The sequence below is a fragment of the Uloborus diversus genome, chromosome 6, assembly GCF_026930045.1.
Source record: "Uloborus diversus isolate 005 chromosome 6, Udiv.v.3.1, whole genome shotgun sequence".
NCBI classification, from domain to species: Eukaryota; Metazoa; Arthropoda; class Arachnida; order Araneae; family Uloboridae; genus Uloborus; species Uloborus diversus.
The window spans coordinates 130,833,020-130,977,198 of NC_072736.1; the positions used below are offsets into that span (position 1 = coordinate 130,833,020).

General features: G+C 32.2%; 2 protein-coding genes across 2 annotated transcripts; one reads left to right on the top strand and one right to left on the bottom strand.

The window, feature by feature from the left end:
- Window positions 1-35,893: 35,893 nt before the first annotated feature.
- LOC129224610 (ankyrin-3-like) lies at window positions 35,894-44,754 on the bottom strand. The gene is made up of 3 exons (XM_054859095.1): window positions 44,578-44,754; window positions 38,647-40,143; window positions 35,894-36,229 (listed from the first exon to the last, which is right to left on the bottom strand). Exons 1-3 carry the CDS (start codon window positions 44,746-44,748, stop codon window positions 35,894-35,896), a joined length of 2,004 nt encoding a protein of 667 aa, XP_054715070.1. The 5' UTR covers window positions 44,749-44,754.
- Window positions 44,755-48,623: 3,869 nt separating this feature from the next.
- Window positions 48,624-108,690, top strand: LOC129224114 (polyphosphoinositide phosphatase-like). The gene is made up of 21 exons (XM_054858522.1): window positions 48,624-48,756; window positions 57,136-57,234; window positions 60,189-60,312; window positions 62,430-62,586; window positions 67,287-67,337; window positions 72,323-72,503; window positions 73,720-73,861; window positions 74,973-75,101; window positions 77,101-77,201; window positions 79,016-79,178; window positions 81,017-81,248; window positions 84,104-84,362; window positions 85,201-85,259; window positions 85,753-85,919; window positions 89,914-90,055; window positions 93,548-93,606; window positions 93,686-93,833; window positions 94,983-95,232; window positions 100,946-101,025; window positions 106,117-106,194; window positions 108,513-108,690. The coding sequence occupies exons 1-21, from the start codon at window positions 48,685-48,687 to the stop codon at window positions 108,688-108,690; spliced, it is 2,871 nt and encodes a 956-aa protein (XP_054714497.1). The 5' UTR covers window positions 48,624-48,684.
- The last annotated feature ends 35,489 nt before the right edge of the window (window positions 108,691-144,179 follow it).

Below are 144,179 nucleotides of genomic sequence, written 5' to 3' on the forward strand. Positions count from 1 at the left end.
GGGGGGGGGGGGTATGTGTGTTTGTGGGTAGGGGATATGTGTATGTGTGTGTAGGCATGGGTGTTTGTGTCTGTGTGCTGGTATAATGTGTGGGTAGTTGTGTGTATGAATGTGTGTGGGGGGGGGTATGTGTATATGTGTGTAGGCATCTGTGTTTGTGTGTGTGTGTATGTGTGTGTATGTGTGTGTGTGTGTGTAGTTGTGTATGTATGCGCGTGTGTGTAGGACATGGATTCAACCTGGAGACGGCTTTCGCTATAGGAGCAGCATCGTGATTAGCCGGTCGACGGTGATGGTGCGGAATGTGGAGGTGGGAAAATAAAATGATAGGACGCCAAAAACAGTCAAGTGAAAGCAATAAGCAATCGTGATTGCTCAAAAAAAAAAAACGAAAAAAAAAAAAAAAAAAAAACGAAACAGGCATGAAATTTAAAATACGTAGCCAAGGAAACAAAAAAAAAGTCAACTTCCGTTTCAAAAATAAATTCTACTTATCTTTAATTTTTTGATTTCATTCTTGAACTTTATCATTTAGAATCGTTTGACTTCCTTAAGGTAAGCCTGGGATTCGGTTTTCTCAAGATATCTCGAAAATCGCCCGTCAAGGTGTGCTGGGTGAAAATTGCTTCTGGGTCATTTCACGGTATTTTAGACATTTATGTAAAATCTGTAACATGACCTTTTTTTGCCATAACTTTTTAATTTGCTGTTTGATTAGCTTATTCTTTTATTTTGAGCTTTTCCAACCAACACACCAACTCAAATTTAAAAAATTTGAAAATCAAACAGTAAATTAAAAAGTTATTGCAAAAATAGGTCATGTTACGGACTCTACATAAATGTCTCAAATACCGTGAAATAACCCTTCTACATTTGAACAAAGCAATTGCCTGTTTGGTGATATTTTGATAGTTGAAATTTTATCCTTAACTCCAGTGGATTAATTCTAAACTCCAGTAAATAGCGTTCATTGTTGACCACTTTTTCCTTTCTTCATTCTCCTAAAATTACAGCTTTACCAGTAAAGCAGTTAAGTTACCGGATCCAGTTCAGCCTCGCCAAAATAAAGTATTTCCCTGCATGTCAAACATTACTAAAAAAATAGTATCAAATCATCATGCCATGGCTCAAATTTTACTGTTGATGACGTCAGAACGTTACTCGATCAGTGAGTACGCTTTTATAAGTATAAGGATTCCTACAGCTCTATTTATGCTCGTAGAAACTTTGAACACACTTCATCTTAGGCAGAAAATTTCAACCTTTCAAATACCTAAAACTAAAAAATATGTATGAAAATTTTCACCCCCTTACAATCAAATTTATGTAGAAAATAACCTTGAAATTGGTTCAAAAAGCATGAAGAATAAGTTTCCACTCTTCCTCTAACCTCCAAAACTGCGACAATGAAAATCACTGAGCTTCATGGCAACTATAGATTTCCATTCGCAATCTTTCACCATTTTTAGTTCATCTTCTTTATGATTCACCATCATCATGACGAAGATGTAAATACTATCTGACCGCGGTACGCGGGCAGTTAAGACGATTCCATCTGATTGAGGGGGAGAAGCGTTAAAGTTTGATCCCCTTGTTCCGTTTATTTCAATAAGATTGCTTTAATGAGAGGCTAACACACATCTCGACGAATTGGCATCCACGAAAAATAATAAGTTCCGTTTCCGCCTGTAAACCGGAGATGTTCGCCTTTTTATATCATCGGTAGTCGAACAGTATATGGTCTGCTGTTTCCGACTGTATGAATAAATATTTATTTTCAATCAAATTTAGCGAATGCAGTTAAATAATCAATTAAATCTTTTGCTGTGATCGCCTTTGTAATGAAAAATGTTTTCCACATCTGCTATATTAGGATAATAGTACTTACGTTCACCATTAAGCTAATATGGGCAAATTAGAAACGTTCATTTACAAACAAATGTCTAATTTAGTTGGCGTTTGTTTACAACAACGAATAAGTACCCTTAATTCAGCAGAAATCACAATTGGCAATCACTTAAACTGCTTCCTATTCAGTTAATAGGAAACATCCATTTAGTGGGTTTCAATTCAATGCTTTTAAGGAGGATGCGATCAACGTAAAGCGCATCATTTCAAATCAATGTTTTAATCAAGTTTTCAGAATGTTTTTCGCTGCGTTTCTTTTAATAGACTTCCCTCCGTCTTTATGTACTTCTGTTTTATTGAAGCAAAAAATTTGTTATTTACTTTTTCAAGTTAGTCGAGAAAAAGAAAAAGCGATTCAGTTTACAAATTTCAGTCATATCTTTTCAGATTTTTTACTTATACTAATTATCATGGAAAAAGAAGACTCATAAATCGTGATAACTTAAAATTTATACCATAATAGGCAAATTAATCATCAAAAAATTACTCATCTATGCAGGGAGAAATGTGTGCAATTGTATACAGAATCCGTTTAAAAAAACGTGCCATTTTTTGAAGGTGAAACACCTATATATTTTGAAGAAGACAAACGAAAAACATATTCAAAATGAATTCCTTTAATTATCTTTGATATAGGAAAGTCTCAAGTTGAATAATTTAAAGAATAATCAATCATAATTACCATATCTAAGTGTCTAAAGTAATATGATAAAATAATAACGTTTGAAGAACAACCAATCCTAAAGAAAGTGCCTAAAATAAATAAATAAAAAATAACAGAAAAGAAAAATATAAAAAAATTAATTTTATTCTGAAATTTTGTATCCAAATTATGTGTTTCGCAATCACGAGTTACGACAGGACCCTACTCATTGGAGTTATCGTTTCTAGAAAGGGTTCCTTTCCCCGCAAGCCTGCCCCTCCTCTTGGGCGGTTACGTGAGTATAGTTGTGTATGTGTAGGCTTGTGTGTGTGTGTGCGTAGACCTGTGTGTACGCACATTGGCGTGTGTGTAAATGCGCGCGCGCGTGTGTGTGTGTGTATGTGTATAAGCGTGCGTGTGTGTAGGACATGGTAGCCACTGACCAGGAGAAGCGGAATCCGGGGGACAGTGCTCAGAACCAGATGAGCCATGCCTGAAGAGGACGGTGGGGTTGAAAATGGAACCAAACATCAAGGACGGTCAAATGAAAACAATTAGCAATCGCCATTGCTCAAAAAGAAAGCGAATCAACAAGATAACATTTATTGTTCTGCATGCAGTATATTGGGGTGACCGGGGCACAGTGAGGCTTGAGGACAAGATATTTTTTGGAGACAAGATTTTTTGTGAGAAAAAGCGATTTTTGGGATTTTTTAATTATAATTGGTAAATGGTTCTAGGTATCCATGAACCTGCAGCAGTTAGCCGGTTGGATTCTGGGATATGAATTTGCTGCTTCTGTCTGCCATCAAATGATAGTTATTTTTCTGATTTCAAGTAAGCAATGTATATTTTTCCACTCTGGTTTGGAGCATCGATTTATCGTCTCTCCTATTGTCGTCTCGTTAAATGCTGAAGTCTTCCTTTCAACTGCTGCCATATAGACACTGATGGTAGAGTGACTAGCATACGAACAGCATGTGGATAGCTGAGATTGACGTTGAAAATCGCGATTTAGGCAATATTTGGTATAATGTTGCAGGGAAGAGGGTTTGCTCTCTTCAAATGTTTTCAAAACTTAAGTCTGTCTATCTTTGATGATATTAAGGGGTTTGATAGCTTCTTCCAAAATGTTTTGGAAATTGAGATTTTTAAAATGCAGTTTTAGGTTATCTTTTAGAGGCATTAGATGAGAGTGGATGCTTTAAGATTTATCTTGGAAAATTTTCGAAACTGAAATCTTAAAGCCACAATGAGATCGTTTTTGGTCGTTTGTTCAAAATTTTAAAAGTATTTTTTTCTGAAAGAGCATGCTTAAAAACATAGGATTTGACCATTTTTTAAAAAATTTGTCTAAGTTTAATATTTAAAAAAAAACATTACTTAAATCGGTGCGCTTTCATTGTTTACGATTCTGCCGATGACATCACAAATGATGAAATGCCATTCCGTGTTGCCATTCAAAGAGCAAAATATTTAATTCGCATCTTGACTCACTTGTATTGGCAACGATATGGTTAATAGCAAGCGTAGAGCGCAATATTTAATTTGCTTCTTGATGATCATAACGTGGAAATGCAATAGAAAGATGCGCCAAAATGCATCCTTTGTGACTTCATCAAGACCACGCCTTGTTTGAAAAATCAGACATTTAAAAAAATAATTAAAAAATAACTGTTGGGAAAATAAAAATATTTTCTGGGTCTATGTTTTTTTTTTTTTTTTGCTCATTCTATCAATTTCAGTGACTAAAAGTAGTACTTTTGACTGAAGGAAACAACCCCATTTCAGGTCATGTTTGATAGCAACGTTTGGGAGGACATGAGGTTCGAAGACCCTCTCCTGGAATTTTTTTGAAATTAAAGACCTAAGAACGCATTTTAGGCAAACTTCGAGGATGTTAGGAAAAGGTTTAGGGCTTAGAGGATGTCTCTAGAAATCCTTTCATATTGAAGTTTCAAAAACGCAATTTTAGGTTACATGTAGAATGTAGAGATGTTTTAGTTGAGGGAGGAAATCTTTGAAATTGAATCCTGAAATGCACTTTTAGACTATGTTTTTGAAATTAGAAGGAGGGAGATAGTTTCGTGATTCTCCCCGGAAATTTTTCAACATTGAGGCAAAAAATGCAATTTCAAGCCCTTGTTGGAAGTGTTAGGAAGGGATATTCGGGAACTCTTCATGCTATTAACATTGCAATATTTCACTACGTTAGGTGAGGGAGAGGGAAGGGGTGAGAGGGAGGTTTCCTATCGAGAATTGTTTTTGAAATTTAAGTCACGAGAGAAACTCTACCTTTGATAACTGTACTCGTCTCCGGAAAGTTTCTGAAATTAAAGGCCTAAAAAGTCAATTTTAGGCTTCCCAAGAACGATTATGCACTGCTTTGAATCCGATCCGCGACAGGATGCCAGACAAATTGCCCGAGAATTTCAGGTCAGCCCTCTCCTGCCATTGTTTCTGGCCCCCTCCCTCCCCGCGGAAAATTTTGAAATAACTAGCCTGCAAGCCCTGATAAAAGGATTTCTGTAAGTAAATGATGTTCAAGTGAGCTCCGAGTGTAATATTGATGGAACCCGCTGATTTCTGCATAATTTGTAAAAGTTCTTTTTGGAAAAGAAGTGGAGGAGCTGAGCTCCTAAATTGCAAACTAAACCCTGGTTTTACGTATATTTATTTGCCCAGTAATATGTCCTTTTTGTTTTTTAGTGAAACAAATATCCTACCTACCAATTGATTTGTAATTGTAATTACTATAAATTTTTCATTTTGTGAGTCAATCATGCTTTTGTTCAACCGTGCGTACTAAAAAATCAATCTGGACTTAGAAAATTCAAGAGAACCAACCCTAAGTTTTAGAGACGATCCAAATTTCTGAATAACTAACGAATGATGCTGCCATCTATGAATTTTAGTGCAAAATAATAGCTTGTGATTAAAATTTCTTGGTTTATTTTCTCATAAAAATAGAAAATAATGAAAACTTAGCTTTTTTACTTTTTTTTTTCCTTTTCTGGAAAAAAAAAGATGAATTAAGGAAGGAGGAAAAAAAACATGGGATGGGAATAATTGAAAAATTAAAAGTAAAATAAAAACGAAAGTGTCTGTAAAACATCGTTTTTGGAACGGTAAACTAAAATAATAAACAAAAAACTATAAACGTATACAAAAAAGAAAGCAGCCTTCCTAAATGTGCTGGACGATCAAATAACAGGTTTCTTCACAGTTCACACTGTAACGTTATTTGAAAGTTTAAAAAATAAGATCAATCGAGCGAATGTTCATTAAGAGCTTTAATCTGATACATCCTCATATAATAGCGAATTCACAGATCTAGAGCCGCTCTTACACTGATAGAGTAACGCTCCTGGCGTCACCAACAATGAAACTCGCGCCACGGCATGATAATTTGATAAAAATTTTTGGGTAATGTTTGACCTGGGGAAAATGCTTTACTTTGACAAGGCCGAGCTGGATCCGGTAACTTAACTGTTTTACTAGAAAGACTGTTTTAGGAGAGTGAAAAAACGAAAAAGTGGTCAACAATGAACGCTATCTGATGGAGTTTAGGGTCTATATATCAGGCTTAAGCACTGGTTTCCTAGGAGCGAATCGCCGACCTTCGTTGTCGCTTCTCGCCGAGAGGAAAACTTGGTTCTTCTGCGCATGCGCGCCCGAGCTCAATCGACGTTATGAGTGACCACGCCGGAATTACTTGACTTTGATTTCAGCGTCACGCCGAGTAGCGACGCCAAAGCTCGGTGATTTCGCTTCCTGTATTGCGCAATCGATGTCACGTGACCTCAAGCAGGCGATGAGCGGGAAAATCCCTTTAGTTCAAACAATGTTGTGGACTTCAACTAGCTGCTCTTTGCGGATGCAATATTGTATTTCATCTCACAACTCCTAGTATCAAATAGCACAGTAATATTTATTCCAAATGTATAAATACGTTATCAACTGTCTTTATAGAGACTTCAAATGATGTTTTCTTTTTTGTTCTTCGTATTTGACTGTGCTAAATTGTTATGTCATGAATTTACATTACAAGCCGTTGGGATACTTTGGTGGTGAAAATTTGACGTATCAAATGTGTAACATTTTCAAATATGTTTGAAGCTACTGTTGTTCAAATTAAAAAATATTAAGAAGGTAAGTGTGATTTACCAATGCTTATTTTTAAGCAAAATTGATAATAAAAAATAAATACAGTAAAACGCCTCCTAACGGATACCTCTCCTATGCGGACAGTATTTAATTCCTCGATTCTTAGAAAAATAAAATTATCAAACCTCTATCCTGCGAACACCCAATTATTGCGGGCAAAAAAAATTGTCCTCTTAGTGTCCGTATTAGAGGAGTTTTACTAATTGTTAAATAATGTTTTAAGGATTTTTTAGATGTAAGGGACGCATTTTTATGTATGTTTTTTTTTTTTTTTCATGCTACATATTTTTATCACTTTCGGTTCTAATGACGAAGCTTTTTTGCCCTCACTTTGTATAATGATTATGTTTTGTAACTATTGTTTCAAGGAACTTTTTAACATGAATTGGCTGAAGAGTGCTGTTGAATGTATACATTAGATCACGGTTCATTAAAAAGACCAACTGTTTTAACTTTTAAAGTGCTTTTTACAGTAAGGTACTGTGCTCTATTATTGAAAGGTAAACATTTTTATTTATGGTTTTTTCATGCGATACACATTTATTACTTTCGATTTTAATGACGAAGCTTTTTGCCCTCACTTTGGCAAATGATTATTTTTTGTAACTAAAAATTCATGAAGCTTTTTAACATGAATTCTCTGAAGAGTGCAGTTTAATAGATACATGAAATCGTGACTTTTGAAAAACACCAAATGTTTTTCTTTTAAACCCAGCCAGGGACGTAACTAGGTCATTTTCAAACAGAGGAAAGACCTCGTTTCGGCGCCCCCCCCCCCCCCCCATACAAAACAAACAAAGTAAAAAAAAAAAAAATCCCCGAGAAACTTCATAACGTCAACACCACACCAAAACAAAAGACCAAACCCAAAGCCCATAGATGAGCAACGCAGCAAAACTAAAAAGCCAAGTAAATATATAAAATATACAAGCCAAATCACAAGCTTTAAACTATTTTTAAGAATAGTAATGATGAGAAAAAGAAAAATACAAGCAGCAATTGATTGAAAAAGTTGAAAGGTTCAATAAGTATGGTCAAAAGACCAAAAAATTAAACTGCAAACTAAAAAAGGGTGTTTAAGCTCCAGTATATGCACAACAGAATATCATATTGGGCTAAACGCACCACATGGTAAACTATATACAATAAACAGGAACTTAAACCTAAAATTAAGATCTTAAATAAATCTTAAATTTAATTCTAACTATCAAATTTCAAGGCAAATGGAGCAGAATCACGGAGGAGACGGTTACATTTGAGGCAGTGAGAAAGAAAAGGATGAAAGTGGCAAAATTAAAAATTTGGAGATAACCAGTACACATGGTAGGTGAACCCCTCCTCTTTCTTGGGGCAAGAGATATTACTAGTAGCCCTGGTAGGTGCTGCTGTATAGCATGATTTAGAAAAAAAATTAATGAAAGCCTACCTAGGCTATACGCGTTTTACTCAAAACTTGAAAATGTCCACTTACATACCTTTGGTTCTCAATGCCTCATATGAGCCAAGGACGAATTTTACACAAAATGCATTTGCAATTTATACATGTCTTGTAATGCAACTTTTCGATACACCGTGATGGAGTACTCTTTAACCAGTAGACCAAATAGATAAATAACATTCCATTTGGTATCATTTTTGAACCGTTTCCCCACCGGAAGTCATGTTTGAATTAGACAGTGATAAAGGAGTTCGCTGCCTATAATGAAATAAGCCTTATAAATGCGACTTTTACATAATTATAAGTTTTTATATAGCTTTATCACTGTATTACTTTTTTAAAAATAGCGATAGGGGGTAAAAATTATTAAATAATTTATTATTATTTTACATACGAAGTTATTCAAGGAAAAACAATTTTGTATTTCCACAAAAGAGTAATTCACAACTTGTTGCAATATTGCTTTAAAAAAATAAATTAAAAATTATAACGTCAATAAAACAAAGATTTTCAATTATTTATTTTTTTAGTATTTTAATATACTACTATGAAGAAATTTGCAAGAAAAATTACAATATTCAACTACAAAAGAGCAACATATCGCAATAATGCGTGAAATAATTTTAAATCCAATAAAAAATTTAGTAGGTTATTTGTTTTTGTTTCTCACTTGAAATTAATTGAATATTACTATACTTGGCTTATCCTGACTTTAAGCTGACATCTTACTGTAGTTCAAAAGGACAGATTATCTTATTTTAACTCTATCTTAATAATTTTATGTGCAACACATTTTAAATTTTCGCAATCTGTACAGTTAAATATTAATTACTAGTGGCACCCGCACGGCTTCGCCCGTAATAGAAAAATTAAAGGTCTTTTGGTTCGCTTGTATATTTACAAATGATGTTGTATGGTGAATTTTCTCGCCAATTGGCTTGTACCGACGTTACAGTTCCACGTTATGATAATTTCGTATCTCGCCAATTGGCTTGTGCCCATGTTACGATTCCACGTTATGATAATTTCGTAATTTATGATAGTTTTTTTTTCTTAAAATTTGAATAAAAAAAGAACCACATCGAATTTTCGAAAAATCGCTTCGAGGTGCACACCCCCATGCTACATACTAACTTTGTGCCAAATTTCATGAAAATCGGCCGAACGGTTTAAGCGCTATGCGCGTCACAGACATCCTACGGACATTCTACAGACATCCTACAGACATCCTCCGGACAGAGAGACTTAATGCTTTATTATTAGTAAAGAAATTTCATGAAAATCGGCCGAACGGTTTAAGCGCTATGCGCGTCACAGACATCCTACGGACATCCTACAGACATCCTACGGACATCCAACAGACATCCTACAGACATCCTCCGGACAGAGAGACTTACTGCTTTATTATTAGTAAAGATTACAAGAGCTAATTTTTATGAAGGACGCACGTCCCCCAAAACTCTGGTATGTAGTATACATCTGAGAAACAGTTAATAGAAAAACAGAAACCTAATGTGCTTGGGATCAAAACTCTTTCTGTTAACCTTTTTTTTAAAAAAAAAAAAAACACATATCCTAAAAAAGTTAAATATTATGTGTTTTCAGTGCGCTTCCGTTCAGATTATTTTCATTTACAGTACAACTTTTTCCGAACTAGCGGAGACCAAAGGCAATCCGGACAACGAAAATCCGGGTAATTTGTAAAACACATTCGTAAATAAGCAGACTATCTTTTATAACAGCAAAAAACCCTATAACAAAATTACACAGGACTGATACTCGCAAACACTTAATCATTTATAGTTCAGCTGCTGTGGTGTAGGAATGACACTCCAAATATGCCATGTTGTTTATTAGATGACTATAATTTATTCTACGTCCTATGCAGGAGTTGTGTATTTAATCAAAATAAAGAGCAAATATTTGGTACATTGACAGTTCCGTTCCGGTTATCATAATTTAGAATTATATCATTTCAGTGAATGTATTTTTTTACTTTAAAAATTTGATCTGGATAAGCCGAAGATCTTGATAAACGGGGGCAAGATAAACGATGAGGTTCTACTGTAATTATAAATATGCATTAAAAGTACCAAAGAAAAATTCAAGTTTAGAGCCGTAAAAAATAGCTGATTTCTGACACATTGATTGACGTTGATGATTTAAGCATTAAAAAAAAATTTAAAAAAATTATTGAAACTGAGTCGAAAATTTTTCGTTTTAGTTCAATTTACCTTCAAAATAACCCTAGTATTTTCTAAAGAAAAATTGGCAGCCTCTCGAACTTTAAATTCAATCTCCATTATTATAGTGCGAGATTTTTTTCCAAGAATGAGAAAAACTATAAAATTCAACAAATTTGTATTACATCATTCAAATTATATAAACAATGCCTTACCTACTCTCCTAACGTCTTTAGATTTAACCACGGTAATAAATAAGATGAAGATTGCTGGGGGCCTCTTTTTCGTGGTCTTTCGCTCTTTTCTGAATTCAGCTTCGAATAGTTTTTTCGACATATCTTAAAATTGATTTAAAACTATACAAGATGAGCAAAAAATATCCTGAGAACGGAGTAAAAAGCAGAAAAAAAGTTCGTGGTAAGACTCTGTAGAGAATGGTTCTGTTGGATAAAGATAGTATAGTGGCTCCAATTCTTAAGCCATGGGCTACGGCCAAGGGAACAGTGTAACGATTTTCCCTTAGGTCCTTGGGGTGGGGTAGACAAGTTCTCGTCATTGTAAAAGCTGAGAGGAAGACATCATGTTGACAGCTTTATGACGTTTAATTGTAGAAACATTTGAGCATTTCCGCTGTTTTGTATTGGTGTGTACTTCCCTCAGCTTAGCTCCCCTATTCCTCCTCCTAGAGGAAAATTCTTAGAGAAGATATAAAAAGTACTGGAAGAGAAAACTCTCTACTCTGAGAAAACACATTCATGCTATTTACTGCACCCTCCTACTCTCTCTCTCTCTCTGTCCATCCTTCCCACTCTTTATCCACATTAAACCATGCAAACTTTCCGCCAGCGCCTGCACAGCGTGTTTTTTTTTGGGGGGGGGGGGAGGGGGGGAGGTGACTTTTATTAGCTTGTCCATTTTTGAAAAATTAAATTTAAGCATTTATTTAGTCAGTTTAGCGCCCCCAAAATCTGGCGCCCGGGGCACGAGCCCCGTCTACCCCCCTCTAGTTACATCCCTGAACCCAGCTTCTATTTTTATAAAGGTTTTTCAAAATGTTGCGGAATTTTTTTTAGGGGGAATTCATATCAAATGAAAATGAATTAAAGCTTTTAACAACTATTAGCGAGCCATGCATTAGAAATGTGGTAGATAACCATTACAAGCTTCGCTCTCACAACATTTTCTTGATTTTGAGAAATTAATGCAAACGATTTATAAAATACTATTGAATAATTTCTCCACAAAAAAAAAAAAAAAAAAAAAAAATCTCAGTAAATAGATAACTCATGATAAATCTAATTATATTTTTACTCTGAAATATATGCATCAGTATTGTCCCTTTATACCAATTGCTTAGTTTGTTTCAATTGTTCAGATGTTTTGTATTTATTATTGGGTATTGCAGTGATTTTTTTCTCAAAAATGTATGCTGTTTCTTTTGTTTAACAGTTAAAAATATGGCTAAATATTGTTTTTTTTTTTTTAAATTCGATCTGATATTTTTTTTTTCATTTGTCTGAATTTTTATCAAAGGAAATCAATACTAATGTAAATCATTCGTGTGAAAAATGCAAAATATTTATTAGTTTATGAATAAGAAATATAAACTTCCCGTTTATCTTAAATCATTTTACAATTTACAGTAAGCAAAATTTATTTCGTACTTTCTTTTGCATTAGAATTTAAAGTTGAAGTGTATTTTCTTTTTACCCATTAAAATAATTTTTCATTTTTATTCATTATCTATATTTATTGCGAATATAATATTTAATGTGTCATGCATGAATTTTAATTTAGTTTACTATTTAAGAACTATTTGTGTTGATATTAAAACTCGAACAATAAAAATTTTTAATTGAGAGATGCATCGGAGTATTTCATGTAAAAACCAACTCCTTTTTCAATGGATTATTAAAAAATCTAAATTTTTATTCACGGTAGAGCTATTATGAGATGTAAACAAACCGCCTTCAAAGGCGGCCATGTTGAATGAGCGCGCAGACCTTGTGTTAAGATGGCTGTGGTTCATCCACTGGAGTGCGAGTTAAAACTTCACTTCTTCTTTCAAAATATCACCAAACTGGCAATGGAGTCGTTTCCAAAATTTTAAAAGTATTTTTTTCTGAAAGAGCATGTTTAAAAACATAGGATCTCACCATTTTTTAAATAATTTCTTTAAATTTAATATTTTTGAAAAATTACTTAAATCGGTGCGCTTTCATTGTTTACGACTTCTGACGATGACATCACAAATGATGAAATGCCATTCAGTGTTGCCATTCACAGAGCAAAATATTTAATTCGCATCTTTACTCACGTGTTGTGGCAACGATATGGTTGATAGCAAGCGTAGAGCGCAATTTTAATTCGCTTCTTGATTATCATAACGTGGAAACGCGATAGAAAGATGCGCCAAACAGCATCATTTGTGAAGCCATAACGAGCACGCCTTGTTTGAAAAATCAGACATTTTAAAAAATTAATTAAAAAAATAACTGTTGGAAAAATAAAAGTATTTTCTGGGTCCATGTTTTTTTTAAATATTTTTTATTCTATCAATTTTAGTGACAAAAAGTACTTCTTTTGACTGAAGGAAACAATCCCATTGCTTCGTTCCAATGTAGAAGAAATTTTCACCCGTCGTATCTGGACGAGCGATTCTCTAACATATGCAAAAATAACATTAAAGTATAAATATGACAGTATAGTATCAACATATTACTGAAGTGATTATTGATATGTTTAATTGGTTCGCGCAAAGAAACTAATATAAGGTTTTGTTACTTTATAAGTAAAACGCTTCGATTTATTAAATTTTCTTCTTCTGATTTCCATCTTTTGTTTTCATTTCACACACTTTCTTCTAATCGGTTCATTGACACTTAAGTTTAAAAAAAAAGTACAACTATTATTTGCATTGTTGTTTTTTCATTCAATTATTATTATTATTATTATTTTTTTTGGAAAAAGATATTTCAATTCGAAAGTTGTCTTCCTAAAAGCCTAAGATTTGTTTAAACGTGCCCCCTCTCAAGGTAGCAACTAGGACACATGCTCCTTCCCTTCCTCGGTTCGCTTCGTACGCCACTGACTTCTGATGAAATTTAGAAGCTCACATTCCTATGCATTGATAAAGAAGTTTCCGCAAGCACAAATTGTGATAGGCCCCACTCATTGGGTTTCTTTTTTCTAAATAGCTCCTATCAGAGCTCTTCCCAACCTTTTTAGTTGTGCTCCCCATCAGTTTTGAAGAAAACACCATTGAGTCCCACTAACTAGAAGATTACTCGCACAGCCAAAATTTACTTTATGGCGGTGGGGTGGGGGTATCTGCTCTTTTGCTCATATAACTGTCCTTAATTGTAAAAGTCATCAAAGTTAAAGCTCCATGGGATTTTCTGTTTTTCCTCTTCAAGGGATTTGGTATTAGGATTAAAAGTGGATAGTTTTAGTCTCAAAAAACTCACAACATTCGATGCACTTCTACACTCCCCCCCCCTTTTTTTGATGCAATGAAAAGCCTCATTCTAATTTAGGTAGGTTTCCGAAAAGCCCCTGAAGTGTCGTATTTCAACTGTTAGTTATGCCAGTTCAACAGAGGAGGAGCATTTTTTAATTAAAGTTTATACCAGTTTCTTTGGCAATTATCTTTAAAGAGTTTCTGACTCATTAGATTTCATCTTCAATAATAGGGAAAAATTACAAAGAAATATTTTGAAATCTTAATCTTAATGTTCCTTATTGGCTAAAAGCAAGAGAGAACTTTTGAGTGACGGTACATCTAATAAGTGAATTTTCGCAAAAAACGGAAATGCACTAATCTTAAGAGACTCGAAAATTTATCTTGATATTTCAGATTCTTGACCAGTGTCCACGGCTAAGTAACATTCTGTTCCGGCTTATGGGTTGGGAACTGCTGTCCTATCACAATCATCATTGCGAAAAACATAATTTGAATTCAAAACATGAAAATTCAAATGAATGCCAGGGGCTGGATGATAGATGTGTGCTGGATGCTCTTTTTGTCTAAAGACGATTGTGTCACGTTGAGAGGGTAGGGAATAAATAAAGTCAATTCCGGGGGACAAGAGAACGCCACCGCCCAGGAGAAGGGACAGTGCTGGATTTACGTGCAAGCTAATACTCTCTTGTTATCTATTTTTTTAAATCTGTACGCCGTTTCTTATAAAGCATTTATTACTATTGATCATTTTATATTTAATTCATTGTTGCATTTTTCGGAGGGTTGGAGGGGTGATTAAAAACTAACTGTACCGAAAGCCAAAGTAAGCAAGAAATTCTCTTCCCTCGCTCTATATCTCTGTCAACTGCTGTCATTGGTTTGTCGAATCAAAAACAATTTTTACTGTGCACTATCTTAATTTGCGAAAGAGTATATTACTTTTAAAAAGTTTTATTGGCCTATTTCTATCCTGATATTTTTATAGTTCCAACTACATCTTATAAGGCTTCAAAGTGCAGAATTTTATGTGTTTTTTTCAAAATTTTCTCCGGGAGAGAAGCCCCCCCCCCCGGGCCCCCTACCATTGGGGTTATATTATATTCCACTTAAAGAGAAATCCTGAGTCACTCTCTTGATACCATTCCTCCTCTTAAGGTCAATCCAAACAGAACATCAGGAAAACACATTAAAAAGACTATCAAAAAGTAAAAGTATTGCTGTATGTATCGGAGAAAAGAGACAAACATAATAAAGGGGGAGTAGGGGAATAATGAGAGTTCTGCAACAGGAGGCGGTGGCGCTAGTATGCATCTACAATCCGCCTCCCCCTCCCACTCTTCCTCCCACCGCCTCCTCCACTTCCTCCCCACCCCCTCCCGACCTTGGGGTTGACCCTCCCCACGACCGGGGCCGCCGCGAGAACCCGTAGAAGGTGACGAGGGTTTTTCCCGCGTTTTAGATATTTTTCCCGCGTTTTCGGACTTAGAATATTTTGAACTTGTTGTCATGGTATCCACAAAGTTTTTACTTTTTGGATGGCAACACTTGTTTGAGTTTCGGTTTTGGAATGGCAACACTTGTTGTCATGACAACCAGAGTTTTTTTCCTCCCCACCCCCTCCCGACCTTGGGGTTGACCCTCCCCACGACCGGGGCCGCCGCGAGAACCCGTAGAAGGTGACGAGGGTTTTTCCCGCGTTTTAGATATTTTTCCCGCGTTTTCGGACTTAGAATATTTTGAACTTGTTGTCATGGTATCCACAAAGTTTTTACTTTTTGGATGGCAACACTTGTTTGAGTTTCGGTTTTGGAATGGCAACACTTGTTGTCATGACAACCAGAGTTTTTAGTTTTCGGTTGGCAACACCTGTTGCTATGCTTTAACTTATGCGGTGTTTAACGTTCATGGCGCCATCTATTGAGAGGTTTATTTTTATTTTTTTATTTCTACGAATTTAATTATTTTTTTTTTTACAGAGTGTTGAAGTTGGGAATCGAACACCCAAACTTTGAGTTAGCAAAAACGTATGCTAACCACTATGCTATATTTTTCATTACTCTTTCAGTCTTAATGTGAATCTGTACCATGACAACGAATATTACAATTAAATTAATTTTAAAACCATCAGTTAATTTACTCTTTAGTACTAATCATGGCATATCATTAACTGAATTTCAGCTCATAATTGAAACTATAAGCATTATTATTATTTTTCATAATAACAAAGTTTTCACTTAAGTAAAGATTTATTTAAATACAACCATTCGAGATTTTAGATTTGGTTCAATGCTTTGTGGACTTGAAATATATTTTAAACTTTGATTTTCTTTTTCATGCATTTCAAACTTTATCATTTTTATTTTTTCTAACTTGTTAAATTTTCTTAACTAATTTCATTTTTCTTTGTCAAATTTACAAATATTTTTTCTAACTTGTAAAAATTTCGAAGAAATAATTTTCTTAACTAATTTTTTTTTTGACTTTCATACAACAAAATATTTTTTCTTACTTGTTAAATTTTCAAAGAAATAATTAACTTAAATATTCTTTCACACATTTTGAACTTTAACGTTTTTTCCTGTCATTTAGCACTTTGATTTTTTTTTTTTCACTATTTTAGCGTTTTTCAATTATTTTCAGTCTTTAACTATTTTCTTAACTTTTTAGTCTTTAACTAATTTCAAGCATTTCAGACATAGATTATTTTTTCGTGATTTCGATTTTTTTTTTTAGTATATTTTAGAGTTTGATCATTTTCTCGCTTGTTTTTACTTTATCGTTTTTTTTTTTTCCCCCGATATTTTTAAACTTAGAAATTTTTCACAAGTAGTGACAGGAATCGAACCTTCAAATTTTTCAAAACGTTATCATGTCTTCAATTTTTGCAATCATGTCAAACTTGCAATCAATTTACTCGTAGTAGTAATTAACACTTATCATTAACAAATTTTCTCAGATTTTAAAAAAATCAACTTAATTAATTTTTTCCAGTAAGCAAATTGCGCACTCAAGTTACATTCCAACACTGCATATATGTTTCAAGAGTTTCATTGAATTTATCACATTCCATTTAATTAACTCTAATAATTACTTTTTCATTAATACTTAACTTAATCATTTTATCATACATTTATTCCAGTTACAAAATTATGCTTAAAAGTTATTTATTTTTCTTAGCACAAGAGATTTTAACATGTTCCTACTAAAATGCTTTTCACTCTAGTTTGAGTTTACTAAAATAGCAACTCATTTACGATTTAGATTCATTTAATCGTCTTTGATTCTTTTTTCATTGTTAATATTTTAAATTATCACATACGTTATTATTTTTATACATTTATCCATTTAATTTTCGAAAATCTACAATCAATTTACTTTTCGTATTAATTAACACTTATCACTATCAAATATTTTCATGAATTTTAAAAAATTATCTTCTTAAATAATTTTTTACTGTAACCAAATTTCCCACTCAAGTTATATTTTATCACTACATATGCTTTTCATGAGTTTCACTTAATTTATCGCATTTCATTTAATTAACTCTAATAATTATTTTTTATCATCGATATTTAAGTTAATCATATTTTCCTTTCTTTATTTTTTTTTCATGCAAACACTCTTGATGGAATAAAACAAAATTTTCAACTTTCATGAATTAAATCCCCTCTGAATATTTTATTTTACTTTACCATACTTTACTATTTTACTTACTGCGTTTTACTATTTATCATTCATTACAGCTTTTCCAAAATATTACTTTACAACCAACCAATTTCATTAACAGAATTTTCATTACAATTTATAAATTTCACTTTTATTTAATTATTTTTACCTACGGTAAAATAAAACACATAACACAAAAATGTTAAACATCAATGAAGTACCCAAGAAATGTTAAAATTATAAGTTGAGTATCAAAACTTCATGTCAGCAAATTTTAAAAATAGACTTACCGAAAAATAACTTCTACTGAAATTCATTTCAAAACTTGGAATCAATTTACTCTTAGCATTAATAAACACTTATCATTAAGAAATTTTCATGGATTTTAAAAATCAACTTATTTAATTTTTTTCCAGTAAGCAAATTTCGCACTCAAGTTACATTTCATCACTTTATATGCTTTTCAAGAGTTTCATTTAATTTATCACATTTTATTTAATCAACTCTATTAATTATTTTTTTTGATTAGTATTTAACTTAGTCATTTTATCGCATAGTGTTTTACTTTATTATTTTTTTTTTTTCATACAAGCACTCTTGTTAGAATAAAACAAAATTTTCAACCTTCATGAATTAGAAGCACTTTGGCTATTTCATTTTCCCAATAATATTTTACTTTAACAACTAATTTCTTTAACAAAATCGATATCATTTATTTTAGTCTTTATCCTTTTCGAACGATACATTCAAATGGACAGCTATACGTTAAATTAAGAAACTTAATCTAAATTTTGACAAATTAAGTTATAGCTAAATACTGACTAAAATTAAGTACAAAAGACTAACCTTTTTGGGGTGAAATCCCTCAAGTACCAGCTATCGCGAAGTTATTTAAAAACAGTGAATGAAATTGTAATAAGTGGATTGTTAATTATAACTCAATCTCACAAAATTACAATTACATGCATGTTTTATTTGAAATCGCTGCATACGGCTGGCTGCCCATCGTCGATTTGCAGAACGCATGCCGTGATATCGCAAATCAACTCGGCTGTTGAAAGAAACTACCGTAATCCCACAGCACTTCGGATCGTCCACACACACACATCAAGGCGAATTGAGAAAATGACTTTATCAATATTGCTATCTACCCCTTTACCGATAACAGATAACAAACCCCACGTGCTAGTATTATTCACCACCTGGCCTACGTCTTTCAAGTGATGTCACTGTTTCTGACCAATTAAAATTAGTTCACGTTTCTCAAATATCAAGCACATAGATCGGCAATAGCCTGATGTCAGGTTTTCCAAACAAAATTTTAGATTTTAATTCGTAGTTTCGAATTAATTTCTTTTTCATTTCAAACTTATAAAAAAAAATTTCCAGCTTGTAAGAATATTTCTTTCAAAAACAGATTTTTGATTCAAAACAGTATTTTTTCAAACTTGTAATATTTTTCTACTTAGAAAATGAAATCAAAAATTTTTGTTTTCTTTAATCATATAAAATGTTTTTAAGAAATAATTTCTCAAACTTGTAATATTTTTCCACTAATTAAAAAAAAAAATCAATTTTTTTTTTCAATCATATAAAAATAAATTTTTAATCTTACAACAGTAAATTTTTCCGCAAAAATATTTTTTTCAAATCAAAATAATAATAATATTTTTGTAACATATTGTTTTTTTTCCTTTCAATCTTTTTTTTTTTCAAAAATTTTCAAACTTACAAAATAAAGTTTTTTCAACTGAATCTTCAAACGAAATGCTTTAATTAAATTTAAAACTCAATATCACTTTACTCTTAGTATTAATAACCAATAGCACTTAACCATTTACTCTTTGCACTCTAAGTATTAATTAACACACACGCATTAGAAATAATAATAATAATAATGTTTAAGATACTTACAAATCATTTACTCAAGCTTTCAAATATCCATCTAGCATGTTATTGTTCATTCGTGTGAGGGAACTTGTAATAAAACTTTACTTATCAACCGAAATTATAAGCGAAAATATCGCATTTTTTAGCACTTAATATAATCCTACAATTAACAAATTGGTTTTAACTTTGAATTTAAGAAAAATAAAAACTATTACACACTTAGTAACATATCTATCGATGTATATTATTTCATGACAAATCACAAATAGGTGAGGATCTTTTATCGATCATGTGACCAACTAAGTTAAGAAAGAGCGTTCTTATCTCATATGAGAATTTATAAGTCTTTAATATTTCTCTTTAATGTAAGTGTATTGATACGTACGAGTTTGTGTATGTGAATATAACTGTGTATTGTTTTCAAACCATTGTCATGTTTAAGCTTTACGGTTCTAATTTTGACTTTCCACTTAGCATTATTTGAAGTCCTTCGCATGCATTAAACTATAGAAATATTACAAAAATTATATTTTCATTCAGTCTTAATTACAAAACCATACAATAAGATGAAGACAACACCGATAGTATAAAGATTACTTACAATAAAGTGCATATAAAAAATATATGTAAGAGTGATTTCAAAGTATAATCCATCAACCATATTCAACAACTCAATCAAAACACAAGTCTCTTTTAAAATGATAAACACAATTTATTCACACACACACAGTAAAAGACAATTAAAAAAACTTTCATCTTTAAGTAAAACTCTTCAAAACTTTCAAGCGTATTTTTAACATCGATTGCATCAAATAAATCAGACACATGACATTTTAAACATGGACTATCAACATTCAAAGTAACGAAGTCACGAGTCAAGTTTTCCCAATTAACATTAAAAAGAGCCCGTTCGAAAAAAAGTGTCGAACTTTCGACCCCTTGTTAATGATTCACATTCATGCACTCTCATGTAAAAAATGAATCCATTTTTACAATCCACACATTCTTTTTTAGAAAGGTAGTTTATGTTGCATATGAGCTCATCAAATAGTCACTTACGTAGAGAATCAGCCAGTTTACGAACTTCTTGTGATGTATATGTGCTGATTTTATCACATCGACAATCACAGGGATATTTTTTCTCAATTTCCGAAAGGATGTACTCTTTTAGAGTATAAGTCATAAGTTTGTCTTTGACACTACGTGAGATACAAGGGGATGCGTAGCACAATTTGTCAATCTGGCTTTCCAAAAGTAGAACTCTATCAGGCATCAACTGGAACACTTCTCGTTTCAGTTTGAACAATCTTTGCACACTAACACAGATGTTACCATTCGCACTCGACTCTCCTTTTTTATAACAAAAGCGAAATCACGGTCTTCGATTAATTTTTGATTTACATTTTTACATAGGCTTGAAATAAGTGATCTCCACACATCTGGTTCTAAGGAAATACCATCCATAGTTGGTCGAAAAATACCATCTTTCCCACACGTATATCTTCTAATATGCACGCGTGTACGTTTCCGAAAAGTATTCACCTAAAGTGAAAATACAATCACCCAAGTGTATCATATCATCAGGCTGTGGAGAAGCCTCAATGTTCATTTTCATGTTCGTTGCATCCCATCTGTTCATCTTCAGGCTTCAAAGTTTCAGAATGATTTTCACCAGCGTTAGTCATTCTTAACTCTCATAGGATTAGGAGTCACAATACTAAAACAACTTCCTGTGAACTTAAAAAATAAATCAAACTAGGTTTTAACACTAGCTGGTGAAGAAAAATCCTAAGTACATAGAATAAAATTTCACGATCTCTTTCAAAGCTCAGAATCACCCTGAAAATGATTCTCCAAACATCCACTATAAACCAATGAATATTCACTTTAACCAATGAGAAGTGTACATAAATCTCTTGCTACTGACGTCATAGAATATCACATGAACTTTTGAGCAGAATTGAGTTGTTTTACACAGTATTCAGATTTTTAGAAAATGCCAACACTTTGACTTCCAAATTCATCCTGACCTACTACGAGTAATTTTAAGATGGTAGCAGGTTTTCACATCACATCGAATGCCGATGACGGTTTCGCATCTCATGCAAATTGACATGATCAATTACACGTGATTGATCATGTCATGCGTGAGATGCGAAAACGTCATCGGCATTCGATGTGATGTGAAAACCTGCTACCATCTTAAAATTACTCGTAGTAGGTCAGGATGAATTTGGAAGTCAAAGTGTTGGCATTTTCTAAAAATCTGAATACTGTGTAAAACAACTCAATTCTGCTCAAAAGTTCATGTGATATTCTATGACGTCAGTAGCAAGAGATTTATGTACACTTCTCATTGGTTAAAGTGAATATTCATTGGTTTATAGTGGATGTTTGGAGAATCATTTTCAGGGTGATTCTGAGCTTTGAAAGAGATCGTGAAATTTTATTCTATGTACTTAGGATTTTTCTTCACCAGCTAGTGTTAAAACCTAGTTTGATTTATTTTTTAAGTTCACAGGAAGTTGTTTTAGTATTGTGACTCCTAATCCTATGAGAGTTAAGAATGACTAACGCTGGTGAAAATCATTCTGAAACTTTGAAGCCTGAAGATGAACAGATGGGATGCAACGAACATGAAAATGAACATTGAGGCTTCTCCACAGCCTGATGATATGATACACTTGGGTGATTGTATTTTCACTTTAGGTGAATACTTTTCGGAAACGTACACGCGTGCATATTAGAAGATATACGTGTGGGAAAGATGGTATTTTTCGACCAACTATGGATGGTATTTCCTTAGAACCAGATGTGTGGAGATCACTTATTTCAAGCCTATGTAAAAATGTAAATCAAAAATTAATCGAAGACCGTGATTTCGCTTTTGTTATAAAAAAGGAGAGTCGAGTGCGAATGGTAACATCTGTGTTAGTGTGCAAAGATTGTTCAAACTGAAACGAGAAGTGTTCCAGTTGATGCCTGATAGAGTTCTACTTTTGGAAAGCCAGATTGACAAATTGTGCTACGCATCCCCTTGTATCTCACGTAGTGTCAAAGACAAACTTATGACTTATACTCTAAAAGAGTACATCCTTTCGGAAATTGAGAAAAAATATCCCTGTGATTGTCGATGTGATAAAATCAGCACATATACATCACAAGAAGTTCGTAAACTGGCTGATTCTCTACGTAAGTGACTATTTGATGAGCTCATATGCAACATAAACTACCTTTCTAAAAAAGAATGTGTGGATTGTAAAAATGGATTCATTTTTTACATGAGAGTGCATGAATGTGAATCATTAACAAGGGGTCGAAAGTTCGACACTTTTTTTCGAACGGGCTCTTTTTAATGTTAATTGGGAAAACTTGACTCGTGACTTCGTTACTTTGAATGTTGATAGTCCATGTTTAAAATGTCATGTGTCTGATTTATTTGATGCAATCGATGTTAAAAATACGCTTGAAAGTTTTGAAGAGTTTTACTTAAAGATGAAAGTTTTTTTAATTGTCTTTTACTGTGTGTGTGTGAATAAATTGTGTTTATCATTTTAAAAGAGACTTGTGTTTTGATTGAGTTGTTGAATATGGTTGATGGATTATACTTTGAAATCACTCTTACATATATTTTTTATATGCACTTTATTGTAAGTAATCTTTATACTATCGGTGTTGTCTTCATCTTATTGTATGGTTTTGTAATTAAGACTGAATGAAAATATAATTTTTGTAATATTTCTATAGTTTAATGCATGCGAAGGACTTCAAATAATGCTAAGTGGAAAGTCAAAATTAGAACCGTAAAGCTTAAACATGACAATGGTTTGAAAACAATACACAGTTATATTCACATACACAAACTCGTACGTATCAATACACTTACATTAAAGAGAAATATTAAAGACTTATAAATTCTCATATGAGATAAGAACGCTCTTTCTTAACTTAGTTGGTCACATGATCGATAAAAGATCCTCACCTATTTGTGATTTGTCATGAAATAATATACATCGATAGATATGTTACTAAGTGTGTAATAGTTTTTATTTTTCTTAAATTCAAAGTTAAAACCAATTTGTTAATTGTAGGATTATATTAAGTGCTAAAAAATGCGATATTTTCGCTTATAATTTCGGTTGATAAGTAAAGTTTTATTACAAGTTCCCTCACACGAATGAACAATAACATGCTAGATGGATATTTGAAAGCTTGAGTAAATGATTTGTAAGTATCTTAAACATTATTATTATTATTATTTCTAATGCGTGTGTGTTAATTAATACTTAGAGTGCAAAGAGTAAATGGTTAAGTGCTATTGGTTATTAATACTAAGAGTAAAGTGATATTGAGTTTTAAATTTAATTAAAGCATTTCGTTTGAAGATTCAGTTGAAAAAACTTTATTTTGTAAGTTTGAAAATTTTTGAAAAAAAAAAAGATTGAAAGGAAAAAAAACAATATGTTACAAAAATATTATTATTATTTTGATTTGAAAAAAATATTTTTGCGGAAAAATTTACTGTTGTAAGATTAAAAATTTATTTTTATATGATTGAAAAAAAAAATTGATTTTTTTTTTTAATTAGTGGAAAAATATTACAAGTTTGAGAAATTATTTCTTAAAAACATTTTATATGATTAAAGAAAACAAAAATTTTTGATTTCATTTTCTAAGTAGAAAAATATTACAAGTTTGAAAAAATACTGTTTTGAATCAAAAATCTGTTTTTGAAAGAAATATTCTTACAAGCTGGAAATTTTTTTTTATAAGTTTGAAATGAAAAAGAAATTAATTCGAAACTACGAATTAAAATCTAAAATTTTGTTTGGAAAACCTGACATCAGGCTATTGCCGATCTATGTGCTTGATATTTGAGAAACGTGAACTAATTTTAATTGGTCAGAAACAGTGACATCACTTGAAAGACGTAGGCCAGGTGGTGAATAATACTAGCACGTGGGGTTTGTTATCTGTTATCGGTAAAGGGGTAGATAGCAATATTGATAAAGTCATTTTCTCAATTCGCCTTGATGTGTGTGTGTGGACGATCCGAAGTGCTGTGGGATTACGGTAGTTTCTTTCAACAGCCGAGTTGATTTGCGATATCACGGCATGCGTTCTGCAAATCGACGATGGGCAGCCAGCCGTATGCAGCGATTTCAAATAAAACATGCATGTAATTGTAATTTTGTGAGATTGAGTTATAATTAACAATCCACTTATTACAATTTCATTCACTGTTTTTAAATAACTTCGCGATAGCTGGTACTTGAGGGATTTCACCCCAAAAAGGTTAGTCTTTTGTACTTAATTTTAGTCAGTATTTAGCTATAACTTAATTTGTCAAAATTTAGATTAAGTTTCTTAATTTAACGTATAGCTGTCCATTTGAATGTATCGTTCGAAAAGGATAAAGACTAAAATAAATGATATCGATTTTGTTAAAGAAATTAGTTGTTAAAGTAAAATATTATTGGGAAAATGAAATAGCCAAAGTGCTTCTAATTCATGAAGGTTGAAAATTTTGTTTTATTCTAACAAGAGTGCTTGTATGAAAAAAAAAAAATAATAAAGTAAAACACTATGCGATAAAATGACTAAGTTAAATACTAATCAAAAAAAATAATTAATAGAGTTGATTAAATAAAATGTGATAAATTAAATGAAACTCTTGAAAAGCATATAAAGTGATGAAATGTAACTTGAGTGCGAAATTTGCTTACTGGAAAAAAATTAAATAAGTTGATTTTTAAAATCCATGAAAATTTCTTAATGATAAGTGTTTATTAATGCTAAGAGTAAATTGATTCCAAGTTTTGAAATGAATTTCAGTAGAAGTTATTTTTCGGTAAGTCTATTTTTAAAATTTGCTGACATGAAGTTTTGATACTCAACTTATAATTTTAACATTTCTTGGGTACTTCATTGATGTTTAACATTTTTGTGTTATGTGTTTTATTTTACCGTAGGTAAAAATAATTAAATAAAAGTGAAATTTATAAATTGTAATGAAAATTCTGTTAATGAAATTGGTTGGTTGTAAAGTAATATTTTGGAAAAGCTGTAATGAATGATAAATAGTAAAACGCAGTAAGTAAAATAGTAAAGTATGGTAAAGTAAAATAAAATATTCAGAGGGGATTTAATTCATGAAAGTTGAAAATTTTGTTTTATTCCATCAAGAGTGTTTGCATGAAAAAAAAATAAAGAAAGGAAAATATGATTAACTTAAATATCGATGATAAAAAATAATTATTAGAGTTAATTAAATGAAATGCGATAAATTAAGTGAAACTCATGAAAAGCATATGTAGTGATAAAATATAACTTGAGTGGGAAATTTGGTTACAGTAAAAAATTATTTAAGAAGATAATTTTTTAAAATTCATGAAAATATTTGATAGTGATAAGTGTTAATTAATACGAAAAGTAAATTGATTGTAGATTTTCGAAAATTAAATGGATAAATGTATAAAAATAATAACGTATGTGATAATTTAAAATATTAACAATGAAAAAAGAATCAAAGACGATTAAATGAATCTAAATCGTAAATGAGTTGCTATTTTAGTAAACTCAAACTAGAGTGAAAAGCATTTTAGTAGGAACATGTTAAAATCTCTTGTGCTAAGAAAAATAAATAACTTTTAAGCATAATTTTGTAACTGGAATAAATGTATGATAAAATGATTAAGTTAAGTATTAATGAAAAAGTAATTATTAGAGTTAATTAAATGGAATGTGATAAATTCAATGAAACTCTTGAAACATATATGCAGTGTTGGAATGTAACTTGAGTGCGCAATTTGCTTACTGGAAAAAATTAATTAAGTTGATTTTTTTAAAATCTGAGAAAATTTGTTAATGATAAGTGTTAATTACTACTACGAGTAAATTGATTGCAAGTTTGACATGATTGCAAAAATTGAAGACATGATAACGTTTTGAAAAATTTGAAGGTTCGATTCCTGTCACTACTTGTGAAAAATTTCTAAGTTTAAAAATATCGGGGGAAAAAAAAAAAAAAAACGATAAAGTAAAAACAAGCGAGAAAATGATCAAACTCTAAAATATACTAAAAAAAAAAATCGAAATCACGAAAAAATAATCTATGTCTGAAATGCTTGAAATTAGTTAAAGACTAAAAAGTTAAGAAAATAGTTAAAGACTGAAAATAATTGAAAAACGCTAAAATAGTGAAAAAAAAAAAAAATCAAAGTGCTAAATGACAGGAAAAAACGTTAAAGTTCAAAATGTGTGAAAGAATATTTAAGTTAATTATTTCTTTGAAAATTTAACAAGTAAGAAAAAATATTTTGTTGTATGAAAGTCAAAAAAAAAAATTAGTTAAGAAAATTATTTCTTCGAAATTTTTACAAGTTAGAAAAAATATTTGTAAATTTGACAAAGAAAAATGAAATTAGTTAAGAAAATTTAACAAGTTAGAAAAAATAAAAATGATAAAGTTTGAAATGCATGAAAAAGAAAATCAAAGTTTAAAATATATTTCAAGTCCACAAAGCATTGAACCAAATCTAAAATCTCGAATGGTTGTATTTAAATAAATCTTTACTTAAGTGAAAACTTTGTTATTATGAAAAATAATAATAATGCTTATAGTTTCAATTATGAGCTGAAATTCAGTTAATGATATGCCATGATTAGTACTAAAGAGTAAATTAACTGATGGTTTTAAAATTAATTTAATTGTAATATTCGTTGTCATGGTACAGATTCACATTAAGACTGAAAGAGTAATGAAAAATATAGCATAGTGGTTAGCATACGTTTTTGCTAACTCAAAGTTTGGGTGTTCGATTCCCAACTTCAACACTCTGTAAAAAAAAAAATAATTAAATTCGTAGAAATAAAAAAATAAAAATAAACCTCTCAATAGATGGCGCCATGAACGTTAAACACCGCATAAGTTAAAGCATAGCAACAGGTGTTGCCAACCGAAAACTAAAAACTCTGGTTGTCATGACAACAAGTGTTGCCATTCCAAAACCGAAACTCAAACAAGTGTTGCCATCCAAAAAGTAAAAACTTTGTGGATACCATGACAACAAGTTCAAAATATTCTAAGTCCGAAAACGCGGGAAAAATATCTAAAACGCGGGAAAAACCCTCGTCACCTTCTACGGGTTCTCGCGGCGGCCCCGGTCGTGGGGAGGGTCAACCCCAAGGTCGGGAGGGGGTGGGGAGGAAAAAAACTCTGGTTGTCATGACAACAAGTGTTGCCATTCCAAAACCGAAACTCAAACAAGTGTTGCCATCCAAAAAGTAAAAACTTTGTGGATACCATGACAACAAGTTCAAAATATTCTAAGTCCGAAAACGCGGGAAAAATATCTAAAACGCGGGAAAAACCCTCGTCACCTTCTACGGGTTCTCGCGGCGGCCCCGGTCGTGGGGAGGGTCAACCCCAAGGTCGGGAGGGGGTGGGGAGGAAGTGGAGGAGGCGGTGGGAGGAAGAGTGGGAGGGGGAGGCGGATTGTAGATGCATACTAGTGCCACCGCCTCCTGTTGCAGAACTCTCATTATTCCCCTACTAGGGGGGGGGAATAAAAATTAGACCACCGAGAGAAACGTTGTTCTAACTACAAAAAGGGCCCCATAACTGAAACAGCTTAGGGGCCCGTTAAGTCTAAATCCGGCCCTGAGAAGGGACATATGCACTTTCAATGTGATGTTTTTGCTAGCGTCTGAAACTAGGAAACATATGCAATAACTAAAACTATATGGAAAGTGTATACATAAAGAACCATAAATACACTATTATAGAGCCTTCAGATTGAGCAAAAAAAAAAAAAAACATTCAAAATACTTGCAACCCGTATTTGTTACCAACCAATGCTAAAAGATAGTTTTACAGATTCATTTTCGAAATATCGATAATTTTAACGTCGGTTCAACGGGAATCTCGCTGAATATCCCTAAACTGAAAACAAATTCGGAGTTACATTTATAACGCCAATTTTAAGCAACTACTCAACTTTCATTCTGGGTCTGGGGTGAAAAGTGAGATGTACGCTGAAATTTGAGAGAAATTTTTTTCGTGATTACAATAGTACATATTTCCTTTCGTACGCAAAAGGAAGTAAAGTGTATCGCAGTAAAGATCCGGTGATTTGCGGAATTGGACGCCACGGGTAAGGCAGATAGATAGTGAATACTTTTGGAGAAATCATGGATAACCAACGCAAAGGCTTGAAATTCAAGCGCAAATAAGATAAAGATTGCTCTTGCTTAAAAGCTTGACTGTATAGGTTAGGTGCATAAATCTGTGCAGTAAAAACTAAAGAATACAATTAATAAGGAGCTGTTCAGTGTCCACAAAAACTATGTCACTCAATGAGGGGAGGGCCCCTAAGTTGGAAAAAAAGTGACATCATTTATGTCGAGTCCCTTATGGAAAATGCTATGATAAGGCACTTTTTTCAAAATGAAAAAATAAAAAATTTATTTTGCTATCAACAGTACATTAAGAGGGATCAATGCATTCTTTATTAAAACTCTTGCTAAAACATTTTTTTGCATCTTTAGCAGCAAATTTCGTGTCTACCAACTTTCGCACAAATTCCCCAGAGGCCATTCTGCCTGAGAATATGATGGATGGGAAGTCTTCCAGTGTGTGTGGGGGGGGGGGGGGGAATACGTCAATCAAACTTCGAAGAATGACGATGTAGGAATGTGAGAAGGATCGCAACTTTGTACCTTCAAATACAGGGGTGCCCCATTAGTGATGGCTTAACCATTTTCCTTATGAAACCTTTTCTATTCAATCATTTTAAAAAAAAATATTTTGCTTAAAATTATCAAGTACATTAACTAACAAATGAAACAATAAATTTGAACAAATTAAAACAAATAAGTGTAAAAGTCAAAAAAAAAAAAAAAAAAAAAAAAAAACGTTGCCTATTTATCTTTCTTTTGAAAAATATTTTGCTTCAATAAAATTATGCGGATGAAGTATTGAAAGTAAAAAATAATTACACATCACACAAGAGTTGAATTTGATAAATTTTATTATCCATTTTTATAAACAAAGTACATAGTACATACACTGCTTTTGTCACAGCAAATTTTAAACACCTCATAAAATATTTTATATAGAGTTATTTGATTACAAAAATTAAACAAAAAATTAACTGATATACAAAAGCCAAGTAGATGAGATTCAATAGATTATTTGAATTCATGTATTCCCATGAAAAACTATTTAATTTATGTAAAAAAAAAATGTTAATAGAAAATTGTACTCCTGAGTAATGGCTTAGAAGGAAAATTAAACTTAACACTGATCATTATCAAAAAGTACAATTTCAAAGGTTTTATTTTTCTATAAATTTGTTTTACAGTATACAAGCGGTACAAACCAATTGGGAAGACACCAGCCTCCAAACATGATAAATCATTTTAAGAATGTACTCCACACAAAGATGGTTTAAGTTTATTCTATCAAATAACAATACTGCCGTGTGCAGGTTAAAGGGCAGTAACTGCAAATTTTTCTTTTTTTTGCATTTTTGTCATCTATTGTACGTTAGCTTTATTGTACAAGCTTGCTTATTTGGTTTTTGTTGAAAAAAGGCGCGAAAAAAACATCTAATTCCAAGATCTCTCAATGGTTAACATTGAATCTGACACAGATTTTTTCAAATACCTCAAAAACTCATTGTGGAGATACTGCCGTTTACTTGCACACTGCAGAATACACACCAGTAGCATTTTTACATATAGTTTGCCAATAGAAAAGGTGATGAAAAATAAAGATGACATTGATTGCGATGTTATCTATTTTTCATAACTTCTGAAGCAAACACTATTGCTGATAAAAAAGAAAACCAACATTTCTTTTTTTTAAATGAAATATGTTGCCAATTTCACAACAGTCAACGTCAACACAAAAGAAATTAAATAGAGGGTATTAATCATTACTTTTTACAAAAACTTTTAGTCTGAAAGACATTCCTTTTCAAAATACCTGATTAAACTGAAAAGGCTTCTTGAGGATTAAAATAGCTGTTTGTTTTGATAAAATTTATCAGTTAAATTTATGCGGACAAAGATGTATCATTTTGTAATATAACAGCAAGGGCAGAAATAACATAAACAATAACAGACTTCCTAAAAAAATAATCATAGTTATGCATTCAACACATATTCCTAGCAAGCACAAAATAAATTGTAACAAACATTTACTTCACTGTGCTATTTCTCTATGCATTCAGCTGAAGAACTATCTTTCACATTTTAACATATGCAAAAAAAAAATTAATAAATAATTTCGGACAAAGCACTTTTGATCCAAAATGTCACGCCCGCATATTACTCAGGGTAATTTTTTTTTGAGTGCATCGTATTGTTATACTTGAATATAAATCGGGAGAAATTTATTTTAGCTTCATCTCCAAGTCAAACCTGAATCTAGCTCGAGAAAAGTCGATTTGCACTTGATTCAATGCATGACGGCTTTTTATTGAAGGTTTCAAAGGATAATGTTTTATGTCCTAAGTGCAAACATTTTACATATTTCTATTTTTTTTTTCAAACAATTTATTTTTTTATTTTTTTTTAACTTTTAGAAAATAATGCTCCACTAGAAACAAACTTTACCACTGCCATGCCGAGTGGCAGCCGTCTTGAACAAGTATGCAGTGGCTACAAAACCTTAAAATTTTTATACATAAAGTAGGCGCCGCTTAATTTGATCACTTTGGGACAAATACAATTTGATAACAATAACCGACTGATAAGAATAAATGAAAGGAATCCAGGAGATGCAAACTAATGATTTTTTTCCAATTAAGGTGCACTTTTTTAGGCAACCTCAAATTAAAATCACAATGACTCAACTGAACGCAGTTTTAAATTATAAATTATTAAATTAACAGAATGGAAATATCTGAATTATAAAAAGTTAAAGCTAAATTATGTAATTTTTAATCACATAGTAATAGGTGAAGTATAATATGACCGTTTTCCCTGACATTCGTAAACCAGTTTCAAAGCACATTCGGCTTTTCTATCTTTTCCAGCATGGTTTTGCTTTTTGTTTAAATTTTAACTTCGCTTTGTTTTCAATCTCAACACAATTCTTTAATAGTGTACAAAGTAATGGCAACAATGGAGGTCCTACATCACTGCCTGCAACATGTCCAGCGACTGAATTTTTTTAGGTGCAAAAGAAAGGGGGATTCTGTGGTCACTGGGGGGGGGGGGGAGGCGAAATTTCTGTAGCTTCATTCCTAGAAAAATTTTGAACTGCTATTGAAAACAACAAAATGCTACACAGAAAGTTAGTCTCATCAGGGTTTGCCTATGTATTTCTGTTAATTGAGGAACAAAAACGGGGAAAAAATTGAAAGTTTATGAAAAGGTGATAACAATAAACGAAGACGCTGATTACAATATCCAACTTTTTTGACGTGTGTTCCGTCATACAAATGTCCCGGGACTTTATGATTCTGATAACATTAAGCGAATGATAACATTAACCGTGATCACATTAAGCGGTGCCTACTGTATAATTCAAAACATCAATTTTTAACTACTAAGTATATTTTATTTTTGTAAACATTTGATTTTTGCAACACAAATATTCAAAATTTCTGTATCAAAATAACTTCACAGTTAAAAGGTTAACATTATAAATTTGTATGATGCTTACTTGTCAGAAGTAACAATAAGCATGCATTTTATTACTATTAATTACAAATTTTAATATTAAATTTTGCATTTTTCAAAAGTAAAATTTAACCTTTTGTGTTCAAAACAATTAAACATAACAAGAGAAGAAAAGCACATTTTGTTTTCTTAATATGTCAAAGAAGTGTGACTTAGATGAAAAGATATGTTTAAAAGCATTAAGGATGCATTTATAACAGTATCTGTACAGTTAACTAGTTATTACAAGCACATGATAATATTTACTTAGTGTTTCTGGTAACTGGAACATTGATGGTGAGGTTAACTCATAATCTTGATACAGATATTTGCAGATAAAAGTATTCAGGTTGGTTAATACTGACCAACTTGCACTTTTCTTCATAATATAACGTATTGCATTTTTTTTTTCTAATCAGTATCTCAAACAAAATTAAATTTTATTGCTTTCGTTATAAATAGTAAATTTAACCTTAAAAAATATTATCATTATCAGAAAACTTAGAAATTATGCATTTTTCATACAAACAACAGGAAAACAAATATCAATTGCAAAGGAAACAAAAGATTACTGTTATTTTAAGTGGTAGAGTTCACTTAAGACCTCGTAGTAACTACAACCAAGGGCACCCATATGTGAAATTTTAAGGGGGCGGGCTCAGATATTTTCCCCATGGTTTAGCGGGATACTTTCCCCATAGAAACTGATTTCAGTACAGATTCAAGTTATTAAAATTTGACATTTTTAATAACTTATTCATTAATTGCTGGAGAAGACAATTTTACATTTTTGCAAGGAAAAAAGTACTAAAAGCAAGGAAGTTCTAATTTCAAGGGGGGGGGGGCTTGAGCCCCCCCCCCCATATGGGCATCCTTGACTACAACACAAATTGAAATAACAAACTTCTTAGCATTTTATCTGAATTTTTTAGATAAAAATGCATAAAACTTAATAGATAAAAACTTAATTTAAAAAATGTAATGCATTTAACATTGGTAAGTGTTAAAGTACAAATTACAAGAAAAGTAGCAACAAGCATGTGAAACTGTACTTTTCTAATTACTTACTTGCAGACAGTGAAACCCCACTCAATCATTTATCTACGTTGACCATTTCTATGGTCCTTGATTTCTATGGCTCAAAAAACAATAACATTCTAAAACAGGGGTTTCCAACAAGTTAACGTTTGAGGGCTGCAGATGAAACCAAATTTTCAATGGTTGGTGATAGCCATAACGAAATATTTTTCTGGAGTGAGAGGAGGGCTACTGGAGCACTGTAATAAAGAAAATGAAAAAGAGAAATTTTGCCAAAAGTATATCGTCGCCTCAGAGCAACAGTAAGACATCTAATCCCAGGAATAACAGTAAGATATCCTACTGTAACTTTGAGGGCGACAATATTAAATGTTCAGAGGAAGAACTGAGGTTTTCGACATGCAAGTACCAAAAATGATGCCCACCTCAAGCTCTGGCATAGAGAGTCTCAACTATTTCATTCATAAAACACATTCAAATCTTGGCAGCATATCTTACAGTTCTTAAAATGCAGAAATCACTAATAAACAGCATTTGGTAATGATTGGGAATTCCTGAAAATCTATTTTTCTTGGATGAGAACTTGAAATCTAAGGCTGCAAATTATTTTTCCAATGGGCTCAGTGGGCGGCCAGTTGGAAACCCCTGTTGTTGAAGCATAGAATAATAATAATGATGGCATTGAGGCTGAGCTTACACCCATGGCAAATCTGAAGCAATTGAAACAAAATGTTTAATGAATGAAAAAACCTAACATAAAATTATTGATTTTGAAAATAAACATCAGAATTTTCAACATACTTGATCTATTTGTTTTTCAGTTTGGTGAGTAAAAAATAAGCATTTATGACTACATACTTTTTACATTGAGTGTGTAATGCATACATTTCTTTTTCCTGTTTTGAATTAAACCTCCATTAACCCCTTTTTTCCATGCATCTCTTAGTCTGGTGTTAATCACATTTATCTAAGTTCGATAATTTTTGCTTTATTTAACAATCTGTATTTTTATTTAGAGCTAAAATAACCAATGTCACCAGCAATTTAAGATTGTGTAACATGAGACAATAATCTTTAGAAGTGTTTGAAATTTGCTGGGTTTCGGTGTGAAAATTAAAAGTGAAAAAATTAAGAAACTTCATCACCACCACTCTCAAAACTGATATTTTTGTTGTGTTTCTAAAATGTATGTATGCTTAATTCTTAAAAAAAAAGGCATGACGTGAAAACATTTGAGGACCACTGATGAAGAATGCTCCTGCTTGTATTAAACCATTTGGAAAACTAAATGGAAGTAGCATAGTTAGAATTTCTATGAAGCATAAATGTCAAGTAGCTGAAAACATAATGCAAGTTTCAAAGAATGAAGGAAGAAAAAAATTAAAGACTAGTAAAACGCAAAGTAATTTTGATAATTTTAACAATGGCCATAAATATTTTTAGAAAACAATTTCAATGAGACCTTTTTTCTTACTTTTCCATTACTAAACAGAAATAGAAAAATGAACATTGCCAAATAGAAGTTTTAAATGAAATTCGGGATTCAGTTATAAATTAAAAACATGAAATGAAATAAATTAGTTTTGCCCAGCAAGAAGTAAATTTAGAGAACAATGTTTTGGAAATGATTTTACTTAACCTATTTGATATAGGGGAGGGCGGGAGAGAAATAAATAATTTAAAATAAATAAGCAAAGCATTCTTATGAATTAAACTATTAGTTAAATTCAGCTGATAAAAAAGCTCACATGTTATGTTATAAACAAGCTAAATATACATTGTAAAACAATCTTAATATCATTGAAAACAGTTTATATTTTTTATAAAGCTCAAACTTCCTTTTTAAAAAAAAATCTATGATAAATTAATGAAAACAATGCTTGATGGTGTGATATATAACAATTTTCAAAAACAAGGTAGTTGAACAACTTGCTTCAAATACTTCAATTAAGCAAAGAAACAAGTTCGAAACATCATAGTATAAATAGTTCTTTTTTGAGCGAAGTACTTAACCAAAGAATTGTAGCCATTCTACATCTTCTCATCACTTGGAGGGAAAAAACAAGCATTTAAGAAAATAACAATGCATAAAGATATTGAAAAGAGAGCAAAATATCATGTTTACCAGGTTCAGCTGATGAAAAAGCTAACACGTTAAACAAGCTACATATAAATAGTAAAACAATCTTAACATCATTGAAAACAGTTTATATTTTTTATAAAGCTCATATTTCCTTTAAATAAGCCCTATGATAAATTATGAAAACAATGCTTGATGGTGTGATACATAACAATTTTCAAAAACAAGGTAATTGAACAAAATACTTCAAGTACTTCAGTTAAGCAAAGAAACAAGTTTGAAACATCATAGTATGATTAGCTCATTTTTTGAGTGAAGTACTTAATGTAAGAATTGTAGTCATTCTGCATCTTCTCATCACTTGGGGGGGGGGGGGGGGAACAAGCAAAGTTCAATTTCGCAAATAAACAAGTTCGAAGCATCATAGCATCATTATCTCATTTTTTGAGCGAAGTACCTAATCTAAGAATCATAGTCATTCTACATCTTCTCATCACTTGGAGGGAATAAAACCAGCATTTAAGAAAATAACGCATAAAGATACTAAAAAGAGAGCAAAATATCATGTTTACCGGGTTCAAAGAGTGAAATTTGGAATTTCATTCAGTCCAATTCTAAATAAATTGACAACACATGAAAACTATAAATTATTTCCACAGAAGAACAACACCACAACCATACACTATAGAGATATTTAAATTTCTCAGTTAAGCTCGGTAATTTCAGTTGTATGTGTCACTTATCTTTAGGGATTCCAGTCTAACATATATTCTTTTAAAGCAGGAGGCAAAGGCAATTTGTTTATATTAGGAGCTACCCTGTTTTCCATAGCGTTGTAGATTGCAACGCGAGTCATTTGTTTCAGAGTCCTGGGATGCGTTCGCATGTATTTCAGAAGGCTTGCAACATCACTTCCCATTGGTATTAAAGTAGTCTGGGTATTTAAAATTTTGAAGCATTTATATAATTCTTTGTGGTTCATAGAATAATAATATAGCCATATTAATTTCGTGAAACTTTTTTCTTTGTCGTTTAAAAGTTCTTCTTTCCTAATTATGAACATGATATAATGATACAGCACCTGAAAAGAAAAATGAACAGTTATGAGAAAGTATACATCTTTTACTAATTGGACAATAAATATTTAATCTGTAACAGAGGAGGTGCAACAGTAGGACATAACAGGAGACATGAGGTCTCAGTGATTGCTCTACCAGGGTTCATACTCTATTTGTATAAAAAAAGTTCCATGACTTTTCCACGACTTCAATAGAAATTTTCATGACCTTGTTACATGAAGAGAATAGCACTATTTAATATCAAACTTGCCAATTTTTTTGGAAATGAGCATTAGCAAGACTTCTGCATGAATGCACCTACCTCATTGAAACACTTACTTGTAATGGAAAAAATATCAGTGTACACTTGAAAAAATAAACTATTTTTATTTGTCTTCATCATATAAAATTAAGCAAAGTAAAAATGCACTGAATAGAATTTAATGATGCTTAAATGTCTAATCTTTTTTTTTATAAACAGGCAGAATGATAACGAATGCACAAAGGTTGAATGAGTCACCACTAAGTTACAATAAATTTACTTCAAAAGTTTCCTTTTAGTGTCAACAGTACATTTAATCATCCACAACTTGACAGTATTTTGGTTCTTAAAAGTAAAGCCACATAGTTTAGTTCTTTGTTTCTAAACCAGATATTTGTATATAAAAAAAAACATTCAGTAGAGACTAAATCTTCTGATTCAAAATTAATTGTTTTGTTTACTTATTTGCACATTTTTAAATGCATATAAATTATTAGGTTCAGAAATTACAGAGCCTAATGCTTGATTCCTGACATTGAACATTGTAGTGGGTCACATGGATTAGTTTTGCGGGCCACACGTTGGGCACTACTGTTTTAGAGTATTAGAATTCCCGCTTTTGTATATTCTATCACTTGGCTAAAGATCTTTTTTTCTAAAACCTTTAACAAATTAAGTTACATTCTGACAAATTTAATAATAAATGTCTTACAAGTGATGGAAACAAACTTGTATGCAATTGAATTGCGTTTTTTGAGTGGAATGGCAAAACTAAGAAAGTGTAAGGTTGCTACTACAGAATATAAAACATAAGAAGTGTTGAAAATAATAGTAAATTCAAAATGAGTAATGCTCAAGCAGTAAAATCACATCTCAAATAAAGGAGAGAGCAGCTGCAACAGAAGTGGATGCAATGAAATTTCAAAATTCAGATTTGATTTTGGGATCATTCAATTTTCCATTTTTAATAGCTTTATGAGCAATACTGTTTAAACTACTCAAGATTTCTAATGCTCTATTATTTACTGTTACTTTCGCTTTGTCCAGGTTATTTTTCCATGATTTGAAATAAATTTCTATGACTTTCAATGAAAATTTCAATTTTTCACGACTTTTCCAGGCCTGAAATTTGCTTATTTTTTTTCCATCACTTTCCAGGATTTCCATGACCCGTAAAAATGCTGTCTACTTTTTTTTTTTTTTTTTAAATTGTGTAATTAAGATCCCCTCTTGTTATTTCTCTTAGATGTTCCATAAAATTTTATTTGCAAGAATTTTTTTTTTTTAATTTTAAACCAAAATAAGTAATTTCCTGGGGAATTTTTGCTAAAGCCAAAGATTTTTTGAGAAAAATCATATGCTGCAGTAAATATTTTACTACAAATAATAAAAACAAATCAGATAAATGAATCCATCTCTCTCCGAGGACCAAACCTGGAGCCATCTGGACTACTGCTGAAAACTAACACTAAAGGGGAGGTGCAGTGGCGTAGCTAGACCCGACTTTCGGGGGGGGGGGGGGGGGGTTACTTCTTTTATATATATATATATATATATGTATATATATATATATATATATGTGTGTGTGTGTAATCGCTTGGAATTTTTTCCTTTTCTTCTTTTTTTCCTTTCTCTTCTCTCTTCTTTTTCTCTTTTTTTTTGAGACTAACTTTTCGGGGGGGGGGGGTTTGTCCCCAAAACCCCCCCCTTAGCTACGCCCCTGGGGAGGTGAGGTTTCACAGATTGGCATTGAAGAACGCCTTGAAATTTCAACCCGATGCACATGCCATAAGATACTGATGACAGAGAGTTCAACATGTTAACTTTTTATTTTAAGGTAAGAAGATTTCTAATTTATATGTAACTGGAAAAACTGTTGATCTATTTTTTTTTCCTGCTGAGCAAAATCACGTCGTAAATATTCACTTATACCATTATGTAGGTGAAAATAAAGTAATTTTGGCTTTAAGTTTTTAATTTTAAACATGAATGAAAGAAAAATGCAAAATACATTTGAACAGGTTAAACTGACAACATCACAATTTTATTACAATATAAACTAAATAAATAAATATTAATACATTACTTAAAATAAATATGTGTCAAAACATTCGTCATCAACAGAGGTCACTTTAACTATAACACTCTCAATGATGCAAGTATTAAACTCACACTTACCCAATTTGAAGGCTTCTTAATATAAACAGAACTTTGTGAATGATAAATCATAGGTTCCGTCGTACTGATGCTTGTATTAGGATTAGCTCCGTACTGAAGCAAAACAAGAGTCAAGTCATACACATAGTGCAAATCAGATGGTACACGAGCATTTTGTACCATATCCATTAGAGCCAAAAGAATATGCTGTGTTCGTTGAGAGAATGTAACATTTGGGTCGAGTCCATGCTGAAGTAAGATGACTAGTAATTGTCGAATAAAGGCGAATGCGTTATTTTTTTCAACCTCTCGATTTAATATGATATATTCACTGGCAGTGAAGACCAGAACATGCAACGGAGTTAAATTGCTCCGGGAGGAACAATTAGGATTAGCACCATATTTACAGAGTAAACGAACAGAATTCAGATAAAATACCTTCTTCGTATGTGTCAAATAATGTAAGGGATCTTTATTGATTAGTGGTACTAAACACACCATAAGAGGCACAGAACCATCCCTGCCAACACAGTTCGGATTGCCGCCATTTTGTAAAAGCATTTCTAAAAGTTCATAACGAAATTCCCAATCTCTTATGTGACGCAACACACATGCTAAAGCACTATTTCCTTGGTGATTTATGCTTGGACTAGCACCATTTTGAAGCAAATATCTAACCATATGAAGCATATCCCATTTATTCCAAGGTCTAGGCTCTGAATTATAACCATATCTAGATTCTTCTAAAGCATAACGTACAATCAGCGCATGTAATGGGGTATTTCCAAGAGTATCGGGTTCGTTAATCAAATCTCGACAGCCATGATCGAGCAGCATTTTGATGGTATTTAAAGTTTCTTCGGCCGACTTTCTTCCCGAAAGCAAAACAACATGCAACACTGTCATTTGCTGTGTTGCTGTACGCACTTGAACGTCAGCTCCACACTGAATGAGCAATCCGAGAAACTTTAAATCTTGTATTGCAGCTTGATGAATTGGATAATATTCATCATAACATTGATTGATTTCATCTGACCGCTCTGACACAAGGTATCTCACGCAATTCCATGCTCCTCTCTCACATGCAAGATGTAACAACGGACGCTTCTGCTGCCATGGCAACCAATTATCTTCCCCCTGAGCTAAAAGTAGTTCTAAGATTTCAGACTGATCACCATCAATGGCGTAGTATTCAGCAGATTGTAATCTATCAGGTGTTCTATTTTCCATGCCCATTCCAGGAACAACGTAAAATCTCAATTCGCAATTTTGATTATGTGGGCCAGGAAAGCACATTCTTGCTTCTAAATCAACTCGAGCTCCATGTTTCAACAATAATTCAACTATTTCTTCTGTTCCATGGAAAGCCGCAATGTGTAATGGCAAGCTACAAGCCCCACGATTAACATCACAGCCACGGTTTAATATCCATTTCACAAGCTCAACACAGTTGAAACCTATGGCTCTTTGAAGCAAATTGTATCCATCAGCACTGGCCACTGAAAGAATGTTTTCACCCTATAAATAAAAATAAAAAAAATTTTATATAAAAACCATTATTTGTTATTATATACATCATTCATACCAAAAATGAATCAAGATAAAAAGTTCATGCCTTTTAATATGTCAATGAAAATTAACAAAATATTAATAACATCAGAAATAGTGGATTAGTTTATAAGAAAACATCTTATATTTTGCAAATATTGGATTTTTTATACACTAAACCTTTTTGTAATAAATCATCTCTGACAGTCAATTCTGAGACTCATATATTAATATAATTTAACTTACTCTATTCAAAAACAAAATACACTTTTATAGTTTCATTATATATTCATGAATTTTATAATCATACATTCTTTTATTTATATTATGTACTTAGTACATTCAATTATGATTAATTCTCTATAACCTCAGGGTTCATACCCTTTAGGCAGAAAAAAAATTCAAGCACTTTTCAAGTACTTTTCAAGGTAAAAAATTTTGTTTTCAAGGCAATATCATAAATTTGTACTAAAAATATTGTATGCAGATTTCATTTACTACAAACACATAGAAATAAGGCAATAATACAAAAAAGTATAGGAAAACAAAATTGCTTTTTCTACAACGAGAGACGCTTTGATGAAAGATCTACTGCGTTGAAAGTTTTTCTGAAAATGTTTGAAAAGTTTGGTCATAAAGAGAAGCAGATACCAAGAGGTTTGATTTTGAGGTTTTTCAAAGGTTGCAGCAGTCAGAGGTTTGTATATTTTCTAGAATCAGCAAATTAATACTTTTAAAAAAAACCTTTCATAAGTGCTTTTAACTTTTATGGGAAGAAACTAAAATACCCATGTTCAATGGCATTGCCAGAGAGGAGTTTTTGAAGTCACTCCCCCCCCCCCCCCCCTGGTTTCAACATTTATTTCCAATATCTATACAGTGGTTTATTACAATATAAGGGCGGTTAGGACAAAAACACTACCCAGAAAGTTATTTCAGTTTGCACTATTAAGTTCTAAAAATATTAGGTTTGCAAATCATTTATAAGTATGCAAATCAATTATTCGTATGTATTTATTAGCTGTTCAGCCAATAAGGCATTTCAACTGTCCTCGAGTAAATTTAAAAATTACGAAGTAAGAAAAGTTTATTAAAGTCCACAGTCCAGTCTCTACACCTCAAAATATACAAAAGCAGCTTAAGCAGTGATAAATACTCTGAATGCAAACTTGAGCCTATTCAGCTTTCATTGATTAACTTGCAATAGACAATAAATGTGCAAGTTCAAATTTATAGAGCCATATTTCGAAATTGAAAAGGTCCACAATAAGTTGACATATATTATGACAAAAGTAGTTTTATTTTGGGAAAAAAATGGGTTATTGTTGAAATTTTAATTTAAATTTAGAAAGGCAATAATATTCAGGTGTAATTGTGATTTGTGAGTTCATAAAAAATTACCTGAAAGTTTCAAAGAGCAAAATGGGGCGAGGGGGGGGGGGAAATAATTTTTAAAACTAAGACCCCTATTACTTGAATATACATATGTACAACAATAACTTTTGCTATGCATACAATTCATAAAATATTTAATTAAGTCAAAATATTCTGCATAGAAATACAATGCCCAGTGCATGTTGATAACCAGCAACAGGTACTGGGCCTAGCTAGGCTGGTACTGGTCAATTTATTAGATCCAAATGAAGATGAATGACCCTCCTTAAGCTATCTACCCCTTTGCTAATTAAAGTCTCTTTCAGTAAGCTCCAAGTACCCACAACCTTAATAAAGTAGTAATTTTGAACATTTGAGGAAAAGGGGAAAATTGGAGATATAGGGAGGTAAAAGCATAAAAACGAACACTACTGGATTTCAAGTGAATAATCATATTACAACCACCCCTGATATACACCTTATTTATTTTAGCAGACATAAAAAATGATGTACTTATAAATAAAATTGTAGAAATCAACTTTATATTTAAAATACAAACTTTGAGTTAATTTGTTAGGTGCTCAGCTGCTGAAATTTAAATTTTTTTAAAAAAAATCTGTTATGACCAAAAATTAGGTAAAGATAATCATTTAAAATTGCAAAAATAAATAAGCAAATAATTAAACAAGACCAAGGTAATAAATTCTTTAACTCTTTAGTTATTAAAATAAAATAAGCTAATCTGATGTAGCAGTGTCAAAATAACTACTAATTGTCAAAAATATAAAATATTTACAAAATGCAAAAGGATTGAAATCTCAAACAAGGGAAGCAAATTTTCGCGAATTAAGTTTAATGTTGTCATGTTTCCCATAAAATAAACTTATATTTTACTGAAATTAAACATAAAATATGCTAATCTACGGTAGCAAATATGAAAATAACATCCGATTAGTGAATATATTTAAATATTTGCAAGATGCAAAAAGATTGAAATTTCAAACACGAGAAGCAATTTTTCGCAAAGTCAGAGTTTGTTCGACGTGGCATGTTTCCCATGAAATAAATTTGTTTTTTATTAAAATTAAACAAAAAATATACTAATCTAAGGTAGCATATGCGAAACTAACATTTGATTAGCCAAAATATTTAAATATTTGCAGGATGCAAAAAGATTGAAATTTCAAACACAAGAGCAATTTTCCGCAAAACCCGAGTATGTTCAATGTTGTCATGGTTTCCAAATTAATTTCTTTGTTAATTAATGAAATTAAAAAAAAAATAAACTAATCTAAGGTACTATATGTCAAAATATCTTTCGGTTGTAAAAAAATCAAAATATTTACAAGATGCAAAAGGATCGAAATCCCAAACACGGAAGCAATTTTTCGCGATGTTGCATACTGAGCACATGTTTAGAAAATTGCGGTGGTGAAATACTTTTTTAAAACTTCTAAGCACAATTCGTTGATTTTTGAGAGAATATAAGCACTAAGAAACTTTTTCAAGGTTTTAAAACTTTTTCAAGGTTTTCAAGCACTTGAAAATGAACTTTTTTTTTCAAGCACTTTTCAAGGTTTTTCAAGGGCGTACGAACCCTGAACCTGTATCAGAGGTGCCACTCAGTTGAACAGATTTGCAGAAGTTTTTGGAAAAACGAAGTTTTATAGCAAGAAATATCACTTTTGTAGTGGAGAAAACTAAGTTTTGTAGCAGAAAAAAAACTTCCATAGAAGAGAAAACTAAGTTTTGTAGGAAAAAAAAAAAAACTTTTGTAGCAGGGAAAATTAAAATTGATAACAGGGAAAATGAAATCGCATTCGTTTGCTGTTTTAAATACTTTTAAAACATTGAGAAAGAAAGTAGATTAAAAAAGTTACAAGAACTTATATTTGACCAGGAAAACATAGCTGCTTGACACAAAATCACAAATTAACACTAACTTTTTTTAGTTTGGGTTTCTCAATGACCATGTCACACTCCTCATTTTGTACTAATTTGGTTTAAAACTTATTAACGCAAGAGAAATGAAGTTACATATTTATTATTGGTATTTTCAGCATTTTTAATTAAAAATTTTAATGTACTGATAAAGGAAGTTTTTTTCCACTGTTTTTTCCTAGGGTGGAAGAAACCAGTCAACCACTGCAAGTGATAACAAATTTAAATCTACAAATCAAGAGGAGCAATCTTTGGGGTAACAAACAGGAAGGCAGAATTCCATGGTTCAATTACGGAATTATTAAAAACAGTATAACCCCACTTTAATGATTGTCTAGGGGCTGGAAAAGTTATTGTTAAATCAAGAATATTGCTAAATTAAACTGAGCATAGACAATCAAAGCAAGCAAATCTGAACCAGTGAAATCTTTCATTAAATTGAGGAAATCGTTGAATCCGGTATTGTTGAATCGAAGTTATATTGTAATAACATATGTTCAACAATACTTAAAAAATAACTAGCTATGTTGCTCGCTTTGCATGGTCTATCTCGAAAATAAAAATTTTGTTAAGTGATGTATGTCCAACAATCAGGCTTGAACAAAAAAAAACATAGAAATTTTGCGGCAGATTGTGGAAAAATAACCAAAATAGAAGCATTTTAAATCCGCAATTACAGGAAAAGCCTCAGAACAAAAGCCAGAATTTTATTTGTTCATATTTGAGAAAAAAAATGGCAACAGATCTTTCTTCTCAATAATTTTCTTCATGCTACAAATTTAAATAAAAGCATTGTTACGGAAAGTTGAGATGAAGTATTGAATAATTTAAATGGAGGAAAGCCTTTGAAAAATAGGGATTTTATGTTGAAATCTAAGTGTCATACAATTAATAGTTTTTAATTTATATCTTCGCTAATCATCATCGAAAGATGGTGTTAAATAGAAAAAAATAAAGACGGGAAAATTACGAATCTATCAATACCTGGTTCACTGGTCAGTTCACAGGCGTTCAGGAGAAGTAATTTGGACATACATACATATATACGCTCAGTTTTTAATTATATAAGATAATTTCTAAAATTCAAACCTTCGGTATGTTGCTAATGTAAGTTTCAATCGAACACCACTCTATGTGGGACATTTCTTTTTCTCTCATATCCTGAAGGAGAGCAAGTACTGTATTCCTAGTTGTCTCGGAAGTCCCGGAAGATAAAAGATGGCCACCTGTTTGAAAGAAGCTGCTGATCATAGACCCCATCCTTTGTAACACTCTAGGGGTGCAGCAGCCCTCTTCTTCTGAACTGTTCTCCAATGTTTATAGCTGAAGTTATCCTTTCAGCAAAATTAAGTTCAAAGTATAGGACACTGTAAGAGAGGGAAAAAATGTTTTAGTCTATATCAAGTACATTTCAGTGCTTTTGGTAAGAAAAATATGAGAATCAAAACAGTACCTTTTGCATTTTTAATTCTTTTTGGAAAAGTCGTGCAACTAGTTACATTATGAAGAATGCATTGTTCACTATCATAGAAAGATTCAAATACCATACTTATTTTGCTGAATTTTTAAAACTACCTGTATTGGGAAACAAACACATGTTTTAGTCAGTTATAATAAATAAATATATAACACATGCTATATTACATAACATAACATATTATTTATTAATTACATTAACTATATTAACGCTACCACATTTATTCAGATCAGAAAGGAACACTTTTGCTGCATGAATGAAATCTTTGGTACATTTCTATCAAGCATATGTTACATGGCACTTTTTTTTTGACAATTTTAATTCATTTATTGTTATTGCAATGCAAACTAAAAATTTCGTAGTTGTCATCATTCAACAACTTTAACTTCTAAGTGTTAGGATCACCATGAACTTGTAGAAGATATCATCAAATTGCTTTAAGCAATTTTTCTATTGTCGCCAAGGTAAAAAGTAAACAAGTTACCTTTAACGGAAAAAGTAACTTTTCTGAAAAAAATCATACTGTTTCAGTGATAAAAAAAAGAAAGTCTGATAATGCCTGACCTTAGTATAGATTTAAATCAGATGCATTTCATTCTTTGAAGCTTATTTTCTTCTTGGAAATTTTACTGCATTGTGTAAATTGAATATTTATAAATACTGGCAAGAAAATTTAAGTTTCAACTACACTTCAGTTCGGAGAAACTAACTAACAAGTAACAACATGCATAAAACACTAAACTCTAATATGATGAGAAGATATATTGGGGCAAAATATGTCGGATTTAAAAGTTCAAGCTGAATGGGTGGGGGTGGACTCAACATCAAAAGGAAACCCTTTGCCAGAAAAAAAAATCTTTTAATTTTATTTAGGGAGGGATTTTTGGTCCAATAGTTTGGTACGTTGGCTGACTTTTATGAAAAATGATAAATTTTATTTTTAAAACCAGATTGTCTTTTAATTTTTAGTCTGTCTTTTTGTGTACAGTAAAATTTTTCAACTGACGTTGATTAACCATACATCAAATGTATTTATGCTGAATAATGCATGAGATTGCTAAGTTTCTCCATGTAATAACTTATTAAATGTGCTGCAAATATAAAAAAGGGAAATTGAGAGTAAAACTTGTTTTGGGGGAGATTTTAAGCTTGAAAATTTTGGCTTTGACACGGGGGCATGTTAGACAGTAGTTCCAGTGTTAAATTTTCCATCTCATTAAAAAAAAAAAAGACAATTAAAAGGCACATTCATTTTTACCACAATTGATTGTGTTAAAGGTGAATATACCTGTCAGTTTGATTTTTCCCTATTAGTTTTATGACTTTTTTTCCCCTTCTTTTCAGATCTTAAGTTATATATAAAATTAAACTGCATGCAATTTACTTTAAAATCAGAGCTTGCACAACTCTACACTCAAAAGAACTTGAGTTAACAGTATCTTAAATAATACCGGAAAGTTTTTAAAAAATACATTTTAAAATTTACAATTATGATTGAAAGAGTTGCATAAAATGTCACAGAGTAAAAATTTGGAAAGTGACATGAAAACCTGAGGGTCATGTTGATGTTTTTTTTTTTTTTTTGGTTGATTTGACAACCAAAAGTGGTGAAGTTTTGAAGTGGCTCCTCAACTTGATTTTTTTTCCCCATTTTTGAAAAGTTCAATTCTTAAACTGATCAAGTAGGTTTCTTTTTTCAGTATTTTCTAAACACAATTTTATAATCAACTTTGAAGTTATAACGCTACTCTTTAATGCAGTAATAAAACAAAGCATTTAAAAACTTGTCTACAAAATATTGATAAAAATTATTAAATATAACAATTTCTGCACACATATAATTACAGCTAAAACTGTGTTGTATTATAAGTTGAAAGGCCAAAAATGAGATTCCACATACATTTTAAAACAAACTGAAATGAATTTAACATATTCAATATCAAATAAATAAAAATACATTTTCAAAATACTTCTTTCTTTTGGTAGAAATTGGCGAAAATTTTTTTTTCAAGAATGTGCTTAGAAGTTTAAAGTAAACAATCCTAAGTATGCAAAGTTATCTTTTACCTTTGGGAGAGTAAGTGAAATTTTATTAATCTTTCACATTTCACAGAGGAGCATCTTTAAAATGAAATTATTGCACCGCGAAATTAACATTTCTGGTGATGTTTTGTAAGTGCAATAACAATGACTTTCAGTTCGACATATTATCAGTGCAACTACAAAACATGATTTTAATTTCTAAGGGAAAGAAAGAATTAAGTCCCGACACTTCTGCAATATTTGGGGTAAAATACTTTCAGCAATTATTAGCTATAAGTATTGTATTAGTTCGTAAAATATTCTTGACTTAAAAGTCGTTTTGCTACTGATTTTTCCCCCCGAGATTTACGAACTGGTATGCATGATATTTATAATGTTTATCAAAACAAGCATAAAGCGAATATCCAAAGCACACATAACACAGCTGCTTCGAAAAAATAAAACTTTAAAATGGTTGCGTGATTAGCATCACTCAGAAAATTATATACTACCTACCCCACAAAAAGGAATATGCCATTGACATTTCTACTAGAAAATGCAAAAATACATACATGTAATTCAAATGAGAAGGTAAATTCCTACGAGGTATTGCTAAAATATGAAACAGTTTAGACCATGATAAATAGATACGAACCGTTTCAAAAGATGCAGCCATAAAGTTTTAAAGGATTTTAGAAACACTTTTTAATCCACTCCAATCCAATAACGAAATTAAAACAATAATACAGCAACAGTAGCAAGTTGCCAGAGTCTTTGCTCTGATAGGTTAAAGAGGAGATCATCCGATCGTAAAGTAGTGGGTGGTCATCTCCATGGTCCTAGGGTCATTGAAGTGATAGAATATGCAAAAGCATGCATATACTAAACTCATGATTTTTCGTATTTATTGCACATATTTTTCGGAAGACATCGTCAAGTTCTACTCCTGTGTTTCTTTAAAGAGGTTACCCCTGTTTCAATTGCTGAGGTAGAGTTTTCTTGTATTTAGACGGATGCAAAGTTTACAACTCAAATAGAGTTGGTGCTTTGAAACATTATGTATTTTTCTTCATTTATGATGAATGAATTTATATCTAACAAGCACAGATAAAGGTGGGACTAAACCTCAGAGCAGGAGGAGTAAACTCAAGGGTTGCGTTCGACGAGCTCGACCGGGAGCTACCGGTTAGTTAATCACGTGACAGCTAATCACTTGCTCCAATCAACCAATCAACTGTTTAGAATGGTAACCGCTATGGTAACCGGTTGATCATAGAACGCTTCGGCTATTACTTACCGGTAGACCGGTGAGTTTCATCGAACGCAACCAAGAATTATTATTAACTGAGTTTTAACTTAATACATAACCGCGAATGGTCATCACACAATCGACATCTTCGTCTGCTGCTGTTGCTGTCAGCTGTTGAGAATTACCGCTAATGTTTCATTTATGTTACATGCCATGAAAGTCCAGGATTATTAAATGATACAAAATTAAGTTATGGCTTTTCACTCTGAAGAGAATGTTTATCACGAATGTGGCTGCTTGCCGTAGAAAATTCATTTTCGAGATACTTGGATGAGATTCAACTTTTCTGTGCTTGCATATTTTTTGAAATATTAAATGAAGATGTATCGCGTATTTTAAGTGTTCTGTTGGGGAAAGTATAGCTTGATAATTAACATATTTAAAAAAGATGTCTAACAAATCAAGTGCTCAGCCAATTGTTAGTCTGGTTCAAAAGATTAATCTTTACAAAACTAAAGCTGTGAGTATCTTGGTTTACTTTTGACTGATTGTTTGAATTGCAAAAGCAAAGGTTTTTTCAGTTGCCTTTAAAATTTCAATAACTCTTTCCTTTTCAGTTTGATTGTGCAGGTTTATATGACTTTTTAAGCTCCAGTAATGCATGTGGGTAAATAGCTGAGGCTTTGGCAGCTAACATCCATAGTAGAGACGTACCGAGTAGCACTTTGGCCGAGTACCGAGTACTCGGCCGAGTACCGAGTTACCGAGTAACTCGGCCTTTCACTACTCGGCTGAGTTTCCCAGTACCAATTATGTTGAAAGAAGGACTACCGACACACACCAATGAATTTTGAACTTATTGAAATAGTAGTATAGACCTCCTTGTCCATATAATAGTTTTTAAACTTAATTCCTGTTGAAATTTAACTACAAAACTTTGCAAAAATAATATTTTTTAAACTAAAAATGAATAAATAAAAGGTATGACTTATCAAATTGGAATTAAAACAAATTATACAAATTTATTCATTATAGGTCTAGTTCACTAAACACAAATAGTTTTTAAAAGCAAAAAAAAACAAATGTGCTGGACAGTCTTGCATAATATAGACGAACGCGCGAACGGCGTTCGCAGAAAATTTTTGGCTCTGCAGAAATTTATTTTTCACTACTAACGTTAATTTAAAAAAAAAATGAATTTTTTTTTTTTTAAACCCCACATTTTACTTCTGTTTCTTCTAAATCTTATGCAAAACTAATCTAAAAAATAATTTCTTCTTGAAATCGCGATTATAGTACGCTAATTACTTAAAAGACAAAGGAGTCAACAGTTGCAAATCAAGACGAGACCGCTCCTACTATGACTGTATAGTTTTTTATTTTACACAGCCTGGATCGCGTAAGGAGAAAATTCAAGTACATAAAAAAAAACAACTTTACAGACTACGGAACGATCACTCCCGCTGTAAATTGAGTTCAAATGCGTTGGCGTAGAAAGAGGGGGGGGGGGGGGGAGCACTAATTTCAAACTTTTTTAACAGATAACATGCAGAAAATACAGTATTTATTTTTGCAGAAATACTTAATTTCAAACAAATAAGTAGTTTTGATTTGTGTACAAAATCAAATATCTTCATAAAATTTTCAAGTAAAAAGCAGGTAGCTCATGTTTTATCAGATCTACATGAACTTTTTCACTGTAAAATGAAAGTAATAATAATGATCATGTGATTGATATTGAGCAAAAAATAATAGTTTAAGCAGTTTTCTTCAGTTAGTGAAAAGTAAGCATAAACTATATGCTGTTTTAAAATAAATAAATAAATAAAAATAAAGTTCCCTCCCCCCCCCTTTTTTTATATTTTTGTATAAAAGCGTGAATAAGGCAAAATAGTTATTTGCAGAAAGTTTTCCAGTTAGGAATTGTGTTCGCAGAAAGCTTTTCATTTTATCTAAGTCTGGTGCTGGAACACTGCAGACACGTTTTTCTGTGTTACAGGCAGGGCTGCGGAGTCGGAAGGAAAATAGCCGACTCCGACTCCGGGGTTTCGAAACACCCGACTCCGACTCCGGCTTTTTTATTTATTTATTTTTCAATTCAACCCCTATCCCCCTCATGAGAAGGGAGGAAAACCTCTATACATAGATTGAAATATTAATTTGTTTCTTATGAAATTTAAGCGCTGTATTTTTTTTGTAAAATTAAGAAGCATACAACGTCAGAAATTGAATTTGAAAATCAAATTGTTCCAATAATTACGATTTTAAAATTGAAATCACATAATCATCCTATTGTTAAAAAAAATTGAAAAGGTTTAACTTGCTCCCCATTAATGTTTAACGAATAGATGTTGATCAAATCGTGTGATTTTCAAAAACGCTTTTTTTGCTAAGTCAAAAAACCTTTCTAGAGCGAGGGCGGTCCGCTCCGGCCGAGATCCATCTGGTGGGTGACACCTCAAGTATATTTCAAAGTTTATAAAAACAATACACATACTTTAATTCTGAAAAAAAAAAAAAAAAATCCCCAATAAATTTGAAATTATATTTCATCTATAAAATTTCAACGAAAATAAGGCACTATACTTGTATTGAGGGAAAATATGGGGTACATGTACGCTTGGAGAAAATTTTACAGAAAATGCGGCAATATACAGCTTTGTACAAATAGCTTTTCTTTTTCCTATAATTAGTCCCTCAATTTTTAATTTTAATTTTACTGGCTGCTTTAGAATTAATCTTGAAATGAAGATTTTAAGATTAACTGCAATTATTTGAGTGTTGTAACCAAGATATTTGTTCTATTTCATACTTTTGTTGAGAATCAAGCTTGTAGATGTTGTCCTTAAATTGAAAAGACAGATATATTTTATCATGTCTTTTAGATTTGCGCCTTTGCACGCCAACACTAAGTTGAATTACAGAACACCGTAAGATACCTCTCGAACTACGGGCTCCAACTTGCTCAAGGGGTACATTCCTTTTACAATTTTATAACTGAGGTCGAAGTAAAAAAAATGTTATTATTGTTGTTTTAAAGTGATTTAAAAAAAATTTATTATTGTTGTTTTAAAGTGATTAAAAAAATATAAAATGTTAGGTAAGAAAACCGTGCTCACAGTTGCTATTATTTCAAGAATGTTGAAAAACAAGCAAACTAGGGAACAGCGTAGGTGGCTATTACAGAAAATTCGATGAACAATCAAGCCAGCTGGTTGTTAATGACAGTTGTTTTCTTATTAGTAGGCTTTTATACATGTAATCGAATCAACTGGTAGTCAGTTTTTCAAAAAATGCCAGGAGAGTCAGCGAAAATTAAAGAAAAAAAGGTAGACCGGAGTCGGAGTTGGCATATTTTCTACCGACTCCGACTCCAACTCCTTTACGCCAAAATCAGTCCGGCTCCGACTCCACAGCCCTGGTTACAGGGATCGTCTTTCCAGGGCATAACATGTGAACTAAAGAAGGTAAAGGCATACGACAAAAAATTCGACTTTTGCCGGATGCCTTTAAATCAACGAGCTCACATTTTATGCATTGAAAAAGAAATTCCTCGTAACGCCAAAACACGTGCCTGCAGTGATCCTGCACTGTGCTTCTAAGGTTGTTTTATTTCCTTTTATTTTTAAAGCTAAGGTACTTTTATATATCTTATAACTAATTTTAGTTTGTAGCAAAAATTCCATATTTGCACAATTTTTAACAAAAAAGTTTTATTAACTTTCGAGACATTCGAGCCAAGATTTATTCCATTGAAGTATTTCAAACTTCATTATTCTCAAAATTTAAATTTGAATTGTAAATGTTTGCAGAAAATTATATATGCTTGAGTTTTTTTGTAAATTTTAATACATTCAATTTTTTGCAACTACTCGGTATTGGCCGAGTATCTGATCAAAATTCGGCCGAGTACCGAGTACTCGGCATATTGGCCGAGTAGGCCGAGTACCGAGTAGTTACCGAGTACTCGGTACGTCTCTAATCCATAGCATAACCAAAGACCTTATTCCCGAGCTAGTATGCTGTATTCTGTCCATGATGCCTTCGGCTAACGTATAAATCAGAACTTAAAAAACCAGGATGTTCTGACCTGAAACATTCTAGACATGGGCTTTTTGACTCAATTGTGGAAAGTAGTTATACATTATACCTAGTGTGTTTTCATTAAGAAATACCAAATCTTACTCAGGGTAACTCGTATAATGATCCCAAGCACTTACCAAGTTCTAAATTTCCATAAAACTTTATCACCAGCGAAGCAAGAATTTTTTTTTGTAGAGGGGATGTATGGTTGGCAGTGGCAGCTCCTCTATATGCAATCCATAGGGAAAGCGAAGAAATAAACTTTGTAAAAATCTAAATAAAAGATGATGGGTCCCCAGAAATTGGAAAACTGCTGACCAATTTTTAAAAATCCCTTTATGTTCACAAATTATGACGTATTTTGATGAGAATGAGTTGAAATATAAAAAAATTAGCGCTGAAGTTTAAGCTTGCAAGATTTACCTGCTTTTGAATAAAGGTATTATTGACAGAGCGGCTAAGAGCCAAGGCAAGCCCCATGTGAATTTGGTTGCCAAGTCACTTCCTACAATAAAACTTAAATTTGTACTACTCCGATTCCAAAAGACGGACCTTTAGTTTTCGATGAGGCTGACATGGTTTCCCATTGTACCTGCTTATCGACATGCTGACTAATTTTTTTTTGCTAGCTTGTTGGACTTGGCATTTCAAAGTATAGTGGTAATATTTTTTAAGTTATAATCAATTCAAATGCCTGCCACTGCACTGTAAAAAAATGTTCTGTCACAACAAGGCAAGAATTTTCGCTTTTCAAATCGGCAAAGAGTCAGAGTGCTTGAGTTTATGAGTTATAACTTCACTGTCACCATTGGATATAAAGAAAAGTTCATTTATTTATTTTTTCTAATTGGAGCTTTATTAATCAGAGACCGCAGTGTCTTTTTGACTCTGATGCTGTCCCCCAGTAAGCGAAATATCTTGCCTCAGTATTGCATAAAGGTTGACATGCAAAAAAAATCATCTTGCATCGATGCTGCCTCAATCTTGTTATGTTACTCCATTTATGCTGTCAGCAGGCTGCCACAATATTAACTGACAAGGTGTATGCAGCATAATATCAGGAAAATATCAAGTTAGGCTGCTTTTGTAATATTGCATATGTATTGGAATGACAGGATAATATCAAGATGTTGTCATGACAGCACGAAATCAAGGTCTAGGCAAGATGATCTTGCTTTTGTAATATTGCATACGTATTGATATGACAGGAAAATGTCAGGATACATTGACATGACAGTATGAAATCAGCACGTTTGCAACGTGTTTTATCTGTTTATTTGTATTATTTTCACTTTAAACTCGAGAATTAAATTTCATTCTTTAATTAATTCTGTTATTATTCAAGATAGTTTTCTAGCCTAAGAATATTTTCTTAGAAGCTGACATCTGATCGGAAATTCATATAAGGGTATTAATAGTACTCGCAATTCAATTTAAAAAATTAAAGTTTTGCTTAATTCTTGACTTATTTTTTAAATTCATGCTTCTAATTGTATTATAAAGACATAAAATGCCTAGTTAGAAATAATTGCGGAAAATTTTATAACACATTTAAGAGTAAAGAAAGCAAAATAATAAATAAGTAAATGAATACAATAAAGTACATTTCCAAATGGATGTCAGTGAAAATATCCCATGGACAAAACACATGAATTTATCTTAAAGAATAATATAAATAACCATTGAATAAAATTAATCTTACTCATGAGATTGAAGTGATAATACGAAATTCTGGGCTTCATGTCCTTTGTTTCAAAATCTAGGGACAAAAAAAGTTTTTTTCGGCCATTTCTAACACTGATCGCACATCGTCTGCGATATGACTTGTTTAGTACTACAGCAGAAGACCGTTATAACGCACACCTTGGGACCAGAGTTTTTGCGTTATACAGATCATTTCACAAATTTTGAAACTAATATTCAAAATATATCTATATATTAGCACTTCAGAATGAGTTTTATCTGCAATGAGTATTAAATCACCAATATTACAATTAGTTATTCACAAATAAATATGTTTCACAATCAAAATCCTGCACTTCTGCTAGCTTCATGGTTTGCATAACAGCTGTATTTTCAAGAGCCATCTGTTATTTTCTGTTTACTATGAGTACTAATTTTCAATTTAAAAGCTTTGAAATAAGATGGAAAGATGAAAAACTTTCAAAATTTAATTTACCTAACAATTTTTTTTTTTTTGCAAAGCAAAACAGAGGGATTTTTTAATACTTCAAAACCTATTGTTTATTCTGAAAAGTAGTGCGGTTTATAGAGATTTGCGTTATACAGGTTGGCGTTATAACGGTCTTCTACTGTATATTAATGAACAATTGCAGTTATCAGTCATTTATAAGTTATTCCTAAAACAATACTATTCTACACTAATAACTAAGCAACCAACTTAATGAAGCCTAAAGAACGCAACGCCACGTGCAGCTCCTCTGAACCGTCTGAATCGTAGGTCAAAGGAGGAAGATGTGCCAGCAATGCAAGGGATGCTGGGTAGAAAGAACTGTGCGCATGCGCAAATATCAACGAAGGTATACCTGTTCCCTTGTGTACTAATTACCTTGACAGCGACAGCATGAAATCAATACATCTTGACGGCGTCAACATGTATGCAATGTTGTTATTGTAAGGTAATATCAATATTGATATTTTAAGATGAATGCAATGTTGCATACGTGTTGTTATTGTAATATTGCTTTTTAATCTTTATGCAAGCTTTATGCAGTATGAAACACGTCAATATTAACGCCGTCAGTATAATATCAAGATCTGTCAAGATTGATGCAAGAAATTTTGCTAGTAGGGATAGATCATTTCATAAATTTTGAAACTAACATTCAGAATGTATCTAGATATTAGCTCTTCAGATTGAGTTTTATCTGCAATGAATATTAAAGTACCAATATTACAATTAGTTATTCACAAATAAATATGTTTCACAACCAAGAGTGCATTATCCTGCACTTCAGCTAGCTTCATGGTTTGCACAATGCTGCCTTTTCAAGAGCCATCTGGTATTTTCTGTTTATGATTACTAATTTTAAATTTAAAAGTTTTGAATTACGATGGAAAGATGAAAAACTTTCAAAATTTACATTGCCTAACAATTTTTATGTTTGCAAAGCAAAACAGAGCGATTTTTTAAGCTTCAAAACCTATTGTTTACTTCTAAAAAGTTGTGCGGTTTATAGAGAATTGCGTTATATAGGATCGGACTCCATCACAATCCTTATTGTCGACCCAGGAAGCACTTCAATCAGTTAAATCTCTACGGAAATTTTTTTCAAGTCTTCCATCCACAAACAAAGATCATTTTCCTGCTTTGGACTCAATGCATATACCTTGTTTGTTAACTTAACAGTCAAAAAAGCGGCCAAACAAAAAAAATATTTGATTTTTTTTTTTCAAAAAAAAAAAAAAAAAAAAACAGATTTCAGGTATGTTTACGAGCCTATTTTCTGAATTTATTTCATTTGATAGTAATATTTAATTATAGCTAAGATTTTACAAATAAATGTATTATATACGTATACATAAATACATTTATACATAAGTAGTGCATATACTATAACATTAAAATAAAAAAAAACTTTATTGTGTTCCCAAAATATGTAGGGTAGGCCCTCGATATAACAATGTATCCCTTTGCAACAATATATTTCTTTGATCCCCTAAATATCGTTTTAGCAAGGTTTTAGTAATAATCTAAGGAAAATGTATGGCAAGAGTCATTTCTTGCTTGAATGATTTTGCTCAATCGATCAACTTTAGTTTCTTTATAACAAAAAGTTTTGATGATTAAGAAGGAAAGCTTAACCCTTAATGTATTTGATCACAGTAAGCCGAACATCATTTTAGATGTACTAGAAGTTTATATTTACTGAAGAAAATGGACTTAAAGGCAAGATTTGATATTCAAGGAACAAAAACTTTTTGAGATAATCAACTACTTTTATCAAACTACAGTAGAACCTCGATTATCTGAGCTAATTGGGACCGTTGCTGCCTCGGATGTCGGAAATCTCGGTTAATAGAAACTTTCTACGAAAACTTGCCAGGATTGCAAACTTCAAAAAGTATCAATAAAAACACAATAGAATATTCTTAAAAGATGAAATTGAACGTATAAAAAGGAATGTTTTACGATTAAAAAACTAAAAGTGAAAATAACTTGTAAATTTAAAAAGTCAAATGTTTTTACAGTATCACGTTCAATATGGAAAAAAAACAGAAATTTCCGAAAATATTTTTATTTTCAAGTTAAAAATTCATGATTTTATTAAATGCACATTCTTGTTTTAAAAGAAAAAGGCATAAAACACCTGAACAACAGTAAATGAAATGTCTTATTTTTGTCAGGGCTTACCTGTCTACAAAAAATAGACTTCATTATCGGCTTGGTTAACAAAAACCTAGGTTAATCAAAGCTCAGTTACTCTAGGTTCTACTGCACTAGTATACTGGAACAAATATTCAATGTTTAATCTTATATTTTATTCATGATTTTGAAATTGCCTCACATTACTGAAAAATTGAGCTATAAATGCTCAAGTTGCTGAGAGTTTGTTTATACAGGCTTGCAAAATACTATTAAACTGTTTTGAGCACTCATAAAGCATTTTATTTCTTTTGTCACTCAATCGGAAACACTAGTGACAAGATTTAAAATAAAAACTTATTCACCCATTCAAAACTATGATTTTCCCCTATTTCATTGAAAATAAAACTAAATATATGTGAAATAATGTATTGAAAAGTATTATTTAAGTGTAGAAATGTTTAATTTCTTACATTGATTCTTTTACAGAGATTTTATCTTGTTGGAAGCAACAATACAGAGAATAAATTTCGTGTATTAAAAATTGATCGAACTGATTCAAAAGAACTAAATGTTGTGGATGATAAGGTATGTAATTATAACTACCATTTGAATTGTGATGTTGTATGTTCTAATCAGGCCGCACTAAGCCTGATCAACGCCGTTGTGCAAATGGCTTTTGAGCGCCTTTGCAGTCCAGTTGAGTTAAAATATAGTTAACATATGGAGTGAGATTTTGTGCACAAATATATTGCGGGAAAAATAAATAAATAAAATAATCATTTAATTTATTTAAAAAAACTATGTGTAAAGATTTCTTTTTGGAATACAGTGTAGGTTCGTACTATATATCTGGAAGTTACTTCAACTTTAGTCGCTTCTCCGATTTGCTAGTAATATTGGGAAAGAAAATATTTTAAATATCAAAGCTAATGCCGCTTTAAACATCTTGCAAATCTCTAATTGATGAATAATGAATCAAACTTTTATGCCTGTCGAAATATGACAAAAGGAAGACAGGTACTGATTATATTCAGGGTCCTATTAAGATATCGGGAGGCCTGAGGAAAAACACTTTTCTCGGGGCCCCCTGTAGATAAACCTTACAGTTCCAGCCATTGGCAAAAACAATTTCTGCCATTTTGGGGATCCTAAACAGTGGGAACCATAGACTGTAGCCTAGTTAGCCTATTCAGTGATGAGGGAAATCTGAAGCTGAAATCCTTTCCAGAAAAAAACTAAAAATTTTAAAATACTGAATCGTTAAAAGGCATTGAATTTAATATGTAAAACAAACACATTGTTCAAAGCTCTCTTTTTTTAAAAATTTGATGCATGGAGAGTTTTTTTTTAAAAATGGTGGTGGGGGGGGGGGCAGAGAGAAAGAATTGAGTAGTTATATGGTCAAGTCTTTTCTTTTTGGAACTAAAAAGTTAGCCTAAATTCTTTTTTAAACAACAAGAAAATAATATGCAAATGTAATTATCATATTAATTTATGTATGATAACATGAAGCAGTAGAATTGCAGTGAACAATAGTTAAAAATCGCAAAAAGACATATTGCATAAATTATAATGCAATGTATTCACTGCAAGAACCGAAATGCGTAATTAGCAAATTCCTTGTACCTTGTACTCGTATGCTCAACCATATGTACTTGAGACCTACCAAAATAAGCATTCATGACTCCACATTAGGCCGTTATAGGAAGAAATATGCTTATGTATTAATCAGCATCATGTGATACAGTGTAGAAGATTACAATTTTGAATAGCATGCTTAAACACAACAAGAAAATATTTTTTTATATAGACGGATTGCTTGTTTCAATTGAGCAGATTAAGTTTGCTACCACCATTAGTAATAATGAGAAAATCAATTTTATTTTTATGGTTGGAAATTTTTTTCCCCATTTGGAGCATATTTGATTAGTAGAGTTAGATTTTGGCGCCTTTTTGACTCTGGCGCCGTCGTGTACCGCACGCTCCCGCACATAGGGACAGCACGGTCCTAGTTCTAACCGCAAGTAAATATTTTTTAAATGCTAGATTACAGCTCCATCATTAGGAGGGGGTTGCAAGAACAATAACATAAAAGCAACGTACCTTCATCTCCCCGTACCTAAAACTATAGGATGAGTGGATGGAACTGTTTTTCGATCCAGACCACGGAGCTGAGCAACTTCAGAGACATTAATTTGGAATGGGAACTTGGAGGACTTTTTGACTATGAACATATTTCATATGTCCCAGTCACTATTAACAAGCATGGAGGATCTTCCGCAGGCTGGCATTGAACTAGGGACCCTCCAAATGCAAGATTGAGGCCATATCGAGCAGACCACCACGGCCAGAGCAACATACCTAGGACAAGTTGTTCAATTAGGATGAAACTTTTTACTTGAGTTTGAATGTGATTAGTAACATAGACTTAAGCCTCCCCCCCCCCATGATTCATAGTGTATTATCCTCTAGATTTACAATATAAAATTAAAAATTATAAGGTGAGGTGTAGAACTTCCCTGTCTCTTCATTTGAATGTTTCTCAGATGTATCAAAATTTAATTTGATTTAATCTTGCATACAGATTACTTTGTTGTACAAGTACTAGTAAGAAAAAGCCAAGTAAAATTGTTCTGATAGCCCTATTACTGTTTAGCTCATAATATCAGTTTTAGGGAGGAAAAAAAAAAGCACTAAAATTTTCTTTCAATGAGACTTAAAATACATCTGATTTTTTTGCTAATTGGAGGAATTCCATGAATTTCAGTCTTCAGATTTAAGAAAATCAAGCTTTTATGGTGGTCACATTTTTCTAAAGTTTTAAGAAGCAAAACACAGGATTATATCTAAGAACCAATATTTGTAAAAAAAAAAAAAAAAAAAAAAAAAGCTTTTCATTTTAACGCAGCATGCTTTTTATTTTCTACTATGCAGAAAAAAAAAGTTTTATAGAAAACCAAAAGCACATGTCTAGAAACTGCTACTCAATCTCTGATTTATTAATAAGTTTATTTCACATAATTGTAAAAAATTTGTATCTTAAAAACAAAGTTTGATAAGACCTCATTCAGTATGTCATTCAATCATAGTCTCCTTGCCCTTAGAAGGGTATTAACTTATTAAAAATAGTTCAAAGGAGGAGAAATAAATTAATGGACTTTTGAATTTAGATTATGATTCCAAGCTTAATATGTATAGTCTTGAGCAAAGGACAATCTAAGAGAATGTGATCCAGATTAAATATATTATCTGATCTTGAACAAAGTGCTTTTCTTTGTTATTAGTACTAAATCATTACTTATGTTTTTTAAAATTTAATTAAATTTATTGTTTATTTTTATGTAATTGTAATTTGTACAATTAAGTTTTCTAAATTCATGGCATTTATTTTTGGAACTTCATTTCTTTCTTTCTTTGTTTTATTTATTTATTTTTTGGAATATTCTATGGCTCTGAATGGATAAGGAGTTGTTGGGAAAACAGTCGTTTCAATTGTAGAATAATTTTTAGATTATGAAATATATTTTTTTCTTTTGTAGATTGAATACAACAAGAAAGAAATACAAGATATGATTAACATGATTAAGTATGGAAATAGGCATAAACAAGGACAAAAATTTGTTTCTGATTTGAAAGGAACTATATCTTCTTTTGGAATAGTTGGTATATATTTTACTTTATTTGTTACAAAGTTTGTGGAAAGTCTATGTCTTATGGATGGTTTATAATTATTAGAGGTGGGCAATGTCGTTCTTTTTAATGATCCGTTCATCAGAGGATCGGTCATTCTTTTGATCCGTTCATTCAACTTGTTCATTTGAACGATTAGTGCATCAATACTATGTTTAAACTGCTCACCATTCAAAAGTACAATCGTAATTTTTTAAGTGAAGGAATGGATCTGTTCATTTTAAGGATTCGTTCTTTTTGACCCGTTTGTTCATGAACGACACATCCCTAATAATTATGCACAAAATTTTGTTAGAATGGTGTTTACTTTCTGAAAAAAATGGTTAAAACTAAATTTCTTTATTTTTACTGTAAAATCTCAATTTAACAATTAGGGGGCCCAATACAATTATTGCTCTAGAGGAATATTAATACTAAGAAATGGGCCCTGACCTTTCAACACACTTGTTGCTGAATCTAGTACCCAGTGATATATCTTTACCTGTAGTCCATCAAAACCTAACATTTCAACATTTTGAAGGCTGAGCTGATCCTAATTATAGCATTTTCACATTACCAGGTTAGGTTTATCCCAACTGTAATTATCAAAGAGCAAATTGAAACTAGTGTGCATATAATTGATGAGCTACTGATTTTTTCACAACTAACTGACCAAACCTAACTTCTACAGTTCATATAACTTTTCAAAATTCATAATTCTTTTGTGAACCCCCTGTATTATGCCAACTCAAAATAGTCTCACGCAGGGTTCTCTGATATATATCGGTTGATATATATCCGATATTTATTTTGAAAATATCATGAAAATTTGATATTTTTAATATCTATTTTTTCGAAGTACGAAGATGCTATGTGAAAATTAAATGTATTAATCATATTAATGTTATTCTTTTATTATTAAAAATAATCAAAAGTGACATAGTATATTCAGTTAACATATTAATGTGCCATTAATATAATGTAAATTTTATTACATTTCTTCTTTATTTTCTATACATAAAATTATTAGTAATATGACAATTTTAATTGGTCAACAAAAAAAAAGAAAAAAAAAATGTTTTATGGATGTGTACTGACTATTGCATATTTTTTATTTCTGAAACATATAAAATTCGTACAAGTAATTAACCAAAGATAAATGAGTAAAGCATCTAATGCTTATGTAATTCAGTTAAAATTAATATAAATGTATCAGTTATACTATATTGTATTTCCAATAGATTAAATTATCAAATTTTGCAAATGATTGTAAATAACATTTATATTTAAATGCCATTTAAAGTACATAATTTTTTGTATATAATGTATGTTTATGAATGTAAATAATGAAAGAAACATTAATTTTAAAATTGATGCATTACAATAATAACATAAGAAAAAAAAGTTATTTGAGGAAGCAGTTATGATTTAATGACTAAAGTTTGCACTGATTGAAAATATCGGATATATATCAAAATATCCGATATATATCAGAATTACATGAAATACACCGCCAGCTCAGTCATTTCCAGCCGAGGACTGCAGTTTCGTTCTTATAAGCACTCATCAGCCCGGCATAGGAAAGTGACTGAGCTGGAGATGGAAAACCTCTTAAGGAAGCCAAGAGTGCACAACAAACTGGTAGCTAATATAGAATTAGCGCAGACCAGACGAGTGACCGAAGCAATGGTTCGGTTCAACTCGAGGATTGAAGGCAAAGGCATGGTATATTCAGTAAACTACCACCCAATAGCCAGGGCTAAAGCAAACTGCAGTCCTCGGCTGGAAATGACTGAGCTGGCGGTGTATTTCATGTAATTCTGCTTTAGCCCTGGCTATTGGGCGGTAATTTACTGAATATATATATCAGAATATCGGATTTTTGATATTTTCAAAAATATCATATTTTCGAACCCTGAGTCTCAGTATTGTTTGCTTCAAGGGAGCATCAATATTTTAAATGATGCATTTAAGAAGTTTAAAATGTCCTTGACCTAAAAACTTTTATTATTGGGACATATATTTTATTGTGACTTTTGACAAAACTTGCCTTCATTTTTTAAATCAAAACCTATTTTTTTTAAATTATAGCTTGTAATTTATTTTTACAGGTTTTGTAAGATTTTTGGAAGGTTATTACTTAATTTTGATAACAAAAAGAAAAAGAGTTGCCTATATTGGTCATCATACAATTTACAAGATTCAAGATACATGTATGGTATATATTCCAAATGATGGTGAAAAGAACATGCATCCACAGGAGTCTAAGTGAGAATTTTTTTAATTATTTATACTAAACCCTTGATGTGTTTCTTTCATAACTAAAAACTTTAATTTTAAAAATTCAATTTTGGAATTTTCAGAAATTGTTGGGAATTATTACAACTTACAAGTGCTTCATTTATATTATCCATGCATTTGTGTTATGAAATTTGAATTTAGGATCCATTTATTTAAAAAAAAATATTTACTTCCATTTTATATGCAAAATAAGTTCCCAAGATTGGCAGTGTTTTGTCATCATCAGTCTTAAATAATGTTTCAGTCACCAGTTGATTTGAACCTCCATAAACCTCCTCAATCACCCATTAAACCTTCTTTCAACAAATAAGAAAGTTTTGAATGAAGTTTTTGATGTCTTATATATGCTCAAATTGAATTTTCAGTGTAACTAATTATGTCACACGTTTACAATTATGTTGAAACTTTCATAAAGTATTCTTGTAGTATTTTTTTGAATGACTTGAATGCAGTGGTTTCCAAACTCTTCATACCTGTGCCTCCCTTTTTTCTTATAGGTAGTGTTTATTATACTGTAATATAAGTATTAATAATTTTACTACATTGAGCAAATGCAAAACTACAGGAAAATGTATGTGGGTCATTCTCAAAAAAAAAAAAAAGAAAAAAGAAAAACTACCATTTTCATGTCCTTGTTATAATTTATGAATGTTTTATAACACATACACATTTTTAGAAGTTTCAGGATCAAGTTTTAACGAGATCATTAAGTGTAAATTTCTATATTTTATTTTAAATGTCTTTAATCTTCACTCTAAGTACCCAGATGCGATTCCCTCACTTGTCCCCACTGTTAGTAAAAAAACAAGCAAAAATTATTTCTAAGCAAACGAACAATAAGTTCACATTTTTGTGATTTTTATTGATATTTCAAAATACTGAATAATGTAAGTAAAAAACCCCATTTAGAATGAAATTTTCATTGAAAATAAGTTCACGTAATAATTTTTAAGTTTGTCCCCAGCAGTTAGTGTCATTCCCTCACAACAGTCAATTTCCATCCTAGCATCACAATGAAATATATTTTTTTTAGCAAAAGAATGTAGCAGGTTGCAACTGGAAACCCAGAAAAATATTGCTAAATATTGCATCTTTAATTTGTTGAGCATTTTACTTGGAATCTATAAGAAAGCATAAATCCAGATATGGTTTTTTGCATACGCTATTCCCTCTCATCTGTTTCTATAGAAATATAAAATAATGTATAAAAACTGAAAAATCATAAGTTACTTCCCCGTTTGAGAATATTTGTATGCAAATCAACTCAAATATCAATTTGGCATAGCTACTAAAAATTTGATTTTAATGAATTCGTCATTCTCTCACTAGTGAACAAATGATGCTTAAGTAGGGTATAATGGTGACAGTATAATGCTTATTCAAAAAATACGTTTATTTTGCAAGACCACTATTTTTTTCATAAAGCCCTTACAAAAGGTTTCATCTGATTCCACGCACGTTAAATTTTCTGAACTTATGCTCAAAATGACTTTTTATGAGAATGACTCATGTTTAAAGTTCCACATAAATGAAATATTATTACTATGTTAATGTGATGGTTGGACTTGAGGCTAATTTTCTCAAACCATAGTGCCTTTAATAACAAAGGGGTTTTTTTACTTCCTTTTACAAAAAAGGAAGTATTGTATTCACAAAAAAATTTTCACTCAAAAATCGACCTTAATTTCCATTTTACTCATCCCCCAATGAATATTGAGTTTTTTTCGACTCGACCAGATATGGATAAGTGCCTATGAACATATAGACACGTGAAATATCCGTAATGATGATTCCCGAGTTAATTACAACGAATTTTCTCGTGATGTATGTATGTGCGTATGTATGTCGCATAACTCAAGAATGGAAAGTCCTAGAAAGTTGAAATTTGGTATGTAAACTCCTAGTGGGGTCTAGTTGTGCGCTTCCCCTTTTGGTTGCATTTGGGTGTTTCTAAAGGGGTCTTTTGCCCCTTTTTAAGGGAAATCATTGTTAATTTCGATGTAAACTCAAGTGGTGTTATAATTTGGGGGACACTAGGCAATATATCGCCATTTTGGTCGCCAAGTTTTGTTACCAACTTGGCAACAAATTTGGCGTTTTTATTTTTATTTTTTTAGTCTGTTTCAATTCTTGCCAAGAACTGCGAGGTGGTTAAAAAGTAAGGTTAACACACCAGTAGTGGCCTGGCCAGTGCTTCTCTAGTGACCACTTCAAAATTTTTTTTTGAAAGAATAAGATTCCAGGTCTCCAAATGGATTCAAAAGTGCATCAAACATGCAGGAGGTGTTACCTCCTACACATTTGAATACATTGGGAAACCTGGAATACTAATTTTTCAAATGTAAACCTTGAAGCAGCTATACTACTGAAGCAATTTGAAGCACTTACCACTACTAGTATGTTTACCTTATATTGATCTTTTTTATATATTACTAGCAGTACCCGCACAGCGATGCCCGTGCTAAAAATTTAATGGAAGTCCGTTAAATAAAAAAAAATTGACGCTCCCTCCCCCTTTGATGTGAAATGATCGGTTTTTTTTGTATAAAATGCTTACACACCTTTTCAAAAAAAAAACTATTCAAGTTTCTTTGGAATTTAAAATTTTTCGTCAAATCATTAAATTAGATTTACAGTTGCTTTAAATCTCTATTTAGCGAGTGAAGCGGTTTTTACTGCAATTTAAAATATTTCGCCAAATAAACAAACAAAGACATCAAATAATGTCTTTCAAATGTAAAAATAATTCCGCAGCTCTATTGTTTATCGCCAAACTTGCCCAGCAACCACGCTATTATAATCCACCTGTCTAACAAGAAAAAAAACCATCCCGTGGAACATTCAAAAATCATCGTCAGAAAAAAGAAAATGTCGTACATTTCACTCGGATAAAAACAAATCAAAAGTTTCTTTTCTTTCAAAACAAATCGCCAAAACAATGAATTACATTAACGGTTGCCTTAAAACAAAAATCCTAGACTGAACTGCTCAGCGCCTAACGTGCCAAGCGACCACGCTACCGGAACCCAGCCTTTTTGCGAGTGAAGTGGATGTTTTTTTCTTTGGCAGTAATAAATGTTTTGCCAAACAAACAAAAACGTATACATTAACAGTAGCTTTCAAATCTTTACATATTAAGAGCTGCGTTGCCCGGCTTTGCCCGTCTACCTTGAGAACAAAAATTGTGTCAAATAACATATATTAAACAATTAATTAAAAGAATAACTTAATAACTTAAAGAATAACTTAAATAAAATTAATAAAAACACCATGCAAAATTACCCTTCGAAACAATGATGACAGATATTAAAATACTTTTAAGAAATTAAAATGCAAAAGATGGATTTTAAAAGCATAACCATGGAAACATAAAATAAAATAAGTTTAAGAAGTCAGATACAAAATAAGAAAATATAAACAATGAATTCAAAAAGCATAACCATGGAAACATGAAAAATGGTTGACAACCTGAATCAAAATGACATATTTCCAAATTGATTTAAAAACACTTGTAACTTTTTTTCCTTTAAAAAAAAAGTAATATTTTCGACCATAGGTCGAGAGAGATTTGGAGTAAAAAATCTCGCTTTTTCCAATGCTGTCAAAAAGAAAACTCTGGGACAATTCCTTCACTTTTTATTGATAGATTTAATGAAGAAAGTAGTGCCTAAATTTTAGCTAAGCCTAAAAAAGTTCAAGCTAAAAACGCAAATTACTCCCGCTGTAATTAAATTAGAGCATTGAAATAAGTTGTTTAGAACGCAGAAAATTCTACCCTTTTTAACGATATATAATATTAATATGTGCAAGTAATTTTTCACCCCTTTAATAGCCAATAATAGACAATTTACGTGAAATTTTTGCCTAAATTTGAATAAAGAAAGAACCATTTATCGGATTTTTTCGAATTATAGCCGATGTTACTCAGTAAGAAAGCACCTTTCATATAGTGAAAGAATTTTTCAAATAGGTGCAGTGGTTCCGGAGATTACCTCGAACATATAAACACACAAAAATCCACCCTCTCTCTTTATAATATTAGTAAAGATTTACATTTGTCAAGTAATGAAAACATACATTTATTGTTAGAAAGTATTAAATTTTATCAAAGTGATTTTAAAGTTAAGTTCATGAGTAAATATGTAGAAGTACACTGCCATGAGAAGAAAAAGCACAGTATCTGTGGAAATGAGGTTTTGCGATTTGAAGAAACAAATTTTGGATTTCATACTAACAATAAGGAAAAGTTTTTATTGTTATTATTTGCTTTATTTTAAGTGAAAACCAAGTAAGCAAGCAAGTTTGTACGATAAAGCTTAAGTACAATCAAGGACAAAAGTTAAAAGAAAAAAAATTGCCATGACTGCGCTTTACTTTCCCATGGCAGTACAGTACGCTGTTAGCATTAGAGCATGTGATGATAAATTGGTTGTTTGGTTTGATTAGGGTTTTTAGCACAGGAGCCTTAGTAGGCTATACTGCTTCTTAAATAGGCCTTAAATTGCATGAATTATGTAAATTTACAACATAGAGTTACTTTTATATTGATTTTCATGTAACCAAGATTTTACACACATGCTTTGATGTAATTTATTATAGCTAAAAAAATTTGTATTTTGCTTTTTATGATTGAAATCAGATATTTTTTATGAGTTTAAATTTCTTAGGTATGTGAAATTATTTCAAAGTATGGATCTTTCGAGTGATTTTTACTTCAGGTAAGCATCATTATTTTATCGAGCGAAAAACACTCCTATATCACCTTCAATTATTTGATATTTACTGAAAAAAATTATCGATTGCTGTTTCTGAAATTTTAATGACATTATTTTTATTTTTGAAATATTATTCCCATTTTGTTTGATCTTTACTTTTTTTACTTTTGTGTATTTTGTGCATTTGTTACTGTTAAAGTATGAAATCTGTTATTTTATAGAATACCTAGTTATTTCTTGGAATAACTGATCGTGTCCGTTAAAGTGTAAAACTCTCTTGTATTTCATGGTTTATCTAGTTATTTCATAGAATAGCGATCTGCAGCCCATTAAAGTGTGAAATAATCAATATCATATATCTTACAAGACAAATACATTTACCTTCCATAGGTTTCCATAAATACTATTTATATGCTGCATAAATTAGATTAATTGCTTCTTTTTCATTTTAATTGTCTATCATTAGTTTATTTATAAAATACCTATATATATATATATATATATATATATATATATATATATATATATATATATATAGTTATTTCATTTTAGATAAATTGTTTATTTCACATTTTAATCGTCTCTCATTAGTTAGTTTATAGAATACCTAGTTATTTCATAGAATAACTAATTATAGTGTCAAATTAATAATATATTACACACTTTAACGGACACAATCAGTTATTTCATGGAATAACTAGGTATTGTATAAAATAACTGCATTGTATACTTTAACAGTAACATATATAAAAATTTCAAGAATAGCTTCATTTAAAAATCAATTATTTCCTTTGTATCAAATATAATTGCAAGGTACAAGGTAAAAATTATGTATTTTCATAAGATTAGTCCAAATGATGTCTTTTCTAGGTCATAGTCAGGGCTTCAGAGTCGGATCAAAAATGACCAACTCATACTCCGATTCCTAGAATTTAGTCTTTGAATCCTTTACTCCAAAATCACTCCCACTCAACTCTGTAGTCATAGCAGAAATGCAGACTCGGAGGAAAAATGGCTGACTCTTAGAATTTTAGAACCTTTGACTAAATTCTGAATTTGATTCCTTTGCCCTAAAATCTGCCTGACTCCGACTTCACTTAATCATAGCTAGTGGAGTTCTTTAGGCATTAACTAACTGGCTGAATTTTTTTCTAAAGATGTCCTTTATGCTAAAAGGAAAAAAAAGAGAAAGAAAAGTACAAAATTTTGCTATAAGGCTAGTTTTTAGAGCATATGAGTGGTTATTGATGCGAATTTATTGCCTTAACTTATGTTTTTCTTTAAATTTTGATGAATTATGTACACAATTACTTTCCCTAAAGAAACACTTAGACATGAATTAGACTGACATGATTTATCCCAAAGTATTTTGAGGTGTCACAAGCACTTGGCAATAATTTCATGAAGCAAGTATGGGTTGTTTTAGTTAAACAATTGATTTACTAATGTCGAAACAATGAATACATAAACTAAAAATTACGGCTTGTGCTAAATAATGTTTTGTAAACAGATATACAAAGTGAAACAAATAAACTATGTAAAGTGAGAAAAACAACGCTAAAAAAAGCACAAATTTGCTAATTACGGCAGACACGTGTTTCAGCGTTACAGGGAACGTCTTTTTCAATGCAAAAAATAATAAGCTTATAGATGAAAAGACATCCGACAAAAGCCAAGAGCAGATGCATGCAGCTTAAAAGATAAAAATAGCCGGTTAGCCAAACACCAATGAGAAATTTATAAACCGATCAGAAACCAATAAGAATGCAAGCAAAGGCCAAGAGCTTTCTCTTAGGTACGGAAAACGCAGAAAGAAAGAATTCAATTGGACAAAGATTAAGCCGAAGCTTAAACAAAAAGAAAATTTTGGTAAGCGTGAATCGCAAGAAAGGAAAAGCTGAATGGAAGAAAAAACACCACAAAATAAAATAAACAGAAACAAAAATAATCGAAAAAAGGAAAAATAAAGATAAATAGAAGAAAAAGGGGGGAAGGATGTCAATTAAGACAAAAAAGTGAAAATAAACAATGGAAGATAGATAAAAATGAATGGGCAAAAAAAGGGGGAATGGGGAAAGGACCAGGGGCGCCGACTTGCAAAAATTGTTGGGGGGGCTGGACATCACCGGGGGTTTAGGGTGTTATGTAATCCCTCTGAGGTCCCCCACCCCAAATAAAGGTCAGATTTTTGTACCTTGAAAATGCCATATTTTCTGGTGTGTATAATTTTAACAAATAAACAGTATGTGACACGGCCTTTTCGAAGTAAAAGAATCTAAAAATTGGTTTACAAATTTTCTGGTTCAACTGTTAAATCCTATCACTTGTCTTAGTAAGAGATTTTTTTGTTCTATTTTATGGGGAGCCGTGCAGTGCCGTAGTTAAGCATTGATATTATAACGTAGGAAGGACACTGAATGGAAAGGCACTCCCAGAGACGCAGACTTTTAAAAAAATGGGGGAGGGGGGGAACCGGGGGAAATTTTCTAAATTTGAGATGAAAAATAGTGAGTTTTAAAGTTTTTTTAAAGCATTTTAAAGTCATATAAACAACATTAGAACCCCAAAAACTCGACAAGCCTGACACATATTTTTTGGCTTTGAAAAAAGGAATTATAAATACAAATACGCACAGTATTTTCGTAAAAAGGTAATTTAATTTACGCATGTTTTTTTTTAAGACCAGTTTTTTCATTAGTTATACCGGCTAACATATTCAAGTGTAAACGCAGTCTCTCAATGTCTAGGTTATTTTTGAAAACTCGATTGATTTTTCAAAATTTGTTTCACCTCTGTTTAATAAAAGCAAGCACTCTTGTTCAACTGCAATGTTCTGTGCGAGTTCAGTTGATGTAAACCGCCCAATAATGCAAGATTGCACCATTTCACAAACCTCAATGTAAAGTGCCTTTTGGATTTTGAAAGCATGCGGTGAACTGGCTTCGTTGTTTTCATACTTTGGTATACGTCGATTCCGAGGAAGCGAAGGATCATCATTTTGTGAAGATTTTTCTTTTAAACACAATTCCCAAAAGTACTCAAAACAATCACGCCTCCCATTGAATATACAAATCAAACCCTCACATATTTTTTCCAGATCAGCAACACTTAGATGAGCTCGCCGCAGCGCTGCCCACCGGCAACAGATTTGACCCGTAAGTTCGAGCACTGGGACAAATTTTAAGTGTGCTTGCAGCATTATAACACCATCATTATTCACACTACTCCTTTTCAGTTAACCTGCTTACTACCGTAATAATTATTTGTTTTAACTAATTACTGAATGTATTTTACAAGGTAAACTATCTTCAAACAAGGAAAATAAAAGATAAATTTATGAGTTTAGAAAACATAATATAACTAATACTTTTCTAGATTTATTGGGGGGGGCTCTGCCCCCTCAAAAATATTTTTGAGGGGGCTCGGGCCCTCTCAGGCCCCATGGAGTCGGCGCCACTGGAAAGGACAGTATTCAAGATATGGGAGCCAAATGTTGAAAAAATATGGAACTGCTTTAAGATCATTAACTAAGTTAGAACTGTACCTCAAAATGGGAAAAGATTCCAAAAGTCAAGATCTGATGAATTGAGGCATTTTTGGATAATCTAATAAGAGTTAAAATCAAAAGAGTGATTCGAATCCCAACAATGTTGAGCAATACTAGACTTATTTAATTGTTGTTTTTTCACATAATTTTGATGCTCTTTCTAGCGAATTTTTAAAGCTTGCCGAGTCTGTCCAATATAGGCAAGTTTACAACTACAATTAATTCTATAAATTCCACAACAATTAAGAGGGTGTATAGGATCTTTAAGAGAAGAGAGTGAAAGTTTATTAATAGGAGAGAACACCACCTGGAATTGAAAACGTTTTAGAATCTTAGCAACCTGATAGCTTACAGATGGAAAGAATGGCAAAACAACCAAATTCTTTCTGATGAAGGTTCGGTTAAGAACATTAGTTTGGGATTTATTTATAAAGTTTTTTATAAACGGAATCAATCAAAGTTGGTGGATAGTCTCCATCAATTGCCACAGCTTTAAGATAATTGAGTTCCACTTTAAGATCTGAAAATATTGACACTTCTGTTTTTTTCCCTCATAATTTCTAGTTTTGGTTACTAAATTGGAAAATAAAATAAATAAATGGACCATAAAAAGTGGGGGGGGGGGCGCCCCTCCTGAGGACTCAAGGCCTACTTTGCTCTTTTCAGTTTTTGTGACCGAGGACTCTGTGGTGCAGAGGCAAATGTTCTGGTGAGGTGGTCAGCCAAAGGCAAAACCCCCAGTGTTTAGTTCCCAAACACACTTAGTACTTATTTTATCAACCCACTGAATGGCTGAACGGCTGAGTCAATTGTGCCCAACCCAAGAATCAAACCCAAGGTCTGCGGTGTGGAAGTGCTAACTGCTACTAAGCCACAGCTCTTTTTTTTTAATAATACTCTTATTAATATTGCATAGCATCATTAGTATAGAGCTGAAGAAAAGTCTCCTATCTTTTCAAATTTTTCAGCATTTCGAGTGTAGAAGAAAAAATTGATTCAAAAAATCAGAAGATAAGTAATTATTACAAACCTTTTTTTTTTCCTAAAGCCAAAAGTAACTAAATCTCCAATAATTTAGCTGAGTTAGTTTTTCGAAAGGTATCACTTTCGGTCACCTTACTTATTGTTATGACTTTGATTATACAAAATATCTAACAATTCTACATTACTTTTTACTTAGAAAGCACATCATTTATTTATAATTTTTCTATTTCAATTTGAATTTAGATTCGACTGAATTTTTTTTACTTAACTATTTTAGCTTCAGAATTATATTGATGTCTTTGCATCAATAGATGTTTAAAATTTCATCACCTTGCTAATTTTAACAAGTCTGTTTATTTACAATATTATCAACAGTTATTTTCTTCATTTATTTTATAGTATTGCTTTTGTCATGCTTTTGCATTGTTTCCTAGTATCTAATAAAACACTGTTGCAGTTATAGCTATGATTTGACTCATACCCTACAATACAACATGGCTGTCATAAAAGAGCTGTCTTTCTTCAATGTCCCTCAAGATATTGATCAGTCCAAAACTATGCCTTTCTGGAGTCCACAACTAAAATCAATTGATGGAGCATCTGATGAAATTGCAGAAAACTTTCTTGAGAGCTTAAGGGTACTTTTTTTTTTCAAAAAAATTTCACTTGTTTGTTGTGTTTCAGTTCGAAATTTATGTAGAGAAAGTAGGGCAAAACCACAACTTTAAACTTAGAGTGAAATATAAAACACACTTAGAGATATTTCTTATAGAAAAATTAGTCTGTATACTTTCTTATACATTTGAGTGGACATATTATGAGTTTGAAAGTGTTGATTTGATATAGTTTTTTGTATTATTGAGCTTTTTTTTTGTCTAACTTTGCAAAACAATGGTTTTATCCTATGAATGGGCGAAACCGGATACCATATAAGTGCAGTGGAACATGTGTATCACTAATAAATGGAATATTTAGTTTTAAAAAATCATTAAAAAAATAAATAAAAATCAAGTTTAAATGTTTCACTGTCCACCAGTAGTTTTACATCATGATTGTTGCATGTTTGAAGCTTCTTCTGTTTTGAAAAATCATTTTGCAATTAAAACTTTTTTGCAGTTTTTTTTTTCATTGAAAAATTGTATTATATCAGATTTTTTGGCAAAAAAATAATAATTTTTTAAAAATTTGTATGATTTATCAGAATCCAAAATTTTTCTTCAAAAACTTTAGATTTATAAATGTTTTCCCTTGGTAGCAAAGTAACTAAGTTAAAACCCTGTAGTTATTTCATGTGTATCACTAGTTATTGTTGCATAAATTATATTTTAGTTATAATAGCAGCTGAGTTTTTCATTTCACTTTAATTTGAATTTTTTTAAACATATGTCCAAAGCGTGTGTATCAAATAGTTGCAATTCAATTTTCACAAAATACTAATTTAGATATTCTTGCAAAAAAGTAATGTTTTCTTCTGAACAAATTACATCTCTTGAGTCATTTAAATTTATGAGCAGAAGTCATTGAAAATCATTGAAAGTCATGGATTTCAGAACTCAAAATGTTGCGGATACCCTGATATTACTCAGTTTAGAACTATCAGTTCATACCAAACTTTAATTTATTATGTACATCCGGTACATTATTTTAAATTTAAGTAATTAAATTGAATAATATTTTTAAAAAATTTAAATTGTTAAATTCTATATTTTTTAAATTCCTTTATTCATTAGTGTTCTATGGCATTAAATATCCTGATCAACTTTAAGCCAACTTTGTCATGCAGTTTAAGTGTTTTTGGATCATTAAGTTAACACAACATATTTTTCAAAAGTGTAATGTATTTTTTTTCATTAGCATTCTGTTGATAATGAAACAATTTTGAAATCAAGGTCAAGTACTGGTTCAACTCAATTTGATAATTCTTCTGAAAGTGATGCTGCTGTATGGTCTGAATTGAGATCAAATGAAGACTTATCCTCATTGCCTAAAGAACATGGTACTGTATTTTTCAAATTCATATACAGTTGGCTCTCTGTTTAAGGACTTTCAAGGGACCACAAAAAATCATCCTTGAGTAGAAAGCGTCCTTAAATAAAATGCTTTTAACACTGTAGTGAACCATCTGGGACCGTGAAAAGTCGTCTTTAAATAGAGAAAGTTGTTACATAGAGCATCGTTAAACAGAGAGCCTACTGTACTATTAACTGTTTCAAGATTTCTAGAAATTAATCTCTCCAAATAAATATCACCAGAATTATAAATGTTTTTGTTAAAGTAAAATTGAAATGGAAAAAGTCAACTGGAAAAATCATAACATCAAATTGCAATAGTTAATGTAGCTGCAAATAAAGTGATTTTTGGCTGAAATTTCAGTTTTAAAATGTACCGTCTAATTGTATTCTCAATCTCACCTTTATGAAATAAATAATAAGGATAAAAAATATATCAGTAGTGTGTGTGTGAGAGTTTTCTTTTTTAAAATGACCCAAATACTTATGTGGATATTATTTCCATGCAGATTTATGTTTTCTTCTGTGTAATTACTTTTTTAAAAGACTGCAATTTTCAAGGCTTTGTAAATATCCATTATCTGGTGTTGTATTGTGTTATTTAAAATTCATCAAGATAAGGCAGCCACAATGTTAAAGGGCAATATTTTTTAAGCAAAACCAACAGAGAATTCTGAATTAAAATGGTTTTACTGAGCTCTTTATTTATTGATAGCAAACGTTTTTAAATTTAAATTACGTTTTAGTTCATTAAGATAATTCCTATTCATAATAATTGCACAAAATTACTTATTATTCAACCACAAATAAATGTGAATTAAATTGAAAGCTAGATTGAGTTATGATTAAAATTTAATGATGCTACTGTTGAGAAAGTAGTTACTTTTGAGCTATGATTTTGAGTTTCTTATCTGTTATTTTAAACATTACACAATAGACTGGCCATGCTTTTTGGAAATATTTCTTTTAGTAAATTTCCTTGCTCAGGTTGACAATTTTGCAAAAAAAAATATTAGGTATCTTTGTTGATATGTTTTCAGTCTGTAAAAGATTTATTATTGTTTTACTACAATTTTTGTATTTTTCTCATTATTCTATGTCAAGTCACATACGGTGTGAAAGTAAAACCTCATTGGAGATTTGTGTGGAATTCATATTTGTTGGAACTTGTTGATTTACATCCTGATTGGCTTCTTTATATTACTCATGGCTTTGTTGGACAATCTAGTATCCTTTGAAATTTTTATGAATAGTTATTATATTGATTTTATTGAGAAAATATTTTTTAAATTCTAAAATTCCTTTGAAGTTATTCTTGATTTAAAATTTCTCTGTATGGTTGATTTCTGGTGAAAAAAAAAATTATACTTAATCCATCATTCATACTAATGTAAGCATAGTTGATTTGTTAATCCTACCATTCAATTTCTTTCAAAGTATGAGGGATAGATGAGGTAATAATAATAATGGTTCAATGCAAAAGCATGTAATTAAATTGCATACTCATGTTTAAGGACTACAAGGAAGCTTTTTGTCAATTCCAAAAGATATGAACTTCAGAGATGTACCTTATATGAATGATTTAAATTTTTAACCACTTAAGGCATTGTCTCATGGCTAACACAGCAAAGGTTACTGTCAGAGGCAGGCTGGGTCCTGCAAGAGGGCGCCAACTTTGGCTCTCAAAGGGCACACAGATTCAAGGATGCCAAAAGAAAAAAAGGCACACAGGTTTGAGGATGCAAAAAAATATCGAAAGTGCTTAAGTTTAAGGGGTTAAAATAAAAATAAATTTAAAAAAAATTAATTTGAATTTTGAGATCTTGGATTCAAATTATGTTTTTTGCAATCATGAGTGTGTGTATGTAGGCGTGTGTGTTTGTGTGTGTGTGGGGGGTATGTGTGTTGTGTGTAGGGGTATGTGTATGTGTTGAAGAGATGTGTTTGTCTCTGTGTGCAGGCATAAGTGTGTGAGTAGTTGTGTGTATGAATGTGTGTATGTGGGGGGGGGGGGCATGTGTATGAGTGTGTAGCCATTTGTGTCTGTGTGCAGGCATGAATGTGTGGGTAGTTGTTTGTCAGTTGTGTGTGCGTACATGTGTAGGTGTCTGTATGTATTTGCGTGTGTATGTGTGTAGGTGTATGTTTGTGTGTGCGTGTGTATGTGTGTGTAGGTGTATGTGTGTATGTGTGCATGTGTATGTGTGTGTAGGTGTATGTGTGTGTATGTGTTTGTGTGTATATGTGTGTGCGTAGATGTATGTGTTTGTGTGTATGTGTGTGTAGGTGTTTGTGTGTGTATGTGTTTGTGTGTGTATGTGTTTGTGTGTGTATGTGTTTGTGTGTATATGTGCGTGTGTGTATAGGTGTATGTGTGTAGTTGTGTGTGTGTGTAGGACATGGATGCAACCTGGATACGGCTTTCGCTCTAGGAGCAGCATCGTGAGGACCCGGTCGACGGTGGTGCTGCAGAGGGTGGCGGTGGGAAAATAAAATCAAAGGACATCAAAACAGTCAAGTGAGAACAATAAGCAATCGTGATTGCTCAAAAAAAAAAAAAAAAAAACAGAAGATGAAAAAGAAATTTTTAAAATCAATATTAATTAAATAATAGTGATAAAAGTTACAAAAGAAAGAAAAATTAAATTTATGCGCGAACCCGACGCAGAAAATGTATTCTTCCATTCTGGTAAATTTTTTTAATACCAGTTTTTCAGACTTAATATTAGTTTTGTACTTAAAATCTAAATATGTGCTTGTGTGTACATTTCTGTATTAATGTATTTTAGTTGTATATTTTATGTGTCACAGAAACAAAATTTTTTGTTCATTTACTGAAAATCCAATAAACATGGAAATTGGTTAATGCAAAAATGTTGATGTTTTCATCAAGTTTGTGTTTACAAGGTTTGACTGTATGTACTGATGCATTTACTGTATATATTTTTTCTTTCCTAATCAATATTTCTTTTGCAAATTGTAAGAATAATGTTAGCACAGCCAGAAATTACCTTCTGTGTAGGGCTTAGGGTCGTAACCACTCCTATAAGTATATAAAGGACTGCAGCAGGATTGGTAATATCTATTAAAACTTCAGGTTCTGGGAGGGGTTTTGACCTCAAAACCTCCCCCATTGCTGCGCCTCCGGATGTAGACCATGATATGTGTTGATTTAAAAGATAAAATTTGATATGGTACTATCATGATGTTTTCTTAATGATTTTAGATCTGAATATTTATGGACATCCCGTTTATTTAACGCTTATAGCTAGGCGTTCTCAAAAATATGCTGGTACAAGATTTTTGAAAAGAGGAACAAATGATAAAGTAATGCCTTGTGTATTCATTTTAATTCAATCTTTAATATTTGCCTTTATTATTTTCTATGAAATTTTGTCTATCCAAGAATTATGTGATCTTTATTTTGAAGTTATTTTATTATCTGCCTGGAAAAAAAATATTTGTTTCATGACCTTTTACCCTTTTTTATTTATGTTCTAGGTTTTTATTATTTTCTTGCTCTCTTTCTTATGTACATGGATTTTGAATACAGTAAAAGCTCATTGCAATAATATTTAGGGATGAAACTAAATGGTTAAGCAGTTTCAAAAGATTTTATCTTATTCCACAAAATAGCTGTTATTAAATTTAGTTTTTATATTAAAAACTTATTAATATAAAAACTAAAATATGTATGAAGTCTTATCAGCTGAATTGTTTAAAATGCACTATTTGATTGAATTTGTTAAAACTCAACAGTCAACTCAAAGAAAAGGAAGATTACTTATTACTTGAATTATTTTATACTAATTTTTATTAAAGTTTCAAACATTAAATACACCACACTAATAAATAGTTTGCTTTAGCATTTGCTCTTTTTTTTTTTTTTTTGAGCTTTATTTTGCTTTAAATATATTTGATTATGAGTGAACTGTTTATTCTTTTTTTTTTTTAAATAGATTATTTTTCTCAAATCTAGCAGAAATAGATCAAAATTCATTTTTTTTTTTTGTAAAGTCGCAAAAATTGTTAGTATCTTGGTTGATACTTCTTCCTGAAATACTAACGTTAATAATATTATTTATTGTAAAAAATGGATGCAAAAACATTTTTCTGAAAAGAGTTTTTTGAATTGATTGTCACAAAGCATTCTGCATGCAAATTACAAGTTAACACATTGTACAGCAATATGTATATATCTTGCGAGTTTCTCGTTTCAAAATATAATCAGGGGTGCCCACAAGAGCGACTCTATGGAACAGATTTGGGGTGATAGTTCAAAAAGCGGACTGTATTTCATAAAATGAGATGAATTTGCATTAAAAAATCCTTTAGATATTTTATTTACATTACATACAGTATGATTCCAATTAATCATGATGAACCCAATATAGCATTCAAAAAACAAACAATACCCTATATTTTACTCATGTTACGAGCCCTACTAAAAATTGTATTATAGAACTAAAAAACATTCATCTATCAAAAAAATTGAAAAAAAAAGAAAAATACGTGTTGATTTTTTAAAAGTCGATTTGTCAGGCAAAGTCAAAAAATACAAGGCTCAAGTATAACCTAATGATGCACTATTTTAATTCTTAGAGGTGGGATTATTGGAGACAGGGTTTTTGATCTTATTTTAGGGAGGAGGGGGGCTTTTGATTTGATAGGGTGCTCTGCAGCATTAGAGGGGCTTGCACCAGTCCTTAGGAGGGGGCACCCCAGATGTAACCATTTATGAGCATAACCACATTTTTTTGTACAAAGATAGGTAATTCTCACGTCATCTCTTACATATTTTGGGAAAGTTCTTATTGATGCTAAAGATTCAAAGTCACTGAACATTTCTCTGAGTGTTTTATCATGGTGTCATCATGCAATGCCAATTCATATTTTAGCGATCAAAAATGTATTAATATTATTTTTAATTCTGTAATGCTCCAAACTAAAAACATGCTGAAAGGAACCAGAAATAACCAAAAATGGTGTAAAAAGTTATTCAAACATTAAAAAATGTTGTCACTAGATTGATGTTTGGAAAAAAAAATCAACTTAAATTTATTTGTCTCCTTAATTTTTTTTCTTTTTCACAAAACCGCATTATGAGTATATTTGTATTTAAATTTATTCTTTTCAATTAGGGTGATGTGGCAAATGAAGTAGAAACTGAGCAGATTGTGTTTGATTCCACCGTATCCTCTTTCACAATGGGGAGATTCACATCATTTGTACAGATGAGAGGGTCTATTCCTTCGCAGTGGTCTCAAGATATTTCGAAGATGGTTCCAAAACCCCCTATTATGTGTAAATATATTATTTTCATTTTCATAGCTATTGAAAGATACATAAAATACTCGGTTAATCGTTGTATATTGCATTGTTGTACATTGTATATTGCATCGTTGTATATGTGCAGTTTTATAGCTTTTCAATAACTTTGATAATCAATATCAAATATGAGGAATTCATATCCGTTTAATTGTTGTAAAAGTATGCATTTACATAACCTGAAATTTTCTTATAGGGAAAGCTGAAATTTGTGTTTGCAAATATATCATTTTTTATGTTTAAAATTAAATATAACCCATTCTAAGACAATCAAATTCCAAATCACTCCAGTTTCAAAGCTGTTCTTATTAAATTAATGTATACCAAATTCATTTATACCACATTTTAATAAATACAAACATTTAGTTTTCATGTAGTTTTTTTGCATTTTTGCAATTTTTAGTGATACACACACTAGTTAAAAACTGCAAAACTAATTATCTAGTTTGTAAATTTTGTGTAAATATAATTATCTTTTTGCAAAGTGTATTAATAAATATCTTATCTAGGAAAACACCATGAACTCCTTCCATATATTTATACTATAAGTTTTTAATGTTTCATCATCATTAATTCATTAATATATATTATTTTTTATCATATAATTTTTTACATTAGTATTTTTTTTTGTAACTTTCTCCATATTTCATTGGCTGATTTTTGTTATTTTCTTACTTGCCTTTTAAATGACATTGATGAAGAGTTTTACCTAGTTAATTATCTACAGTAAACTCCTAATTATCTGTGTGCGAATTATCGACTTTGCAATTTAGTCGCAATTTTTTAACTTAGAAAAACAAAGGAAAAAACGAATGATGCTTTACTGAATGTTGAAAAATGCATTTATTTCAACGTAACAAGTGCAAAATCTATTTTAACATATTCCTATCCCCCCCCCCTCTTCCAATGAGATAAAATTTTCCAAAGTTGCCTAAACTTGATCCTTGAAACCCGAATTTCGAAGCTACACTCTTTGGGTGTGTATACAAGTGACTGGACCTCTTTCAACCAAAAAAGTTTCCTATACGTTTTTAACTTAATCTGACTTGTTCTGTTTGAAAGTTTCGATTTTTATGTTTGGAATTCGTTTGCATTGATGAGCGATTCTTTTTTAGTTTCGACATACATATTTTGCAAAGGCGTAGCGTTGGGGGGGGGGGGCATGAGGGGGCACGTGCTCCCCCCCCCAATTTGCTGGACACTTAACCTTTGTCCCCAGAACTATAAAGAAATTAGCACAAAAATCAAATAGTATTATTTTTTTTCTATTTTGTATGACCTTAAAAATTCATTTAGACAATCTTTGCTAATGTTAGGGTGGAAAAGCAGCCTGGGGGCGTTTTCCGGTCATTTTCCTAGATTGAAACTTGAAAAACACAATTGTTATATTTTTTCTCTAATTACATTGAGGAGTAGGGGTTTGGGTCCCCGAAAATTTTTCAAAATTGTAGTTCAAAAACTATTTTTTTTATTTAGACTATTTTAAAAGATGTTTAGGGGGACAAACACATTTCTTGGCGAAAGCCTTGGTGCCTGCTCAAAATTTTTGGTCACACTACGCCTCCGATTTTATGTGCATTATTATCACTAAAAACTCGGATTGAAATGTATGTATGAGCTTTATCAAGGTTTTAGCTATTGTATCCAGTAGTATCTTTTTTACTTATATCGTTGATTATCCACGAAATTAGCTTATCTGTGGTCAGCATGCCATCCTATTCCATGGATAATCAGGAATTTACTATATATTTATTCAACAAATACAATAAACACAGCTGTGAATAAAGTATGATTTTGCTTAATTTTCATTGCAGTGGATGTTGCTGATCCATTTTGCTATGTTGCTGGTCAACATTTTAATGGTCTTTTGCGCCGTTATGGTTCACCTATTTTAGTCTTGAATCTTGTCAAGAAAAGGGAACAGAAGCGTCATGAAAGTATCTTAAGCGAAGAATTTTGCACTGCTATCAATTATTTGAATCAATTTTTACCTCCATATCATCAGATTATTCATATTGGTTTTGACATGGCTCATACAAATAAATTGTGAGTATCAATCTTTCTTTCTTCAAATAAATTTTGTAAAAATTGTGTATTTTCTGTTCTAATAATTTGATTTTTCTCCAATTTAAACCTTTATTTATTAACTGCTTTTAAAGTTTGCATCGTCACTGTGCAGTTTCTTTGTATAAAGAAAAGCTTCCGAAGAGAAATTGGCTTGTTCTGTGTTTCAATAATTGAGTAAACTGGGTAGAACTGCTTTATCCTTGTCTCTTAAAAACATGTAAAAAAATAAATCTGATGCAAATCTTAAGTTATTTTTGTAAATGCATCTCTATTAATCTATTTCAACACTTTTGACTATTTTAATGATTGTGTTTAGAAAGTCAGTTATTTTCTTCTTTTTTTTTGAGCAATCACATTGCTTATTGTTCTCACTTGACTGTTTTGGTGTCCTTTGATTTTATTTTTCCCCCGCCTCACAATGCTGCTCCTCTATCAAAAACAGTCACCAGGTTGCATCCATATCCTATACATACACGCATACATACACACACACTAACAAACACATACACGCACACACACCTACATATATGCACAACTACCCACATATAAACATACCCCCCACACACAAACACACACGCTTGTGATTGCGAAAAACATAATTGGAATTCAAGATGTCAAAGTTCAAATTAAATTTTTTTTTAATTTTCAGTATGTTTTATGTACATAACGTACAAATAAATACTTATGTAAATGAATTATATCTTCTCACTACTTTTACAATTTTGAACCAGATTACTTTATGTAACACAATTTTTGTTTCTGGTTAATAATACTATAATGTTAAAACTATTGAAGCACAAAAACAAACATACTTTGGAGCCATTAAAGTATTTAAAAAATTGATCTATTTTCATAGTATGTTTAGAACTGAGCTCAGCAAAATAATTGTTATACAGACTATTGTGATTTTAATTTTTTAAAGAAAGATATTTTACTGAGAAATCATTTGACACCCATATACAGTTGGCTCTCTATTTAAGGACTTTCAAGGGACAACGAAAAATTGTCCTTAAGTAGAATGCATCCTTAAATAGAATGCTTCTAAAACTGCAGTGGAGGAACTTGGACTGTAAAAAGTCGTCTTTAAATGCAGAAAGTCGTTAAATAGAGCGTCGTTAACCAGAGAGCCAACTGTATAATAATTAAAGTTTGGAATTACAAATCAGATAGTTATTCATGTGTAGTTCAACAGTTTACAATAATATCCTTTGAAAGTTGTTAACAGATTCAAAAATTGTTTTACTACTTAGTATGGTACTGAAGCACTGCATTCCTAGTAGAGACTAAAAAGTTAGTGGCCTCTTCAAACCATGTTTTAAAACTACTTTTTACCTCTCCGACTACATCATTTTGCAATGTAATATTACATTATGGACATGCTAATATCTTAGACTTTTTCACTTAATTGTAATTGCAATATTTTCTGAAAAATGCAATTTGTAGTTAAAATAAAATTTTACAATTAAGATTAAAAAAGCTGTTATATAAGTAAATGTAAAATGAACAAATATGATGTACATAATGAGTCCATTTGCATTGTTTTTGTTCAGGAAAGAAAAAAATCTGGAATTATTGGTTGCCAGCTTTGGCCACTGCTTTGATATTTTTTAGTCACCAAAAACATTTTTGTAGTAACATCAAGTGGGAACTGCTAGTTTCCATCTTTAATTTCTAGAAACACATTTTGAACATGAACCACTTGATGATTAAAAATGGCAATCATATGGGGGCGGCAAAAGGTTTTCCTGGGTTTAAACAATTTTTTGAAGTTATAGGTGTGGCAGTTAGGTTGTTGGGCGGGGTTTTTATTCTGAGCATTACTTTCAACCATTTTCAGTAAGCTGCAGGATTTGTACGGTTGAACAATGTGGGTTCGCCATGCACAATTTTCTGGAAAACAGCCCTTCTAGTATGCTAACACAGCAAGCTCTGCACTTGTAGTTTCAAACTTTTTTTGTTCTGATTAAATTAGAGAGAGAGAAATAAGTTAAATAAGAACAATTATTGACGTAAAAATATAAAACAATATTTTTCGCCATCAACGGGAAAGAAAAAACATTCATATTCGGTCAAAACATTTTCTCTAGTCTATCTCATTCCTTTTGTGTTGTCATCACAATAATAAATAAATAAATAAATCGAGCAGTTGATAATTAAATTACACAAAGAAATATACACACTTCAGACCATAATGAATTGATAAACATTAAATGTAAGACACAGCAGATGAGGAGGGAAGAAAAAGAGTTAGAAAAGTATTATCCAAAAGACCTTGAACAAGCAATCCACTATTACAGAATTTTTCAAAAAATAGTGTACTAAATAAAGGTGCCAAAACAAAGATTTCACAACTCAAATTGAAAGCAACTTTATTATAATTTTCATATGTAATTTTTCTTTATAAACAAATGATTAAATTATTTTCTTGTTTACTTAGCTCATATCAAGAACTTTTTTATAGTTATTTCCTTCGTATAGTTATTGAGGTTTTAAGACAAATGTTGTCAATTTAGATAGGTGAAAAAAAATCCCCGCTTAATTGAATAATATTTCTTAGAACCAAAGCTATTTGATTAAGTGGGGCCGACAGTATAATTATTATATAAAATGAGTAGTTCCTTTTTTATAATGTTTTCTTTGATTTTAGTTTAATTAGTTAATCACCCACTAAATTAGTTGCTAGGATCAGCCCCTATGAAACATTTAAATTTTTGACTATTCAAATTTTCTAAGAGATTTTAATTAATTTCCTGTAATATTTATTTTAATGATTATAACAATTGTATGTCAACACCAGATTTTGGTTTTAACCTATATATATTTTTTCATTTTAGAAAAGAAGTTAGTGTGATGTCACGACTTGCTCAAATAGCATATTATGTCATCAGCAAAACTGGACTGTTTCATAATCAACCAGAGTTTTACTGTCAAAAAATTCATCCCCATATTAACAAGAAATTTATGATTGGTGGCCAGAAAAAAGATGACACTAGACGCCTCCAAACTGGTATTGTACGAGTGAATTGTGTAGATTGCTTAGACCGGACAAATACTGCTCAGTTTGCTTTGGGAAAAGCTGCACTAGCATTTCAGGTTCTTAAGTGCTATTTTATTCCATGTGAAGCTGTTTGTTTATACTATTAATTTTATCATTTTCAGTGATGAGTTCCTTTCTATAAACACTTAAATGTTATGTATAGTATATTAATTCATTTAGTTTTTGATTACCTACTTAATCTTTTGATTACTAATGAGTTTTGTTTTATCTCTCGTTTATATTTAATGGTTTTAAATATTTGTAGTTTTTATGCACAGCTTTCTTAACACTATTTGATAAAAACCTAAGCACATTCAGTGCTAGTAAATGATTGACCACTTTCAATGCTTTTAAAATTTTATTTTAAATTTAAATTTATGATCTAAAACTGTGAGGTATAACAATATTTCATAAAACTTTAACCTACTATAAGTACACAAAATTTGATATTGTGTAATGTATTTATTCTGCTATCTAGTATTATCCGACTTTGCAATGTTAATAACTAAAGCTCTTAGTCATATGTGATAAGTAAGAGACCAAGAGATAAAGGTAAAAGCTTTACCTGGTGTCATAATTATGTATAGATTTAAACTCCTTTCTGCAAAAACCAATGTATGCAATGTTCAAGTAAACTTTTATATAAATGCAAGGAAAAGTCATTTTTTTTTATGATTTGAATTTTAAGACTCGTCTATCATTTCTTTCAGTTTTTAACGATTAATGACCAAATCACAAAAGAATAGAAGAAAATGAAAAAAACAAAACAAAAAATAATAAGATTTAATGCAATCATAATCTATCTGGAAACATTGTTTTGTTTTATTAAAAACCTTTTAGAGATCTGTATGTATTAGAAACTATGCAATTTTTCACTGTTTATCATTTTTGCAGCTATATTTCCTTGGTGTCTTGGAGCATCCGAAACTTGAGTTTGATACTGATTGTGTTCGGTGAGTAAATTTGAGTTTCTAATTAAAATTATTAGCTTGGGTTATAACTTCTACTAATGTAGCTTTTTTTATTTGATTATTTACTTTTGATTTTAAATTAATAACTTGAAGAAAAAAAACCTTCCAATATTTTCCAACTCCGAGCCCTAAAATGAATGATATTTTTCTTTGCACAAAAGCCTTTTTTCTAGTGTAATTGAAAACTTTCTTATTTTTCATTTCATAATAAAGTCATTTTTGCCATGGGCAGGCAAAGGCAGTAACTGCAAATTTATCACTTTTTTTGTTATCTGATGTACGTTCTGTACAAGATTGCTTATTTGGTTTCCGCGGAAAAAAAGCATCTAATTCTAACATTTCCCTATTGTGGGTATTGAATCCAACACACATTTCTTCAAATATCTCGAAAGTTCATTTCTGCAGATACTGCCGTACCTGCCTATGGCACATTTATTGTAAGTTGGAAGCAAAATGTAAATTTTTGTGTTTTTAGCATGCTAGAAGAGTTGTATGAAGATCATGGAGACACATTAGCACTGCAGTATGGTGGCTCTCAACTAGTCCATCGTGTAAAAACATATAGGAAAATCGCTCCCCTTTCCTCTCACTCTCGTGACATTTTACAGACACTATCAAGATATTATAGTAATACATTTTCAGGTAAGGATTGAAATTCATCTCATAATCTATTTGTTTTTCAACTCGATCCAGTTATGCCAAAAAGGTTATTTACATTGACAGAACTTTGGGATTTTTTTTTTTAATTCTTATTATCTTAAATTATTTATTAGTAATAGAATGTTGTAATTTGCCTTGAATATGATTATCAATGTGTATAAACTACCATACTAGGAGTGGCAATATGTATTTAACCCATTAAGCGCCGCTATATGAACCACATTGAAAATACTTAAGTTTTCATGTGTTTTGATATTCAATACACATCTCTAATCATATGTAGCTGAAATTTCGCAAAAATATTTATTAGGTTAGGAGATATGGTATGGTCCCAAAATGGGAGACATGGCGTTTAATGGGGACAACATACATATCCCTGCCACTATGTTGATACTTGAATAATTTCTGGCTAAATCCAATTAGAAAGCCCTAAAATCGTTTTTATGTAATTAATATGGCTAGGTAATGGTACTTTATGTACATATTTAACATATTCAAGCTTTAAAATGTAGAACTTTTAAGTTTTCATAACACCCAAAGCTGTACATTTTGGGCCCCCTTGCAACAAAAGCTGTGGAGGCTAGCCCCAGAGGCTAGCAGTGTATATTTGCAACATTAATAAGTATTAGTATGCTAGTTATTTTTAATTTCTTGAGAGCCGTTGGGACCCTTAAGAACGTCTCCCCCCTTCCTCTGCCCGTACATCACTCCGTGTCTGGTTTTCATTCTTGTTGCATTCCTTCTTCTTATACATTTTTGTACAAAACGGAACTTTTCTCACACATTTTACTACCTCTTAGCAAAAAGCCTTAGGATTTTCATACACAAAAAGAGAAGAGTTAGCTTTTTTCTATTAACCATGTAGGGGGATCGAGCAATGGTAAATAAAAATGACATGAAATTTTATTTACCATTACACACAACCACACTATATAAAATGTATCTTATAAAATGGAACTAAGATATTTTTGGGCTCCCTGATGGTGTAATTGTGTTATTATAGGCAAGGGTTTTTTGCAGTGAACATTTCGGTCGCTTCACAACATGTTTGATGACATGATTTATTCATCATCATAATGTTTTTAGAGATAAATGTCTAGCATGCTTCGCATTGAGGAATTATCAACGATCATAGTTTCTCCCATTTCATCCAACAAATTACGATAAATGGTAAAAATATAAAGTGAAATAGTTATCGCATTACCTGTGATCTAAACGATTTTGATAAAAGTTTTTTTTTCTTAACTATCTGAAAAGAATTTGGCGATTCACAAACAAGTGATACTGCACTCATCTTGTTTTAAGTTAAAATATATTATTTCAATAGTGTGTGAAGCTCGTAGCCAAAGTCAAAAATTCTTACTCTTCTTATTTCAAAAAAAAAATGGTGAAGAAATTTCTCTATTGAAATTTAATCTCCCTAATTGAAGGGGGAGCGCCCTCAAGGGGGAGGGGAGCATGGCGCTGACTGAGCTACGAAATATTTTTATGGGGGGGGGGGGGGGAAGGGGAATAATTTTAAAGGGAATTTTGATGTCCTTTTACGGGAATCTCTTTTATGATCTGTAGAAATTCAGAGAGATGCGTCATCCTCCTTAGGGAGGATTGGCACCCCTGTTTTTTCAGAACTTTCTTCTAAACGAATGGAATGTTACTTGTTTTGATAAAAGCACCTGCTCTTGACCTTGAACAACAAACGAGTGTTTACAATGAGAAACTACAAAGGGGGCTGTGGCTTCAACAGGAAAAAAGGGGAGAGTTCATTCATGCAAAATGGGTGAAGACGATTTCTACTGGGCATGACTTGCTCTGCTAATCAGAACATGCCAAGTCTCCCATTTTGGGACTTCAGTAAATAAAGTCCTTTAAAACTACTTTAAATTATTTTTCTTGGCCCCTGTTTGTTGTGATTTGAAAAAAGGTCTATTGAACTTCATATTCCATGTTCCTAATTTCCTGCATTTGCATTTATTATTTTTAGGGAATTTTTTCCCCGTGTAATGCAAAAACAAGAAATTTTCGCAAAATTTAAACATTTTTCAAAAAAGAATTTACATTCCAAACCTTTTTGAAAAAATTAACAGTAAAGTTTGGTTCTCTATCATTCATTTTAAAAAATTTCAAAATGATATCTGAATTACTTGATGAAGAAAAAAAATCTTAATTGAAGGTTCCCAAAATGGGAGACTTGGCGCTTAATGGGTTAAACCAAGGATTCTAAGGCGTTTGCTTCCCTTCACTGCACTGGTGTATACAAAGCATTTGTTTTAAAAAAACATGCATAGGGCAATGTAATTTCATGTTTTCTTGTTGAGTGATTTTATGAATAGAAATGAAAACTAATTTCTTAAATAAACATTTAGCATAACTTTTTTAGAATTTTTTTTTTTAAATTCCTAAATTGATGAAAGTTGATCATATTTTTAATCAAGGATTAATTTCTGCGAGGGAAAATAGGAGCCTTTAGGACTTATATTCATTTGATGGCCATCAGAAGGCCCTTCTAGTGTGTAAAACATCACTGAATAAGAAAAACAATAGTCAAGTTGAGCTTCCATACAAATAAATGTATGTGAAGTCAATTTTGTTTGCTTTTTCGTCACTTATTTCCAGGGCTGCAGAGTTGTGGTCGACTCCACAGCCCTGTTTTTTTCTGCAGCAGAATTGTAAATTTTTTCTCAAAATTTGCAACTCTGCAAGTTCTTGCAAAGTCAAAGTCAGGGTGATTTTGGGGTCAAGGATTCAGAGTTGGAATTAAAGGCTCTAATGTTTCCGAGTCAGAGCCAAAGGCGATCATTTTTTCTCTGACTCTGCAGCCCTGTTTATTTCAGTAATGTTTGTATCAAATTTAAATTATTTCACTTCGACCAAGTCTGGACACAAAAATATTTCACTTAGACAGTAATGAAAGATTGCCACTTTATTGCTGTTCAAAGGTTTAATTTCAATAAAACTAACTACCAAACGGCACAACCTTGAGGTTCAAGGATTTAGACAAAATCCTAGATATACGTCAATTCTCAATCCTAGTTATAGGTCATTATGAGCCCAGGTAAAGAGGTTTGACTGCATGGGTCTTAGTTCGGCTGCAACGGGGGTCCAAAGTTGATAATTTGGACCAATTGCAAGGGAGTTTCCATTAGAATTACCATTTTTACCCCTTTTCTACCATTGTACTGCAGCATCAGCCATTTGAAAGCACTTACCTTTGAATTATTTACGTTGAATACTGATTTTTAATAAGTGGTTCTCAAATTTAAACTGGACACTACTTTTAATTTCAATAACTTGAATGCCAAAGTAACCTTTTTAAAGGATATTTATCGTTTGCAAATGAAACTAATTATTTTCGTTTTATATTAGTTCTCTGCTATCAAAAAGTATTTATCTTTTGCTAATGAAAAACATTTAACAAACTGGATATTTATCGTCTATTATCAAAGATATTCCACAATAATAAGCAAAAAGTAGGAGAAGAGAAAAAGCTTTAATTTATTGCACGTGGCACATAAAAAAACATAAGCACAAGATTGTTTTGACTTTTCAAGTAACTTAAATAATGCCTATTAAAAAAAGGGTTTTCTCCCTCCCACTCGTTGTACTAACAAAAGATGCCAAGTGTTTTGGGACATCAAATGTAGTGTCAAAATCTGAAATTCCAATGGAAATGCCATTGCATTTCTGGGCCAAACTAGCAACTTTGGAACCTCGTGGCAGCCAAACTAGGGCCTTTGCAGTCAAACCGCTGGGTTCATATCTAGTGGTAGTGAACCAATATCTAGAATTTTGTCCAAACCCTTGACCCCCAAGGTCGTGACGTTTGGTCATAAAATGAAAATATCAAGCATTATATTTAATTTTCAATCTTAAATGCTTGATGATTCTGTCACATAGATGTAAATATGTTACTATTACATGCATAAGAATTTTATAGTTTATTGTTTAAAAATTTACTTGGACAATTCTTTTTTTTCAGATGCAGATAAACAGAATGCCATAAACTTATTTTTGGGTGTCTATAAACCTAGTAGAACTATCACACCATTGTGGGATCTTATGACTGACTTTTATTTGCATAACTCATTGGCTATTGGTGAACGGATATGTCACAGGAATTTGTAAGATTTTTTTAATGATTTTTTTTTTCTTTCTTGTTTTGTTGAGTGTGATTTGATATGTAAAGTACTCACTCTTTAGTTTGGTAAGTACACTGGTGTAAGAAATTAAGAGAACTTTCAGATTTGGTCAATTATCTCCAGAACTACTGGACCGATTTTAATGAAATTTGGTATGTGCATACATTAAAACAATACAAAACAATTAATCCCCAAAATTTAAAATACACACCCATGATCATAAATAACACTCGTTAGAGTCGGATAGCATAAAACAGCAGTTGCAAAATGGAACAAAAAAATGGGTTATTAAGGGGTATGGTCCCCTTTAGCAGATATATAGGTCACGCAGTGTGACTCCATACTTGAAATGAAGCAATTTATGGGATCCTGGAGCCATTGTTTTCATTTGTTCAACAATGCTGTTCTCAGGCTATGGATGGTCCCTGGAGGGGTGTTGCGAGTTGCTATTACCCTCTTGAGAACGTCCCAGACACGTTCTATAGGGTTGGAGTCTAAAGATCTACTTGGGCAATCCATCGAGTGAATATCCGCCCATTCTAGAAATTTGTCGACCACAAGAGCCTTGTGTTAACATCCATTGAAATTAACTCAGGGCTAACAGCGCCCCTCAAGAAGTGAGCATAGAGCTCCAAGACCACATCCCTATACCTCGCAATTGTCACAGAGCCTCTCTCAAAGACAAGGAGGGTTGTGCGGCCATCCAACATGATGCCTGCCCAGACCGTCAAACCACCTCCGCTATAATAGTCGATTTCGCTGATGTTGGAGGGTAGGTAGCAGAATCCTGCTTCTATCCATGTAAACGTAGGATAAGAATAGTCGTTTAAGCTGAAACGGGATTTGCTATTTGCCTTCCAATATCCGCGAAATCGACCATTATGGCGGTGGTGGTTTGACGGTCCGGACTGACATCATGTTGGATGGCCGCACACCCGTCCATGCCTTTGAGAGAGGCTCTGTGACAATTGCGAGGTATAGGGATGTGGTCTTGGAGCCCTATGACAACATCTTGAGAAGCGCTGTTAGCCCCGAGTTCATTTTAATAGATGTTATCACAAGGCCACATACAGCTCTTCTGGTCGACAAATTTCCTGAAGGGGAGGATATTTACTGGATCGATTGGCCAAGCAGATCTCTAGACTCCAATTCTATAGAGCATGTCTGGGACGCTCTTTGAGGGCAATGGACACTGACTACACCATCTCTGAGGGCCCTCCATAGCCTGAGTTCAGTGTTGTTGAACAAGTGGAAACAATTGCCCCTCCCTCCCCCCCAGGATCCCATAAACTGCTTCATTTCTAGTATGGAGTCACAGTGCGAGGCTTATATGTCTGTTAGAGGGGACCGTACCCCCTACTAACCCCTTTTTTTAAAAAAAACTTTGCAATTCTTGTTTCATACCATCCGACTCTAGCGAATATTAATTATGATCATGAATGTGCATTTTAAATTTTAGATGGTTATTTGTTTTCTATTGTCCCAAAGTATGTACATACCAAATTTCATTAAAATCGGTCCAGGAGTTCTGAAAATAATTGACCAAATCAGAAAATTCTCTTAATTTCTTACACCAGTGTACTAACTATAAACAGCTAATTTTGTGTTTATGACAATGATCTCCAACTGTGGATTTACAAATGGAACAAGAGCAAATGATCATGTAGGGGTGGCAGGCATTATTTCTCTGTAATCACCCAATCCCTCTCTTCCCAAAGCATGGTAAACAATGCTCTTCAACTTTGCTCATTTGCATCCTCACCCCTAAAGCCTTCTGTTTCTTTTAATTGTCAGGTGAATTACATTTATTGCATCAATAAAATAAAATTGATCTGAACTAATCTGAATGTTTAAAAAGTTTGAGATATTTTTTCGCTTCTGTATGCTTAACTAAATTATTAGTTTTCCCCCTTTGCAATTAGTTTGCAATGCTGTTATGCAATTTAACTCAAATCTTGCTGCTTATTTAAGGTTGCCATCTCAAGCAAAAGTCTTCCTGTGTTGAATTTGTCCCTGAAAGTGCATTTACCCTTTCTGTAAATTTCATTGGTGAATTTCTAAAGCATTGTACACCAACTGACACTCTTTTGACGGTTGACATCAAAATATGTATTTAAGAACTTATGTAAACTATTTGTATTTAATTTCTTTAAAATGTTTCCCAATACTTTAAATTATTTAGAATCTATCAAACCCATAAGCATCACTACAGGGGTAAAGAGGAAGGGTTACATCTGGTCACATCCTTTGGGGGTAATGGCACAAAGTGTATCTGAGCATGTATGAAAAAATACATACTAAAAATGTGCCCCAATATTTTAAATTTTATAGAATCCATCAAACTCAACAGCATCACTACCAGGGAAGGTGTGCGTCGGGTGCTACTTAAATGTATTTAAGAGTTCATGAACAGTATAAACTCTTTATTTCTGAAATTATTCCCAATATCTTAAATTATATTCAACCAAGGGTGCCCATATAGGAGGGCAAGGTGGGGCTCAAGCCCCCTCCCCCCTTGCCCCTTCCTTGCTTTTGGTACTTTTTTCTTTGCAAAAATGTGAAAACATTTCTTCTCCAGGCGTTAATGAATAAGTTATTAAAAACATCAAATTTTAAGAACTCTAATCTGCACTAAAATCAGTTTCCATGGGGAAAATATCTGAGCCCCCCCTTACAATTTTGCATATGGGCACCTTTGTATTTAATCTATCAACAGGGTTGATGAGAGGTCATGTCAGCCTAGCCGGAAATTAGGGGGCTCGTCCCTTGAGGAGACCCTGCCCAGAATCGGAGTAATATAAATTATATAAATTTGTCAAGTTTTCAGATGGGGGGGGGGCAGCAACCAAACTGATAGGGACCTTGGCTCTATGCTGCCTTGCTTATAAAATGTTACACATTGCTCTAGAATTCAAAATTGTTCAGAATCGATGTTTTGGATGCGACACACTGGTTAAAGTCCGTTGGTAGGGGAGTTAAAACTGAAATAATAGCAAGCTGCTGTTTTTGTGTTGGATTCAAAAAATAATGTCAGATAGAGTGGAATTTTGTGATAATGACAAATCTGTAACTTTGCTGTCTTTATTTCGGACAGCCTTCTTTTGCGGACAAAAATGTTTCTCCTGTTGGTATCCACCCCACTGTATATCTTTGTGGAAAACTTATGAAATATGATTTGCTGTTGTTTCTTTAAGTAACACTAGCAATACAAAAGTAGACTGGCTTAGAAGCACAAATAAATAATTGTGTGCTTGTTCTTGTTTTCTTTCTATTTTAACTGTAAAGTCTACTGTAAAAAAATGTCTCCATGTGATTCTGCTATACCCAGCTATTTTATAAAAATTCATGTAAAGTTTTGTTACTTAGTATTCTTTCTAATCTGTGGTAGGTACAGGGGAACCTGTTGTGAAATGTAATGTCATCAGAAATAATATTACATTAATCTTTATTTATCCATTTAATTATCTGTTGCAGGTACACTTGCTGGTGGGATGAAGCAGTTATGGATTGCTTGCCATTTGCAATTGTAGAAGGTAAAACAAAGCTGTGAAATTATTTACTTATTAATGTTGCACTACGCTGTATTATGTAACAAGCGTGTTTTGTTTCTAGAGAAAAAGGAATTAGAAAATTCCCTTGCGGAAATAGTAAAGACACATCCTTCTGATCCACGAACTGATGGTTTTTTCGACCATTATCAGCCATATGAAATGACTTGCATTGGAGACCTCTTTTCATTCAAAATGAACCATTCTGTAAGGTAAGGTTTTAAATTTAGCGTTAAAGTGTTCTTAATCCATTTTGAAATATCTTAATGAAATTGCAGAAAGGCTTGCCCACTTTTTATTATTTTATTTTTTACTGTTAAGAAAAAGGTTTTGTTGTTGTATTTGTTGTTTACTTTACTAGTTATGTTTGAAAAATGTTACTTAATAGTTTTTTTTTTTTTTTAAACATCAAAAAGTAATGTAATGTAAGTTTGATAATAACATCATAATACTTAACTGAGATCAAGGGATAGAATTTGATCCTTCTATGAATTGTGTTTTGCAAAATATTTGAAACGTTGAAAAGTAATTTCTTTTCTTACGAAAGAGAAATAACAGTTCTATAAATATGGCACTGAGTACTAATAAGTTCAATGCATATGTTGACCACAAAGGAAATCAGTTTGGTTACACCAGTCACTTTGTTGAATGTCTTCTGATCCATAAGCTCACTTCCTTTGCATTGAAAAGTGACACTGAAACATGTTTCTGCAGCAATCAGCAAGTTTTGTTCAATAAAATGTTGTTCTTTTTAATTTTACAGTCACTATACTTATATTTTCAAGATAAAACAGAAGATAGTTTTATATACACATAATAATTATATGTTTGGTTTGACAATTGCATTTACAAAATTTTTATTCCTGAACTCTGAGATCTTTTCAGGGTACAACAGAAATTGTAAGGTATGGAATTGTTTATAAGATAGTCCATTCACATTTTTTGTCACCAGTAGTAAGATTTTTTACTCAGTATTCTTTAATATGTAGTACTCTTAGTAAAGTGTCTTGATAACTCTGTTTTGCTTGCAGAATCACATAAGTTTAAATTATAGAGTTAAATCTTCTTAATTTACTATTTTAAATTTAATGTATGAATCTATAAAAAAATAATTGATTTGTATCTATTTAAAAAAAAAAGATATGTTGTATGAAAAGATTTCAAGGGAAAAAAGAGAGAGAGAGAGAAGATAAAAGTATGTTATTCTTTGAATGCAGTTTTGATTCTTTAAGCTTGAGGGGCTCTTTTAAAATTCAAATACAGTTTAAACTTTAATGAACATATTGCATGCTATTTTTTTTTTCAATGTTAGGGGAAAAAGAATGAAATTTAAGTTCTAAAGAATTGTTTTTCTTCTGCAGGGACGTCATGCCAAATTTTACTTCAGACTACAGTCCTTTTTCAGTTCGGGTGAGGCCTGGCAGGAAGCGTGAAAGTATTGGGGAAAAGCCACCAAATCCTTCTGTGACTGGAATTTCATCAACAACTTCGTTGTCAAGTGGCACAAGTGAGACAGATAGTGGAGATTCTAGTAGTGAGGACAATTTTGTGTTTCTGGAGAGTGAAGAATCTAGTTACTCTTTGAGTTCTACTCGAGGATTGCGATTTGAGGTATTTTACTTTTTTTGTGCAGTATTAAGATTATTGCCTATCATTAATTTGCTTTTTGAGCAACCAAACTAGTGCTTGACATTTCATGAACTCAATCGTTTTTGTGATTGGTAGATAGGGAACAGTGTGATGCATTTCGTTATGGCTAAGAAAATTCATTTCCTGGAACTGAATATTATCATCATCATTTTTTTTTTGAATGTATTAATAAAGCCTTTAGTTATTTATATTTCTTTAGTTTATTTATTTATTTTTAAAATTTATTTCATTTATTTATTTTTCAGCCCATGAAATGCTCTTATTGATTCCCCCCCCCCCCCCTCTTTTGTTGGTTTTTTGACGTTATTTTAGATCGGGTACTTCCAGTGGCGGATCACCGCATAGGCGCATGAGGCGATAGCTGGGGCCTCCAAAAAAGCAGGGGGCCTTGGAGCTGCGAAGTGGACTATCCTCAAAACCAAAATTTTTGTTTTGAGGATTTTCCGTTGACAGGCATAATTTTGAGTGGCAAATGCTCAAAACTCATGAAAATTGATATTTAATCATGAATTTTAGGTGCGGGCTGATTGCTTCCAATAGGGCCCCCTAAGGCTTAGGGGACCCCTGGCTTCAGGTGCCTTTGTTTGGATTTTCCCTGGAGTTTGGATTTTCCTCTTTCTTCCCACAATTTCAGCATACAATTGTGTTTGTAAATCCTCGACAAAATTATTCTGATAAAATTCACAGTTAGTCTTGTTAGCAGGCCCGGATCTACGTACCCACAAACCCTGCAGTACAGGGGGGGCACGGCCTGAAAGGGCCCAACGTCCCAAGAAATTGAAAAAAAAAATTAAAAAACTAGCACTAAGTTCTTATTAACGGTACGAATGTACACTGCTGGCCTCTCGGAGTGGCCCTACACAGTTTTTGCAGGGGGCCCCAAAAATTATAGATCTGGTCCTGCTTCCTAGAAGAACTTTTCCCATTCCAAGTAGTTCTTTGACCACTTACTAGTCGGCTTCGTCTGAATAAGGAGTATGCATTTTTTTTTAAAAAAGCACTATTGATATACACATGATTGCATTTGCTTTAATTGGAATAGTCATATAGTTAGGAAGTGTCGAGAGGGGTGAGGCACCCCCCCCCCTTCCCAAACAAATGATAACCAGTCGTCATTTTTGTGTCAGTATTATATCAGTCCCTCAAAATATAACAGTCGTCATTTGTGCCCGAGTCGCTGTTTATAGGGGAGCAGGCAGCAGGATTTACAACATGGGGTGTAAAACTCGACCTTGGAATGGTCACTTTTCTTGACGAACAATTATATTGCCTTTCCTTTATCTAGAATGCTGAAGGGAGAAGAGACAGATCTGTGGGGGGTCCAGATTGAAGTCGTTTTCACACGCCGGGCACAGTTGTGTTTTCTTTCTTTACTTTTTGCACAGTTTCCCACTTTCCCACCAGTAACCAACCCGTAACAAGATAGTTTTATGACGTATTTAGTTAAATAAGTCATTTGGAAAAGGCGGGAATTTTTTATTTTTCTTTTTTTGGAGGAAGAATGAAGAACGTTCGTCATTCGCTGTTTTGATTCACTCGTGCTCGTGAACGTGCTTTTGCTCTGTGTCTTCAATCAATGACAAGACCATTCCTTTTGAGATAAGTTAAACATGTTTTAATAACTATTTAATTTTTTGAATTATGCTGCAATCTTGGTGTTAAATGATAAATTTCGAAATATAATAGGCTACAATTAAAGTGGTACAAAGGTATTGCTTTTGAAAAAAAAAATATATATACTATTAAATATATCGGCTCGAAAGGCCGATGAACTCTTTGAATTTCAGAATATACTCGAGCAAGAGTCCCCGAACAGACTTTTTCAAGTTTTTTAAATAACAGTTAGAAAATATTTAAATGGTATAGCCCCTGAATATAAAATATAACTAAAGTTTTTAAGACCATAGTTTTGAGAAAAAAAAAATTTCACGGAAGAGCCCAGCACCTCTTTCCCGTAAAATTTTTTATCATGTAAATTTTGTTTGCAATTGCGTTTTTGAAACTTCAATTTTGAAATTGGGAAGGGGGGAGGGGCAGAGAATTGATTTCAATCTATTTTTTTAAAAAAAATCATTGGGGGCACTCCCTGGGCTCCATCCCTTACCCCTAACGTTAAATGGCTTCTAACCGCGTTTTTAAGGCTTCAATTTCTACTACTTTCTGCTGAGACAACTGAACTCCCCCCAAACATCAGCAAAGAAAGTCTAAAATGGTGTTTTTAAACCTTCAAGTTTCAAAATTTTTCCGGGGGAGAACCCCCGGACCCCACTTCTCTTAGTAGATCAGAAGTTCTCTCTCTCTCTCTTTTTTTTTTTTTTTTTGCTATTTGCCTCACCCTTCTTGGACTTTTTTCTGATGGCACCACTAAATTACACTTGCATTGGAAAACTGGAGAAAACTGGGATTTTGCTAAATACCCAGGGGTAGGAATTGTTCCTAAAATTTCGAGTTTTGTCCTAAAATGTCTATAATGTTCACACTATATTCCCAACTTGTGCAGAAAAATAAAACTTTTCATGATGATATGCCTGTATTTTAGGACAAAAGAGACCTTAAGAGACTTCGTAGACCTTAAGATTTTTTTTTTTTTAAGAAAGAGAGAAAAACCTTTGCTGCTGCCAACTTTTTTTCTAGAGAAAGGCGGGAGGGGGGGGGAGATGCAGTTAACAAAAACCATTGAACTATGTCAGTTTCTTATAGTTCAATGACAAAAACAAATGCTCAATATAAAACTGTTTTATCTATACTTTCTAAAGCTTGCAGTCATTCCTCTTCTACAAAAAAGCTATAAAATAAAATAAGAACTCAAATGTAAGCACTTGGTTCAAAAAGTATATTTAAAACAAAAGTTAAATGGTTTGTCCCCAGGTGTACTGGGAAGTAATATTTATTTTTATAGTACTTACATTCCGTTGTAATCTGAGCATTAGCTTGTTCTTCCAATACAAAGAGTTTGGTGCTTTGTGTTTCTGTTCAGTGAATAATTTCTTGCGTATATAATTTTTAAATTTAGTCACTAACTTTTTGTTTTAAAAATGTGAATAGTAATTTGTTTTATTGAAATGCCATGGGAAACGAAATTCTCTTCCTTGTGGTTGAAAAAGCAGGCAGAAAATTAGCACATGGTGCCATGTAGAAAGGGATGAATTTAAAGCATTTTATTTTCACAGGTATTTTCTCATGCTGATGCGGCGAGACATAAGAGGTTGACAAGTAGCTTGAAAAAATCAAACTGTATTTTAAATTCCAGGTTCTTTGTCTTCTACTGAAAAAAAATTGGTTATGATGAAGCAATCCAAAGTTTTTATTTCGAATTCACTCCAAGAAGATTTCGTAAGCGGAGGTTTTCTTATAGTTTTAGTTGTCATAAGAAACAATTATCAATTTGCATCTTCAAATGGTTTATCTGGAATTTACAGGGATATTTTTGATGATTCAGAGATACTAAAAAGTATCAGATTATCTGATAAAAAGAAAAGTATGCAATAAATTTTAGACTTGCACCTTGCACTCTACTTTTAATCCCTCCTTATGAAGGACATTTTTTTCAACAACAACAAAAAAAGTAAAGAAGCAATTGGACATATGTACATTTATTTTTACTTCATACTGTTCACTGTGTTAAAGAATAAAAGATTGAATGCATTGTATTGTAATTTTCAAGATTGAATTTGAAACGTTTTATCATCCAATGCGAAAATCAAGCTTATAAATTACGTTTAAGTTAAAAAAACTTGATATTTGTTGTCCTAAAAATTACTAATCTTTTATCAAAATTGTGTTCTAAAATTTTTGAAATCACCACTCCGACCCCTGTAAATGCCTGAAAGCGGGACTCGTAGAATCTCTCCCCCTGTACTGACTAAATTACGAACAAATATAGGAGGCAAAATTTTTCACTGTAATGTGTTTTTTTTTGTCAGAAATGTTTTTTTTCCTTTTAAATAAAAATGTAACTGTCCCCCCCCCCATAAAGCTTGTTCGTGTATTCAAAAAATAAAAAAAGTTATGATTTCCTGCATTGTTAATATTAGTAAGACTCTATTGTTTTTGTTGTGAGGGCCTCGGGATCAGGCTGCGCTTGGGGCCTCACAATCCCATGATCCGCCACTGGGTACTTCTACATTTTTATTTAATTATTTGACTTTAAATGCTTAAATGCAGGAAATATGAATGTTTGTTCCTTACCTGATATAAAGGGTGTCCCAAAATTAACGCAAGATTTGAATTTGCCACAATTTTTGCTGTGAATTGTTGGCAGCCACGGCAGCTGGGAGTTTGGGGTTAGTAAAAATGGAGTGTTATGCTATTATACAGCCAGCGAAACAATTCCATCACTGCATGAGGAACTTCCTGTGCGTGTACTCTCTCGTTTCGGTGATATGAATTGTACCCTAGATCGTGTGATTTTACATCATTAGACTTCTCCCTATGGGGTTATTTGAAGTCAAACGTCTATGTCAGCAATCCCACAACCACCTGCGCATTACCTAATTGCGATATCGAGCGCCAATAACAGTAAACTGCTTGACCCGCCCAAACTTCATTATTTTTCAAATAATTGTTCGATAATGAAAACGCATTATAGAATCGAAAACGCTCCATTTGTAATAACCCTAGACCTTCAGCTGCCAAATTGTCCTTTTTTCAAGATTGCCTACAATTTATTGCAAAAATGGCGGCAAATTCAAATCTTGCTTTAATTTTGGGACACCCTTTATAACTTAAGAACCCCTTGTAATGGGAGATATTTAAATGAATTCATTTGAAACATTTTCCATTTTCATTATGCTTCTCTTATAGGTTTTTGCTTTTTTTTTAAATTTTTTTAACAGGGTTTGCATTTTTTTAATTTTTAACATGCATTTATTTGATACTGCAGTCAGGGCCGGATTTGAAAGTGTGGAGGTCCCGGGGCAACGAAGGAGTGGAGGCCCCTAATCAAGGTTCCAAAATATCATCAGATTTTCGAAAATATCCGATACTTTGATATATATCCGAATATTTTAATATATATGTATATATCCGATATTTTCGAACAGCACTTTAATAGTAAATACATCCTGAACTTACTGCTAATTATTTTTTTACATTATTATTATTATAATTTACATAGGAGAAAAAACGTAAAATTTGCTGCCCCGTGAAAGTTAGGATATTTTGTAAAAATTTTATTGTGGGGGCCCCTTTATTGTGGAGGCCCCGGGGCAGTAGCCCCGCCTGCCCTCCCCTAAATCCGGCCCTAACTGCAGTTGCTCACATTTCTTATTGAACAGATAATTTTTCAGACAATTGACTCATGTATCATAGCATAACTTTAAAAATATGGTTCATTGAATATTAATATTCTTTTGTGTATTATTTTGTATGAATAAAAACTCTGAACGTAAGCTAAAAGTTATGCAAAGTTATAACAGAGAGTGATCACTTGACAAGCAATCATTGATTCAGAAAATTTGAATTTCTCAGAAAAGAATACAAGTTTTTTTTTTCCTGTTTTGTTTTATTCTTGGTGTGATTGAGTAAGAAATAATAAGATAAGGAGTAAAAATTTTTATTATTTTTTTTTTTTTGTGAATTTTGGTGGGATTGTTAAACAAAAATTTTATTTTTTTCACAAAGAAATCCTTTTTACCATTTTAGCTAATTATCTCTTATTCTTTCTTCCTAAAAGAATGTATTTAGTACAATGAAGCAGATTTATGGAACTGAGCTTCAAAATCCCAGTGATCAAGACATGAAACTATATAAAAGGTAATGTAATCATGCTATTTCTTAAAAAAATAATTTTGCTATTTTTCCATTCATTATCTATGCTTTTGTCATTACTTGTACTAGTGTTTTCATAAGTACATTACAATTACTTATGTTGATATACTTTACAGTTTCTATGTTAATTGCAATGTATAAATGCATTGCAATTAACATCGGAAGTCATTTGTTTTTATTAAAACACTTTAAACATTTCTTTCTTCGAGTTTTTTTTCATTAAAATAAATTGAAGCTCACATCTTATTTTAGTCAATTTATTATTTTACGTCAATAATTCTTTGAGCTGGAATGCACACCAGTTGAAAAAATGTTGTATTGAGAAAAACGCATTTGAAAAAAGCTACTGTGAACATTTTTGAATGTCCATAGTCATAGCATTGGAACCAGAACTTACATCGAAATTTTGGTAACTTATTCTTGAATAGTTTTATTTACTATTTATGCTATATTTTTTAAAAAAGTGGACTTTTTGACCGATTTAAACTGTCCCTCCTCCACCCTTAAGTAATTAGGGTCAGTTGGTGTAAAAGAAAACATGGGGTAAATGGAAACAACCTCTATTACCACGCTTGTGGAAATTTTTGAAACAAACAGTTGGTGAGTGAAGACTAGGTAGCACACAGCAGACATTCTGAGAGTGCTGCATATTTCCAAAAAATTGTGGAGGCATCTTCATTGTTTGAGGAGCACACTGTGAACTAAATGGAGTTTTTCCATTTACTCAATAGTCTCAGGAGCAGAATTTAAGCCCACTTCAAAAGCTATTCAGCAAAAAGCGAAACTTTGGGAAAAAAGCTTTAGTGAAATGCTAAAATGTTGATGGCTAATGAATACGTTTGTATATCTTTCTATCTGCCTCTGTGTTTCATCTCCAGTTGAAAGAGAGATTCTTTTTTCAGTCAAAACATTTTTAAAAAAAGAATAGACAGCAGCTTTTTTTCTTCAGTTTTGAAATAAAAACTTAGAATTATACTTAGCCATTAAGAGAACACAAGTTTGATTTTTAGAATGCCAATAATGCATTTATTCTTGAAAATAGTACTCATCAAGACAAAGTATTGTTGACTTTTAATAGTACAGTACAACCTCAGTTTAACGATTGTTAAGGGACTGGAAAATTTATTGTTAAATCAGGGATATTGTTAAATCTAGGAGCATATATATTCAAAGCAGTTAAATCTGGACCGGTGAAATGTATCATTAAATTGAGATAATCCTTGAATCGGGTATCGTTAAATCGAAGTTATACTGAGGCTTAAACAGGTTAGCTAAAATTTATAATAAGATTAAGTTCACTATTGCCATGCTTGCTTCCTCCCTTGGATTGTGCCTCGTTTTTGTTTATTTTTTTTCTTATTCGAGCAAAAAAGCGAAAATGCTTTGCTTCATCTTCATAAATTTAATCGTACTTTAACATTTTGCGAAAATTGTAACCATAGGGGAACCTTGCTCAGGAGTAATAGGGAACACTATTTCATTTGCTAACATGCAATCATAAACTTAAATATTTCTTATCCACTTTCTCATACTGTAGTTTTGAAAGCAGTGCAACAAAATTTTTTCTCTCAGTTCATCTAAAAGAAAAAGACAGATCTAAAATTGAGGCATTAAAATTCTGTATTTCTTTACATCAACTGACTCCTTACTGTAAACTCCGGATTATCTGTAGAATAGAGTTGCAGGGTAACCGCAAATAAGTGAAATCTGCAAAATAGGTAAAAAAAGATATTAGTTTATTCAATAGTTCAAAAAAAAAATAAATAAAATTTGCATACATTTGAGCTTTAGCTAAAACAATAACAGTGCATGAAAAAAATATATATAATAGCAAAAACAAGGCTGCTCATTATTTCAAACCGATTATACACATACTCCAGTAAATTGTGTGAACAAATGAAGTGAAACAGATCAAACTAATTTACACCAGAAACTTATAGGGGATGGGAGAGGACTCCTTTTGAGCAAAACTGGTCTGATGGCTCCTGATTACCTGCATAAGTAATGTAGATATAAAAATCAGTAAATTTAAAGATATAAAAGCCAGGTTTCGACAACTTTGGAAGATTTGGTGTGATTGGATGGGAGAGGAAGAAAGAAACGTAACTGTCTAACAAGGAGAGGTTACGGTCTCGGAAATTCAGATCAGAATGAGATTTGGTAGATTAATAGTATCCGTTAAGGGTACTCTCAGGTTAAAGTAATAAAGCGCACTAGCTATAAAATTCTGAGAAAATAGCCTTTAAAGATTTACGCTCAACTTATAAACTAGTAGAGATTGTTTGTAAACAAGTGCCCGGTGGTCATGTGGGCAGCGCTCTGGGGTTCCATGCGGCCGATCAGAGTTCAAATCCACTGCAAGTTTCTTTTTTGTTCATTTATAAAGTGACTATTACCGCTTTTTGCAGTTTGAATTGAAGGTAATACTTAACTTAAAAAATATGATGTATTTTTAATGTGTGATAGTACATTAAATTTCTATTTACTATTCTCACAAACAAGTGATTACACATTTTTAGATATTGTAAACTTTGACGAAGTAAATGATTTTTGCAATAAATACATAATCAGTTTCTTTGTGGATGAGTAAGAATGTTGTTTTATTGCATATAAGCAGGTAGTCAAATTTTAAAAACCCTAACCGTACTTATCGAGCAATGGTTTTGCTCCTTGATTCTGTTATTTGTAAATTTGTCGTCTGCTGTATTTTACATTGAATAATCAACTCTTTATTTTCCATCTATTATCGTCTGTGCTGTATATTAGACTGGAAAATTCTATACCGTGAAAAAGGATTTCAGTTTTTAAAATATTGTGAATCGAAATGGTCAATTATTGAAGTAACCCTGAAACGAATAAAATCTGTTGGCAAAATGGATAAAAGTTCATTGCACAGTGAAATGTTGAAGCAGAGATTAAAAGATGCGGTCGTTTATTACTAGAGCTTGCTTACTGAAAATCATTGATTGCATCAGAATCATAACAAGTTCAATTTCTCGCGTTCATTTTTATAAACAGGTAAAGAATTTAATAAAACGTATACAAAATTGCGCGTATCTCGTTGAAAGTAATAGAGAAATAAATACCTATGAAGACTGCATAAAAATACAATCAATTGTCCATCATCAACTGTCATCGCCAATTTTTGATAAAATGATTCGATATGCCTGGTATACTTCTAAACTTTCTGACAAAAGAGAAATTTTCCTGAATGTAAATGAAGTATGTTTTCCAACGACTCTTTCACAAAAAAGTTGCTCCTGTAAGCAATCTTCCTTCATAAATTGTGCGAGATGTCAAAACAGTTTTTGTTTTCCATGTTTTTATAATAAATATCATTCTGGTGTATTTATATAAATAACAACTATATTGTTAAAAATTATCTATAAATTTAGCTCTACAGTGATTTTGTAGCCGTTGTAATTCAAATTTTAACTTGTATCGCTTTAATTTATCTCCATTTTCTCTATTAAAGTGCTTTACATGTTTAAAAATTTCGCATTATCTTCAATTCAAATTGCACAAAGCTGTAACAGTTACTTTATAAATGAACAAAAAAGAAACTTGCAGTGGATTTGAACCCGGATCGGCCGCATGGAATCCCAGAGCGCTGCCCACATGACCACCGGCACTTGTTTACGAACAATCTCTACTAGTTTATAAGTTACGCGTAAATCTTTAAGGGCTGTTTTCTCGGAATTTTATGGCTAGTGCGCTTTATTACTTTACCCTGAGAGTACCCTTAAAGGATACTACTAATCTAACAAATCTCATCCCAATCTGAATTTCCGAGACCCTAACCTCTCCTTGTAAAACCAGATTTTTCTTCTTGCCAAATGGGTGCATTTATTTACATTCAGTTAAATTTCTTCTCGTTTTGGATTGAAGATTTTCTTTTTCAGTTGGAAGCACTGCAGATAATTAAGAGTTTACTGTAATTTAAAAACTGAAAACCATTTTTGTTCTGGAAGTTAAACACTAAAATTCAAATTTAAGAGTTTCAACCAATGAAATGAGTTAATAGTACATAGTTTGAGCATGTGGAGTTTAAAAATGAATGAGTAATTTATAATGGGCTCGTTTCCCAAATTTTAAAAGTATTTTTTTCTGAAAGAGCATGCTAAAAACATAGGATTGGACCATTTTTTAAATAATTTGGCTAAATTTAGTATTTTTAAAAAATTATTTTAATCGTTGCGCTTTCATTGTTTACTACTTCTGCCGATGACATCCCAAATGATGAAATGCCATTCAGTGTTGCCATTCACAGATCATAATATTTAATTCAACTCTTTACTCATATGTAGTGGCAACGATATGGTTGATAGCAAGCGTAGAGAGCAATATTATCATGACGTGGAACCGCCAGTGGAGATGCGCAAAAGTACATCATCTGTAACGCGTCATCAAGTCAATGACGTCACCTTGTTTTCAAAATTGGACTCTTTAAAAAATTAATTAAAAATTAATCGTTGGAAAAATGAAAGTATTTTCTTGCTCCATGTTATTTTTTTTTGCTTATTCAACCAATTTCAGTGACTAAAAGTAGTACTTTTGCCTAAAGGAAACAACCCTATTAGCTATATAAAGTAACACTTAAATTATTACGTGTGAAAGCACTACTGTCATTCAGTGCAGGGGTACCCACCGGGGGGGGGGGGGGGAGCATCGCACAGACTGCGGCATTGAAATTTTTTTTAGTGGGTTGTTTTGAGGGGTATTTTTTACTTTTTTTGTGAGGGGGGGAGGAATATGTGCGTATGTATTTTGGGGGTTGCGCCTTTGCTCTTAGTGGAGGTGGTCACCCCTGATTCAGGGTATCTTTGAGACAGTCCGGATATTTTGCTCTACCTCATATGTTTTACTTTAGTTAACTTAGGAAAAAAAATAGAAGTTCCAGTGCTACATTCTTGCTGGTGTTATTTATAATTTTAAAATATTCTATAATATAAAAAAATATGAAATGGCGCTAAGTTATCCGGATTGACTCAAAGAGACCCTTAATGACTGTACTGAAATTTTGTAACGTGTGTAAAACACTTTTTTTTTGTAATCAAATTATATTTTTATTTCAAGGTATGTCAATATTGGAAAATGTGCTGGAATAGAACATTCTAACTTAGAAAGTAGATCTTTGAGCTCATCCTTTAGATTGTAAGTATTGTTCCCTTAAATTTTTACTTACTTAAGTTAGCCAATAAAAGTGATACTTAGCATTTTAACTGAAATTTTATGACTCAATATTTTAATGTTAAGTCATAAAATTTCACCAAGGATGGATACAAGGGAGGGGCGACGAGGATGATCGCCCCTTCCTTGAGAGAGTCTGCACTGACAATATTTTGAGATTGAAGTCCGAAACGTGCAATTTACGGATACCTTTGGTGATGAAAAGGGGAAGGAGGCTCTAAGCACTCTTGAAAGCTCTGTATGTCAGTCGTTTTGAATTACAATGATGCAGCAGCCCCCCTTCCCCTCAAGCAAATTTGATTTGTAATAAGAGGCAAGTAAAAACTAATTGCTCCCCCCCCCCCTTTAAATTTTTTTTCGATCTGCCCTTGAATTGCACAGTTTATATTGATTTTACTATACAAAACTACCCTATATAAATGTATGCAGTACAACCCTGTTATGCATTACCTTAGTTCACTGTGACATTGGTTAGACAGCAGGTGTCATCATGTCTTCCAGTATTTTAAGCAATTGAAAAACTCTGATTTTTTTTTTCGTTTGCAAAGCAGTTGAACAAGCTGTAAACACGCTCTGAACATGTGAAGTGATTGAAGCAAATAAACTGCACATTAAATAAAACACATTAAGAGTTTTGCTCTGAGATTGATTTCTTTCCATGTACTCTTTTCTCACCAGATTAAACAGGTTAAGATTTGAATTAGGTTTTTTATTGCTAACTGCTTTTTTGCACGTGGGGGGGGGGGAGGGATAATAGATCCCCTATAAAGAGATAATAGAAAAACTAAAAGAATCACTCGAGACCTGGTCCAATCCCTAACCATTTTCAAGTTATGGTAAGATTAAGGAAAAGGAGCCAGAAAACAATTTTCCAAAAAAATTCTGACTTCTGAAATTCTTGAAAAACCCAGACACTAAATAAGTACATATTTAAGAAGATTTTACAGCAAGCTACAAGTTTTTAAACATTGGAAGTATTCAAAATTTAATTGCCCCCAAAACATAGGGTTTGCATTTTCAAAAACAACCATATGAGCTACAATTGATCAAATCTGCCAAAAATTAATCCATCCCACTAGCTTTTTTTTTTTTTTTTTGAATTAATTCACAGCAAATAATATTAGGGTTCAAGTTCCGCAGAAACTAAGCGTTTTCTTTGAAACATTGAAATCAGTGTTTGTCAAAAAAGTACACCAGTAAAGGTGTCACAGTGCTTTTAGTACTAAATCCCTCCACAAATTTCTGAAACCATCTGTTTTTTAAACAAAACAATTTTTATACAAAATTATGATTAGAGAAATATGTTTTTTCCATTTTGTTTATCAAAATGAGGCAGGAAGTAGAGGAACTCATGCCATCATATTGGCTTATGGTTGAATTTTTAAATTTTTCTTTCCATATCGAAAAACGATTTACTTGTGAGTAAAATTCGTTGATAAAAAGTACCTTTAAAAAATGTTTCTTTTTTTATTGTAGCTGTGAGAGGTAGAGGTGAGAGCAGAGATATTTAATTTCAAACTTTCATGGACATTTCAAAACTGACTCCCCCCCCCCCCCTTGTTTTATTTTTGGGAAACTGCGGAAGACCTACAACTCTTTTTTTTTCTTTTTTGGCTTGAACTCGTGATGAGTATTTACAAGCTTAAAATCACAAGAAATTAAATATATCTGCACCTCCATAAAATAGAAATTAAAAACTCATTTTTAATGGTAGTTTATACTCTTTAGTTTATTGATGAATAGTTTTACTCGCACGTAAATAGTTCTGTGATATAAAATGAAAAATTTTAAAAATGCACATGGAATCCAAGATGGTGGCATGAGTTCCCCCTACTTCTGACCACATCTTGATAGACAGAACGAAAAAAAAAAAACATTTCTCTAATCATAATTATGTATAAATGTTGTGCATAAAAATTATGAAAAAAAAATCCAAGTTTTATAGTCTTAAGTATTTGTTTTAATTTTTCTGAACTTGGAAAAATTATATTTTCATTCAGATTTCTTCTAATCATTCAGCTTAGTAGACCAGAAAATTGAATCCTGTAGAAACATGAAAGTTTAAATTATGTTTAAGACCATTTTTTATGTTTAATTTTGTGAAAACAATACTTAGTTACTAGAAAAAATTTCAAAAATGTAAGTACAGAAAAAATAACTACTATTGCATTTTTATAATTACAAATTTTGCAAATTACTCAACTTCTAATTAAATCTTCAAATAAAATTTCATTTCTATTATTTAAGTCATCTGATTTTTTTGTTTTAATTTTATTTTGCAGAGTACAGAAAAGTAATTTTACAAATGATTCCACCAAGAGCACCATAGTTCCTAAAGTCAGCAAAGAAGCAATCGATATCTATAATGCTTATGTGAAAAAAAGTACTCATGGCCCATCAGAGCCATCTGCCAAATCATTAGAAATATATCAAGCATATTATATTAGTAAACATCAATAGAAGATTTGTATAAATAAAGGAATTCAGAGAGCGTTCATTTTGTAAAACTATCGACATAAAGTCAAGAAGTTTTCTATTTTGTTTGTTGAGAACTTTTATTAATGCTGTGATATTTAGAGCTGTAGCTCCCATTGAATTTTTAGGGGGCTGTCCCGTTTTAAAAAGACTGAAATATTGCTTTTGTGTCTGTGTATGGGATGGAACTAAAGAAGGTGCATGCTGCCGTGCTAAGCGCAAAAGTTGTATCCGCATCTGAGCTCAAAATGAGAAACTGCTATTTAAAATTTTATGCCACTATATATTTGATTCATAATGCACTTTTTTAGAGTTTTTTTTTTTTTTTTTCAAAATACTTCCCATTCAAATGATCATAAATATTGCATATAGGTAAAATATACAAATACAAAACTGACGACCAGCAACAGTCTCTGGGCCCAGCTAGGCTCTTCCTATTTACAATCCCCAGTGACGATCAATGGCCCTCTTAAAACTATCTACTCCCTTGCTCATTACCATCTCTTCCTGTAAGCTGTTCCAAGGTTCCACTACCCTGCTTTTTTAGCAGGGTAGTGGAACTTGTTATAAAGAACTACCTGGTCACAATAACTCAGTTTTGATAAGAAGTACAAATAAGACTTTGGAGCTTAGCATGGCAGTATGATCTTGATGTGCACACAATGTAAACTCACCTGAGATTTTTCAATTAAATTTCTACAGTTGCAATTTTGACATCTTTTTGCTTAGTTAAACATGAATCTTTGTTACAATGATTACCTTTGTGCTAGTTACATATTTTGAAAAATCCAACATTGTTTGACACAAATGTGTGCTTAATAATGTTGGATTTGCCTGGTTTGAATTTGAGTGTATTGTTTCATTATTTTAGAGTGGAATATAAAAAACAAGAAAAAGAGAATTAAAATATTATCTTAACTTACCATGTACTAACACAATCTTCCATCAGTTCGAGCAATTTCGTTTAGATTTCAAAATTCCCTCTAATGCATGTCTCTTAATGAATGCAAGAATGACTGTAGGCATCCCCAGATCATCAAATGGGAGCAAATCTTGTCAGATCTTCTTTAACAGGCTCCTTCCTTTCAGAAAAAGTAATTTTTTTTTCGTGATAGCTTTTGTACCTAAAATGGTAGAAGAGACAATTTTTATTTGCTTGCCCTTTTGTATTTGATTTGCTTAACCCGTAACAGGGGAACTGCAGTCTCACAGACCGCTCAAAAGTTCATTCCACCACCCCTATTTCATTTTCAGTCCAATTCAGTGGCGGATTTACTAGGGGTGGGGGCGACCCCCCTCTCCGTAACCTTCATTTTCTGGAAACAACAATATCGTCGCCTTAGAGCAACACTAAGATATCTAATCCAAGAAATAACTCTAAGATATCTTACTGTTGCTCTAAGAAGATGATATGAAATTGAAGAAATTACTAGCAATAGCTACTATTTTAACCCATTAAATTCTATTAATTTGCTTTAAAATAGTTTTACACAGTAGTGGAGTCAAGGATAGACATCATTACCCTTTTTTTAGTATTTACCCAAGCCCCCTCCCCCCTCTCTCCTTTTTTAAACTTTGAAAACACTTTGCAGCAAAAAAAAAAAAGCTTTCAAACTGCTTCTGACCTGATTCTTACTGATTCTTATGTAAAATGACCCCTGAATCCAAAGATGACTGCCCTTTTCCCCCCTATATGCCCATTTTTTGGAAATGCCTCCAAATTGTTATCAGTTTTCGACAGTTTTATAGCCATTATTTTCATTTGGAGGGAAAGGTAGCGTTATATTTGTTACAACAATCATCTGAGGGGCTAAAGAGGTGCAAAATTCAAAAGTATGAACACTAGGAGCAAGTTGGGAGACTCGTGGGAATACTCCCCCTTCAGTACTTAATCAGACAATCATCAAAACCGATCTTTTTTTCCTAGGGGCTTGCTTTACAATGTTTTCACTTATTATCGGCATAAAACCAAGGTAGGATTCACTTTAATGAACCTCATGTCCAAAAAATGTTCATTTTGAAAAAAAAAAATGGATGCATCGTATTTTGCATAGCAAAAACCACCCTCAGTTGTATGTAAAAACAGTTTTTCAAAACTCTAAGGGGGTGGGGCAGAAATTGACTCCCTAGGTTCCCCTACATGACGAGTCTGGGGGTGGCTTTTACGATCCGATTGAATGGTTTTTCTCAATAGCTTTTTATTTTGTAGCCTTGAACACCTCCATTGCTTATCAGTGTCTTGTGGCAAATGTATCTGGTTTAAATTTCATTGCATTCTTTAGAAGTGGTCCGTGAGACTGCACCTCCCCTTTAGTGTTACAATTTTTGGCGGTAGTAGACATGGCTTTCAACATTAGAACTGTGGATATAGGTACATTTATCTTATCCGCATTACACGGAAGCGATGCAAAATATTCTATATTAGGTTTAGAGTTGTTTGAAATGCTCACAAAAGTTACACAATGATGTTCTAGGGACAAAGTATTTCCAATGATAATTCAACCTAATTGTTAAAGGGCCGTCAAAATTGTTTCGTAACGTGATATAATCAATTTTTTGATTATATCACGATTACTAAAATGTTCTGTATATGTTTAATAGCTAAAATAAAATCATTAATTTATTATAGATTCATTTGTATTACGAGTAGTAAATTATTTACTGCAGTATATAATTTCACTCAAAAAATCTTAAGGCTCTAGAGAAATTTCCTCGAAAAAGGTATATTTCAATTCAAAATTTAAAAAAATCTGTGCTAATAAAAGTTCAAAGAACATTTAGGTGAAATTACAGGAATGTATCTTAATCACACAATTTTTTAAATTTGAAAGTGGAGCAGTCTCTGAGACCTCAGGTCCCCTGATATATACTACTTTTTCACCTCCCTTGTTATGGGTTAATTCTTGCAATCAAATATTAAAATAAAAATTTACTACTTTTTTACTGTTCACAATGGTTCTTGGAATAAAAATATAGCGTATAGATTAAGATAGATGCTTTTTTGTTTGGTGCAGCTTCTTTATAACAGAATGAATATAGAAGTATGTTTAAGGACCTGTTTAGTATATTATTTTCTTTTTTCTTTTTCATTTTTTTTCTAAATTTCATGAAATGTATATCATTTAGCATACATCAAATACTTGTCCGTCAAAATGGTGGTTTTGTCATTTTCGTTTACATGTTTTCCAGCCAAAATATATCATTTCATAGACGTAAAAATTATTCAAACAGCAATGTGAAATAAACAGGGAATTAAATTATACTTTTTGAATTTTTAAATATTTTATATGAGTTTGTACATATTCTGTGTAAATTTGTACATGAAAATTTATGTAAGAGAAATTGTATGTTTTTATTGTGAAATATGTACATTTTAAGTAAAAATGGATTATCTACACTTTTTTTTTTTCATTTATTGGAAAGTGTCTTATATTTTCATCCAAAATTGATAATCTACTGTCCGACCATCAGGAGAAAAGCCACCACTGATATGTCTGCACCTGTCTACTGCTATAGCAACGAGGCGGACCTCATTTTTCCAAGGGAAGCTTAATGTTGGAAAAACCTGTACGACTGCACACAGGCGAGCTGACAAGTGGCGAAATGGCCCCAAAAAGCCTTCCTGCTAACCCTTGCAGAAAAGGAACGAAGTCCGTTTCTTTGGCAGCAGACGGGCTCAGACTTGAAGATGGGAGCTTTTCTCGTGAAAGATAGACAGTAACTCATTCTCAACCAACGCCTGTAGAACTGCAGTATGCTGCCCCCCACTGCACATACATAAGCAACATCCTACTGGTTAGTATTTTAAAATTCTTATCCAGAACATATATGGCATATAAAACCTTGCCCACAAAGCTGACTCAATGCAAATATTTTCAAACCAGAATAAGAACATTTCCTATAGTAAGGAATGTTGCCTGTGTTAAAATAGGCTTCTTTGGAACTCATACACAGCAGGGGCAGAAACTACATCAAAATTTACATAGATGGCTCAGTAGATAGTGAAAACTGCAGGGATTAGTCCCAATCTTGATATGACGTATGATGGTATCTCTTGTGACACTTCTTCCAGCATCAACGCAAAATTGTAGTCTTGAATGCTGCTTTAGTTTTCTGTTTAGTTTTGTTCTCAACAAAAGCAGATAATCTATATATATAAAGGTGACGATGTTTCTTTGTTTGTACCCGATGGCCAGAGGCACCTACGCACCATAGCACCTACAGCCCTGAAACTTGGTACAAAAAATTCGAACGTACCCCGGGCCCATGCACCTCGAAGCCGAAATTCTAAATTTCGAATTAGTTTTTTTCTAATTAACTAATTAAGCTAAATTTCGGCTAATTAGGAGGTAAAAAATCCCCCCACCCCCAAATATTATATATCGTTGGAAAGGGTTTTCCTTCCCAAACAAGATGATGTTTGTTCCATTTTTCTCAATTAGAACAGGAGATATAAGCGATTCTAATTGAGCCAATTTTCAAGGCTTCTCTTTCGAGAAATTGCTATGACTCTAGGTCCACTTTCCAGACAATTTTCAACTACAACACTAGGTCCATTTTCCAGACAATTTTTCAATTACTTTCTTTTTAAACATTTTGGAGGAAGTTGCCTTTGTTGCTTATGAATATTTTACTGTTATTACTTGATTTTAAATTCATTCTGCATATGTTAATTGGTTTTCTTTTTAATTGCAAAGTCGCTTGGCGGATTTGGCGATGAATTATGGAGTTTTTTACATTTGAAAGTTTGATGTAATTTGATTTTCTTTAATTCAACGGATTTTCTTCAAATTTTTAGCAGAGGCATCGCTGTGCGGGTACTGCTAGTATCTTCATATTCATTGACTACAGGTCTGTTCTCCAGACTTCTCTAGATCAGCGCAAAATGGACAATCGCTGTTGATAATCCAAAATATATGAACTGTTGAAAAGTCACATGGATAAAAACATCGTATACCATTATACCAATGCATCCCCAGATCAGTGCTGAATCTAGGAGGAAGCATGCCTTCAGTGGCAGCTTGTGGGAGATGTCAAATTCACTGCATTTCAGTGATTTTTCGTCGAAAATCATCACAAAAACTTGAAGGAAGATGAGTTAGGGCAGCAGTTTCATGATTTGCCCTGACTCAGAAACATCGCCCACACTGCCCCAGACTTTGCGGTATGTCAAGTGTTTTCTCTTTGAAGAACTGCAAAGCAAAGTAGTGGTTGACAAGATATTTAGTCACTCTTGGATTCAAAAGTGGAAAGATTGCATGTCAATAATGAGTACTTCTCCATCCAGAGTTCTCGGAATTATTCAGGTTTGTTAAAAGCTTTTTATAATTCATGGTTTTCTTTTGCAGCTAAAGCTCATATTTGCCTTTGTGACAATTCAATGTCTCCATCAATTCCATGTTGCTAACGACCCTCTTGTGGGGCTTGCATAAAGGTGGGAGAGAGACTCATGAGTATATTTTGTGATAAAGAAACTCTGGAGCATACGTTGTTTAAGTGTTCTATCCATAGATTCGTTAGAAAAACCAACAATTCGATTCTCTAACGAATAATGTTGCCTTAATATATAATAAGTCTTCTCCAAGAAAATTTGATTTTAGCTATCGGCCACATTAATTTTTCTGGAAACATCGAGCAATGGAGTTCTGGATTGTTCATCTCTGATGCTCGTAGAACGTAGAAGGGAGGCAATTCATGTACTCTGTACTCTTTCAAATAATAAAATGGTGCGTTTCCCTTTGAAAAATTAAACACTTAATCTGAGCATCATTTTAATTCTGATCCGTATATATGCCAATTTTTATTTGAATGTATTTATTCTTTTTTTCAGCTACACAAACACGCTGAAACCAAAGAGATTTCGATCGCCACCCCCAGGAGAAATGATTAGCGCCAAAAAGGAATTAGAACCCGCTTTTATTGGGATCAATCCGTAATTTTTTTCATTATTTTTCCAGATGCAGTAATCATGCATAACAAGAAAATAGTTTGATCAGCGTCATCGCCCATTTAGCGATTGTTGTTAAAAAGCAATCGGCGCTAATCTCTCCGTGGAAAAAAAAACCTCATCAGCGTACTAGCTTTCATTTCATCCTTTCATCTTATGACGTAACAGTCATGCACAATGCGAAGAACGTTCAATCGTACTTCACCTTGCAGCCATTGCCAGATTGCCACTAAAACCTAATCAGTATCGGTGGCCATTTGGCTCCATTCCTCCATCTGCACCAGTATATATACAAGATTTATTTTAAATACCTGCAGTTTTTTCGAATTTTTGTAACATGCGGCGGAAAACGAGAAAGGCATTTGATTGTGTGATCCATCAGAACGATTGGTGCAAGAAACATCAGGACCAGTTCTTATCAAGGTCCTCCTGTACATCAATTTTTATTAGAGTTTTTGCATTACTTGTGATATGATAGTCGAGCTTAATAAGAAAAATGTACGACTGGGGTCAATCCCCTTGGATCGGTTGGCACCAAAAAAAACATAAATAATAATAAATAAATTGCATCATTTCTCCATTGTAATAAGCCTGAGTGCCCATTTGTGCTGAATCCTTGTATTACATCTTGAAAAGAAGCAGTTACGCTTAACAAGTAACTTTGGATTTTAAAACCCTTCTGGAAAAGCTGTTGCCGAAATGTAATCAACAATCGTTAACATTGAGATCGTTACATTTTGAAACTCCTAATTTTACCTTGTGATAAAATACGAGCATCCAATGGGACTTAAACACCATATAAAAAAATATTTTAACTATACAGTGGCAAATTTTAATGCTGTCTCCAAATAAATTTGCAGAATCGTCAGACAAAATTTCCCAAAGAACTAATATTTGGTAGGTCACAGTTGACCTCCGCCTCGCCTCCCATCGGGGAGCGCCTACAGTCCGCTTGACAAAAAACATTCAATTACGCCACTCCCCGTGAGATATAATATACGCCCAATACAAGACACATACAGGATATAAACGTGGAAGTTGAACCACCAACCTCAACTGCACCAAATTTTTTATTTAGATTAGTGATTCTCAACCTGTGAGCAGCAAGTGAAAATCAATCTTGAATCTAGGAGCGAAAATTAATGCACATGCACTTTTGGATTTACCTCTTCGCCTAATATAATTGATGTGAAAATATTGTTTCTATCGTAAGTAATCCGCTTAAGATTAGGAAGGGTACCATGAGGTCCTCCAGTAGTGGAAAGGTTGAGAACCACTGATTTAAATCACCGAAGTCCCGAATTGATACTAAAACTTGATCAGCATCTGTTCCCATTGAGGTGAACCTATTTACCAATTTTTGTTTAACTTACCAAATAGCGTTTGATACATTTACACTTAGACTCAAGAACGCTTTCATCTTTTCCAAAAATGGTCAAAATGTGCGCAGTGCTTCGCAAAACGTTTCAGCATAGTATCTATAGAAATTTTTCAGTCTTACGAAATACAGTCAACTCTTGAGAACTCGAAACCTTATAATTCAATTATTCCTTTGTCTCTAAGTTTTTAATTGGATCCCAACCTCTTCAGCAGCATGTAGGAACTTTCCATAGCTCGAACGTTTTAGTAGGTACCTTGCGTCTTCGAGTTATCAAGAGACGCAAGGTATCAAGACAGCACGTTTCTTCAATCAAATTTGAGCAAATAATGCAGTAATAAAGCGTTAGTTTGAGGTGCCAAGGTTAGGACGAAATTTTAAAACAGATACAAAATGTGTAACTTTTGCACGCTCTAATTTGAACCGAAAAGTGGCAAATTTGATTGCACACTCATTTTTAGCACTGGTGATCGCTGATCGCAGCTCACTTTGTGAAAAAATGTTTCGTGAAATAATTTGAATTTAAAATGTCGTCAAATATTAAATGAGATTTTTATAGCGTTTGGTATTCATGAGTAAAATTCTATCAACAAAGTTTCTTTGAGTAGGTCAAGCGTGGAGCTGGATTAAGTCAAAATAATTCTAATTAAGGCTGCATTCAAGTTATGTTATCTGAAAATAAGTTTAAAAATAACATTACATTATTCTTTGGATTTCTTTTAGGTAGGATATTCAATATCGTATTTTTGATGGATGGAGAAGATTGAATGATTCTTGTTATAAAGTGGCTTTTTTGCTTTTTTTTTTTTTTTTTTTTTTAAAGAAAGGAATGGGTTTACTCAATAGATGTGTTTTTTTTTTCTACGAACCAAAAAGTGTAGAAATTGTTTGCCTCATAGATCTCAGTTCGTAACGGCCCAAAGCAGGATGTAATATATTATATTATACTAGCAGTACCCGCACAGCGATGCCCGTGCTAAAAATTTAATGGAAGTCCGTTGAATAAAAAAAATTGACACTCCCTCCCCCTCTGATGTGAAATGATCGTTTTTCTTTGTACAAAATGCGTACACACCTTTTCAAATAGAAAAAAAACTATTTAAGTTTCTTTGGAGTTTAAAACTTTTCGTCAAATCATTAAATTAGATTTACAGTTGCTTTAAAACTCGATTTAGCGAGTAAAGCGGTTTTTACTGCTATTTTAACTATTTCGCGAAATAAACAAAAAGAGACATCAAATAATATCTTTCAAATGTGAAAATAATTCCGCAGCTCTATTGTTTATCGCCAAACTTGCGCAGCAACCACGCTATCATAATCCATCCGTCTAACGAAAAAAAAAACATCCCGTAGAACATTCAAAAATCGTCAGAAAAAAGAAGAAAATGTCGTACATTTCACTCGGATAAAAACAAATCAAAAGTTTCTTTTCTTTCAAAACAAATCGCCAAAGCAATGAATTACATTAACGGTTGCCTTAAAACAATAATCCTAGACTGAACTGCTCAGCGCCTAACGTGCCAAGCGACCACGCTACCGGAACCCAGCCTTTTTGCGAGTGAAGTGGATGTTTTTTTCTTTGGCAGTAATAAATGTTTCGCCGAACAAACAAAAAGGTATAAAATCACATTAACAGTAGCTTTCAAATCTTTATATATTTAGAGCTGCGTTGCCCAGCTTTGCCCGGTCTACCTTGAGAACAAAAATTGTGTCAAGTGACATATATTAAACAATTAATTAAAAGAGTAACTTAATAACTTAAAGAATAACTTAAATAAAAGAAAAAAAAAAAAACACCATGCAAAATTACCCTTCCAAACAATGACGACAGATATTAAAATACTTTTAAGAAATTAAAATGCGAAAGATAGATTTTAAAAGCGTAACCATGGAAACATGAAATAAAATAAGTTTAAGAAATCAGATGCAAAGGATTCAAAAAGCGTAACCATGGAAACGCGAAAATAAAATGGTTGACAACCTGAATCAAAATGACGTATTTCGAAATTGATTTAAAAACGCTTGTAACTTTTTTTCCTTTGAAGATAGAAGTTAATTTTTTCGACCACAGGTCGAGAGAGATCCGGAATAAAAAATCTCGCTTTTTCCAATGCTGTCAAAAAGAAAACTGTGAGACAATTCCTTCACTTTCTATTGATAGATTTAATAAAGAAAGTAGTGCCTAAATTTCAGCTGAGCCTAAAAAAGTTCGAGCAAAAAACGCAATTTACTCCCACCGGAAATAAGTTAGAGCATCGAAATAAATTGTTTAGAACGCAGAAAATTCTACCCTTTTTTTAACGATATATAACATTAATATGTGCAAGTAATTTTTCACCCCTTTAATAGCCAATAATAGGCAATTTACGTGAAATTTGGGCTTAAATTTGAATAAAAAAAGAACTATTTATCGGTTTTTTTCGAATTATAGCCTATGTTGCTCAGTAAGAAAGCACCTTTCATATAGTGAAAGAATTTTTCAAATAGGTGCAGTGGTTCCGGAGATTACCTCGAACATATAAACACACAAAAATCCGTCCTCTCTCTTTATAATATTAGTAATGATAATGTATGAATAACGTGTTGTTATAAAAGGGTAGAACAAAATATATAAAAAATAAAGGGTCTGCCCATGTGACATCTAAAGAGCATTTAAGAATTAATAAGTACCTATTTTCCTTCAATTTATCTTCAAATGTATTCAATTTGTCAAATTTCATCAAAAATAGAGCATAAAATTACGTAAAGAAGGGAATTATATGCTTTGAGGGTGAATTTCACATAAAATGCATTCGTTTTATTCATACTAGCCTTATATTCTACTAGCAAAAATACCCGGCGTTGCCTGGGTCAGTAATAATTATTAGAAAAAATCGTTATTTGCTTTTGTTTTCTGTTTTAAGTGAAAGAATTTAAAGCACATCTTTTTGACGTGATTAAAAATCGAGTTTCTTCCTTACCCATAAAACTAAAATAGCAACAAGTATAAAGAACAAAGTAGTATTGATTTAGAACCGAAAGCATTATATTTAAGCATATACAAATTTAAAAAACATGAAATTAATCTTCTCATGTTTAAAAAGATTAATCTGTTGATACTTTTTTTTAACATGGAGTCTAAAACCTTCTCTGTATGGCTAATGAAATACGAAGTGATTAAAAAAAAGTAGCTGCGCTCGTAATCCCCTTATACTTGCTTTAGTTATTTCGGGAAATTTCAATCATTGTGGCTCTTGGTGCGATTTTACCGAATTTGCGAAAGTCGTTTCGGGGTACCTTCGATGATGCTCCCCCATTCTTTCCTTACTTTGTAAAACGATATGATATTAATTTTCGTTACAGAGATATCGTCGCCAGATGCTGAGATATTTTTGGTCACCATAAAATGGCGTTAAACAGTTTCATCCGAAATGTTACCAAAATAAGTAATAAAATTTGGTGATTGTTTGAAATTGTGCAAAAAGGAAAATTAATGGAATTTTTTGTGCTGTTTATGGATTTGCCTAATTTAGTTGCTGGATTATTTAACACCGTAAAAAAAGTCTTTTGAAAATTCTTTGATTGGCGATATTTTGTTTACATGGTGAAAGCTGAGAAACATCATGACGTAGTCTTCGGCTTCAAAAACAGCAACGTTGAAAAAACTGCCAAATGCATCAGCTACGGAAATCTTTCTGCAAAAATTTTGGCGATCTGCTGGTTGTTTGGATAATGAGTAAGTGTTCAATCAGCATAAATAATAATAAAAACCATTAATTACATTAAATTTCCGTTTAAAATGGAAAATCATCAGCCAAATCATGTATTATTTGCCAATCTTGTGCAAAAATCTTACTTCAAGATTTGACTTGAGAAAAGCCTTGAACAATCACGAAAAGTAAAGAAAATCAAAAATACAACAATTGTCGCTATCGACAGGGAGTTGAGATGATACACTAAATACTGTATTGAGTTGAGGAAAGCCTTCGAACATGGATCTAAAAAGCTCATAACTCGTTTTTTATTCTACTTAGAAATTTCGAACAGGTGCCATCTTCAGCAGAAAAATCAGAGCTTTCGATGGACATATAATGTAAATATGTGCAAGTATTTTTTCATCCCAATATTAGAGAATTTATACAAAAATTGTGTTTTATTGCCCCCCCTAAGGGGGTTTTGCCCCCCATAACGGGACGAAAACTACCCTATGTGTTATTCTGATGCATAAGCTATATTATTGTAAAGTTTCATCAAAATCCGTTCAGTAGTTTTTGCGTGAAAGAGTAACAAACATCCATACATCCATACAGACAAAATTTCGCATCTATATATATAATTCTCTTACGTGCCGGCAAATGAAGGGGTGAATTTCTAAACCTCTGTTGGCAACACTTCGCCGATAAATCATGTAAACAAACTTCTACGTTGTTTTGAAATCTTGAATCACAGAATACTCAACGAACTTTTTTTTTTTTTTTTGAGATGAGTTTGAGTCGGGCTGTGGCCCATTTCAACCTTAATCAGCAAAGAAAAGCTCAAAGAAGGCAGGAAACCGTTCTTGAATCCAATTTAAGACGAGCCATTTCCAGAGTTGTATTCTCTGATTCGCTGCCGATAATTTTTAGCGGCTGGGGAATTTTCAGTCAGCAGTTCCTTCAACAGATCAGGTGCGTCACACAATGCCGGTAACCGCACCTTTCCGTCATGGCAACATTTAGTATATTTATTTGCAGTATTACGCTCTTTCTGCCAATAAAGAGCACCACAAAATTCGCATTCTTCACACATTGCTCCACAATCATGTTCATCGGCAATGTTGTTTTGAACGCGTAGGCGCTTTGAGCGTCGTCTATTCTCTGCTTCAGTACGACAGTTCAGTTCAAAATGAATAACCGAGAAAGAATTTACTTTATTCCTTTTATTCTCAGCTGGGAACTACTTTGATATAACCCCCCAAATCGGAAATTTGGCGACTTTTTTTGTTTTTGTTGACACAAAACTTTGTTGCCACAAAAATTGTTGCCACAAAACTTTTAAAAAAACTCAAAAAATGGTACAAAATACATGAAAATACTAAATTTGGCAACAGTAAAAACCTAAAAGCTGAAAAAACCTAAATTGGCAACACCAAAATAAGGAACAGCAACCCTAAAAAGTCCGTAGGGAATGCCAGATTTGGCGCGTAATTTTTGGGGGTGTATATCAAAGTTATACCCTCAGCTGAAAGGTTTCGCCAAATTTGTTTAGGGTTATAGTAGTTTTAGTATTGTGCAAGCAAAGTAGCCTTGGCGAGTTTTCGCGTTTTTAGTTAAACCATTTTTTGTTCGTGACGTGACAAGGATTCAGAATAACAACAAGAAGGACAAACGTTTGAGAAAATATGTTTGGTGCTCTCTGAGCCTGTTTTTAGTCATGGCCAGCTCTATGTGGCATTATCAAGAACAAGATCTTTTGAAGCAGTGTCAGTTGTGGCTCCCAAACGGGACATTTTTAATTGTGTATATGAGGAAGTTTTCTCAGATTAGAATATATAAGAGTGTAAATATGTAAATATATAAGAGTGTAAATAATGTAAATACATCCCTCGGGGGAGCCTGTAACCCCTAGAGGGCGCGTCCCCAGGTGGCGGATAGGGGAATGCCTTCATTGGTTTTCCAATGGGTGGTAGAAGGGAAATAAAATACCTTCCGCGGACCAACAGGTAGAAGTGCAATCTCTCCAAAGCAATGACAGACACTTTTGTATCTATAATGGTAAAGTTGTGCACATTGCCAAGGCAGTCATCTTACATACAGCAAAGTTAAACTGTCGAAAATCTGGCTAAAGCAGACAAATTAACATTATGAACGTAGTTTTCATATTGGTTAAATGGATGGTGACCTAAATGCAATTACCAACTTTAATTTTTACGGAAAATTTTAGCTAGGGTAATGTATTGGCATACAGCGAGCGAGCGAAGCGAGCATGGATCGCGAAGCGATCCACAGGGAACTGCGTAAGCAGTTCCGGGGGTTGGCGAGCGATAGCGAGCAGGGGGCGATAGCCCCCTATTTACTATAATATTAGTAAGAAGCTTTCGTTACACGACAAAAATAAAATCGACTTCTTTCTGAAAATTTTACGAACTTCATTTACATAAGACAATAATTTTTTTTTTTTTGGTAAGAGGGGGAACCGCAAATTACCTCTCCAGGTAACACCTGTGTTAAGTACGCTACTGGTAACATGTTATTATAAAAATTAATTTAATTTAAAATTTAAAAACGCTAAATTATTCATCAAAATATATATTTGTTAAATCTTTACTAACAATAAAGCTGAAAGTATCTTTGTCTGTCAGGATCTCTGTGACGCGCATAGCGCCTAGACCGTTCGGCCGATTTTCATGAAATTTGGCACAAAGTTAGTTTGTAGCATGGGCGTGTGCACCTCGAAGCGATTTTTCGAAAATTCGACGTGGTTCTTTTTCTATTCTAATTTTAAGAACAAAAATATCATAAAATGGACGAGTAAATTACGAAATTATCATAAAGTGGAACCGTAACATGGCTACAAGCCAATTGGCGAGAAAATTCACCATACATTATTTGTAAATATATAGGCAAACCAAAAGACCTTTCAATTTTTTTATTACGGGCAAAGCCGTGCGGGTACCTTTAGTTAAAGCATAATTTTTTCGAAAAAAGTATTAGATTTTGATATGGTAAGGTATATGCAGAGCCGGATCTATGGGGGGCAAGCCGGGGTTTTTGCCCCGGGCGGCAACTTTAGGGGGGCGGCAAATTCAAGTAGTGCTTCGGCAGGGGGTAAAAAGGCTTCATTCTTAAGAAAGTCTGGAAAATACTCTAAGAAATAAATATTGAAAATATGAAACTGAAAAAAAAAGAAGAAAAGAAAGAAAAAAAGTAATGCAAAAGTAAACTTAGAAATAGAGACTTATAGAGTCGTTTATTTTCAAAAAGCTGCATATTTTAAAAAATAAGTCGGCAAAACGGGGGGGGGGGGGCGAACACCAAGCGACTCTGTGACTTGCACAAGCGTTTTTAGGTGTAAACAGAGGAGGATAAGTAAGCACTTTTGGTGGGACTGAACTGGAACACGTGTATTAGCCACTTAAATAGATTCGTCTTTGGCAAAATTAAATAAAAATCTACTAAATGATTGCTTCTTCGTTGATCAACTGGCTTCTGGTGTAGGCACCGTGCTACCACCTATGGCGGCACATTTTACGATGTCAAGGTAAACTAAAAAATATTTTTGCTCAAAACCATAAGTTTTTCCTTCAGAAATTTTCTGAAGCACCCTTTATTTAGGAACAGGGAGGCGAGGGGGGGGGGGGGGGGGCTCTGAGCCTGTTAATGTTGCGGCATTTACAAGCGAAAAGCGAATACACACATTGCTCTCAGTCATAGGCGCGTAAAGTAAAGATATAGTTTTGTTTCTAAATTTAAAAAAAAAAAAAAAGCTAATTTTGTTTTGTCATTTCATTATTATTTTTCAGTAAGAAGTAAAATCTACGAAAAACACTATTGAAGCTTTTTTTGCTGACTTTGATTTCTAAAAGTGTACAGTATCTCTAACGCTTTCTTCTTTCTCTTTCGCTCCGGATACGAGGAAATCTTTAGTAATAATAAAGCTGAAAGTCTCTCTGTCCGGATCTCTCTCTGTCTGTCAGGATCTCTCTCTGTCCGAATCTCTGTCTGTCAGGATCTCTGTGACGCGCATTGCGCCTAGACCGTTTGGCCGATTTTCATGAAATTTGGCACAAAGTTAATTTGTAGCATGAAAGTGTGCACCTCGAAGCGATTTTTCGAAAATTCGAAGCGGTTCTTTTTCTATTCCAATTTTAAGTACAAAATTATTATAAGATGGACGAGTAAATTACGAAATTATCATAACGTGGAACGTGACATGGGCACAAGCCAATTGGCGAGATACGAAATTATCATAACATGGAACCGTAACATGGGTACAAGCCAATTGGCGAGAAAATTCACCATACATTATTTGTAAATATACAGGCGAACCAAAAGACCTTTTGATTTTTCTATTACGGGCAAAGCCGTGCGGGTACCACTAGTTACAAAATAAAAGTGAAAACTTAATCATAAAAATATAATGCAAGAAGAATAAATAAAATAATCTCTCATATTTATTCTGAAATGAAATGCTTGGTTGAATAACCACCAAGTACGTTGTAGGGAATCGTGCGTCTTTGTGCAGGATTTTATTCTCTACTATACGTTACTCAATCACAAACATATAAAATATAATAATGATTACAGTTTTTTTCTGCTTTTGTTGTTTTATAGATTTGAAGATAATTATTATGACATCTTGATTAACCAGTTCTTTAAAAGAACCAAGCTAGCTAATTACTTTGCGATATAACGCCGCCCCAGCGCCTTTCTAGCCGTAACGCATAGAAAGTAAGAATGAATTTTTCATATGAAATCTCCCCTGAAAGATTTCAAATTACGGGTCAGCGACCATTCCTTAGGCTGTGTAAGTTTGAAAAGTGTTGATTTAGATTGACTAAATTCAAAATAGCTGTTAATTTATTGAAACTAGGAGGCTACACCCACTGCTCGCTTCGCTCGACAATCTCTAATAATTTTTGGCAAATGGAAATGCTTGATCATCTGTCCACACGTATCGGAATTGAAGTAGTGCGCATAGAGTAAAATTAACGTAACGGGAAGAAGACCAGTGACAAAACTAACATTGAGCATGCCTTGTCTTTCGGCAGCCCTGATTTTACAAACCCATATATTATGGTCCTTCAGTCAAAGTATTATTAATAATAATGATCTTTACTAATAATAAAGCTGAAAGTCTCTCTGTCTGGATACCTGGATCTCTGTCTGTCTGTCTGGATGTCTGTGACGCGCATAGCGCCTAGGGTAGACCGACCAGTGAGTGAACACCACCCAGTGAATGAACAGCGCGTCATTTTTTTAAAAAAAATAAGCTTCCAAAAATTTTTTTCTGAATAAATTCACTACAAAAGCGTTCTTTATTGCTATTCTAAGCTATCTGACACTTGATTGGTTACTTAAGAAACGTATTTTTTTTTCCTGGAAAAAATTTGAAATTTTTACTGCCGTGAATCGTTCTTTCTCTCTTTCAAAATAATAAGGCTGGTTTCATGCTAGCAATTATTTTGATACATATTATTTTGATCGATAAATTTTATTTTTTAACTCTACGAAAGAAAAATTAAGTATACATATTTAGGCTATGGATTTAAATTCTTTCAGTCAATGCAGAATGCGTAGATTTTTAGGTAGAGGGGTGTTTAGTCACTGGGTACGAAAAATTGCGAAAACCCAGTGAATGAACAATGGCAAAATTTCTTTTGATTTAAAAAGAAATTTGAGGTTTCTTTGAGATCTTTTCATTTTCGTACTTTTTTGTAATGCAGACAGTTTTATATGCTTATTTATTTATGTATTTCATTACATATTTTATAATTTCTTTATTTTTGTTTTTGTAAACAATGCACTTTTTACTGAGTTTTATCTTTTACCTATCTATATCTCTATCTGTATATTAACCTACCTATATCTACCTTTCTATATCTTTATCTCTCTTGATAGATAGACATGTAGATAGAGAGATAGAGAAATAGAAATATATATACAAAGAGAGAGAATAGATAGGTAGATATGTATGTATGTTTGTATATAGATAGATAGATAAATAGATAGAGGAAGATATAGAGATAGATATATAAACAATAAGAGGTAAATAGATATATAGGTAGATAAATATAGAGATAGAATAGGTAGGTTGATAGATAGATCGATAGGTAGTGGTTAATAGATGTATAGGTAGATAGAGAGACTAATATAGAGATAGATAGATAAATAGATTGATTAGGATAATAGATTGGTAGATATTTAGATGTACAGACAGATAAATAGGTAGATAGTTAGGTAGATAGACAGATAGATAGATAAGTAGGTAGATATATAGATAAGTATATAGATAAGTAGATATATCGGTAGATAAGTAGATAGATAAATTGATAAGTAGATAGATAGATGGATAAGTAAGTAGATAGATATATAGATACATACATAGATGGATAAGTAGATAAGTGGACAGATTAGTAGATATATAGATGAGTAATTAGATAGATAGATAGATATATAGATGGATAGATAAGTAGATAGATATATAGATAGATAGATAAGTAGATAAATACGTAGATAGATAGATAAGTATATAGATAGATAGATATATCTAAGTAGATAGATAGATTGATAGATAGATAGAAAAATAGATAAGTACATTGATAAATAGGTAAATAGACAGAGATAGACCGATAGATGTGTAGATAGAAAAATATAGATAGAAAGGTATATTGATAGATGGATTGAGATATAAAAAGATAGATATAGATAGGTAGATAGATATAGATAGTTACGTAAATAGATAGATAGATAAATAGATATAGATAGTTATATAGATAGATAGATGTCAAAGAAAGTAGTTTTTTTTTGAATCAAAATTTATCATGTTCATTCACTGGACCAATTTGTGTTCATTTACTGGTTCGAGGTGTTCATTCACTGGGTCGTTGTTCCATGTTTTCTTTAAACACCTAAAAAAGTCGGAAGCGGTACCATTTAAGTTCCCGCGATTTTTTAGAGATATTTACATAGATCAATTAAAATGTTTTAACTATCACGATCTGTATAGTATAGAATTTAAAATTACTAGGATTTTTTAAAAATGAAACTGTGCTTAGCTGTTCATTCACTGGTCAGTCTACCCTAGACCGTTTGGCCGATTTTCATGAAATTTGGCACAGAGTTAGTTTATAGCATGGGGGTGTGCACCTCGAAGCGATTTTTTGAAAATTCGAAGCGGTTCTTTTTCTATTCCAATTTAAAGAACATTTTCCCGAGCAAAATTATCATAAGAAGGACGAGTAAAGTATCAAGTTATTACAACTTGGAACCGTAACATGGGCAAGCGAATTGGCGAGAAATTCACCATACATTATTTGTAAATATACAGGCGAACCTAAAGACCTTTTAATTTTCTACTAAGGGCAAAGTCGTGCGGGTACCACTAGTAATAAATAAATGTGATAGCTTCATAGGCTCCGACGACATAATCACATATGTGACTTTTTTAATGAAAATTATTGTCCTAAAAACCATTGCTAAATGGAGAAAAATTCATGAGTCGCCGAAATATGTTTGAAATAGAAGGAAAAAAGGAAATGCAAAAAGAGGTTCAAAATATTATAATGAATGCTCAGTAGAGTGTCCATAAAAATGAAAGCCGATTTTTCAATTTGCATACTCACTTATAATTTTCCTTTATGTCAAAACAATTTAAAAAAAAGTTTCATGTAATTTGAACACAGGTTATTCGTGCCGACTTGCGTCTGAAAGTGTGGGCCAGCACTTGTGTGGTATGCCAAATTGAAAAAAAAAAAAAAAAAAAAACTTTCTTTATAAACTCGAAATTTTATGTTGATAAAACGTTGTCTCTATAGCCCCACATGTACTATTTTTTAAAATCTAAATTGAAAATATTTAGGTATCTCGCACTAGGCCTAAAATTTATAATTTTCTTCAAAAAAATTGTTTTTTTTTCTACATTTTTTAAAAAATCAAAGGTAAATTTTGAGAAATTATCAAGCCAAAAAATATAAGCAATAAGATTAGTAATTAGCTTTAAATAGAAGCTTTTGCATGCAATATTTAAGTCTCCCACATAGTGCTCAAAAATATGGATTTTTCCAAGTTCAAGTTATTCTTTAATTTTTAAATACAATATTTTTTTTATTATTCATTTGTAAAAGTTTATTTGAAAATGTGTTCGTTAATAATTTTTGAACATGATATTTCGTTTAAATTTGTGTCTATTATTTTGAAAGATAAATAGAAAAAGTCAATTTTCTGTGGAAAATGATAAATTTTTTGGCTTCCAAACCTAAATATTTTTTAATCTGGATAAAGGTTTCTGCGTTACATGTGGGGCTGTCAGGCCGGGCTTAAGGTAAGAGATTCGTGTGGAAAATTTCAAATTTATTGATATCTTGTTCAACCCCTAACTTTCAGCTGGTCTCAGACGATTATAAGTTAAGATATTTTAATTAAATTCATCTCTCTCACTTTGCAGACGATGACAAAAACTAAATAGGTTTAGTGCTCAACCTTGGAGCTATCGGTGCCAAAAACGAAACCACATCTGATTTCATTTAGAAGTCCACTTCAAATATTAATTCAATTATTCCTTTTTCAACTGTTCCATCAAATAGTTTAAAAAAAAAAATGAGGAGACGACGCGACGACAGAAAATGAGATCTTTCTTGCAAGTTTGGAAACCAAAAAAAAAAAAAAAATTAAATAATCGTAAAAGAATGAGAATAAACTTATGAAAGTGATGACAAAAAATGTATGCAACTAGAAAAGTTTCTATCTTTAGACAGAAACATAATTACACAATGCGGTTTTTTTCCAGATAAAACGCGATAAAATTGTCAGGCTTTTATGTATCGGAGACTTCTTTCTTATTCAAATAACTCGATCTGATTGCTGAATTCCCTCCGGCAATCCCTATTGATGTCTCCTTTTTTCCCCTAAGTTGAGGTAAAAAACATTGCTGTAGAAATAAAAAGGTTTTGAAAGAGGATACTTAAGAGCTCAGTTTGCTTTCGACTATTGCGATCAAACATTATTGACATTAATGGCATCACATAACGAGCAACCGATTCTAAAATGACGGCCGTTATTTACGCTTTACGAAACAGGCATATTTGAAAAAAAAAAAAAGACAAAGAAAGAAAGGGGGAAAAAAATCTTGCCAGGTTAATAAGTGAATGGTTTCCACATTTGCCATAACTGGGTCAATTCAAAACGAATGGAGATTTTGCAGCTAATGATAGAACGAAAATAAGTTTGATTTTTTTAACGCTCTCTCTCTCTCTCTAGTTGGTGAATGGGCAAATAAATTTTCATCTCAAGCTGGGAGGAGAGCTAAATAAGGGTAACTCAGTCGTGTCAAACACTTTCTGAGAAGTATTTCGGGGCAAGGAATAATATGATTGCAATATGTAACGCGAAACTGATTCTAAAAAAATATCAAATATGTTCTCAGTAACCCTGGGATTTCGAGAAACATTGTTAAGGGTTACACAAGTGATCCAGGCATCTTGATTGTACAAGTTCTGTGTTACCAGGGCCCTAGTATCTCACAGGCCCTTGAGGCTTGATCCCTTAGTGCATATGTCTGAAGGGGAATAAAATTAGCTACCAGTAAAATTATTAAACATTTTCGTGATTATTTTCTGTAAATAATTTTCTGTTTTTTATTTAATTTATGAGTTTCACGTATTTTTTTTGCACTGTCTTCCAAGGTCGCCCATATAGGGGGGCAAGGGGGGGCTCAAGCCCCCCGTTTGAAACGAGAACTTCCTTGCTTTTATTGCTTTTTTCATTGCAAAAAAATTATAAAAAAACTTTTTCACCCATTAATAAATAAGTTATTAAAAATATCAAATTTTAATATCTCTAATCTGTACTGAAATGGGTTTCCATGGGGAAAATATTCTGCTAAACCATGGGGAAAATTTTGAGTCCCCCCCCTTAAAATGTTGCCTCTGACTACAATATTTCCCTCGCAACAAAATCAGAAGGAATTTTATTGAAAAATAGTTAAGCTATTTTCATCTCTTCGGGAGGGGAAAGGTCCCCCCCCCCTCCGTTACAGTTAATAGTAGTGGTATAAATGCTTCAGCGATATTTTTCTGAGTAATCATACATAAATCTTTTTTTTTTCTAGCTTTATAATGAAAAGTAAATTTAAACCTATTTGAGTTACTGTATTACTTGTTCATATTATATTTTAAATATTACCAATAACAATATATATATATATACATCAATATATATATATATTGTTATTGGTAATATTTAAAATTGTTGTCAGAACCTAAAACTGTATAAGCTTTAAAATGAGGGGTAAATTATGAAATTTGATTTAAAAAATTTCCTGGTGTAGGCCCTCGAATCTCTCCACCGCGTAATATCACGAAAAGTTCGTTTTAAACTCCATTTTTAGAACTACAGTTTCGAAAAATAGACGGGGCCCCGGAATTCTTCTCCCCTAACGTACTAAACACAAAACGCAGTTTTAACTCCTTCAGACTTGGTGTCCGGTGGACATACACTTTAAGCAGCTGTTAATCATTTAATAATTGATTTAATTAGTTGATTTTTTTGTAGTTGACTCTTTACATTCTACTTATTATAATCTGTGAAATAATTTTCGTTTTGGGAGGGATTGAGAAAAAGAGAGTGGATCATTTTTCCAACCATGGATTTTCATCTGAAAAGCGAGGTTTTTTCTGATTTTTTTAAAAATATATAATTTTTAATAAATTGTTTCAAACGCTTACATTATGTTTTATAATTGTTTGTAGAACATTTTATAATGAAGTTTGTTCGGTATTTTATCGTTTTTGTATATGAAATATTGATTTCAAAAATATAAGTCCAGAATATTGGACGTGCCATAACTCTTTTAATTTTTCTCCTACAAACTCAAAATTTTGTCTATAAGATACCCTTTACCATAGTACACTGTGTACCAAATATCAACATTTTGGTCCAATATTTCATAATTTCGACTGAAGGGGTTAAAACTACAAATTAGAAAACATTTCTAGAGTAAGCCCTCGAATTTCTCCTCCTCCTAATATGGTCAAAGATGTCTAAAATTGCGTTTCTATCGATACAATTGCAAAAAATTTCCGTAGGACAACCTCCTCCTCTTAACATTATTGGAGACAACACTTGCGTTTTTGAGGCTTCTATTTCGAAAAATAGACGGAAGAGCACCCCCGAACTCTTTCACCCTTAATGTTACGAAAGATAGTTAGAACGCATTTCTAAGATCGCAAATTACAAAAATTTAGTGGGAAGGATCCTCAAATCTCTCATTCCCCTAACATCATCAAAGATCGTCTGAAACTGCATTTTTAGAGCTTCAATTTCGAAAAATAAATGAAGGAGCGTGCCCAAATCTCTTTTCCTCTAGCATTACCAAAGATAGTCTAAAATGCATTTTTAAGACTACAAAATCGAAAATTCCCGAACCACCTTATCCCGGAGTTAATATATACTCCGGGATACCATTAATTTACTCTTACCATTAATTTCATAGTCAACAGTTAAAATCTATTAACGGCTTCTCCTTAAAACAGAAGCTGAAAAACATTCTATTTCTCTGTGTTTAATATGCGCTTGAAATAATCAAGGGATCCTCTCTCTCTCTCTCTCTCTCTATATATATATATATAAGGGGCGGAAAATTTTCGATTTTGCCAAGGGTGCCAAAATCGTTGCTATGCCTATGGTCGACGCTCGTTAGAACGACCTCTCATTACTTCGACCCTTTCATTATCGCGACCGGTGCATTAAGTCCTGTTTGCAACTCCATAGATGCAATATTATTTTACCTCCCGTTAGAGCGTCTAAACTGAATCATGTTCATTCTAGTATAACGTCCAAAATTAAGTTTAAACTTATTTGAAATTCTCAAGGTCAAGACTATCTATTCGAAAACCAATAACAATTTTATGTTTCTAAAGGTAAAATATTTTCACTGAGCGGTGTTATTTGAAGATGAATAGGTCTAAGAATTGACAAAAACTGTACACAAACAATTTACATTATGAAGTAACATTTTTTTTTGAAGAAGTCGAAAACTGGAAAGCTTCCTCAATGTCTGAATAAGAAGGAAAAGTAATATTTACAAAAATAAATAAATAAATAAATAAACTCGAACAAATCAAAAGTCATCCATGACTTCTATATCAAAAATTTAATTTCTGATTTTCAGTGTAATTCGGCATTAAATGCATTATTTTAAATTTACTTGCGATTTATGTGTAGTATTTATTATTTTAGATCTGCAATTATTAATTTCTAGAAAATCACCCGTCAAGATATGGCAGGTGAAATTGCGTCTACATTTCAATGAAGCAATTGTCTGTTTGGTGATATTTTGATAGTTGAAATTTTAACCCTAATTCCAGTGGATGAATTCTAAACCCCAGTAGATAGCGTTCATTGTTGACCACTTTTTCGTTTCTTCATTCGTCTAAAATAAGTCTTACCAGTATAACAGTTAAGTTACCGGATCCAGTTCAGCCTCGCCAAAATAAAGTATTTCCCTGCATGTCAAACATTACCAAAAAATAATATCAAATTATCTTGCCGTGGCGTGAGTTTCATTGTTGATGACGCCTGGAGCGTTACTCGATCATTGGTTATTATTAATATGAGGATTTTGTAAGTTACTTCGTTTTCTTTTAAAGGGAAGCATAACTCATAAACAATGGTATAGTATTTTTAAATAAAACTTGAACATATGCAATATCTTGTACATTTGCGTTATAACGACTTCCCAATATAGCGACTGATTTTACTTGGATTACAAGGTTCATTATAATGAATGTCTACAATATTTACAAAAATTTTATGCATGTTTTTGTACTAGTTTCAAAATTTCAAATACTAAGATATAATACCGGCTTTAAAATTGTGGTATGATTTCATACCAGCTTCAAATGATCTTGTATTATAATTCCGCCCTCCGGTACAAATCTTAATGATTCTTGTATTATTTTAATACTGGTTAGTTTAATTTTTCCCAATAAGATAGCTACGCTTATTTTCTGTTTTGGTATTATTCCGTGTTCAATGTAAATAACAATGCACTCTCCCTCTCCCAAATGTTTAGCCATTTGGAGGAATTGATCTGTTTTTGACAAATGATCCAATTCTGAAACGATACAATTTAAACAACTCAAAAATTTTCAATTAATTTTTTTCTTCATTTTCGTTCAATAAATTATTAATGTGCTGCTTAAGCTTAGATTAACGTCATTTTTCGATAAGAAAAATGCCTCCAAGCTTTTCGTGGAAGACGTCTGGTACCTGTTGCGCATTCAACGGAATCATGATCATCCGGGAACTGGTCAACCATAAAGCGGATTAACGGAAAGCTCGTGAATTTTGTGCCCAAGAATGTCTTGTTTAAGACTGATGAGTTTTCTGCTCTCTTTTTAACTGGTAAATGAAATATGTAAAGAGTTTTTATCAACAAATTATCATCAAAACAGTTCTAATCGAGTCCTGTATATAATATTCGCTGAAACGGGGCGGATTTCTCATTTTGAAAGTGTGATCAGGACCCAGTTAAGATACTACAGGGCCAGGTCTGGATTTACGTACAAGCTTAGCAAGCTATAGCTTAGGGTCCCCAACTCCCCGAAATTAGTATGATTCGTTCCAAAAAAAGGGAAGAGAAGTACTTGAAGTAATAAATTTCATTTTCTAGTGCATGAAAAATTTGAAAATTTGGAAAAGTGGCTACAAACTACAAATGAGAGGGGGATAGGGAGAGGTAGCCAATACAGTGGCTCCCAAAAGTGTTCGTACACCTACGACTTTCAATGAAAAAGGCCCCATGCATTGGTTAAAATTAATATTTCGGAATAGGTATTTAATTACAAGATCTATGATCTATTTTTAACAAAACTACGTGAGAATTCTTAATAAAACATTAAAACTTAATTTTTTAAAAATCAAAAACCAAAAAGTGCCGGAAATTTTATCTCACAAAAGTCTTCGTACACTTTGATAAAATGTCAAAATATTAGCAAATAATCTAACTTTTTACAAAATTATTATTTAGTAGAATGTCATGCAGTATGGATAACAGCTTTTAAACGTGTGGGAATAGATTTAATTGTTTTTTTTTTCTTTTTTTATGCAATTTCTGAGTAAGTGTTCAACCACACTTCGAGTTTTACTGTTTCTAGCTCTATTTTCGTTTCAGAGCTGTATATTTGTAATCTAGCCTCCAAATATCTCTAAATATGTTACATTAAATTGAACTCTGGCAATTTAGGAGATATTTCTAATTTTAAGGACAATTTTTGAGACATCAAACGCAAACGTGAACTTCTTATCGTTATATTGATAAAAAAACAAAGTTGTTTCCGATTACCAAATTTTGGGCTAATAGTTTAAAATTGTGTTTTAAAATATTTAAATGAACAGCATGATTCATTATTTCTTCTAAAAATTCTAAATTTTCAAGTCCTGATGCACTTATGCACCCTCACACAAGAACACTTTCACCGTCCTGATTAAGTGATCCAACTAGGTTCTTAAGATTAAATTCCTAATTTTTTCTTCTATTGACAGATATGCAACAATTTAACCTAAAATATTGAATTTATTTTCCTCTATAAGTAAGAAGTTGTTCCAAAACGTTTTGAGCTTATTTATCATTGATTTTATGACGGAAAGCGTAAGCTTACTGTTTTTCTCACGAACAAGAAAATTTCTGCATGAAGAGATCCCGCTAATCAGAGAACTTGACGAACAATTTTAGGTGAAAATTAAACATAAAATGTTTCATTCAATTCTGCAGAAACTTTCTCAGCACACAAATGTGTATTTTTCATAATTTTTTAACTGTAAACCTCCGATCAGACTTTGTTAACTTTGCCAGTTGACCTTTTCTTACCTTGTTTTCGATCCGATTCTTGTCATTAAATTATTTTTTTAAGCACTTCACTATAGAATGGTATAAATTAACTAATTTAGAGACATTTTAAACCAATTTATGTCTACTGTGAGGGGAAAAAATCAAATTTCGAATCGTGTTTGTTGTTTTCTACTTATAGCTGCCATTTAAAAATAATAAACAGAATATTAGGGAATAAATAAACAAAAAATTAAAGGCAAATGACTTTACAGTGTCATTACAATGCAATAATAATAATAAAAAAAACCACATATGATAATTTTAATCATCAATTTATTCAAAAATATTTCAGTGTACGATGAATTTTGTAGCGTATTTTTTCTTTGTCTCTTCGTTTTTTGACAAATTTCAAAAATAAAATCTGGCACTATTTAAAAAAAAAACTACTAGGTTTTTTTCAGAATGGCATAGGAATGGTGTGAAAAAAAATTGGACTTCATATTCGAACTCAGCTTTGCGTTATTTTGGTTTTACTACAAAATTTCAAGGTGTACGAACACTTTTGGGAGCCACTGTATATGTCAAATTCAGCTCCTTGCTTTATCCTGCACCAAAATTGTAAAAACCATGGTTCTTACGTTTCAGAAACATATGAAACATGTGAGTCACAAAAATTTGTAATATCTTGCTATTATAATTCCGAATGCAGTAGTACGTTTGGAAATTCTTTTGGTGTTGCTTGCTTTTATCTTACTTCTTCTGTATGTTGTCAATCTGTTTAGCATGGAAAAAAATACATTACTTCTATTCCTTTTTATTTTCTGTCCCTCTTGCAACTGATGCGAAGTTGTTGTCATAAGAAATCTACAGTTTTTTTTCTTTTAAATTTAAAATAGCTGCTTCTTACAAGTTAGAACAGGAGTGCAAAAATTTACAATCAAGTACTAAAATATCAGAGACTGGAAAATACAAATGAAGTGAGTTAAATAATTTTGTTCTGGAGTCCTTGAAAATAATTAGATAAATCTTTGAAAATCTGAAGCAAAGTTGGGCTCCAATTTTGTTTCTTATCAAGTGTATAAATTATGAATTGTTCAAATGGGCAGTATGCTACTCTCTTGTTACCTTTTTTCTAAATATATTCTCACAATTTCTTTTAAAGCATTTTTTACAATTGATCATTTTATATTAAATTCAATGCATTTTGTTTTCTCTTCCCGCGCTCTTTCTCTCTGTCAACTGCTATCAATGATTTGTCAAATCAAAAACAATTTTCACTGTGTATTATCTTAATTTGCGAAGGACTATATAACTTCAAAAAAGTTTTGTTCGCTTATTTCTCTCCTGATATTTTTGTAGTTCCAACTACATCTTATAAGGCTTCAAAATGCAGAGTTTTATATCTATTTTTCAAGCTTTCCTCCGGGGGAAAAACTTCCGGACCCTTTACAATTGGGGATATTCTATAAATGTTGCTGTATGTATCAGAGGAAAGAGACAAACATAGTAAAGGGGGGGGGGATTGCCTCTTACACCACCGAAAGAAACGTTGTTCAAACTGCAAAAGGGGGCTTCATACTTGAAATAGTTTAGGGCCCCATTAAGTCCAAATCCGGCTCTGTATAGGGCCCTGAGCTAAACACTTCTTTGGGGCTCTCTGTTGTCACACCTTATGAACACGAGGTATCTCGAGGAAGTGTTGTCTCCAAGGGGTGATGTGGCGCTCAAGCGTTTTCTTTTTCTTAAAACGAAAATAGGGGAATGTGGGGCCAAAGTGAAATGAGGAAATATTTACTCTGCTTTTAGCGTTACCTTCCTAGTAATATCTTATTTATTTAGTAACACATGTAGTCTATTCCAGTCAAGAAACAATTACCTCTGGAAATCAAAGAATATGATAATACAAGCAATTTTCAGAAATGGAAACTCATGTTATAATATTTTGTCGTAACTCAAAAAATTTATTTTTGTTACTATTAAATGATAAAGTTCTTGTTATAACATTAGTATTAATCGAGGCCTATTAATATTCGGTGCAGTATTCATTTGTTTAATATTAGGCATATTTGTATTTTAAATGCTTCGTATAGTTTGTCAAGTGCATGCTGGGCGAAGTGGATGGGGCATTGTGAAATAGTCCATTTCATTTACTTACTCAACCTTTAACAAACTACTGACGTAACCATTTATTAGTTATTTCATTTACATTCCTTCATTTATAATTCCCTTATTTATTCATTCATTAACTTATTTTCTTATTCATTCACTATTTCACTCACTTATTTATATTTTCTCATGTATTAACTTATTTATTTATTCATTTATTCGTTTATTGTTTCCTTTCCTTGTCATTTATTCATTCATTCTTTTAGTTGCTCATTTATTTAATCTTTATTAATCGAATAGAAAATATTTCATCAAAAAAATATTTTATTTTTCACTTAGCCCCATGAAAAAAAAAAAAGAAGTGAATTTTTTTCACCTTTTTTTGAAGGTAAAAATTTACTGCCTAAAATAAAAAATAATATTTCAATGTGAGTTTTATTTTTAATATATTGTTCTATTTGTATGAACCGTCATGTTTAGAACAAATTTTCAATTTGTTCATCTTGAAAAAAGTAAGTTATCTAAACTTTTTCACTTTGCTCCACATTCCCCTACTGATTAGTGCCAAATGATATTATAGACTTCAAAAAGGGATTAACTTTACTAAAACTTTGCTTCCCTCTAATTTCATAAACTGAATTTGAATTTTAGAAAACAAATGTCTGAATGAAAGCTCACGAAAAGGCGCATTTCTTTAAGTTAAAGCTGACACAACTTTATTAGTGGGGTAAAACCTTTTTACTGCTTGTTTTTAATCTTTCCGATTGTAAATTTTCTAAGATTAGTTAAGTAATTTTAGTTATTTGAGGGCTCCTAAAAGTCGTGAACCCTAGGCCAACATATATGACCTGTTCAGTAATCAGTCCCTGAATATAAGGATAAAACCTTGTTTGGGGGTGGTAACATCTGAAGATTATCATGATACATTGTCCTCTTTTTTCATAATTTGTTGTTTTTGTAACAACAACAAAACCATTTTTTTTATTAAAATTTTTTTTTCTTGAAATTTCAAAAATGGATCGAAAAAGTGAGGTTTTTTTTTGGATATCAGAATGAATCTTTTTTTCAAATGATGTATTTTATTTGATACTAGTGGTACCCGCCCGGCTTTGCCCGTAGTTGAAAATTAAAAGGTCATTCGGTTCGCCTGTATATTTACAAATAATGGATGACGAATTTCTCGCCAATTGGCTATGTTCATTCGTTCTCCCATTCCACGTCATGATAATTTCGTAATTTACACGTCCATCTTATGATAATTTTGCTCCGGAAAGTGTTCTTAAAATTGAAAAAGAAAAAGAACAAAATTGAATTTTCGAAAAATCGCTTCGAGGTGCACACCCCCATGCTGCAAACTTACTTTGTGCCATATTTAATGAAAATTAGCCGAACGGTTTAGGCGCTGTGCGCGTCACAGAGATCAAGACATCCTACAGACATCCAGACAGAGAGACTTTGAGCTTTATTATTAGTAAAGAAGATAAAGAAGACTTTTTTTAAAGAAAAAAGAAAGAAAAAACAAACGTCCAAATCGTAAGAAAAACTAAAGTCGTTTCTGATTCATTTACTTGTCCTTATTTATATCATTGTAACTCGTGTATGAATTATGATAGGAGTTATAAATAAAAAAAAGTTTAGCACAAGATTAAATTTCGGAATTGATTAATCCCACGAAAATGAAAACTTAAAAACTAATTGTTGTGGAATAAGTTTCTAAATGTATTCAAAAATGTTCTAAGTTGTTCATATTTCTACTTAAGCACGAAATATTTTGTCTGGTTTGAATCTGGCAACGCTTGAAACACACTCTTGGAATGTCTTAAGAGTAGGGTCAGGTGGGGAAAGGTGGATCTCAAACCAAGCTTTTTTTAGAAAAAGCCCCAAAACCAGTCTATTAAATTTAATTCAATGCAAATTTTGTTGCATTTTATATACATTGGATTCATATAGCTTAAACATGAAGCAGAACCATTTAGTTTTGTTTGATCGTTTTCTCTCAATATCGCATTCAAAAGATCATGTCCAGGTAACCCTACTTTCCCTCATGGTGGGATAAAATGAGGCAAGTTCAGAAATTATAGCATATTTAAACAAAAAAGTGTAATATTGTTTTTCCGAATACAGTGAGATAAATGCGCCTTGATTACATTTCACAGTACAAATGCACAAAATTATTCATACATTTTTACGTATCATTTGAACAAATAATATCAACAGTAATCGACCTTTTTCTTTTTTCATTCTAAAGTTGATTTGGAGTGAGAAATTGTAAAAGAAATTTGCCTTTCAAAGATAAAATAACCTCTTAAGGTTATAAAAATGAGGAAAAGTTTTTTTTTTTTGTCATTTTATTACAAAATATAGAGCATTAATCTTTGACAAACGTTAACTCTGAGGCAAAAAGGAACAGTTTGATGCTACACTTAGCTAATCATAATCATAGATCCAATCAACTCCTCCTCAGAAAATTATTCATAATAAATAGAATCTTCCAGTTAATTCTAACCTTTCTATCGAAATCTGTTCCCTAAAAAATACACTTTCAGTCTGTATTAAAAATTGTTTCTGTTAACAATGATTTTAGAAAGAATTTTATCAACAGCCTAAAATTGCGTTAAACATAAAACGAACATACATAGATATTTTCCTATCATTTCGCTTGTCACCAGGTTTTAAAGCTAAAACAAAAATACTTGCTATTACCTCAATATTTGTCTTCAAATAATAATTAATTAAATATCTTAATTAAAAAATAGAAAGTATGTGTTTTTCAATATAGACCCACTTTACCCCACCTGACTCTAAATTGACTGCAGTTAAAAAAAAAAAGTAGATTGTAAAATAAACAATTATTATTGGTTCTGAACTATTTTAAAAAATAAATACGCGCAGTATAATGCTTATTTTTTTAATTTTTTTTTAAACAGTATTTGGTTAAGAGTAAGACGAAAAACAAAATATAATACTTCTGTGCCATTCCGTCACATGTTTTAGTATTTTTTTTTTTTCCAATAACAAAGAAAACAAAGAAATAAAACTAACCTTATTTTGGAACTTGTAGCAGATATGTCTACCTTTAAAGTAATATCTTTAAACTTAGTAATATCACCATAATTTAGAAATAGTTTGGGTGACGAAATGACGTTTTCTCTCACATGGAACGACATTCTGGTTGTATCGTTTTAAAAAAAAAAAAGAAAAAAAAAAGGTTTTTTTGTTTTCAATGTCTTTATTTTTCTTGGTATACATGTGAACCAAAAATGCTCTCACAAGAAAATTCTCATAAAACATGTTCTCTTAAATTGAAATTGGGGGAGGAATCGACAATATTCATTACCCTTAGAAATAAAAAATTTTTTTTTGTTGATATCATCATTAGTATTAAGTAAAATTCAATCATATTTAAACATAAAAATAAAATTATTTTTGCGTTTACCAACAATGAGTTTAACCGAGAAAACAGTTTTTTATAGTGGTGTTTTAATTTAGGATTTTTTTTCCTGAAACAGTTTATGTTGGAGATAATTTTGTGAGTGGAGTAATTATTTTGAAATTAAAAAGTAAAGATAATTTTTTTTTCAAATCAGAGGTGAATTTTGGACACCTAAACTTCTTTTTAAGAGCAATTTTAAATGTTTTAAAGAACAATTAAAAAGAAATGTAATACATAATTTTAATTGCCCAAATAGCCAAATAGCTACTTTTACAGAAAAATCTTACAACTTTTTATTCTGATTTGTATTAATGGAAGAATATTGCTCCGTACTAAAACTGTTCCAAAAATTCAAAATGCAGAACATTTTTCCAACTTCATTCAAACAAAACATTTAGGTTTTGCATTTATATAGTACTCACTGCATTAAATAGAAGGCAAAAGAAAATGACGTCCGCTAGTTACGAATAAAAGCTGCGATACAAAGAGATATTCATCATTTCAGTGCAGTAGATAAATACTAAGTAGAAGAGAACCATTTTTCTAATTCCAAAGAGTCTCATATTTATTGTTTCCAGAGAGGAGATTTTATTGAGAAATTAGAAGAAAAATCAAATGATGGTTATGTTGAAAATTCATTTTGTTTGGCTATTTTTTTATTAAAAAAAAAAAAGATGTCGTACGTATCTTGTTCGAATAACAGCTGTTGAAGAGAATGTTCAATTTCAATTTGTAAGTTTGCGGAAATATGATGAAACGGTACTTGGCTACAAATTAGTGATGTGCCGGATCGTTAAAAAAGTAGATCCGCGGATACGGATACGGATCCGGATCATTAATGTCAAGATCCGTGATTACGGATGCGGGCCTCAAATTTTTTTTTTTTAAATCAACTATCCAAGTGTAAAATTTGCTAAGGAAGGTATCCCGTCAGAGTAATGGCACTGTTTCTTCAAAAAACGTCATCATTTCTTCAAATGCGAAAGTATAATCAAGACTATGATTTGCTCTTTAAAGAAATCTCCGTTAAAATTGAGGGAGAGTTGGAAGGAATGAATCAGCTTTGCATTAATGCTTAGATAGAATGTGAAAAATTATTTTTAGCTTGCTCGTTAGATATCGGATACAGGAGCGAGAGTGTAAAGCTGCTTCTGGACATGCTAGAAATATTTTTTTCGCATTTTCTTTCAGTATAAAAGTAGCGCTGACCCATTCCAACCGATTTACCCGGACCGACGAAATAAGAGCCGGGAACGCCTTTACAATCAGTAAATAGAGAATTTAATATCACTTTTTTTTTTGAAGGATGCTGAGAAAAACCAAAATGAAAAATAACACAACCCCAAATACATAACAAAAACCAATATTAAATTTAAAAAAAAAAAAAAACATGTCCCCGGGGGCCGACCTCATATGAAGATGAATTTCGCGGGTCAGAACACACATTGTTAACAAATATGAACTGACAGTAGATGGAAATTTTAAATCATTGAGCTTTTTCACCTTGTTTTCCGACTATGATATCGCTATCAATCATGCATATAAAGGCTTAGAATTGCATTTAGAACTTACTCAACAAGATTATAGCTCCTACTGTATATATAACTTGGAAGTTCCAAATAAATATAAAACGCAGAAAACTTCGTTCTTTCAATTAGCTCCAATATTTTTAACGTACGGGTAAGTTTTTACTACCATAATTGTGAAAAACGTTAAGTTGGCTTTTAACTAATATCTTCGGCACTCCGGTAATTAAAATTCTACAAAAACGAGGCTAACCTAAGCACACTTTCTTTCAAATCAGCTTTTGAACGAAAAAAAGAACTATCAAAATCGGTTTATCTGCTTAAAGTTACGATGCCACAAATAGACGCACATATACACATTTAAAAAACTTATTATACCTTCCTTTTTGTGAAGGGGGGTACAAATTGGCCTCGGAAATGATACCTTATAATTTAAATAGGGAATAAAACCTAATTGAAACAGAATTGAATAGTCTTTTATTCAAATATTTAAGAATTTTTAGAATAGAAAAGATCCGTTTAAGATCCGTCAAAAAAGTAACGGATACGGATCCGGATACAGATCTTTATTTCAACTCGGATATCCGCGGATACGGATATCCGGAACATCACTACTACAAATGCCCGCTGATAAAGTAAATTGGTGCATAGTTGGTAAAACAGATCGAAAACCTCTTTGTAATCCACCAACTTTTCAAATGGTACTAAGGTGTCCTTGTTATGCCTTTGAAAAAGCTGTCATTAGTGAATAATTTCCAATTTCAACTCCTTACACTTTATTCAGTAAAAATCTAAAAAAGTTAAAAAAAGTGAAAGAATTTCTTTTAACACTAGAATTATGGCGGTCTTCATATACCTAGAAATACGGCGGGGTAATTTTGACCCACTGAGCAGAAATCTGCATAGTTTTCTACACAATCTTTTCTTATCTTTATTTCTAATAATAAAGCTGAAAGTCTGGATCTCTTTCTGTCAGGATCTCTGTGACGCGCATAGCTCCTAGACCGTTCGGCCGATTTTTATGGAAATTTGGCACAAAATTAGTTTGTAGCATCGGGGTGTGCACCTCGGAGCGATTTTTCGAAAATTCGATTTTGTTCTTTTTCCATTCCAATTTTAAGAACATTTTCCCGAGAAAAATTATCATAAGATGGACGAGTAAATTACCTAGGTTATCATAACGTGAAACCGTAACATGAGCAAGCCAATTGGCGAGAAATTCACCATACATTATTTGTAAATATACAGGCGAACCAAAAAAACATTTAATTTTCTACTACGGGAAAAACCGTGCGGGTACCACTACTGTTATATATTTGAAAAAATTAATTTAAAATAAACCTATTTAAATAATAAAATAAAAAAAAACAAATAAATAAAATAAAAATAAATTAAAAATAAATATATAAATTTAAAAAAAAAAAACATTTTTTTTGAGAATTTTATATTATTGTATATCACGATGATTTAGGAAAAGTCATGGAAGGATTAAGCTTTTTATAAAAATACAGAGAAGCAGTTAGCAAGAAAAAGTTTGCTTGAGTTTAAAATCACCCCTTCTACAATTCTAGAGTAAAATAAAATTTAAAATTAGTTCACTTTTGTTGTTATAAATGGACTTGGGAAAATTCTGTCCATTCCGTCCCAACCACGGGCGCGACAAGCTTAAATTTTAGAGAGGGCGGAAATTCTCAATTTGCCGAATGGAGCTCCAAATTTTGCCGAATAGAACTCCAAATTTCGCCGAATGATGATAATTCTACCGTCAGACAAAATTTGCCGAATAAGGAAATTTTTGGGAGGTCGCCATTGAAATTTTTAGAGGGGTTGTCTTTGAGGGGTATTTTTCTCATTTGGGGGGGGGGGGGCTCTTGCTTTTGGGGAGTCTCCGTGACATTGAGGGGGAGCGCTCTTGCCCCTTGTGGGGGGGGGCACCCCTGTCTTAACATACTCTATGTTTAATGTCAATTCGATGCGGGAAAGATCTTCAAAATAACAAGTTCTCCTCATTACTACTGTAATTTTCTAGAAAAGTGACAACATTATTGCAACGAATTATCCTCTTTGCCCCGCCCTCTTGGTGGTGGCCAACCGTCAAAAGCATCTCCTCCTCAGAAGTGCATTTTTCTTCGATTGGCAGCGAAGAACATCGCCACTTTGGCGATATCAACCTCGACCCTGTTTCGTGAGAACTTCAGGTAAAAAAGAGTTTGAAATAACCGGCCGTGAAACCACCCTCCACGGCAGACGAACATCACCAGCCGCATCGTGAAGAATGACCTTGAAAGAAACCATGCTCTAAAAGCACGTGTTCTTTTCGTTCTAAGTGGTGATTTTTGACAGCGGGATATAAACACACAGCGCTAATTTCTTCTACGGCCCGCAGTAAGTCAAAACATTTTCACTATCATTTCGAGTTTTTGTGTTTGTTGCCATTTTTGTTTTCTGATTTTTCTTGTTATAATAATTATTTCTAAATGTTAAAAAAAAAAAAAAAAAAGGTAACGTCATAGAAATTGTGAAAGGATGTCTGTGGTGAGCGTGCGACAAGGGGACCGGATCCCGTGGCACCTACAG

What these genes read in the sequence shown, in the direction of transcription:
- LOC129224610 (XM_054859095.1), bottom strand. Translation starts at nt 44,748, where the DNA reads ATGGGGTCTATGATCAGCAGCTTCTTTCAAACAGGTGGCCATCTTTTA. An exon ending in ACATTAGCAACATACCGAAG is followed by an intron (nt 40,144 to 44,577) that starts GTTTGAATTTTA and finishes TTTTATTTATAG; the next exon opens with GGTGAAAACATTCTTTCAGT. An exon ending in TTAAGAAGCCTTCAAATTGG is followed by an intron (nt 36,230 to 38,646) that starts GTAAGTGTGAGT and finishes TTTTCTTTTCAG; the next exon opens with GTGCTGTATCATTATATCAT.
- LOC129224114 (XM_054858522.1), top strand. Translation starts at nt 48,685, where the DNA reads ATGTCTAACAAATCAAGTGCTCAGCCAATTGTTAGTCTGGTTCAAAAG. An exon ending in CTCGAGGATTGCGATTTGAG is followed by an intron (nt 95,233 to 100,945) that starts GTATTTTACTTT and finishes TCTTCCTAAAAG; the next exon opens with AATGTATTTAGTACAATGAA. An exon ending in GACATGAAACTATATAAAAG is followed by an intron (nt 101,026 to 106,116) that starts GTAATGTAATCA and finishes TTTTATTTCAAG; the next exon opens with GTATGTCAATATTGGAAAAT.